General features: G+C 47.7%; 1 protein-coding gene across 3 annotated transcripts; it reads right to left on the bottom strand.

Moving 5' to 3' along the window:
• Window positions 1-802: 802 nt before the first annotated feature.
• Window positions 803-99,406, bottom strand: Arntl (aryl hydrocarbon receptor nuclear translocator like). 3 transcript variants are annotated; one of them, XM_041666298.1, is made up of 20 exons: window positions 99,266-99,406; window positions 74,504-74,576; window positions 37,936-38,063; window positions 34,122-34,247; window positions 32,778-32,930; window positions 30,663-30,701; window positions 30,392-30,433; window positions 28,916-29,073; window positions 27,607-27,686; window positions 23,022-23,114; window positions 21,271-21,388; window positions 18,673-18,822; window positions 14,948-15,191; window positions 13,146-13,252; window positions 11,379-11,529; window positions 10,371-10,459; window positions 8,719-8,827; window positions 6,130-6,223; window positions 2,048-2,150; window positions 803-1,471 (listed from the first exon to the last, which is right to left on the bottom strand). In XM_041666298.1, exons 5-20 carry the CDS (start codon window positions 32,915-32,917, stop codon window positions 1,311-1,313), a joined length of 1,878 nt encoding a protein of 625 aa, XP_041522232.1. In that variant the 5' UTR covers window positions 32,918-32,930; window positions 34,122-34,247; window positions 37,936-38,063; window positions 74,504-74,576; window positions 99,266-99,406; the 3' UTR covers window positions 803-1,310. The 3 variants fall into 3 exon arrangements, with proteins under 3 accessions (XP_041522232.1, XP_041522230.1, XP_041522231.1); XM_041666296.1 differs by having other exon boundaries at window positions 14,948-15,194; XM_041666297.1 differs by lacking the exon at window positions 37,936-38,063 and having other exon boundaries at window positions 14,948-15,194.
• Between the last annotated feature and the right edge of the window lie 44,773 nt (window positions 99,407-144,179).

Raw genomic sequence — 144,179 nt, forward strand, 5'->3', positions numbered from 1 at the left:
CTCTGTTCAGCAAATTGTTTAAATAGTTGATGGTCTACAACAAAGAAAGTGTTTTTAGTGCTTTAGGTCTTGAGGTCACTTAACTATTAATAGTCATGTGTTGTACAGAACTGTCCTCTAAGCCACGTAACTGCCATCTTGAAGTATTCAGCTGTACCTGCTTGCCAGGTGAGTTGTCTGTTTGCATCCCCCGCCCCCAGGGAGGTATGGAGAGAATCACGAGACCCTCACCTGGGTAGCCAGCTCTTCTACCCCCTGTTCTTTAACTGCAGGTGGCCTCAGGGAGGGACTAAGAGTATATATGGGTAAAGGCTTTCTCAAGTGGCTTTTGGGGACAGGAGCATCCCTCTAGGGAACCCCTCACTTATGCTCTGTAAGGAAGCCCATTAAACCATTGGTTCCCAGAGTGAACTTTGGATTGGTGGCATCATGCCTCGGCCTGTCAATGGGACACAGAAGGGAGGGTTGGTGTTGCTTATGTCTCTACGTGGGAATGAGTTCTAGCAGCACCATAAAACCACAGGTCTTAGAGAAGCCAGTTTATGATCTTGAACTTGAATTCAAAGGATTTAAAATTAGAAATAACATCTCTGTTTTCATATAAATTGAGATGGCTACATTTGGGATTGAACTATTTTTGTAATATGTCTGAGCTAGTAGCCCAGGAGAAATTATTAGTATGAGATCAAAAAGGCACTGCAAACGTAACAGCAGGCATATGTTTAAACCACTGTTGAAATGAATAAATCAGCCCTGCAGATGTGAAGATTCTCTTCCTAATTATTCAAAATGGGAATAGTACTTATAGAACAAGGGAAACATTTATTAAAAATATTTAACTGTCTAATACATTATACTTTAACCGATATTTATAGTAAAGGATTCTTACAAGGAAGAATAAACAGCTTTATGATACAATTAGTATAAGAAATATCCACATGGGGGTCTTCTTTGTAGTGTAAAAACACCATACATCTGAAATGACCATTTTGCATATAAAAGCTACCAATGATGCTTCTGTGCACAATGATTAAAAAATTCAACACAAACAAAATTCAAAATATACAATTAATGCAAGCTATCCACAGCTAGCCCAAACTCAATGATGAGAAAACACTGGAGCAGGCTTAGTTCCACTTTGTCTGAAGTTACACACGGTAGATTGACTTGTCTCAATGGCTCTGAGATGGCTTTTATGGAGTCAGTACATAAAAGCTGTTCTCTCCCTATCCAGTAAGCTTCACAGACTGTAAAACTTCACCAGTAATGCACTTTGATACTGTAGCTGTTGCCAGAGCAGAATGTAGTGTCTACAGTGGCCATGGCAAGTCGCTAAAGTCAACGGGACCACCCAGGCCTGCATCTGCTTCCAAGAGGCTCATGATGACAGCCATTGCTGCCTCGTCGTTACTGGGACTACTTGATCCTTGGTCGTTGTCTATCATATCGATGCCTATGTGGGGGTTCTCACCTGTGGAAGGAAGAAAGGCTGGTCAGTAAAAAGTACCAAAACCACACTTATATTTGGAAAGCAACTTCTCAACACACTAATAGAATTATTTAATAAGAGTGAGGGGTTATATGGGGACTCTATTGCCATAACTTAATGCTTTTCAAAAAGAACACCTAAAAATTAGGGGGAAATCCTTTAAATTCAATAAGTGTTAAAAATATTGAGTCAAGCCCATTTTAGTATTTTGATAACCATTAGTCAGTGATTGGTTGTAAAAATAACTATGAAAGAAGAAAGAAAACAGAATGAGAAAAAGCTGGATAGACTGAGAGAAACTGTCATCATCCAATGACTTAATACCCTCTGAAGCTACACAGGCTCTCCCTCTGAAAATTCTGTGGGAGAAAACCCGTGTCTGGGTTGCTGTAGAGGCACTTAGATCACTGAAGTAGTTAAACATTTCAGACATCCACGCTGTTCTAATTATCAACTGTTTTCAGAACTAGCTTGTTTTATGTAATTGGTTCTTAAAACTATCTTTGTGTTAGGTGTTTTGCAATCTCACTATCACTCATGGATAATAATACCACTTACCAAGAATGGAAGAACTATCAGAATATGGATAACCTGGGGTCTCCTGAGCCTGCCCTGGAAGTAGCCCAGTGGAAGGAATGTCTGGAGTCCCTCCATTTAGAATCTGCAAATAAAAAGGGGAAATGTAAAGTTTCTCATCAAATAGAAATTTCAATTTCTACCTTATGCAGTGCTACCAAGAAAATGAAGGATGTTGGCGGGGGGGGGGTGCTTAAAATGGATTCAATTTCCCAGCTGTTTTCCCTTATCAAACAATGACCTGTTAGAAAAAGTCATGATAACAGGGAACATTTTCTCTACATAGGATTCAGTACATACAGGTAACAAAAGCTGGGTGAATCAACTTTCTAGGATCAAGCTGCCTTTGTATTTACTTAAAGCAAAAACTTAGGCTTCAGTAAGCTGGGGTTGCCCTCTAAGGAGTGAGTGGCACATGGCAACAAATATTGCTAAAGACATAATTGAGGCCAGCAACAGTTTGTAAAGAGAAACAACTTCAGAGTCATGTATGAACATCTTTGATCATCAGGTATGCCACAGACACTAAGTAACCTCTGGTTTTGTTTTTAAGATTCGATAATAACTGCTATCACACCTCCATAATAGTAGTCTACTGTCTTAAAGTCTCTCTACCCTCCAAGCTCCCTGCCCTTGGCGAAGCCTCAGAAACACCCCTGAAGAGTGAATCAGAAAGCTGTGGCCACTGGGTTTCAGAAACGGATTCCAGATCTTGTCCAGCAGATGGCACTGCAACATGTTTCTCCCCAGTTGAGCTTTGCAGTATGGGATCCCTGCACATTCTTAAAAGTGACTGGTGTCCCCAAAAACTGTTTTAGGTAGGCTATATTTATATAAAATGAATTTTGAAATATAAACCCTTTATAAATGTGTTAACATGAATAAAAACATTTTGATGAAAAATTACAAGTTATCAAACATTTTAATGAAAAACCCCACATATTACAAAAATAATTTTTTAGTGTCTTATTGTTTTATATCTTTTTGATAAGAGAGTTCAGCTAGATTCTCATACCTGCTCCATTTAGCCTGTTTCATCAAATGTTTTGATATATACGAAGAAAATTTGAACCTCAAACAGATGAGTAGTTGTATGAGGGCAAAATAGTCTTTTCAGTAAATTGGGTATTCTTTGATGCCTTAGCACTTAAGTAGATGTCTCTTAAATGTTCATTACAGTGTGGAACCAACTGAGCTGTGTGCCCTGTTATGCTGAAAAATCCATGGCTATATCTTGGCACTCAGAAAGGATAGCCCTTAGATGACAGCCTGCACTGATCACTTAGAGAGTATTAGTTCACTTAGAATGGATTAGTCTTGGGTGATTTTGAAATACCCTGCATTGATCACTTTGAGCAGTGGTTATCAACCTGTGGGTCATGACCCCTTGGGGTTGAACAACCCTTTCACAAAGGTCACCTAAGACCATTGGAAAACAAAGATATTTACATTATGACTCATAACAGTAAAATTACAGCTATGAAGAAGCAACAAAAATAAGTTTATAGTTGGGGATTACCACAATATGAGGAACTATTAAAGGGGTACAGCATTAGGAAGGTTGAAAGCTACAGAGTTAGAGGGTAGGATACTGGTTTAGTGTGTTAGCAGATCTTTTAAATTAACATGAAGATAATCGCCATTTTGCCATCGTGTAAGTTTGAGGAAGCTATTGAGCTCAAAGCAGCAGGCAGGTCCAAGCTCTCTAAACATCCCAGTCTTGACTGAAAGCCCAGATTTTATCACTGCCATTTGTTTTTCTTAAGTGACAAATGTATGGGAGGGAGCAATAGTTTAGCCTGTGATGGAATCACAGATGCTTCTTAAGGCAGGGAGGTATGCAGTAGGGTGCCAGTAAGTTTTTTCATTTTAATATTTTTAAATTTTTATGAGTGTTTTTGCTTGCATACAAATATGGTAAGTGCATCACATGTGTGCAGGGTCCTTCAAGGCCAGAGAGGGTGTCAGAGCCTTGACAGGAGTCACAGGCTGCTGTGGCTGCCATGTGGGTGCTGGAAATCAAACCTAGGTCCTCTGTAAGAACAGTCAGTGCTCCTAACAGCTGAGCCATTTCTCCAGCCCATTTCTGATGCTTCCTTCGGGACAGTGTTAAATTGGTTAACGTTTTATATTGTGTGTAGTAGGGAAGAATACAATGACTTCGAACACTTTGGTGACGTGGTTTTTATGCGCATCAGTGCATACAGATACACAATGAAAATAAAGGGTCGCTTTTTAAATTGCTAAGAAAATAGCTTTGACCTGGTAAACCCTAAAAAGGATCTTGAGAGTCTCCCAAAAGGTGTCGCCTGTGGACTTCTGCTTAACTTGATTTAAAGCCTCTGTATGTCCTTACTCGCCCAGGATCTATCAGGCTTATCCAATTTCCCCCTTTCAGCTTGATCTGAATGAAACAACTTTGGGCTCAATGACAAAACTGAAATTGACTGAAGGGTCATCTTTGCTCTAACTTGCTGAGCCCTTTAATCCTGCGATTATTTTTAACTCAATCATGCTTTTCTCATGAGTCCTGTTGTCAAGGACAGGCAAAAAGACTCAATTTTTGTTCTAGACCCATTTTTAAAAGCCATTGAAAGAGGAATTTTTTTTCATAAACACCCCCAGAATTTCAGGCTTTATGATGTGGGCTTAGCTTTAGATTACTGGTGCTGTTCACCAGGAAGCCTGGATTGTTAATTTTGGAGATCTTGGATTTTTCTGTGTGTGAAGTTGGGAGGTGGAGATACAGGATAGATAGATAGACAGACAGACAGACAGACAGAGAATAGATAAATAGACAGACAGACAGACAGATGATATAGATAATCAATAGATGAAAGTTGTCCAGTGATAAGCATATAACGGAATAAAAACCTCTGAAGTACCAAGAAGCCGACTGCCTGAAGGATGAATTAAGTCGGGTACCCTAGAGAGATAGGGAATAGAGCTGAGAGCACAGCCGGCGAGCAGTAGGTTTGCACGCCACATTAATCTACGGATGGGTTCCTAGACGTTCCCAAGGTCCAGGCACTTGCACATTCATTGTCATGCGTACTCCAGGGACAGAGACCACTACTATCCTACCAGTCTCGGCACCATTAGAAGGGAAACATGAGCTTGGAAGGTACAGCCACTGCACGACTCGCACCCACGGGCAAAGGCAGGCTTCAAACTCGGGCCCACCTTGCTGTGGGCTGTGCTCTTACCCACAGTGGGCTGGCTTTTCAGTTTCCTGGAGGAATCAAAGCCCCTTTTCAAGTGTAAACTTGACGAAGGCTCACATCAAGTAGAATAAAGTTGCTCTTCTCTCACCATCAGCCCCCACACTCACCCATGCTGGCAGCACCAGATTTGGGCATCCTGAGCCTGTAATGAGCCCAGTTTCATAAAGCCCCGCTTTGCTTTTGGGATTTGTCCCTTGGGAACCATACCTCAGTCTTTCCTGGAGTCTCTGCGTATGTCTAGGGTTATGGGAAGGAAAATTTCATGTACTGAGTCCCTTGTGTTCTAATCTCAGGGGTTATTAATGGACTCTTAACCTACAATCAGTATAATTTACATAGGTTTGCAAATTGTCTAGTAATGATGAAAATGGGTGTTTATAGTGCCATCTTCTAGACAGCTCTTCATGAAGTACTTGTGGCCGGTGCTATCCTATCAGGGACACATTTTGGTGACAGATCCCCACGTGTTCAGCTATAAAGCCTAGCTTGACTTCAAGTATGGCTCATACTGTTGCTTTTACTAATGGTTTCTGTTCACTTGAAATTCCTGGCAGTAAGGTTCTATGCAGTTCGTCCTCATCTCTCCCTCATGGGAATTCTTGAATTGTGCCCTCAAAGGGATTGACAGTTCCCCTTTCCTCACAATGTTGTTCTTGCATTCGCATGGAGTGCATCCTCTTGAGCAAGCCAGGAAGCCTCCCTACGTGCCAGTGTGCTTTGAAGTCAGCCTCACACAGTTGAGTATATTCCAAGGAGGAAAGAACGTCTCAACTTATCCCAGAAATCGCTGTGTCTCAGAGCTTCGGCAGAGGCTCTCTTAGTCTAGGCCTTCATGCTTACCTTCTTGCCTCCTGGAGAGGAGGCATCAGGGGGAGGCGTACTTGTGATGTTCAGTGGGCTGGAGCCACAGCTGGAAGGCGATGACCCTCTTATCCTGTTAGAGAAGAGCTGATTACAATGCCTTTCAGGGCAGCAGGTTTGTGGAGATGCTAAGGGGGATAAGGCGCTAGGCTAGGGACTGGCACATGTTCTACAATGACCAGACAACTCTTGGTTCTGTAGGCTATTTGGTCTGTCACAGCAGTCCACATGCAATGCATGAGTATAGCTGTGCTCCAATAAAGCCTTATTTCCAGAGCCCCGTGGTCAGCTGGATTGCTCTGCACTCCTCTGATCTAGAATGCAAATGCAAAAGCAATAACTGTCTAAGCCTCTGGGTTAGGGTTTGGATTCAGGTTGGTGAATTTTAAGTAAATGGCCAGCTTTAGTTCTTCATAGAACACGGGTGAGTTGGAGATCTCAGGAGTTTAGCCTCCATCTTTGCTACCACGAGTTGGATGTAGAGCAAGAGGTAGATTGTCTTGCCCACAAACCTTTACTGATGAGTGAGTGCCCCTAGGAAATGAAGGTAGCAGTGCAGCTCAGCCACACCTAAAAAGGGAACTGGTGGGTAAACAGGAGCAGCCTTCTTGGGAAGTGAGAGATGAAAGACAGATCTGTGACTTCTCTGGACTGCCCCACGAGGGTGGGCTTGTTAGGAGTCTCCTAACTGTGTAAGTGTGCACACCTGTGAGGCTGTTAACCCCAGGAAGGGAGGCTGTGGCTTGCACAGAGGCTCGTGTGCTAGTGTGCCCACGTGAGTTCTCGCTTCCACCCCAGTCGTGTGTGCTGGGACCAGAGTCTGGGGCGTATGGAGGCTGCTGTGTTACCACCAGACTTTCGGTTCCTCCATGATGAGCACAGCCTATTAGAGCCGCATGGGGACCAGTTTCTATGCCTAAAAAAAATGGCTCTTGGCCAGCACTGACTACTTGTCTATATTTGTGAGAAAACAAGTATTCTGTCTCCTCAAACTCAAGCTACAAGCCTTTAACGTCCAACATCGGAACAGAGTACCAGAAACGGCTGTTTCTCCCAACATTGTCTGATGTAGGCCTGTGAAGCCACTCTCTCCCCAGGCTCCTGTCCATTCTCCACTGGCCTTCTCACCATTCCTTATTTTACCTTCAGCACCTGGCCCTGGACTGTTGATTTCTCTACATGACAGGCCTCATTCTTGGGTTATCAATCATGCCCACCTTCGTCTCTCCCAATTCTAGTGAGTTTCCACAATGTATATACAACAACATTTTGGATATCTGTTCAGCATCCTACAACGAATGGCATCTTGAAACTCCGGATTATGCACTAAGAGTCTTTAACCCTCTCCCTTTATAGCTCCATGCTCCTTTCTCCACAAAGTGGCCAGTTAGATAGTTCTGAGCACCACTCCCACGCTCACGCTAGATCAGTCCTTATTTTCTAGCGGGAGCACCTACCTTTATTGTAAGCCTAGGCTGAAACCAAGTTTAAACGCTCAATCCATAAATTCCCCACTTGTCCTATTATTATAAAGAAAGTTGACCTCTCAAGGATTTCAGGATTGTTCTGGTGAAGGGTTCTGATACCATCTTCTGCTGGTCTTACATAGAGCCAGGGTATTTAATAGCTGGTCTGAACTCATCATATCATGTCCTTTCTCCTCATTTCTCTCCAGAGGTGGAGGCAAGCAGCTGAACCCACCACTCTCACGTGGGGACAAGAGCCCCTCTGGCTGGCCAGAGATCAGACTAGATCAGTAGCTGCAGGGAACACTGATCTTTCTGGTCCCCATCTCTTTTCGTACATGCTATTATGTTTCTATCTTTTAAGTATCTGGTTACCTCCTTGGTTCTCCAAACTCAGGCAGATTTATAATAACCGTTTCCCTCTCAGGGGCTATGTTTAAAGATGGACTGAGCTCACAGTTTCTGAGTGTCTATTGTGTATCAGGCTGTTTATCCCTTCACAATCCTAACCCAGTCCCCTTGGTGGCTTAAGTTAGCATGCCAAAGATTAGATGGCTCTCCTAAACAGAGGCAGGTGGATGCAGGACCAGGCCTGAGCCCCAGGCAGGTGCTGCCAACCTCTGCTTGTACATGGAAAGGATGCCCCCACACCCTAGAAAACTGCCTCTGTTGACAGCTGATCAGCTTGGCCTCTATTAGTCCAGGGAGCTTGAAGAAGCACTTTGGCTAAGACCCAAATTGCAGGCTGCTCACAGCTTACTCCAGACCTGGATGTTCTGGGGCTTCATCCTCACTAGAAAGCTGCCTGGGATACATTCAAAGTGTTGGGAACTGGGCTTCCCCAAGAGTGTCTTCTGCTCTGGCCTGTTTGGTCTAGCTTCTTTATTTAAGACACAGGTTCCATTTTGAATTGGGCCAGAGGAACAGAACAGTCCCATGTGGGTATAAGCAGCATCCCTGGTCTTTGTTGCCTGGGTGATCAGCAGCAACCTTCTACCAACTGTGGTGACCCAGACTGTCTCCACACACTGTGAAGCACCTGGGACGGGGAGTGTGGAGCTGAGCACCACTGGCTGGAGAGGCAGCCAAAGAGATTACTTGCCTGTGGATTTCCATGATTTCTTCTGCAATCATTCGACCTATTTTCCCTGCCCCAGCTCTGGTTCCCCCTGGAATGCCTGGAACAGTGGGATGAGTCCTTTTGGGGCCACCTACAACAAAGGAATCTCACAGTAGGAGAGAGGAAACCCGAGCAAGAAATGCTATCATGTATTAAACGAAACCTCCCAATTCACTTGAAGTAGAACGTCAAGGTTCTCCCTTGTCAGGAAAAATAGTTCTAGCAGGGGCAGGCTCAAGATTCTATGCAACATCACAGGCCAAAGCTTTGACATGAGCTAACTAATTTTCTTCATGTGTCAGAGACGAGACAGCAAAGTCTGATGAATTTGACAGGGAGTCAGGGAACAAGGAGGTATGGCTTCTTGGAGGAAGGTCACTGAGCAGAATCCTCTTGGAAGCAGAATATATATTAGCCTGGTAGGTGGTACTGAGAGGAAAGCACCCCAGGTGTAGACACTGTATAAGAGCACTGCGCAGGACAGAGTTACGAAGTATTGCACAAGCACGGTGTGCTCGTCATGGAGGAGCATTGCCTGCTCTACCAAAGGTCCTAAGTTCAATTCCCAGAAACCACATGGTGGCTCAAAACCATCCGTAATGAGATCTGGAGCCCTCTTCTGGCATGCAGGCATACACACAGGCAGAACACTGTATACATAATAATCAAATCTTAAAAAACAAAAAAAAAGACCTGTTCAAACCTAATCAGAATAGTCAAGAGAACTATTCTGTAACTACAGGTTATAGGGTGTGGTCTGTTGCTCCTAGGCTACCAACCTGTGTTACTGTGCCATAGGAGACCACAGAGATGACCTTTGTGGCTCTACGTATGTTTGAGGGTAATGTGTTGCTCTAGAAATCACAATGATTATGACATCAGTAGGTAAAATGACATTTGTCACTTATGGTCTGATGCTAACTGGAATGTTCCTATGCTATGCTCTATGTAGAATAGAGTATGGAATTGACAGAGGGAAACTGAAGTTAGGAAACGGTGCAGAGGCATGGGTGAGCTGACGAGACGAAAGGGACACAATCGTGCATTTGGACTGCAAGAGGAATGAGAGGAACCAGTAATTCTGGAGTGCAGAAGATGAGCTTGGGATATTTTTAATTTCAGTGCCTCTGTTGTTCTGTCTGAGAAAGCAAGGAGTGGGCATGGGAGTCATGAGTGGAGAAGCAGGCTGAAGGAAAGCAAGGAGTGGGCATGGGAGTCATGAGTGGAGAAGCAGGCTGAAGCCATCCAAGCAGCAGTGGTTCAGGACAAGCAGAACCAATGCCGAGCCACAAGGAAAGAGCCCACTGGATATGGCAGGTTCTCAGGGCTAACGGATACCTTTCTCTCAAACACAGGAGCCCGTGAGTCACCAAAGAGCAAATCATAGCTCCCAGGCAACAGGGAAGAGGAGAGCACAGAGAAACAAGGGGTCTAGGTGGTTGCAGAAAAAGCCACACACATTCACAACATCCCCAGTAGGAGGGCAGTGGCCCCTCTTCCCACTGGGACTCAGCGTGTCAAAGTCTGTGCCACAGAACGCGACAACAGGATACCCTGAACCCTTGACAGGAAGACACCAGGTTATAAGCAGCTTCTCGCAAGCAAGCCCCGATACCCAAGTGAGACATAATTACCTTCTCCAGAGGGCAGCATGCTGTCCATGCTGTGGGGGGACGCGGTAAGCTGCGGGAAGGTTGGGTCCCCGCCTTCCAAGACATTGGCTCTGTGAACATCCCGGCAATAAGGAAACATGAGTCAGGCTTGCTCAGAACCATGCACCCTTCACCTTGGCCAAGGAGTCCGGTGTCCACATGGGACTTGGACAGGCCAGAAAATGAAGTGTCTGTCTGAGAGGCTGAACAGGTATACTCACCACTAACACAACTGACAGCATCCCGGCCTTTGGCCTCACTGTCCACCAGGGCCTCCCTAATTTCTTCCTTTTTTTTGAGACAAGGTTTCTCTGTGTAACAGCCCTAGCTGTCCTGGAACTAGCTCTGTAGACCAGGCTGACCTTGAACTCACAGAGATTCACCTGTCACCGCGCGCAGCTGCTTCCCTGATTTCTGTTTAGTAGAAGTGGCTGCAGTAGCCCCCTCCTACTGTTACAACACTTTCTCCTTCTCACTGGCAGCACACCCAGCTCCAGGCCCCCGCATACCTCTAACCACACAGGGGTGAAGGAGGTACGGAGAAGAGCCTTGTGAGAGCAGGCTCTTCCCTCTCCGGACTTCCTTAGCAGGCAGCAGAAGCCTCAGAGTGAGTATCCATCTGCCAAGGCTTGGGCCTCTAACCTGCTAGCCATGGAGACCACCCATCCTCACTGGAAGCCAGAAAGATCTAGAACATCTGTAAGCCTTTCCCTCCTCAGCCAGCGTGAGTGGAAACCCGTGTGTGGGGTTAGGGTTAGGGCTTCAAGGGTTGACTGTTTCCTGGAGCAAATCTCACCGCCAGGGCTCACACGGGAGGAGGACTAGTGCCTGTTCTTGGTTCACAATCCTTCCTGACTTCCTCCTATCATGAGACACCACATAGGGGCCATTAAAATGTGGATGCTGGCTACTGCCTGTACCCTTTGTCCCAGGTCAGGATCCAAGGCATCTCCCTTTGAAGCAAGGGTGTATCTCACAGGAGATACTCACAGAACAACTGTGTTGGTTGAGACAATGTATTCTACTTCCTTGGTCCACGGGTTCATGAAACTGAACCATCGACTTCGTAGTGTGATAAAGGAACCGTCTTTGATCTTGAACTTATAGCAATTAGTTGTGATTTTTTCTCTTGTCTGTAAAACTGAAAATGCAGAGAAGCCATGATTATTGTCATTTCCTCAAACCAGTGAGCACATTAAACAGGTCACCTGAGCCCAGATCCCAAAGCTGCTCAGCCCACATGCCATCACCCATTAGAAAGCCAAGCACACACATGGCCAGCGCTCAGACAGGCAGCGTCCAAGGGTCTAACTCATAGCCTTCCAGGGTATTTCTCAACCTGTCACTCCTTTCGAGGGTCTAGGAAAATGAAGGCTTTCGGCGATGCTGGCGGCAGGTCTGCGTGAACTCCAGCCATGCGCCTTCCCTGTCATACAGCAGAAGGGCAGCTGTCCCTGGCCAGCTTAGGGAATCTGAGTCAACAGAGGCCACTGGCCTGCTCGGATCTCAGCCTCTGAGAGACATCAAGAGCACCTTTCGTGCCCCAAGCGTTAGAGACAACAGAGGTGGAATACGACCCCATGCCCTCTGGAGAGGAATGACCAAGGCTGCTTGAACACTCCAGCCAAGAGCAGGAGAGAGCCACACAAAGGCCAGGGGTGACAAGGCCAGCCCAGCAGGCAGGAGCAGGTGACAGAGCCACAAACGGAACAAATCTGGGAACTGGGTCAGGGCCAGGAGATGGACGGTGGCAAGTTTTGGATCTTGTGCCTGTTGAAAGAGGTTGTGTTCGAGTCTGAATACTGGAACATTAAACAGGGACGTGCTATTATCAGGCTCGATCTATTTGACAATCAACGAGAGAACTACAGGCGATGGTCCCAGGGTGAGAGGAAGCAGGAGACCCAAAAGCACAAATGCTCAAACCAGAGTCTGGGCGATGGGGGTGGTGACAATAGAGACACTTCATATGAGTGTCTGAGGCCACTGAACGGGTTCGGGTAGAAACAGTGAAAGGAGGGACTGCATATGTGGCCATACCACCTTTGATGGTCAGCTTTGTCACCTCGACACAGCCTAGACTCACTGGTAAGAGAGTTTCAATGAGAGGTACATTGAGCTAGCCTGTGGGCACATTTGTAAGGGAGTGTGTTAATACATTTCACTTACATTGAAGACACAGCCCACTATGGGCAGCACCATCCCCTAGGTGGGGCCCTGAGCACAGCAAGCAAGCAAGCAAGCAAGCGTGAACATGTTCACTTTCTCTCTGCTCTAGACTATGGGTGTCATGTGACCAGCTGTCCTAAGTTCCTGCCACTGTGACTTCCCCATAGTAATGGACCATGACCTGAACTGTGAGCTGAAATAAGCTTTCTCTCCCCGCCAAGCTGCTTTTTATCAGGACATTTTGTCACTTGACAGCACAGGTGAAGGACAATGCAGGATGGAAAGAAAATTAGATCAGTACAGGATATATGAGATCTGTACAGGCTTGGAGTGAACCCTAACCAAGAGATGTTTCCACACATAGTCATGGCCTCTGTAGAGAAAACTGCCATGCACTGGGTAGAGGCTGAGCATCTGTAGGGGACGAAGGGTTCCTGGAGCCAACAGTCTTTTCTCCTCTCCAGTGGTTTGGCCTGAAGAGTCTTGGGCTGGCTGACTCCCACACAGTAAGGGCAATCTTCTCTGGAATGGCAATTGGAGTGTAGAAGCAGGACATACTTAGGACATCAGACTCCTCCAACAGCTTACCTTGCCTGTGACATTCTGCAAGATGTCCTATGTCATCTTGATGAAAATATTCATAACATGATGTGCCTAGAAGTTCTTGTGGTAGATATGCCAAAATAGCCGTTGCCCTAAGAGAGAACAGGAGCTTTTTAAATAAGAAAAGCCCATTCCGAAGATGAACAATGACTTACGGATGAGCAGCAAATTTCTCCCCGTCACAGCCTCCAGGAGAGCAAGGTCTAAGCTGGAGGCAAAAAAGCTAGGTCCTTCCCAGTGGACCAACTATGTGGGTGTCCACCTCACCCAGCCTTCCGAAAACAGAGCAAAACAAAGCAAAAATGACGTAAGGGGCTTTTTTTTTTTCAGAAATAAAATTTCAAGTGGTCTTTAAATGACAAGATTACCATATTAATAATGGAAAAATAAGAGAGAAATCTAAATTCCAGGTCAGGGATGCTCCTTTTTCACTGCTTACTTGTACCAGGGCAGCTAAAACCCAGAGGCTCTTGCGGCTGGGACCACGAAAGCCTTAAAAAGTGGATGCCTACTTTTCTGGCATCTAGTGGCTGTCTCTAGTAGCGACTTATTAGCCTGGGACTGTTCCCAAGGGAGGCAGCAGCAAATCTGGGACATCTGGTTCATGGGCTAGATCTAGCACCAATTAGCTGTGAGTCCAGGAGGAGCTGATCCACCCGCTAGACCTCAAGCCCTCATCCGTAAGAGGAAGAGGCTGGACAAGAACGATGCTGTCCGACAGATTTCTGCAGCCGTGCAGCAATCTATGTGCTGCTAACCACACAGGGTGACTCGTGTGTGGGTAGGGCCCTGAGAAACAAAAATTTTGATTTCAACTAATTACATTCAAATTTAAATCCACAGACAAGTCCACCATGGCCAACGCTACTGGAAGGCTCAGGTCTAAATAACTCTATGTCTTTTTTTTAATTGATTGACTTTATGTCTTATATTCCATTCAACGTCATGACCCTGGAACATTCCATAACTGTAGGTTGTATTTCTGTTTCCTTTCAGAACTAGATTTCAAACCACTCACTTAACTGTCACTGCTATGCTATGCATCAGAGACTACTGAGAAAAAGCTGTGCATCTCCTGTGATGCCCTAATGAGCCTGGGTTCTGGGTTTTAGCAGAGACTGCTCTCACTTCCCTCACTCTGCACAGCAATGTGCAGTCAGAGATGGGTGTTCGTTAGAGGGCAGGAGGGGCCTAGAGTTATTCGTTTCAACTTTTAGAAAAGATTATTACTATTTAAAACAAGGTCTTACGTACGCCAAGGTTGCCCTAAACACTATATAGATGAGAAAGATCCAAAACTTCTCACCCTTCTGCTCCTACCACCCAAGTGCTGGGATTCAAGGCATGAACTGTACCAGCTGCACGTGGTGCTGGGAACTGAAGCCAAGGCTTCATGTGTGCTAGGCAGACCCTCTTCCGAATGAGCTATGCCCAGCAACAGTAATATTCTTTACTCTTAGAAAAGGCAGCTGATGACCCAATCTTTTCACCTTCTCAGCTTAGGGCTGAAATTCTCTACTGCAGGGGTTCTCGGCCTTCCTCACGCTGTGACCCTCCAACACACTTCCTCAGGTTGCAGTGACCCCCAACCAGAAAAGTAATTTTGTTGCTACTTCATATCTGTAATTTTGCTACTGTCGTGAATCTCAATGTAAATATCTGATATGCAAGCTATCTGATAGGCAACCCCTGTGGAAGAATTAATTATTCAACCTCCAGGGTCCCAGCCCACCAGGTCAGAACCACCACTCTACGGCATTGCTGCAGGGGGAGTTGTAGGCTCTTACCTCTGGTCTACAAAAACAAATTTCCCATCTATGGCGTGCCGAGAAACGTATTCCATGGACTTGACCCTTATTTCTCCGTTCACCGGCTGCGGAACCACGTGTGAATGCAATCGCCCGATGGCAACGAGACAGCTGAGGTTACAGCCCTCGTTGTCTGGCTCATTGTCTTCATCCAGCCCCATCTTTGTGGGTGGCCAGCTCTTCAGATAGCCTGTGCTGTGGATGGTGCAGAAGCTTTTTCGATCTGCTGGAAAGCAAAAGCCCGTGGTGAGTGTCAGTGCTGGGCTGGCAGTAGGGCGCAGCCTCAAAAGACAGACAAGAGAAAAGGCCTCACTCTCCAGAGGAGTCACCTGGTGGGTGGAGCAGACAGAAGTGGCCCAGCGTCGCTTGTGCTGAGCAGAGTCCATGTACCAAAGGCGTCACAAAAAGCCCAGCGAGGAGGAATAGACCACCCCAGGGAGAAGACTCCCCAAAACCAATGCTGGAGGTCAGGCGAGAGATGAGCACTGCTCAGGGCACCAAGTGTCTTTACGTGTTATGGTGAACAAAGGCTCAGATGCAGACTGCAGATTGCGTAGACGGTTCACTGGGTAAGAACACTCGCCTGGTGGGGTATCCTTACCCTAGCGTTCCTACATCAAGATGAGAGGTAGAGCCAGAAGCTCACAGGCCAGTGTGCAGTGCTGTGGCCAGAAACAAAAGAGGCCCCGCCTTCAAATAAGGCGGAAAGAGAGAACCAACTCTTGAAAACTGTCCTCTGACCCCACCCACCCCCAAAAACACACCATGGAATTCTCTCTCTCTCTCTCTCTCCCCCCCCCCCCCCTCTCTCTCTCTCTCACACACACACACACACACACACACACAAAAAATAAAAAAGTAAAAAGAGAAAGAAGTGGGGAAAGCAGGGTGGAGCCTTTGAGGCCTACAAGGACCCAAGGCCTGAGGTATTTGTTAACAGATGTGTTTAGCAGATAGGAAATGGAAGGTCTCCAGGAGGATTTAAATGCAGAAGCAGAAAAACCAAGGGCTTTTGATAGGCTAGCAAGAGTTTTGAGGATGAAAGAGAGCAGAAACTGAAGTAGGAGGACTCAGAGGTGCATCGGCCAGACTCTAAAGATGGCAAGAGACGCTGAGAACCACACATGAACAGGGTAGGTAACAGGCAATACCTCTGAGAATGGTTGGGATTTGCATGGATGTCAGACAAGAAGAAGATAGGATAAACAACTAGAAGATAAGGATGGACAACTAGAAGATATGGATGGATAACAAGAAGATACAGATGGACAACTAGAAGACACAAATGGCTCCCTTATCTCAGGGTTGGGTGGCTACTGCTGCCTTTCACCAGCTTGGGGAAGAGAACACAGATCAGACAGAAAAGAAAGAGACGTTTTTAACTGAGACACACTTACACCTACGGACTTCAAGACCGAACAGCCCGTCAGGCAGCAGAAAAATATCAGAGCTGCCTGGTAGCCAAGGAGGCCAACTTCATACAAGCATGAAAAAAACTATGAGAAAGCACCAGAAAGGAAGACTGTGGGGTACTGGAAGAAGACACAGACAGTCTGTGCCTTCGGGGAGAAGGTGAAGAAACTGGAAAGAAATTCCAATCAGAGGGAGAGAGGAGTGTACACATTGGACCTTGAAGAATGCTGGCAGGGTCCTGGGAAAGTCAGCGTGGCTCAGATGTACTGAGGAGTGGCAGGGACTTCATCTGCATCATATGTTAACTGCCAAGTTTCTTCAAGAGTAGCAGGAAGCGATGAAGGGTTTTAAATGGGGGTAGGGGATAAGATGACTCACTGCTAAAGGGCCACCCCACAGCTGTGTGTGGTGGAGTAAAAGTCACTGGTGTCTACACCAGACCTGAGAGAGTTGAGGGGAGCTGGCTGCAAGAGGTGAAACGGGCTCTTAGAAGCTGCTTTGGCTGAAAAACATGGGCCCCTCACAGTAGTAACAAGGCAGGATGATGGCCTGGCTTCTCCGCCTTCATTTTGTATTGCCTCCTTTACTTTGGCTGAAGGCACAAAGATAAACCATTGTCTCAAACCTGCCATCACCCTGAACTTTTTTTTCCGAACAAACCCAGGAGGAACAGTCCACTCCAAATGAGGGTGGTTACCCGTGAGGGCAAGACTGCACCTGGAACAGAGGCAATGGTCTCCCAAGCCTGCCTTGTCTCTTCACATCATCGTCAGGAGAGATGTTTGGGAGCCGAGCTGAGACAGTGTTTAGAGAGACCATGCCCAGACCACAGCTGGAACTAGGCTTGCCCCTTGCTCCAATTCTTTCTCTATTTAACCCTAAAGCACACATCAGTTCCCCAGCAGACAGACTGGACCCCTTCTCCTCAGTATGGCCACACTACAGACATGGCTTGTCTCTACTGGGGACAGTAGCCTGGCCTAGCTTGTTATGGCTGCAGGAGCCTAGGCGTGTTTCTAAAATCTCTGGTTCCACAACTTGAGGAACAACTTCTGCTCTTTCAGAAGAGCAGGGCTTGGTTGTTAGCAACCACATCTGTAATTTCAGTTCTAGGGGATCCAATGCCTTTTCCTGGCCTCTGTGGGTACTAGGCAGCATGTGGTACACTGATATTACATACAAATAAACACTCCTATACATAAAATGAAAATAAATAAAATGTTTTTTTTAAAAAAATCTCTGTTAGCCAGGTGGTAGTGGCGCACACATTTAATCCCAGAACTCAGGAGGCAGAGGCAGAAGGATTTCTGTGAGTTCAAGGCCAACCTAGTCTACAAAAGCTAGTTCCAGGACAGGCTCCAAAGTTACAGAGAAATCCTGTCTTGAAAAACCAAAAAAATGGGGCTGGAGAGATGGCTCAGAGGTTAAGAGCAATGACTGCTCTTCCAGAGGTCCTGAGTTCAAGTCCCAGCAACCACATGGTGGCTCACAGCCATCTATGAGATCTGGTGCCCTCTTCTGGCCTGCAGGTGTACATGCAGACAAAACACTGTATACATAATAAATAAAATCTTTAAAAAAGAAAAACCAAAAAAATAAATAAAAAATCCTCTGGTTATACCTGGGCATAACTAAATACCATAAGTAAAAGCAGTAGTATTAGCAGACAGAGCAGGATGGGCCCCAGTGGTTACTCTGCAAATGTCCTTGAGGCTTCCTAGGAAGTTAGATTTAACCTACGCACACGGAGTTCAAAAGAGAAAGGAATGTCACCTGTGGGTGACATCACACACACACACACACACACACACACACACACACACACACACACTCACACACACACACACGTCAGTGTGGACAGAGGAAAGCAGTCCCAGGACAGAGAGGAGGGGCAGCTAAAGGGAGCAGGGAGAGAACTCTGCAAGAAGCCAGAGCTATGAATAACATCCCATGCATGTAACGCATGATGTCACTGGGGAAATTGGCCAGGAGGAGTCTAGAGTCTAGAAGGGTGGGTACTCAAGAGACAGATCTGTGGCTGAATATGTTTTTTCCAGGCCACAACAGGGTTAGACAGAAATTAAACACAGAAAGCCTATTCACAAATCAGTGCCCATGGCAACACATCAGGGCTTCATGTCCCCCCATTTCTATTCCAGCTGCCCAAGGCTCTCAGATGAGAGCAGGCCCTGGCTTCAGGCTTAGGAGCTGCTGCTCTGGCCATCCTAAAAGCCCCGAGCCCAGGCACGCCCTCCGCAAGGCCCAGGATGGGAAAGGGCTGCTAGCTGTACCTTTCTTCTTTGAGCAGGTGGATGCGAAGTCCTTATCTTCCAGCTTTACTGAAGGCCTGTTACACTTCATCCTACAGAAGAAAGAGCGGCGAGCTCCAGAGCACAATCGGGATGGCCCGGGGGTTATATCTGTCTTAACCGGAAGTCCAGCTGCAAACCAACACAAAGCGCGGTGAAATGAGAGCCAGGTTGCCTGTTAGGAGGGGCAACGTGACCTCAAACACAGCCTTTACTGCCGCACTGGTCACAAACATGATATGCCATAGGTAACATTTCTTTCGGGCTTAGAGGTCAAAGGGTTCATGAAGGGGTCCCATGTAAACGTAGGGATGTTTGCAGATGGGCAGGAAGTGCAGTAGACAGGTGGTGGGCCTGGTTTCAGGGTAAAAAGAAACACAGCAAAGTATTCCTGCCCAACAGGACCCGAGGATGAGAGGGAAATGGAGGTACACTAGGGACTGGTATCAGGGAACCTCAATAATCAGTGCCAAGTAAGTGGCAGACACCTGGTCCCCGGCCGAAGTGGGGGGGTGGTCCTACTCAACAGATGCACAGGAATGGGATACTGGAATGGGGGGCGGGGGCACAGGACTGCCTTTAAATCTCAGCTTGACAGGTCAGACTCCTTTGGGGGCCCAATTCACGGCCCCCATTCTAGATGTGTGCTCTGAGTCAGAGCTGCTAGTGTCACACGGCTACCGTGAGTGAAGAGCACGCAGGATTCAGAGACAGCACCGAACAATGCTAACGAATTTAAACCGTTTGTAATAACTACATCAAGATAAGATTGTAGGTTCATTATGTGAGGCAAAATGTCATAGTTAGCTTTGCATTTATTCTTACTTTTGACTCACGTGGCTACCCCACACCCAAAACCAGACTTGTGGTTTTAACCACGACACTGGGGACAGACTCCTGGGCCTTATGCACATGAGGTAAGCCTTCTACTGAGCTTTTGCTGTATGGGGTTGGGCTGTGAATTTACTCTCTGCAGGTGGAGCAAGGCCTTAAAGATCGGGTGACTTTTACACACGTACGTCCTTACACTACTTAGCATTGTGGAAGCTGGGACTACAGACACCACAGGGCGGGTGGGCTCCACAGCCACGCCAAGCAGTGGCCGCTGCCCAGGGCTCCTCTCCACATTGCCCTCCACAACACTGACTCTGTCAGCTTCTCCAGAATGCCAACCCAAGCCTGCCCACTGGTCAGCTCTCCCTCCTTGTACGTTTTGCTGTACAGGCAACAAACCGACCATGAGACTCCACCCTGGTACCTGTCCACAGACCACTTCCTCTGCCCATCTCCCTTCTCCTCCTGGCACACATTAATCCATCTTTTCAAACCAACCTTAGCTGTCACAGACCCAGTGGTATCTGCCCTCATACCCCACGAGATTTACCCACCCCATGCTCCATGCCTGGCATTATTGCTGTGCAGGGTGCTGCCTGTGTCCCTGTCTCCTGACCATATGGGAAGAGCCTCAAGGACAAAATGTCATTCATCTTTTTCTCCTTAGGTCAGAGATAGGTGCCAAGGCCAGGCTACAGAGGGCAACAGGTCCCAGGGCCAATGTTTGTTTTTTATAAAGAAACGCAACTTCCTGGAAGGGCGCTTTGAGGGGAGTTCTCTGCCACAGTCTCCATCAGCCATCAACATGGAGAGCTGAGAAACAAGAAAGCCATTAGGCAAGACTGCCCTGTGCCCTGACAGATCCAACACCAGTGCCACACTTGCCACGTGCCGGGAACCATCTACATTCTTGGTGTAGCAAGTCAGTATCGTTAATCTTTCCAACACCCCAAAGAACTCGGTCTGTTCTGCAGGTAAGGAAACAGGCACAGAGAGGGGAATAACATCCTCATGGCCATACAGCTTGTGACTGGGGGAGGCAGGATGTGTGTGTAGCCTCCAATGGGGCCACCTCCTGGGTCCTGACTTGAGAAGCAGAGAGCAGCTGTGGGGAAAAGGGGCTGGGGCCAGAGAGGTCAGAGAGGTGCCGATCCTAGGCTGCCGGAAGTGCGGAGACAAGAAACAGTGACCTTTTGTGTTTGTTTTTGGAGACAGGGTTTCTCTGTGTAGCAGCCTTGGCTGAAACATTGGCATTTAAAGTGTTCTTTCTTAGATTTATCTTCTGAGGCTGCATGAGCACAACTCAGATGAGAGAGAGAGACAGAGAGAGAGAGAGAGAGAGAGAGAGAGAGACAGACAGAGAGAGAGACAGAGAGACAGAGATTGATTTGTTCTGGGGGAACAAGACAGTGTGAGTCCTTTCACCTCAGGAGCACGCTACTAGGGAGTTCTAGTTTCTGAAAAGCAAGACCAGAATAAGACAGAATCAAGTCAAGTAGTTCCTCCTTCCACTAAGTCTGCACACTGAAGCTTCTCTGCTTTATAGACTACAATGTAAACAAATCGAAGTGACCATAAATAAGTCCAGTTAACTACAGCAAGCAGCTATCATGGATAAAAATGGCAGAGAGGTAAGACGGGAGAGGCTGGGGCCCAGGAACGACTCTCTGCGCCTGGGCATTGGTGCGGCAGCATGGGGGCAGCATGGGTAGTGATGAGGAAACACACAGTCTCCCTGGCACTCACTCTTTGCGTCAATGAGTCGCTCCCGGGGTGCGGTGTCTGAGGAAGACAGCTGCTCCTTGACTTTGGCAATATCTTTAGGATGCAGGTAGTCAAACAAACTCTGGCCAATAAGGTCATTCTGTGGGGATGAAATGGGAACGGACAGGTCAGCACCAGTGAGGTACGGAGGCCCAGCAGCACCGAGAGTCTGCACAGCCCCGGCCTCTACTCTGTGTCCTTAAGCCCAAACATCTCACACACTCATGTGACCCTGCACACACGTCCAGCCCTTTGCCTGGACAGACACCAGGAAGAGACACCTGTCCAACACTCTGCAGGAAAAAAACAGAGAGAGAGGGCTATCTCCAACTCTGACACTAAACCCCTTCATTCTTTTTTGACAGGGTATTGTTTGTTTTGACGTAGAATTTCCCTGTGTAGCCCACCTTGCCTGGGAATCTATGTAGCCCAGGCTGTCCTTAAGTTCAAGACCTTCCTATCTCAGCCACCTGAGTACTAGAGTAAGTGCCCAACCAGCCAAGGCCTAGCTTTGTGTGCCTTTGTCAACTGTATCCACTCACAGAGATGACAAGCCTCCCTTAACGAGTGCCAGGAGAAGAAAAATAAAACATCTTGGGGAAGCTAAATTTACATGAATTCTCATTTATAGACATGTCATTTTGATTAAAATCTTCTGCCTACCATGCTTCCGTGCAACTACCAAGATGTAAATGAGTAAATGAATTAACAAATATTCTGAGGATATAATAGGTAAAATTATTATTCTAGCTTTCATGTGCCCTTCTTATTAATAATCCTACAGGCAATCCCAAAACACAGTGTATTACAGTTAATGTTAACAGGACCTAGAAGACCCTGAGATACGGGCATCTGAGCATGCTTGCTGGGGTGATCTTGATTGTTAATTGATGTGGGACAACCCACCCACTTCTCCAGGCCCATTTCCTATCTGAGATTCTGGACTGCATACATGGAGAAAGGGAGGCGGGGCTTGCATGCATCCATTGCTTGCTGCTTCTTGACTGTGGAAGTGACGTGACCGGCTGCCTCAACCTCCTGACACTGACTTCCCTGGGGAAGGCTGTGACCTTGAACTATGATCTGGAACAAACCCTTTCTCCCAGTGTTGTCTTTTGTCACGCGCTGTGTTTATCACATTAACAAGACAAGAAACTAAGACCACCTGGGTCATTATTATTAACACGTGGAGGACTGCCAAGGCTCAACAAGAGCTTCCCAGCATTGTGGGGTAAGTTCCCAAGGTTCTTATTCTTGGGCATTGAGTTATTTGTCTGCCTTTCTCTCCCTTGTCTGACAGCTTCACTCTGCACTCCTAGCCCACAGATGTGGAATCTTCACTTTGTACCAATAAGAAAACTTAAGTTGTTGGCTGGGTTGGAGTCACATATTCCAGTTTGGGGAAATATAGGACCCGTTAAAATTCTTCCTAAGTGTAAATTCGCCTCTCCATTAAGAAGTTAAGATTTTCGGCTGGGCAGTGGTGGCGCGCGCCTTTAATCCCAGCACTCGGGAAGCAGAGGCAGATGGATCTCTGTGAGTTCAAGGCCAGACTGGTCTACAAGAGATAGATCCAGGACAGCCCCCCCACACACACACACAAAAAAGAAGAAGTAGTTAAGATTTTCGAAGAAGGGCATCACATGTGGCCCATGTACTTCGATTCTTCTGAAAAACTTGGGTGCTATCTCGACCATAAAGCTGGCAGCTGCTAGCAGGGGCTCAAACATTACCTGGCTATAATTGAGGATCTTGAAGACAGACTCGGAGACAAAAAGGATCTTCCCTCGGTCACATCCTACGACAAACAAAAATCCATCTGCTGCCTAATCAGGAGAAATGGATAATCAATTTATCACAGGTCAGGACACACGATCTGAAAGCAAATCAGGGATTCACACACACTGACAGCTTTGCTGACGTTAGAGGAAGAGGATGCTTACAGACAATACTGTGTGACTGCATTAAGACTCCCTCCAGGAGGCTATGTATTCCGTGTCATCTAACAATCAGAGGGAACAGGCCAATTAAAGAAAGTCCTGTTTCAGAACGAATTCAGCTTAAACTTAATCTTCTGGCTGTATGCAGGAGGGGAGAATTAGGCTTCACCGCTCTAATACAGTCCCTCTGCCCTGGCTAACTTCCGCTCTCAACGTGCCAGTCTGGAGCCACCCAGGAAGAAGAGTCTTAAGGAGGAATGATCTAGACCAGATGACCTGTGGGCATTTCTGTCCCTTGGAAGCAGCACCATTCCCTGGGTAGTTAGGGGGCCTCTACACTGAAAGAGAGGAGAGGATCTGAGCACAAGCAAGCAGGCCAGGGCTCACACATTTATTCTCTTTGTTTCTGACTACAGCTTGCAAGGATCCAAGTGGTACTCTCTCGCTGCTCTTGCCTGTGGGTGCGGTGTCTAAAGGGCCTGCCCTGATTTCCCTTTAATAAGGGATCAGGAGAATTGGAAGTATGAGCCAAACAAGCCCTTTCTTCCACACTTGCTTTGTGTCAGGATATTTTTATCGCAGAGGTGGAAACGAAACTGAACAACTGCCATGGAGAACGTAGACCCTGAGACTGCAAGGACCCTTTAAGATCAGAATTCCATCTTGAGGATCTCAGCTGCCATCTGATCTGAACTTGAACACCCTCCTTCACAGGGAGTGCTCTAGACCTTCAAACTTCACATCTACAGTGGGGTAATTGGGTTTTTGCTGATGGCCTGGCAGGAAGGTGGGTCACTTGTGTTCCTTCAGACACCTTCCCACTCCCTGCGTGTGCGCCCAACACACAGCGCAGTTCAAACGAACACAGGTTCAGGAACTACTGCCTTCAACCATTTACTTCTCCACCCAAGGCTGAGCGATCTGTGTTGTAAGAAAAAGCAGCAACGGTGATGAGATGCTTGCCTGGCAGCCATGAGGGCCCGGGTTCAAGCCCCACTTCTGCAAAAGCAGAACAAAATAAAACAAAACTTCCAGCATGAGATCCTTCCTCTCCTTCAGCTTAAGTACAGGTGGAATCTGGGGTGCCAACCAAGACCAGGATGGAAATGACATCCGGTGGGGAGACGGAAGCAGGCAGGGCCAGAGCAACAGCCAGGGGTCAGGTGGTGTTAGCTGCATGTGCCTGAGTCCTCCTGACAACCTTCCATGGATGACCACTCCGCTTGCTGGAGTCTTCTGGGCTCCCCTCACGCACTTGCTCTTGAGACTCTGCTGCCCTGCGTTCTGAGAGATCCTGAAAGCCAGGTGTGGTGGCTCAGGTCTGGAAGCCCAGGACCCAGGAGACTGAGGCAAGGGGACTGCAAGGATTTGAGGTCAGCCTGGGCTATACAGTGAGCTCCAGGCCAGCCTGGGCTAGAATAAAGTCTAGTAAAGGCGCATAGCAAAGATGGCTTGCACTGGTCACAAGGGGACTAAGGACCTGCTAATTGCCACCACATGAGTAAGCCATAAGTTTTTGACAAATTCTAAAAGAAGAGAAAAAAAGTCTGTTGTTCTCACAAAGAAGGGCTTTAGAATACAAAATATAGTTTAGTTCAAAGAACTAGGGCATGAATTCAAGTGTCAGAAAGTAAAAGGCCAGCACAGCCAACTGTCCTCGGCCGTAAAGGGCCAGCACAGGCACAGGCAACAGCAACTGTCCTTGGATGTAATAGCTAGAGCAGGTAGCTGCCTAGGGTGTAAAAGTAAGAACAAGGGGGCAGGGGGACAGGATCACTTAGTTTGAGACCCTGTCAAGCCACCAGCCATGGGGAGCTCAGGTCCCTAAGCTGGGCCAGGGTGTAGGATGACAATGAGAAGGAAGAAATTTTCCTGGCACCATCTGCTGGAAGCCTCATTATGTCAAAAAATTGGATATTAATAACTTCCTCATTTGCCTTACAGACAGTCATATCTCACAGGAGGAGTGTTCTCGGGGTTTTGCTGAGGTGGGGATGCTGGAAGGAAAGTGACTGACAACCTGGTGGGAACACTGGGCAAGCCCGAGACCTGAGCAATGGAGGGCAGGCAGAGGGCAGAATCAGCATAGATTCAGTCAGTACTGCAGGCTCCAAACGACACTGCGCTCTGTAAGTCAGACAGCCAAGCAAAGACGCTGGGCGTGGGGTCAGCTGAGAGCAGAGCTTTGGGGGTCAGTCAGTGCGAAGGGCCAGGAGGACAGCCAGGGCTGGTTCCTTCTCAGAAGGGACGGCTGCTCGTGAGCAAGTGACTGAGTAGTCCGTCTAGGTTCAAAACGCAGGGAAGCAGAGTATCTGGACGTTGTAAGCTGGTCAGACTGACTGACCCTCACTCTGTATTAGAGATTCTGAAAGCCAGGCTCAGGGCTGGAATCTCAGCACCCAAGTGACCGAGGTAAGGGGACTGCAAAATTTTGAGGTCAGCTTGGGCTGCGGAGTGAGTTTTAGGCCAACCTGGGCTAGAATAAGGTCCTTAGTAAAGCGCAGAGGAAAGATGGCTGGCACTGCACAAAAAAGGAATAAGGACTAGCTGCTAATTATGACACCGTTGTATAAATCAGTGCAGACAGCCATCAAAAAATGCATAGAATGGATAAAGGGGGGAAAGTGTGTGTGTGTGTGTGTGTGTGTGTGTGTGTGTGCGCGCACACGCGTGTGTAATGGAATCATTTATTCAGCTGCAGAGAAAAAAATATGACCACAGATGGGATTGGAGATCATGTTAAGCCAGACTCAGAAAGACAAATATCACATTTTCTCTCATACGTGGAATGTAGATTTAAAATGCACACTTATGTGTATGTGTATATATGCCATGAAAGTAAAATGAGAAAGGACCTAGTGAGAAACGGGGAATAAAGATCCTATTACCCTGCCCACTAAAAAATGACATAACTATGTGAGTGGAACCTGCCTTCTACTGATGCAAATTCTTAGCAAGTAGACCCCTGGAAATATTAAGGGACTGGACATCAGTTCACTGCCACCAACATGCCAGAGAAGCAGGGCAAGTTAACAGAGAAGACTACTGACTACTCAGATCTGGTGCAGCCCCTGCTGTATGGAGCAAATCAGCCAGTGTGTTCACTTAGCCAACTGTTTGAGCAGAGAGAGAGAGAGAGGCTCCTGCAAACCAACAGCTACGACGGCACCCGCACAGCCGCTCAGACCCAGTCACATGGGAAACAGAACCTATCTATGTCCATCAGGTCTGTTCACTACGGCTGAACCCTTCTGACTGCATGTAGCTCATTCTGAGCCGACAGGCCAGCACAACCTTCTGACTGCATGCAGCTCATCCTGAGCCGACAAGCCAGCACAACGCGCCTGAGACCAAGCTGAGCAGAAACGAGGTGGGAGCTATCCTGGGCTTTGCACGCTTCTGCTGAGAGACCTGGCCACAATACTGTGGGGGTGGCAGGCACGGTGAGCCCTCATGTGGGGGTACGGGTGGGTCCTCTACCTCTCGGTTGGTTACACTTTTCTGTTCTTTCTGTTTACACTGTGCCAAAGGGCATGCTGCTGACCGCAGGTTTGTCCCCTTTTGGTTTCTTAGTTCCTCTCCCTCTGCCCAGCAGCATGGCTGAAGCCTGGCACAGGCCTCCTTTCTGGAAGCCGTAAATTCCTAAAATGCCAGCTTGGCCATCCCTCTGCAGAGATATGCAAGACAAAGAGCGCGAAGGCCAAGCAGGTGAAAGCAAGCCCCCTTTCATGCCTCCTCTCTGGAGATTTCAATGTCTGGATGGGTTCAGGTGTACAGACAGATTCAGACTGAGCTTTTGAGTCAGTGGTTGGGTTAGAAGAGAAGGTCTCACCCATTGCCAGAATCAACCCTCTCTAAATGTGCATGAAGAAATCTGATTCTTAACTCACCCCTTCTTTCTCTGTATTTTTAGATTTATTTTATTTTATATGTATGAGTGTTTTGCCTGCATGTATATATGTGTACCACATAACATATATATGTGTTTCTGGGGCATTGGATCCCCTGGAGTTACAGATGGTTGGTTGTAAGCTACCATGTGGGGTGCTGGGAATCAAACCTGGGTCCTCTGTGAGAGCCACTAAGCCATTGATTTAGATCCTCACTCCCATTTTTAACAAAATCCTTCTCTGGCTTAAAAATCACACTACCGTAGACGCTCCCCTCTTTGCCTAAGTGATAGGAGAGGTAGGTGCAGAACTGGTTTCGTGGAAGGAATGCAAAATGTGTCCAGAAACAAAGATAAAGTGGGGAAGCAAGAGAGGAAGAGGGCCCAGGGAATTCTGTATGAAGATGTCAGTCTCCCGCGCGCTGGACTTACTCTGGAACTCATTAAGAAACCAATGCTGCGAAAGGGGTTCCCGCAACTGCCACATACCCTGAGAATTAGGTGTTTCAGTTCGTCATCGGATAGAAATGTTGGCTTGTAGTTTGCTTCTGTGTATGGGTTGGTGGCACCTTAGGGAGAAAAGGAAAGAGTGGGCAGACGTTTCTATTTAGATAGCATCACACTCCCCTGCCTGCAACCTGGGCTGAACCAACCCCTCGTTCTTTTGCCAAAACATGGTGGGTCCTGCTTGAGACAGAATCCTGTCATCCCAAGAAGAATCTCATTGAAAAGAGAACGCTGCTGCTCCCAGGGTATAAGTATACTTTCCTAATTAAGGGGGGGGGGGAGGTTGGCGGGGAGGAACCAGGCCCAGGCCCTGGGTCCACTTGGGCAAGTTAATAAGCTTGGCAGCTTGGGGAGCATGTTACTCTCATCCACACAGTTCAATCCCGGGACTGAGGGGACCAGACTTCTGCCTAAAAGGCTCTTGATCTGTTATTCTCGAGAGCAATAGCTTAGCAAGGCCACTAATGACTGGGGCGTGCAGAGTCCTAAAGCAAGAGGCCCAGTGAAGGGTGAGACTAAGTCGGTATTTTTTTAAAATAATGATCAAAAGTCGGAACAAGAGCAACTTCCTATTTCTGGTGGTCTTATACAGATAGAAAGGCATGCCTCTCTTACTAGGTAGGTCACATGGGGTCGAGCACCCTTTCCAAGTTTGTCCTGAAGCCCAGGGCTATCTGGAAAATTCCAGGAACAGCATTCACCAAAATGGGTGCTGTATTTCAGATTCCTCCCGCAGTTTTGGTGAAGTTGGTTCCACTTTCCTGCCTGTTTTCTCACCCTCCCCACACTCGGCAAAGAAGGGAAATACTGCCTCCCTCACAAAGAGTCAACCTAGTTCAGGAAAATTCCAAGAAGATAAAAGTATCGTCTATGTTCATTTCTGATAATAAGACTCTCTACCCGTGACTCACTCATCAGAGTCCTAGGCTCTTTCCTGCCTCCCTGTGTGCTCCTCGGTTTCTGATTTTGATCACTGTAAGGGATGCAGGCACAGGCAAAGGGGAACCCCAGAGGTGCCCGCTCTGGTAAGCAGGAAGCCGAGTACAGGTACAGAGGCATTTAAGCTCACAGGTTTATATGATCTGGGGAGATATGACTGCAAACTACCCCTCAGTACCCGCATCTGCTCGCTAACCACTTGACTTGGCCCCTGATCTGTGGCTGAGACACATAGGCACATCACTTAGGTACACACACAGAAAGAGATCGCCATTTGTGCCAGGGACAGTGCAGGCAATGGTGGTCACGTTTGCGGTCAAGGGCATAACGGTGATGAAGCCCGAGCTCTCACCTCTCAGTGTTTTCATGTGTTGAACAGCCATCCTTAGCACGGTGAGCTTATCTAGCTTCCTGGACATCGCATTGCATGTTGGTACCAAAGAAGCCAATTCGTCAATGAAACTGTTCATTTTGTCCCGACGCCTCTTTTCGATCTGACTGTGGGCCTCCCTGCACACGGAAGAAGAATGATTTCAGCTGAGATGTGCGCCAGCATTGAGGCAACACTGACCAAAATAAATGAGTTCTGACTGCTCCCAAGATTCTCTGACATGGGAAATTCAGACTGCAGAATGTTTCACATTAGACTTTTATACTGAAAATCGCCCCCAAACGTTCTCACTGACAACTCAGAATTAGAAAACTGATTTGTTTTTTCGTTTATTTGTTTTTGGTGTTTCCCCATCTTTTAAGAAAAAAAAAATTATGATAGTTGTGCATCCACAAGAAACTGAATTGTTAATTTTTTTTCTCAGTTATTCTTTTCTTCAGATTCTGTAAGACTAGATTGTTGGGATGGGGACAGGAGGAGGAAGAATGGAAGTAGAAGAAAGGAAGCCTCCAAAGCAGCCACGGAACACCCAAATCCCACAGCATACGCCTCTGCAGCCGTGAGCAGCCTACTGTGTGGCCTGCTGAGGCCGCCATGTCTGTCTGGTGGAGGTAAGCAGTACTAACACGTTCTTGGATCAACCAGGACCCACCTAGATATAACAGATTCTCGGCCTGTCCCCAGGCTTCCTTTGAGGGATGCCGCATCGTGCTCTACCCCTGAACTGGCTGCCTGTCTAGATAGGAGAACACTTCCCTACAAGATGTGACCTGCTGTTTTCTAACCATCCTCCCACAGGGGGGCATCACCAATAGAGAAGTAGATACTGAAACACAGAGCCACCTACATAGGCTGGTCTGCAACCAAGAAGCCAGAGTGTCAGGCTAGCCAGTCTGCAGCTTGCCATGACACAACTTTAACCATCCCTAGTTAGTGACGGCAGAGAGGCATGAAGACCCAACAGAAGGCCATCAGCAAGTGTAACTGAGACAAGAAGGACCAAGATCTCTGAGGAGCACGGGTGCCTAAGATTTGGCCTTCAGAGACTACTTGCAGCACAAGAAAGGTTTTTATCAGAGGTGAGACCCAGCCCAGGAATGGTATCTCAGCCACGTTTTCTGGAGGGCCAGTGAGTGAGGAAGAGCTCAGCTGTGAAGACAGGAGAGATCTTCAGCCTGGAATGATTTTCTGCTACCTCCAAAGTTTCCTCCGGCTTAAATGTGCATAGATAACAACGTGTGACGGCCAGCCCAATATAGGGGGAGCCAAGGGCAGAAGCTTAAACAAGCTAAAACACGCTGCCATCTCCTCATTTCCTGAGGTGACAGTGCCCGAGATGACTCTACCAAATGGAATAAATGCAGCGAGCCTCCTCAACTGCTCTCTAAGCACCTGAAAGTAGACTGTTTTGTAGAGAAAATCAGAGGTTGAACTTACCTTGCATTCTTGATCCTTCCTTGGTGTTCTGCATATTCTAACCTAGAGGGGAGGGCAGAAGATAAAATTTAGTCCCTGGGTATGAGTGGGAGAATTATACATCTCTGTTTTCTCCCTGCCAGACCCGACACCTCTCTACAGACGCACAGCGGTTCTCGGTGATTAGCATGCTAGAGACTGGGGATTGGGAGGCAGCCCTGAGCTCACATTCACTGTGCAAAGAGAATGAATAGCCACAAGACAACTGAAGTTCAAGTCTAGGTTATGGTACCTTCCATGAGGGTCATCTTTGTCTGTGTCCATACTTTCTCTGCAAAAACAAAAGTAGATAATCACATGTTAATACAGATGTAGAGGATAGTTTCTTATCATATAGAAGGCTCTCGTTTATTCAGAAAGCTCAAATAACCAAGGTATAGAAGTAGATGTATAATAATAACATGAAAAAACACAAGTGTACCTTATTATAAAGCCTAGACAGGCATTCCACATTACCAAACAAAAGTGTGCATATGGCCAATAAACTAGTTCATCATATGACTGTTTGAAAATTGGGAATCGACAGTGTTTATGGAGACTTTTAGTTAACCAGAGTGGCCAGACATCTGTGCCACCTCATTCTTTGGTTGTTCTGGATAGGTGATAAATAAAGTTTACTCTGTCTCAAAACATATCAAACCCCAAAGACACTAGTGCACGTATCTATTTGTTGGGTGGCGAATGAAGGGAGGAGGGGCTAATGAAAGCCCTGACCAACAGCGAAGGGAGAGCAGAGCCCCAGGCAACATCTCAAAAGCATTGTCACCACAGGTTGCTCCTAGGCCAAGAGGGCAGCCCCACACTCAAGAAATAGAGATGAAGAGGAGTATGGAGAGCCACAGAGGATCCTGGGGTCACAGTAGGGCCTGCCTCTCTTTCACAGACCCCAGAGATCCGTGTTTGGTGGCATTTAGCGGTTCAGTAAACAAAGACCAAAATCCCCAAAAGAAGAGCTCATCTCTTCTTAGGGGCAGCTCACTTCTCTGTCCAACTCAAACACTCATCAGGAAGGTACTAACTGCCTTCTCTCCTGTCTCCCATGTCTCCCAAGGGAAGGACTGTGGCCCTTCACACAATGCAAACTATTTTCTGGAATGATGGATCACATCAAGGGCATCCTAACACAGCGGCTCCCGATTAGGTGCCCTGGGTATTTCATAGGCAGCTTCTCCAGTTAGTCCTGGGGTTCAGAGGAAGCCATGCAGGTCACCAGGCAAAGGTGTCCCTTTGCACTGGAATTGTGTCTACCGCTGTGACCAAACTCACACCCAGGCAAGAGGAAGCCAATGGCCTTAACATAGGAAAACTACAGGGGGTAGAACATGAGTTCTAGAAGGTAATTTGCAAAAATTTGCAAACATGGGGTCCCACAGAGGAAGCTTGAAGGTTACTGGGTGAAGATGAGGCTGAAAATCACAGGTCCAACAGAAATCTTAGAACACATTAGTTGCTCCATTGGCATTTGCCCGAGACAAAGCTTCGCAGAAATGCCGTGGTCGGTGTTGGGGAGTGAGCACTATTGGCAGGAACCCTACAATCTTCACACCCACTTTCCCTTCCCTGGGCTGTGACTCTCAGTGGCCTGGGATGACTTACACATTAATCACAGCATCTCCTAGGGGCACCTGAGTTCCAGCTGCTGTGTTCCCTAAATCGGACCTGTGGACTTCTGCAGAAAGGACGTCTTCTGGGGGAGCTACCTCCTCAGAGATTCTTCACTCAATATAACAAAAGAAAATCCTTCAAGGGACTCCACATAGCTGCCTCAGTGACATGAAGCCTGCCTCTGACCGGTCTACCTTGCCTCCCTCCCTAGTGGGCTACAGAGGCAGGAGAGTGGGGGTGAGCAGGAAAATGTACTTTCTCAGAAGAAAAGTCAAGTCCACAGAGAACCAGAGCTACTACTGAACGCTGCAGGTGCGTGCTAACTGACACAGAGTCAGTCAGTACCCCGCGGCTGTCGACGCGCTGACTCCCACTCCTCCATGCCATACACACGAGTTAAGCAGTTGAAACTGTCTTCAAAGAGGCTGCATGGGCGCTCTCCCCAACATCGCTTCCCCAGATTGAGTTCTACTCAAAGGAGGGAGCAAAGGAAGGGGATAGGGGATGGGGGGTGGGGGGCAGGACTTGGCTTTAAGGCTGTTCTTTCCTCGGTGACATGAACACATCAGCAGTGCTGCTGGCCTTCTCTGCTTGACACTGAGGAACCAATGAAGCCCAAATCAGATGTGTAGCATTCGGAAGGGCCCTTAGCTTCCCACACCTTCCTCTGGGGACAACGGCAGCTGGGGCAGATGCTCTATGCCCAGGCCCTGACACGAGCTGACCGTCCCAAGGGCCTTACTGGTAGTCGGTGGAGCTGCCCTTCCTCTTGCGGTTGCAGTCCACGCCGCTGGTGCCCAGGGAAGCGGAGAGCAGGTCGGTGGGGCCTGGGGACATGAAGTCGCTGATTGTTGAAGAGATGTCCATTCTCTGGTCCGCCATTGGAAGGGAGGCACTGAAACGATCGCAGGAGAACACTTACTTCTCCGGGAACATCTCATGTTTAAAGATTTGTTTGATCTTTACTTCTGTGTATGCGTGTGGGTGTGTGGTACCTCTAGAAGCACGAGGCATCCAGTCCCCCAGAGCTGGAGTGATGAACAGTTGCGTGCTGCCCAACGAGGGTGCTGGGAACTGAACCTGGCCCTCTGGAAAGGCAGCATGAGTCACCACCAGCCCTGGGAGAGCTCTTTCAGTACGTTCTTCTGTGGGGTGCAGGGCCTGGACGGCACTGAGGACACAGGTCTGGCTTACTGCAATAGCAGCACTCACCCCACAGCCTGGGAGAGGCACACGGGGCGGTGTGGGGAAAGCCTCATGCTTATTTTGAGAGTTTTAATTTGTAATTTATGAAGACACGATGTCTTTGTAAAAGTGTCTGTGTACCCAGAGAGGTTTAGTGGCTTCTTCTAGGACCTACACTGGGGGAAGGAGGATCCAGACTGAGACGGGGGAGGTGACCCGATAGCCCACATATACTCAGACGTAGGCAGTTTAATTTACTCTGAATTAATAAACAGATTAATCAGTGAAATAAACATGAAACACAAGTTGGTTTTTGTGCTTGTTCTAGTTTTTTGTAAAAAAACAAAATGTGGAAAAGCATTAACTATAAGAGGCACACACATTGCTCTTGGAAGGTAAAACTGGAAGAGCCATGAGTTCAAGACTAGCCTGAGCAGCATTAGTGGGGCCCAGTCTTTTTTTTTTAATATTTATTTATTTATTTAGTATGCAATATTCTGTCTGTGTGCATGTCTGCAGGCCAGAAGAGGGCACCAGACCTCGTTACAGATGGTTGTGAGCCACCATGTGGTTGCCGGGAATTGAACTCAGGACCTTTGGAAGAGCAGGCAATGCTCTTAACCACTGAGCCATCTCTCCAGCCCCAGTGGGGCCCAGTCTTAACCACAATTCTTCTCCAAAAGAAAGCCTAAGTCCTACTGCAGAGTTAAGAAAATATGATCCCCCTTCTCTCTATCCCCACCCTGCCCCTCCCCCTTCCACCCTGCCCCTCCCTCCCCGTTCCCAGCACCCGCTTAAATAATCAAACACAGACACTGAAAATGACCGACAGTACAAGCCATTTTCCAAGTTCATATCTTACAAGCACAGAGTACACTGGCTCAGAAAAAGTCTTAAGTACCTGGTAAGGGTCTCTAACTCCAAACCCTGGTGAAGGGGGGTCGCCCAGAGGGCCGCCAAGAGCTCCAAGCTCCACAGGATTTGACTGGGGCGGTCACTCCCACCCTCTGGGCCCAAGTTCCCACATCTGTAAAACAAGAGGGCAAGGGTGAGCCCCGCTCCCCCAAATCACTAGTATGCCCTGAGGCTAGGGCCCAGCCCTACTGGTCAGGCCAGTGCCAACTCCCGCACACACTTCTGGAACCGACATCTTTATGCATGGGTCTCCATTTGTCACCTCAGGCAGCTAGTGGGCAGCTCTTGTGATCTCTAGTCCCCAAAGCTGCCTGGCCAGTCTCCGGAATTTTACTTATCACTGATGTTGCTTCTCCTTTCACAGGCCTTTGTCTCCCCTGGTGTATATACTCAGTCCCCGTTTCTCTACCACATGCCTTCTGCCCAGTCTTCACCTGCGTGCTGCAGAAGACGTACACTTCGGAGGCCCACAGGGCTGCCAGCCTCCCCTCACACCCTGGCCACTGGTCTCCCTTCTGCTCTCAGGGACTTCCTGTTGGCTCTCCTGTGCAACTTCCAACGTCCCCCTCATTCTCACTTTAGATGATAATAATTCTCCTTTTTTTCTCTCTCTCTTTCCCCCACCGCCCCCACCCCGGCACTGGAATCTGATGCCAAGGCCTCGTGCCTGCTGCCAATGCTCCACCACTGAGCCACACCCCAGCCCTGCCTGCTGGCTGTAAGTCAAATGGTGGCCAGCAAACACATCTAGCAGCCCCAACGGGTGCTGCTGCTGAGGCTCCGCCTTCCCTAAGGCCTGTCTGAATCCAGCCACTCGGTGCTCAAGCCCATCATTCCAGGGCCCCTACCCCTGCCAATCCTGCACCGCCCATGCTCCCCACACGACTGGATCGTTCTCATCTGGGTGAGCAGCTGTCACATAACTGCATCTTGGAGGGAAAAAAGTCAACACATTATTTGTCCCTATTGCTCAGGATGTTGAACCCAGGGCCATTTGCTGGGCAGATGCTCTACTTTAGTTCTGTGCCATCCCCCACCCTAAATAAACTGTTTGGGACATTGTCTTCCTATTGTCCCATTTTCTATGTCTCCACCTTTTTCTTGTTTTTTTTTTTTTCCAAATAATCTAACTCAGGTCAGGATTTCTTTTAAAAATCTAATTTAATTTTACTTTATTTTATGTAGGTGGGTGTTTTACTTGCATGATGTCTATATACCCACTTGTGTGCCTAGCATCCATGAGTGTCAGAAAGGGGCACCCAGTTCTCTGGATCTGGAGTCACAGAGGGCTGTGAGCCACTGTGTGGGTGCTGGGAATGGAACTCTGGTCTTCTAGAAGAACAGCCAGCACTCTTAATTTCTAAGCCATCTCTCTCTGGTCCCCGGGTCAGGCTTTGTCCCTACACGATGTCTTTACAAGACTGGGCTGTCCATGATAGTTCGGCAAGGACCACGGTTTTCTAGACCAAACAGCCAGCTTGCACTCCCTACCCCAGTGACATCAGCAGAGCTGACCTCTCCATGGCTACTGTCTCTGCCCACGTTCAATCCATAGGAGTTCTAGCTGACTGTCCCAAAGGCCACCCATACTGTGACAACCCCAAGCATCTATCTCCAGCCTGGCTGTCCCCTGAACTCTAGACTTGTCCAACCACCCATGCCCCAAACATCTCCACCTAGGTATGTGACAGAGACCGTACTGACATGCTCATGCTCCCAAGCAAGCCTTTCAGGCCTCCTGAGTAGTCAAGTGGCCTCCACCCTTCTAGGCTCCAAGTCAAGAAGCCACCTGACCCTGCCATTTGTCTTCTTATTGGCATGGAATTAAAAATACAGAACAGGACACTGCTAATTGTCACCTCCGCAGTGACACTTCTTTGAAGGGCCATACAGCATGAATCCTGCCAACCCTCCTTTTCAATACCTCGATTTAAATTGTTCAAATCCACATTTCCTCTATAACAACCTCCTTCCCGCCCTCCCCACAAGGCGGTCAGCTCTGGAGAGCAGGGGCTCCGCTCTAATGACTGCCCCCAGCATGCGGAACTCTTCCTGGCACACAGCAGTATTCCACCAGATCAGAGATGAATCAAATTATCTGCATACGACAAAGAGGAGCTCTGCGCTCATCACAGATGCTGTAAATGCTTTTTGCTTTCATTTCCTTTTGACTTTTTGAATTTCCTATGTAGTCTTAAAACATTACAAAAATCATTTTCAAAATAAAAGAACACAAATATCCTTATGTCAATATTTTGTAACTTTTAATTTATTTCATTTACCTTTTTTTTTCCCAGACAGGATCTTGCTGTGTAGCCTGGAACTCATTATGTAGCCCAGGCTGGCCCAAACCAGTGATCTACCTACTTCAACCTCCCAGTGGTAGGATTACAAGCATAAGCCACCATGCAGGCTTATATTTAATTTTAGTCTTGTGTACGTATGTGTACATGTTCATGTGTGCACCTGTGTAAAGATATGTATGCACACGCATGTACATGTGTAGAGGCTGAAGTTGACTTCGGGTGCCTTCTCCAATCATGTGCCTCATTCCTTGCGACAGGGTCTCTTACTGAACTCGAACTCACAGACTGGAATAGACTGGTTGCAGCAAGCCCCGGGATCTACCTGTGCCCACCTTTCCAGCACTGGATCGCAAGGGCATGCCTTTATACTCGGCTTTAAATTTTGTATTTTTTTAAAGATGTATTTATTTTTATACATATGAACGTCTTTGCCTGTATGTATGTACATGCACTATGTGTGCCTGGCACTCTGGGAGGTCAGAAGAGGGCACCAGACCCCCTGGAACTGTAGTTACAGAATACTGTGAACTGTCATGTGGGTGGTGGGAACTGGACCCAGGTCCTCTAGAAAAGCGGCCAGTGTTCTTAACCACTGAGTCATCTCTCTCCCCCTTTTAACAGTTTTAATTATAAGCATGTGCATGTCCGCGTACACGAGTGCAGGTGCCCACAGAGGCCAGGTGCTCTGAACCCCTCAAAACTAGAGTTAGAGGCTGTTGTGAGCCACCCAATGTGGGTTCTGGGAATCAAGCTCAGGTCTCATATAAGAGTACTAATGTGTTCTCAAGTGCGGAGCCATCCCTCCAGCTTCTATGCCCAGTTTTCCACGTGGGTCCTGGGATTTAACTCAGGTCCTTAGGCTTGCTCGACAAGGGCTTTACCAGCGGAGCCTTTTCTCTAGCCCCTAATTCTCCTTTTCTACTTACAGATTCAATCCTGCAACTGTTCGGATATGCCATTTACGGTAAGACATTTCTCTCCTCTCTAGAGTGGATGCACCATTGTCCAAGACCTACTTCTTAGACCACACTTCATGTTACCAAACACCTAATGTGGTTCCTCTGCTGAAGAGCTGGGTTCACTCTTACTACTCTGTTACCCTAATCTAGTTCTTTTAATTCTACTATCATACTATTTGTACAAGTGTGGCTTCCAAGCACATCTTAATTTACTAATAAAGGGAAAACAACCTCCAAATTATTTTTTCTCTATTAGTCTTAGATTTCAGAACCATCTTGTCTATTCTGGCTTGTCCTTTGGGGAGCATCTTATAAAATTCACGGTGTGTGACCACCATAACTGCTGTCGTTCACACCGACCTTCAGGAAAGCAGGAGAGGGGCTGAATATATAATCTCCCTCCAGGTCTTTGTGGTTTACAGACCCTTTCCCCTTGCACATGTCAGACCTGAGGTACCACCAGGATCTGACTCACTTTTTTAACAGCCTAACAGCTGAAGGCCACCAATGACCATCAGCTGCCAGGGGTTATTACCTGAAGTTACACTTCTCAAGCTTCGATCCAGCGTGGGAGGTACAAGGGACCGCTGTACTTGCTGGTCACCTCAAAGTAACTTTCATGTTTTGTAGCTTCCTTCCAGGCAATCAACTTCTTCCAAAACCCTACAGTAGAAAACCCAAACAGGTCATACGGGGATAAACAAACCTGGAAGTCTCTCGTGAGCTAAGGGGGATGGGAGGGCTAGCTCCTGACCCACATAGAGCAGGCTCCCAGTCCGTCCATCACCACATCCTGGCCACACTCGTTGGCCCAGCACTGCCCGTTTTTTTATATCCCTGTGATGCCTGAGTTGTAAATGCATGAATCCGACAGACGCTTCCTGTGAAAACCATGCCTTCTAAGTATGGATTCCCGGACACGTTCTTAGGAAAGCTAGGCATGTTTTATTACTTCTTTTACTGGGTTACACAGTAACTGTGAAAGTCCGGGTGTTACTTTACATCAGACACTGATCCACTTACGTGGGTTAACTGATTTAGACTTGAACATCACTCACGGAGGCAGGTTGTTTTTTCTTTTTTTTCTTTCTTTTTTTTGAATTTTCGAGACAGGGTTTCTCCGTAGCTTTTGGTTCCTGTCCCGGAACTAGCTCTTGTAGACCAGGCTGGCCTCGAACTCACAGAGATCCGCTTGCCTCTACCTCACGAGCGCTGGGATTAAAGGCGTGCGCCACCACCGCCTGGCACAGAGGCAGGTTTTTACAAAGGGAAAATCCTTCAAGAGGTCAACAGACTAGTCAGCATCACACTGAGAGTGGCGGGCCACCACAAGCAACTGACAATATCGTTCAGTTCAAGCTGGGAGTGGTGGCAGGGCTGGAATCTCAGCACTTAGGAGGTAGAGTCAGGAGGGTCGAAAGCTCAAGGTCATCCTCAGCTACACAGGAAATTCAAAGTCAAAATGGGACACAGTGAGACCTTGGCCCAAAACAACAGTGCTGGGCATATAGCCCAGCAGTTGAGAGAGCTTGTTACTCTTCCAGAGGACCTGAGCTCAGTTCTTAGCACTCACATCGGGTCGCTCACAACCACCTGTAACTTCAGTTCCAAGGGATCTTCTGGCTTTTATGGCCATTGCTATCATGAGCATATACCTACATGCAGGCATACACATACACACAATATTTTTTTTTTTTTTTTTAGTTTTTCGAGACAGGGTTTCTCTGTGGTTTTGGAGCCTGTCCTGGAACTAGCTCTTGTAGACCAGGCTGGTCTCGAACTCACAGAGATCCGCCTGCCTCTGCCTCCCGAGTGCTGGGATTAAAGGCGTGCGCCACCACCGCCCGGCCACAATATTTTTTTTTTGTAAAAACAGCTCTCTGTGCAAATGAAAGCAGTCACCTTTACCCAGAGGACAGAAAAGGACAGAGGTCTTTTGGCCCAAACAAATGCCAGCAGCTCAGGTGTTTAAAGAAAATCCCTGTGAACACCAAGATGTCTAATGCTAAAATGGGCATAACATCTGCAAGGGATCATGTCAGCCAATTGAAAATAATGCCACCTCCTTCCAGCACCCAGGCCCCACACTCTGCCCTTCAGATCTCTATGGTAGTTTCCTGTGTGTCGGGAAGGTTGATGTAGAAGGAACACAGGGGCCTTCCACATGCTCCTCATGCATGTTGTTCTGCCTGCAGCAAGCAACCTGCAGCTGAGAACACTCTCCTGACCTCCTGAAGCAAAAGCCCTGGCACTGTACTGGCTGACTCTGGCAGTCTTTGCAAAATGCTATCTGCCTCGAGGATCCTAAGACCTCTAGATGACTATCCAGGTCCATGACTCCTCCATGCAGCCAGCCTCAGAATCCTTCATGGTCCAACACTGTCAACTCCAGTCCAGGCACGTGCAAACATTAGATCTGGGGACAGAGCTAACAGTGACAGTCTCCAGGCTTCCCATATGCAACTCCAGCTCCACCCGAGTCCCTGTCCAGATGGAACATGGTTTCTCAACTCCCAAGTCAGCAAGGTCTAAGTTATACAGGGCCTGTCTATACATACTTGCACGCATGTGCATATGTGTGTGCACGCACACACAGTCCTCCCCAAAGCTCCTCTAAAGGATGGATCTAGCTATTTCTCTGTATCCCCTGCCAATGTTCTGTCAGACATCATTCTCTCCAGATTCAGCCCCTCCCTCTACAGCCAGTGAGAGTAAGCCCTCACCCTCCTCCTGTAGGGCACTCTAAGCCTCATTTTTCCTTAAGCCAGAAAAATCCCAAACTCCCTAGCAGGACACTCAGTGCTCAGGCCAAGAGGAAGCACCAAGGTACCCAGGGACTAGGTGGCAAGGGGACTCTCTTACCTGTTCCTTGGTAAGGCCTCCATGCTATTGCAGCTCCCCCCACCCCCATCCACTCAACTAGAACCCTGCAGCCCACATGCTTCATTCATGAGCAGACAATCCGGGTCCTTTCTCCCTTCTGTGCTTGATCAAGGTTTCACTAGACTTACAGTTCCTCACTCCACATGAAATACCTACCTCACCATGATTGATTTTTCTAATATTAAATTTTACTGTATAGAATTTATACCCGTTAACTTAGACGCTACGATTATCCACATAAAACATAACCGAGAATGCATCCCTAACACGTCAGACAGGCGAGGAAGCTGAGCAAGAGAGGACACTTGACACTATTTCTGAAAACTTTCTCTTTCCATGAAGGCATTCTTAGACAGAAGAACAGAAATAGAGAGGGGACCAAGAACAAACAAACAACAAAAACAAAACAAACAAAACACAAAAGTCTCAGTTTTCTGTGCTATTTGTTTCTGAAAGGGGCTTGAGGCGAGGCGGGGAGGGAGCTCCTGGAGGCCTTGAGTACCTATGAAAGGGACCCTGGGGGGCAGAGGGCTCCAAGGGCCTGCCCCTCCCTGGTACAAGCATATAAATGTCACAGAGGCCACTCCTGGAGCCTGACCGGTGCCCTGCAGTCCAGGGCCACACGGATGCCCACTCCTGGAGCCTGACCTGTGACTCGGATGCCCACTTCTGAGCTAGAGTCCTAGAGGTAGAAAGAGGGGCTCACTGGAGAGCCAGGGAAGCAGTTATGGGGGAACTCCTGAAATGTATCTGGAAAGAGCACGAGGCACTGCCCCGCCCACTCCTGCCCCTCAGAGGACAGGGACCCGAGTGCCATCCAGAGAAGCAGGAGGCAGAAGGAATCGTCACAGCCCAGGCTGCCCTTGCAGAGTAGCTGCACAGCTGAGAAGGCGAGGTGGGAGTGTTAACTACCAGTGGGCACCAAAGGAGACAGTGTTCCTCTGCACAGCAAGACAATGCTAAACTCCAAGCCTTAAGAAGCCCATCCTAGCATCTGCAGGAAAGACAGCCACACTGAAGCCCTCCATCAAGACCTTTTGTCCTTGTCCCTTTTCTCTCATCCTTGCCCCAATACCCCAGAAGGCTACCTGTAGATTCCATGTATGTTCCATCTGTTAGAGACAGGTGAAGACATCGCATTTCTCTCTGGGATCAAATCACCTTTAAAATCTATTAGTACTATTAGTGGGGACAGACAGACAGTTCAGTAGTAGAGCACTAACCCAGCATGCATGGGGCCCCAGCACTGCGGGGGGAGGGGCGTAAGTTCTTACAGTCAACACTCTTGGGGCTCATTTTCCCGTAAATAGGCAAAGGATTTGGAGTATGGGGCCAAGCTACCTACTGACACCTTGTAGATGTTCCCACGTTGCCCTGGCTACCTTTTTTTTTTTTTGGATTTTTCAAGACAGGGTTTCTCCGTAGCTTTTGGTTCCTGTCCCGGAACTAGCTCTTGTAGACCAGGCTGGCCTCGAACTCACAGAGATCCGCCTGCCTCTGCCTTCCGAGTGCTGGGATTAAAGGCGTGCGCCACCACTGCCCGGCTGCCCTGGCTACCTTGAGCAAATGGACTGTCAGTCAAACTGCAAGCGGAACGGCTATACCTGCACTGGCAAACCAGACACTCCCCAGATGCCTTGGGGAAACTGTACGGTGGTCTCAGTTAATTGCCCTGGATTCTGAAGGCACAGCCCCAGCTAGGACAGTTTCCAACAGTTTGTGACAGGCATTTCACTGCTACAGACCTCCGTGAGCTCTACGTGAACCTACAAGCATTCCCGACTAAGCTGGGGAAGGAGTACTTCCCGAGGGGCCCGAGCAGAGAGGCTGGTACTGTGACTGATGCAAACACGAACTTTAGCTTGAATGTGGTTTGTACAAACACCCTTCTCCAGCCACTTAAGTGTGACTTGCCAGTGGACTAGCTGGGACACACCCCCACCCCACCCCACCCCACCCCACCTCCTCTACTGTCTCACCTGGTGTTCCAATTTTAAACTTAATACGAAGTGTCTCTTCAATGGTCTTCTCCTGCCTACATTTAGTAGAGCAACTGAGCTGGTACCATGCACGGCAGCCAGGATACTGGCAAGGAAGCAACGGCAAAGGCCGCAGGATGGAAGTGATATCTGAGTAGCTGGCACCCCAAAGAGCAGTGGAGTGGCCACCTATCTGACGGCTGAGTAAGAGTCATACAGCTCTGCAGTCAGCAGGTCAAACTGCAAAAGCAGCAACGCAGCTGCAAACAAGCCAGGGCCTCAAACTCGGCAGTCAACAGCAGCAGAAGCAGCAGCACCAGCAAGGGTGGCCAAAGCAGCTGCCCACCAGGACAGCTGCCATAGCAACAGAGGCAGCAGGGGACAGGAGGGACAGAATAAGGGGAGAAGGCGGAGAACTAAGCCTGAAGAAAGACAGAAATCAGCATAGTGCTGGAGAAGTTGCTGGAATACCAGAGCTGTCAAGTCTTTGGGTCCAAGGGTCTCAGACACATGGGGCCCAGGAGCAGCAATCCTGGCCAGCGCTGAGGGCTGAGGAATGCTACTGAAGCCTGCCTGGAAGCTGTGACTCTAGTCACTACCGAGGGAAACCCTGACTTCCTAGGGATGCAGAGCTATAACGCATGTGCAGCCTAGGCCTGCAGGAGCCCCCCTACTGCTGTACCTGCCTGCCGCCACAACTGCTTACTCCTGTCAACTGCCTATACACAGTATCTACCCAGGCAGAACAAAAGGACCCCAGCCGGCTGATGCTTAACACTAGGAAGAGGCTACACTGTGCTCTAGTGTCAGGCCTAAGTATGGACTTTCCTGCCTGACCCCCAGAATACGTGAGTAAAGGCGACAGCTAGAACCTTTAGCACAGTGGGTATGCCTGGCAGAAGGTCCTCCTTGTAGCCAAGGTGCTGGGTGGACAGCACTGTAAGGGAAAAAGACCTTTGAGGCTGCCCATCATGAGGGTGAGGCCTCACCACACGCCACCGCTGTGACAGACGACTTCCCAGCCTCCAGAGCTCCACTCTAAATGCCCCAGCCTGTGCTTCTGTTATAGCATCACGGATGGACAGAATGGCCAACTCACCCGTTCGTCTGCTTCCATCAGTCCTGAAACCTCTGCATCCCAGAGGACCCTGAGAGCTGGTTCTGTTGTCACTGCTGCTGCATGTCTTACAGTAAGGCACAAGCTGACAGAAGGACATAGCTACTGGGGTGTTAGAGCCACGGGGCAGCCAGGCTGGCAAGACTGCCCATGGCAACAATCGACTCACTCACTGTGGTCATGACCCAGCTCTCTAAGGAAAGAATAAAGAACTGTGGTCATGACCCAGCTCTCTAAGGAAGGAGTAAAGAACTGATAAGCAGGGTTACTTTGATCAGAAGCATAGCCACAAAGTGGGGACTGGCAGCCAGGTAGGTATCTGGCTTTACTGCTGATCCTTCTGCTAAAATCCACCCCCCAGAAAATGTGAAGGAAGAAGCACACCCTGACAAGCACTCCTTGTGCTTACACTAGAGGAAGAGAACTTACACTAGAGCACACCCTGGTCCAGAAAAGCTACAGGAACAGAGCAAACACATTGTTTCTGAGCTTGCTGACAGCCAGAGCAAAGAGAGAAACAGACTTCAGTGGATAACACCAGGAAGTCTATGAGCCAGCTCATGGCAACAGGCCCAAGCATGGAAGGGTATCTTCTGAGACCAGGCTGGAACGAGGTAGCAGACTCAGTGGTTCTGGGGAAACAGGCTTTGTAAAAGACGCATCCCTATCTTTAAAGCAAGGCCAGGGAAAGGACAGCTTCCTCTTTTCCCTCAGTGTCATCCCCCGAGTGACCACTAGAAGGCGCTCTCCCTAGAGACACGTGAAGCTACTCAGCAACCTTCGATGGTGCAGGAAAATATGGGAGCCAGTGTGCAGCTGGGACAACCCTGTCTAGTGGCTGGATGCCTACTAATCTCCTCCACAAACCTAGGGAGCCTTAGCAGGGCCCTGCCTTGTCATTCTTACCTGCCTACAACCACAAGGAGCTGACAATGTTCCTGAGGGTGGCCTTCCCAGCCCAGCTGGAGAGCCAGAAGGTGACCCCAGCCTGTTTGCCTTGGTACTTGCTCCGTTTTTCTGATGTTTGAAGGACGGTGGCTTTGAGCAGAGGCCAGTCCCCCCGGCCTCTGATACTCTGGCAGCCTCCGAAGAATTCGACAACTTTACTTGACAACGCCTAAGTTCAGAGACCATTCACCAAGTGAAGCCAGCACCCTGAACCTAAGGTAACAGACATTTCTACCAAGGTTATTCAACAAGCCATGGCAGAAGCCAGGGCAATGCAGATACAATAGAAACCCAAAGCCATTACATTCAAGGCTCTTTCAGCACAGTTGGAAAGATACGATGTTTAAATAAATGCATGACAGCATAGCCAATGCAACCGGTGGCAATGCCCAGCAGCACAACCCAACTCCTGGAGGGGCTGGTGCACTTAGGTGCCATTACAACAAAGTTCCAGCAGATGGCAGTCCATCGCTTTGATTCCTCATGCACAGAATGGAGAAAATCAGCTTATTGGGGTGTGTGTGTGTGTGTGTGTCCCTGTGCGTGTGTGTGGGGTGTCAGGTCACTGAAGGTGAAGGGGCGGTGCCTAGGACTGGGTGTTACAGGTGCTTACTGGTGTGTGGGGAGGAGCACAGGGTACTTCACCCTGAAAAACACTGGTTGTGCAGGTCCTGGGGACAGACTGTAGCACTTGTATGCCCAGTCCCATTAGAAACACAAAGTGCTCAGGAACCCTGAAGTTAAACATAATGAGATCACACTTGGAGCTGTGGGGCGGCTGGACTGTGAAAGCAGGGCTCTGTGTGAATAAAGACAAAGTCTTCCTTTGTCCAAAAGCCTTGAATGCAGTGGAAGGAGGAAAATTGACAGAATTCCACCCTTGGATGGTGCCCCAAGGGCTAGCCTAGAATGACAGGCTCTGAGAAGAAGCCACAGGAGAGGCTGGCCTCATAATGTCCTGTAAAGCACGATCCCAGCCCAGCATAGACATAGTCATGCCATGTGATAAGCAGATGCTCCTCTAGCTTTTGCTTCGTTTCTCCCTGAGGAGTAAACTAAGAGTAAGCAAGCTATGATCCCTTCGGGCATTCAGGAAAGACTCCTGGTCTCGGCTCTGGGCGCACAGCCTTCCAGTGGCATGGCTGTGGGGAGCAGCCTGAACATAACAGACATCTGAACAGCTGCCCAACTCAGGTGGCCCGGGATGAAGCAGAGCAGACAGAACGTCACAATGAAGTAACTGGGTGGACAAGCAGCCACAGACCATTATTTCCTCAGCGTGAGAAAAGGGACTGCAGAGAGACTTGGATTCTTAGGGACACCAGCTCTGCTTTAAGTATCCATGAACTATATAAGAGGGGCACTGTGCCTGTTGGGGTTCTATAAAAGAAAGGAGTACAGGACCTTCTCAGAGAGGAGATGCTCATCAGGTTTCAAACCCCAATCTCACCAGGCATTTGAGCCATGGGTCCAACACACAACACTGGACACAGGGCCTCGCCTTTATGTGCCATGGCCTTCTGACTGGCATGGCAAGGACGCCAGCAGCACCTGTCTCTTCAGTGAGCTGCATAAATCACTCAGCATGCCACCTGCCATGTAACCAGCTCTGTGTGCGCTATTGTTTCCTCATGGGCCATCACGGAGGCCAGTGGCCCATCTCCCACGTCACAGAGGAAACTGAGGGAGTAACTTGACCAAGGCTGAGGTTTAACGAGACAGGAGGAAACTCAGGTCAGTCCTGTCTGGTGTGGAAAAAAAGGAAATGGGTACAGAACAAGAAAACCCATGTGGGGTGCAGAGATGGCACAGCCAATCAAGTGCACACTGCATAAGCGTGAGGGCCTGAGTCTGGATCCTCAGCACCCACTTAAGCGGTCACATGCTAGCTGGGGGAGATGGGAAGGAGAGGGTGAGGATGTGCACACAGATCCTGGGAGCTTGCTGACCAGTCTAGCCACCAGTGAGCCTGCCTCAAAAATTACGGTGAAAAACAATCAAGGAAGACACTGATACCAACCTTTGACCTACACAAACACACACACACACACACACACATATACGCACGCACGCACACTCACATACCTACCAATAGGTACAAAAGAGTACACAAGGCCTCAAAACTTCTCCAAAGTAGCTCTGCTGTGGGCTCTGTTACCGAGAGCTCGTGGGGCTTTGATAGAGGGTGCTGAGTTAAACAGGCCAACTCCAGTTCTGCTGGGATTCTTGGACATTTAAGGTAGCCCACTCCAGAGGGTGGAGACCCAGGGACAGTAGAATCTCTACTTCTCCAGATGTACGTACCCACAAATCATGTTTTATCTAACAGTTGCAGGTTTAACAGTACACACTGAAGGAAATGCCGCTCTCTCTATAAAGTCACTTGGATTCTGAGTCCCCTCCCCTGGGACTTTGCCTCCTCCCACTACTGATTCCCCTCCCAGGAAGTATTTATGGCTTTATCAGCCTTGTGGCTACTCTGTCATAGCCTAGGCTCTGAGGTTCTGGTCCCACGCTTTCACTAGAAAGGACTCTCTCTGGCTTCCCATTCCGAACGGCACTATCCCTTGCTTCTGGGAATTCATCCACTCAGCCTATTCCCTGAGCATCTGGAACCAGGACGGTGACCCAAAGTCTTTCTTGCCAGCCTGGGCCCCATAGTTGGTTTGTGTTCCCTGGAGAATAACAATGTCACGAAGCTAAAAAATGAGTTCCTTGCCTTGTTCTCCACAACCCCGCCACTGCCTCTCTGGGAAGAAGCTAAGCCAGCCCCAGCCTCACCATGTCTCTGTGCTCAGAAGAGACACAGGGAAGGAGCCCCAAGGTACCATGGAGGATAGAGGAGCCATGCTCGAGGCCTACTGACTGAAGGCCTGTCTGTCACCTGGTCCCTTCTTTCTTTCTAGTGATTACTGTCTGTTGGTTTGTGTGTTTAAGCACTGCTGAATGAGGGAAAAGAGCCTGGCTCTAAAGACTCTTCACCGAAGAAACTTACTGCCTGAGGTTGAAGAAAATTCTGGAAAACATCTGCATCTTGTTCTAAGGAAACAAAAGAATGCACTGCTGTTATTCGGTGGCAAAGGAGGGATGCTTGCAGGAGGGAGAGCAGGTGGAACAGCCTGAGATCTCCTGCGTGTCTGGCTGGGTGCTGCTGACAGGCAGGGAGACAAGGATGGGCCTAGCAAGGGTGAGACTCAGACAAGAGAAGGCCCCTGCCTTCTGTGAGGACCACACGGGAGGGAGACCCCGCAGAACGGTCTCTGCAGGCAGCCTCCTCCTTTCCACCACACACAACGTGTGTACCGGTGTTCTGGGGGCAGTCCCAGAGGGGATTTACGGAGGGCTGCAGAGTAGAAGGTCTCCTGGGACAGCGGGACACAGCATGGCTCCAGGCTGCCCATTAGTGAGTGGCCTTTCTAACTCCCCAGCAAGTAGAGAGGAAGAAGCCGTGGATCCCTTCTGAACCCGGCCGCTGGAAGAAGGGACGGGCACAGAGTCAGAAGATGCTGAGTGAGGGAGGATGGTGGGCAGTGTGGGGCCTCCTATGTCAAATCTCACCTCTGTCACTTGAGGGCTGAGTGTCCTGGGCAAGGTAGGTAGTTGCTAGGGGTGTGGCTTCCTCCTCTGTGGGGACTCCCCCTCTGTGGCTGGCTGGACTTAACCTAAGAAGAACACTGGGCCATCCAGTCACCTACTTAAGCAGAAGAGCTGGGGCTGAGTAAACAGGACCACAGAGAAGGGGGCACTTGCCAGAGACGCAGACCCACGCAGGAGGCTTTAGGAAGAGGCTCAGAGTCTGTGAGGATAGAAGACAAGGGGACCTGGGGCTCTTAAAGCAGACAAGAGCAGGGACAGTGACGTCCAGAAACCAGGTAGGAGTGGGTGAGGACAAGTGAGGGAAGGCTGGAGAGAGACCTGGACCCGAGCGCCAGCTCTTCGCAGAGGTACTCCAAACACGGGGTGCTCCTAGAAATACAAGCAGATTCTCCAAACTCCAGTCCCTGACTTTGCCTGAAACACTGACAGGAGCCCCTGAAGGCAGGCTGGTACCAGGAAGTACAAGGTACCTCATGTCCCATCAGCACCCCCAAACCTTCCAGCAACCCACTCTGTATACTGCTGAGCACCCGCGGGAACCAGGTGATGTCTGCTATGACAGGTCTGTTAGAGAAAGCACATTTCCCCATACATACTGCATGTGGCCACCACACTTCACTTGGGGGTGACTCTGTGAGCATTCTGGAGAAACCATGAATATTATTTCCTGACTGCCTAGACACGGGATGGGGCGACACCCAGTCTTCAACCTATGCAGAGGCCTCCAGCCATGGGGGATCCTGGGGACAAAATCCACCCTAAACTCCACTTGCCAGGTACACACCTCTAAGGAGACTGGAGGAAGAGATAACTTTTGTCCTCCACAGGGCAGGATTGGAACCGCTGGGTGTCTGAGCTGTCCCCACAGGGCTGTGTGGGGGTGAAACAAGCAAGACACCTGCCTCCCCGCCGCTCTTCCGAACAGTCATCACCTCCCATCAGAAACACCAAGCGGGGACCTAGGGCATGGCTGGCCGATATCTCATTCTGTCCTTAGATTACTGGGGGAGGTACTGTTCATCAACATCATAAAAGATGGCACTGAGTCAGGGAGGTGAAGCAACCTTCACAAGGTAAGGTAGCTGGGAAGTGAGGGACCCACCGGGAGCAGGAGCCCAGACATGCCCAACAACACAGCCAGGACCACACAGGCTTGGCTGCCTCAGTGACTCAGCAGATATGAGCTGAGTGCAGGCTCTCTCCCAAGTGGTAGAAGTGGGTAGAACAAGCTCACCCCCATCCCTGCCCACACTGCCAGGATGCCAAAGCCAGGAATTACCTAGGACACTGGGGAAGAAGCAGTCCAAGGGAGAGGTTAACAAAAGGTTAACCAGATTACCTTCCCACCTCCACACGTGGAACTTTCCAGCATGCCCTTGGCCTCCTGCCCTGAGGACACAGTGTGAGTGTGACCACTTAATCTAATCGAGACTCTTGTGGTCTCCTGGGCCCCAGAGCCAACAGGTAGGCCTGATTGGATCCTGACCCTACAAGTTCCTCTCAATTGAAACAGAATCCGCTTGCTTTCCTCCACTTGTTTCTTCCCTTTGAAATGGGGTGGGGGTGGGGGGCCCTTGCAGTTTCAATTTCATTTTTCTGGGTGCTGGTTACAACAGGAGACTATTCTGGGTCTAAGGCTGTGCCTGGGCTGTAGCTCAAGAGTAGTTTCTGAGAAACTGCTGGGTGCAGGATCACAAAGCTGAACCAGACTTCATCTCGCCCGTTAGAGACCAAACTTCATCTCGCCCTTCAGAGCACACTACCTGCCAGCAACCTCTCTCCTCAGCAGGGGGCAGCCAGGACTGAAATCCAGGCCTGACAGACCCCTGAGAAGTCTGGCTATAGAATATGACAGGAAAACAGACCCTGAAGTCTCCCACAAATCTACAAAACGCAAAAACTCTGATGGGAAAATAAGCAAAGGTCAGGAACAGGAAATTACAGAGGCCAAAATGCAAAGACCAATAAGACAGGAAAACACCTCCAACCTCTTCAGGCCGAAGGAGTGAGAAGTTGCTTTCTCTGCTTTTATTAGTGAAGGCTTCCTCTTAAAGACAAAACTGGTATCAGTGAAGATAGTATCCAAAAACAGGCCAAGGGCTGGAGAGATGGCTCAATAACGGCATTGGCTGCTTCTGCAGTGGACCTGGGTTCCATTCCCACACAGCAACTGTCTCTAACTCCGATTCCAGGATATCCAAAACCCTCTTCACCCCTCCACGGGCAGGCACTACATGTGCACAGTACACGTAAAATAAAAATACACGTTTTTCAAAAAGCAAGTTACTCCACCGTAAGTCAGAAGTAAACTGGTGTGGACTTTTCGGAAGAAATTTGGCACTATGTGTCCGTCTAAGCTTTTAAAAAGGGTTATCTCGAGCTAGTTTTGGTGGCACATGCTTTTAATTCCAGTACTAAAGAGGCAAGCAGATCTCTGTGAGTTCGAGGCCAGCCTGGTTTACATCGTGAGTTCTTGGACAGCCAGGGCTGCATAGAGGACTCTTGTCTCAGAAACAACCACGATGGGGTTAAGGGGCTTAAAGAGGTGCCATCTGTGTGCCCAAGTAACTTCTTTTCAGACAAGAGCTCACTATGTAGCTCTGGCTTTCTTGGTACCGGGTGGGCCTCAAACTCACAGGCATCAGGCTGCCTCTGCTTCCCAAGTGCCAGGATTGAAGGCGTGTTTACCTACCCAGCCTAAGCAATTTCTTTTGCAATGAGCTATTCCATCTAAAGTTATCACACAGCCCATAGTATTTGTAGTGATATTTCATTTAGCCCCAGCTGGGATTAAAAGTGTGTGTTGCCACTGCCTGGTCTGTAAGGCTGACCAGTGGGGCTGTTTTACTCTCTGATTTTCAGGCAAGTTTTACTTATTAAAATACAAATGAAATATCACTACAAGTATTAAATAGTAGATAAACATCCATGGATGTACAGGGATTTTCTTATAGCCTTATAATAAATAATCAACAACATCTAAATAGCCACCGAGACAGGTTAGTTAAACTTTGGGGTTAGATGGCTCAGCAGTTAGAACTGCTTGCTATTCATCCAGAGGTCCTGCGTTTGGTTCCCAACATTAATGTCAGGCAGCTTACAACTCTGATGCCCTCTTCTGGCCTCTGTGGGTACAAAACACACATATACATAATTTTTTAAAGAAATTATGGATATGTAAGATGAGATATTATAACAACTACTCAAATCATTCTTAAGACTATAACAACTTGGGAAATACTCCTGTAAATGTTAAGTTTTAAAAGGACTCAGAATTATACATATAATATTCCTAACTCATTCCACAGCGACATAAAAAAGATGAGAAGACGGTTCCCAGAATACTAATCCAACGGTATGAGTCAATCGTTTTTATTATGAAGACCTGATTTTCCATCTTTTCATGTGTGTGTTGAACATGAATTATTTATATAGGAACATTTAATAAAATGTTACAAGAAGTTGTCTTTGGGGCTGAGATAATGAGTATTGATTTCATCTTTTGATTTGAACCTTTCTCTAATAAGCAAATGTTACCTCTAGACTAAGCAGAACAATGAGCCTTCTCAGCATGTCCTGGGTTTAGCTGTAACCCCACTGCTATGGGGCCCGTATAAAGGACTTGAAAGATAGAACAGGGAAAGAGAATCCTCAAGACAGATAGAAACCTTGTGGAAAGCTCAACATACGAGGTGCTGGGACCCCCAGGCTTCCTGACAACACACATTGTGTGGGGAGGGTTGTCCTCTTCACAGAGACTGCGGGACTGCGAGCACAAGGGTCAACTGGCCATGGTGCCGGGTTAGGCCTCAGGAACCCACTTCCCCATGTTCAGGCCTACACATGGCTTTGAGTCTCTGCCTGAATGCAGGCAGAAAGAGGGTAAAACAGCCCAAACAAGCTAAGAAAGAGAAGAGCAGAACCCTCCATGCAGATGTCAGAACATGCACGTGAAAGCAGTCATGGCAGAGACGATAAGAGATGGGGGGGGGGGGGGGCTGTTTCAGGATCAGACTGTACAGTTGTAAAGGACCATATAATGTCAAAGGACATCAGAATATATTCTCTGGCGAACAATGGACAAAGCCAGATGTTCTGAATTCTGCATATCGTTAGTAAAAGGACAAAAATAAAATTATGTTTTTCAAATTTCAAGGCTAACCTATTACGACCTCCTCAGCTAACTCATAAACTATGGCTACATACACATATGCTAATGCCTTTCCTACTTTCAAAGAAGCAATACAAAATTTGGGTGTGTGTGTGTGTGTGTGTGTGGTTGTTGTTTGTTTGCAGGGTCTCACTGTGCAGCCCAGGCTGACCTTGAACTTGTCACTGCCCGCCTCAGCCTTTCAAGTGCTGGGATTAACCACACCCAACACTTGTGCAAATGTTTTCCACATCTTTCACTCTCAGAACAAAATATGTCAGTAATATAACCTGGAGAAACTTACTTATAGTCAACTCTATGCCCTGTCTGTAATACAAGGGAAAAATGAATTACAGTTGGTTAACATTATAAGCTAATATATAAATACATCAACACATAAGGCATTATTAATGTAGAACATTAATGAGATGCTAGAACTTTTCATAAAACACGGCTACTCATATACTTGGCAGTGGTGGTCTTAGAAAACTCAGTATAAACTTTAAAATGTGCAAAAATGATTCCCTTCTGTGTAGCATGAAGTCTGGTTCCAGGTTCAGTCCATCACAGCCAGGAATGCCCAGCGCACATTCGGCAACTGTGTGGATGGACAATCCCACTTTCTGGAAGGATTACCCTTCCCATAAAGCACTGTCTGCTCATAGCACCTAACCAAACCACCCACACATTTCCGAGATGCCCTACTCATGCCCGACTCAGAACTTCATGCTCCATCCCATTAACCAAGCCAAACAGAAAAGTCAATAGTTGACAGGATTAGAGGAGGAAGAGGAAGAGCTGGTGGAGGAAGAAGGAAGTCGCCAAGCTAATATTTACACTCATAACCACCAGGCATTGTGTTGTTCCCAGTCATTTTCCATCGTCCCCGGTTAACTTTCTGCTGCAAGGTAGCACCCTTTCCATGCCATCATTTCAGGTAAAGGCTCAGCATTTCAGGGAAGTCATGGCCCTGCTCTGAGACCCACTGCAGGACAGCAAGGCAGACCTTACCCAACCTTTCAGTACTGCTTTCCCCTCCAGGTCTCCAGCTGATGTCTCTATAAATCTGACTGGAACGCATAGAAAGCAGCCCACTAAGAGAAAGGTGACCTGATTCCAGCCTCTCAGCCTCTGATCCTGAGCACAGGGAACACAGCTCCCAGTGAAGTTACAGATCACCTTTATCTACATTCCGGCAGAGACTGGAGTGAGCGGAAAAGCTACTGCTGAAACGCACAGTTAGCACCTGCACCCCAAGTTACAGAATGCCCAAGGTTGGTGGCCAGCAAATCCCTCTGCCTGGACATAGTTGGGTTGCACCTGCATCCCAAGTTACTGAATGCCCAGGGTTAGTGGTCAGCAAATCCTGCTGCCTGGACACGGTCGGGCTGCTCCATAAAACAGAACATTGCGATGGTTTGCAGACAGCTCTCTCTGCTCTCATCAGACACTAAAGCTATGAGTAGGCGCTTTAAAACAAGAGGCCCGCTGTACGTCCGACACAGCTCGCATCTGCCACCTTGATCTAATGCCATTGCTTCCGGAGTCCTGACTGAGCCAGGATGACTGCATTTGGTGCTGACAGAGCAGAGGCCTCTGCCCTTGTGGTCAGTCCATTCTGTCAAAACAAACTCTGAAGGGGTTTCATGGAAAAGGGTTCAACTCGGACTCCTGTCAAACGACTTCTTGCAAAATAAGTGAAAGCAAGGCCAGCGCAAGCCTAATCGGGGACTTATTTTTAGTACTATAAACAGAAGGTTGTGGGTTACTGGAGCACCGGCACTCAGGTCACGGGCTCCGGAGAGACTGCCTGGGCCCAGCTCCACTCTGCCACTGACTTAGATGGCTGGGGACAAGCTCCGATCATGTGCATCTTTGGTTCCTCACTGGTAAACTGAGGCTCATGACAGTGTGTACTGAGAATCTGAGAAAGATGTTGAGAACATCGCCCACAAAACAAGCAGACACTCAGTTACCGCCCCCTTAGTATTATTGACTTCAAATTACCTAAGGAATGGGTAGGGGCCTGCACCCATACCCAGGCATATACATATACACAGATTAAAAATAAAATAGATCTTTATTTCCAAAGAGATCAGAAAAATGGCTCAGCAGCTAAAAGTGCATACTACGGCTTACGTTTGGGTCCCAGCACCCACAGAGTGACTCAGTCACCCATGCCTGAGGCTCCTGAGGCTCCAGTGCCCTCCTCTGTCCTCTGCTAGCACCCACACTCACACGCACATACCCGCAGAGATGCACATATGTGCATGTAACTTAAAGTAAATCTTAAAAGAACGGAAAGAGCATGGGTCCAGGAGCCATGTTTCCTACTTCTGAAGGAGAGCTCTGCCATGCCTACAGATCTTTGGCCACAGCGAACAAAAGTAGGTCACTGAGGAACCGCTGGCAAGAAAGATTGGAGGTCAGAAGAAGGAAGGAACTTGTGCAGCTAGAGGTGTCCAGAAGAGGGAGCAGGATGTCTGGTGGTTACGCGCCTGAGGCCAGGAGGTGGCTCACTGTGCCACATAGGCAGGCGGGCCTGTAGTCCTGGGCCAGAGAAAGTGACCTGGGGCGGTCCTTCCACTGAAGCGCCCATTGCTCTGATAAACTGCAAAAGTCCGGAAGACAGCCAAGGGTGCGGCTTAAGGAGACAAGGGTGGACTTCGGACTGGTGTGGCTCACACAGCCCTCAGGGCTTTTACTTTCTGCTGTCAGCCGTTGGTACTGGAGGTGGCACCAGTGAGCAGCCATGATTTAAAGAACCAAACACATGTTTAAATACCCACTGGGGTGCTGGGGCAGCAATCAGGCTGGTGACTGGGCTAGGATCATTCTGCCCATGTCTTCCTACTCTGAAGGGTTTAAAGTCGGCATCAGTTACCACTGCCAGGCTGATAGTGGAGGAGGCTCAAGGACAGGACAGTGGGCCAACCCACCTTATGTGCTACAAAGGCCCAGGAAGTCGGGGCTGTCTCTGCCAAGGATCGCTTAAGGATCCTTCGTTTCTTGTTTGTCACCACCTGACCTGGATCTTGCAGTTGGGACCTTCTGGGCCCACAAGCACAGCGCAAAGGTCACTGAGACAGCGAGAAAACCAACAGCAAGTGTGGGGAGGGCGGAGGTGGCATGAGAAGAGAGTCTTACTACAACACAGGGCACCAGGGAGCATTACCGTCTTGATCAACTACGAAACTAAAAGTAAACTTAGAAGGAACGATTTGCCAACAACTGCTACTTGTATTGAAGCAGTACAATTCAAGAAAAAATATCTTCCTTGAACAACAGCTCACGGGGTATTTTCCAAGCATTTCTTTCGTTCTTGTTTCTGGTCATTCACAAAGTCTCAACTCTAAGAACCTGAGGGTGGCTGGGAGTGTCAGGTGAAGAGGAGGAGGAGGCACAGAGATGGCGGTGAGAACACCTGGGTACTCTGTCTGTCATCTGGCAACACCTGGGGGCAGAAGGGGAACCTCTGGCTGGGCTGGCAACAATCCCACTGAGTGATCCAAAGCTAGGTAGGCTGGGGATCTGCCCACAGCCGCCCTCCGAAGCCCTGGCAGGGGCAGTTTGAGCCCCAGCAGGTTTCTGTTCTTTACTCTGTTTGACTATAACCAAACCCCACAGTTTTGGTTACAAGCCCCCACATACACCAAGAGCCCCTCCTCCCTTCACTGGTTCTTTCTCCCTGCCGACTGCTGTGGGCTTAATTCAGGCCCCTACCTCCTCCTGTGTGGCCTGCTCACCTCCTCTAAGCCACTGGCCTCCAGCATTGTCCACTGAGGACTCCAGCAGTCACCTTTCACGGAAAGGTTTCCCGAGATCCTCTGCCACTTTCAGCTTCAGGGCCCACTCTGGCCCAGGGCAAGAAAGGGACACGGGTTTCACTTCGCTCAAGGGCCTAGTCCACTGGGACTGGTGACCTAGACCACTTATCTATCCTTCTGCCTGGGGTGGGGTGGCAGCACTGGGACATAGCCCTCATGCTACCCATAAGTGCCTGCCCCCGGCCTGTGCCATAGCCCTTTGTTCTTGTCCACATCCCTATGGACCTCCTCAGCAGCCCCTCAGGCACATCTAAAATCTTGGCCTCCATCTCCATTGTGCCCCCACTTGCTGCACCAAGCTCGTCTCCTCCCAATGCTCAGCAAACACGTAGCGCCTGTTCCCATGAGAAAACATCAGAGTCCCACAAGAGTCTCTAGCGGAGGGAGTGTCAAGGAACAACTGAATTCCCCTTTGCCAGAATTCCCACTCTCGTCCTCCCTGTCACATGACTCACCTCTGTACAACTGTAACTGGCTCCACATAGCTCATTGAGACTATGCAACTTAGTGTCTGTATCTTCTGAGACGGTGGCCCCAGGAAGTGCAAGACTCAAATTGGTTCACTCACCGTCCTGAGTGTCACATAGCAGGGCACTGTTGAGATCTTAGAAGGCTAGGAGCCCCCCATGTGCCCCTGCTGCCGAATCTTACTCTAGGCTCTGGGCAGCATCGCGGCTGGACCTCAGCATGCGCTGACAGTACGGTACGGCTGCACCTGGGGGTCCCTCAGATCCTTCCAGCGCTAACACACCACAAGAACACAGACAAAAAAAGCACAGGCTTCCCGGTTCCCTGAGACTGTGGGGTAGCATTCATCCAGGCTGGGCTCAGAAGACCACAACACGAGTGGCTCCTCGGAGTGGCACAGATCCGCTACTGCAGCGAGCCAAATTCCTGAAATGGGTAGTTAGAACGTCGGGAGATGTGTGTACGCAGCTAAGTATAACGGACAATGAAGATGATTTTATCTCCCTCTGAGGATGGAGAAGCACACTACTCTCTATTTATGCCTTCTATCTCCTAATTTAGACCAGAACTTTTCTCTGATCAGCCCTCACTTGCCAATACTTCCCGCTCTAGGTCTAAATGAAGAGCCGGAGTCATGTAAGTTCACAGACTGAATGGACGGCTGGCATACAGAGCCCTCCGAGTGTGGCTGCAGGCCGGCGCTGGCAACCCCATAATTAGATTCAGTGTGCTTCGCAGGGATGTATTTTTTTTTTACTGTTTTTTTTTTTAATAACTCAGTCTTCCTTCTGGGATGAAGGGAAAGATGGAATTTGTTAAAAATAAACCGAGATTTAGTGCCTTTTCAGCCTTCTGCTGCTTGTTGCTTTAAATATTCTATAAATAAGAGAAGGCCTGCCCTATAGTGCACTGTAAACACCCACAGACACTCAAAGCCAAATTCTTCCAATTATGACCCTGTGCCTGTTGCCAGGCTACTGCAAGGACCTACTTGAAAGGCGGCCATCTAGGCCATTTCCTGATTAAGCTGCCCTGTAGCGAGGAATCCGGGCCTGCTGCTCTGGCCTCACAGCCAGGCCCAAATAACTGTTCGGTATTCCTGAATCAAGCCTTTTCCTTGCGATAGAATTATAATTCAAAGGTTACTGCAAAACTCACTATGCACCCAACCATCCTTCGGCCTGGACTGGAGGGCTGTCACACCGAGACTTTTAAATTCAGGCAGCTGAGGCACAGCCCCAGCGCGTTTCTAACTGCGCTCAACAAATCAAGGTCAAACAAAAGTAGGTCAGCTGTCAACAGACAGGTGAGTCAAATACCGCGGGCCCTGCTGCACAGCTGCTTCCTGAACAGCAGAGGGCACCACTGCCCAGGGCAGAGGCTTAAATGGTCCTTCAACAAGTCCTAGCCATATCCCAAGACGGGCAGCAAGGGTGGCGTGGGGCACCAGGCTTGCTGATCTGCAGTTGGAACAGCAACGCTTCCTGGCATTCAGGTCTGCACAGCCCTTGAGGGACCGCACTTTGAGATGCAGTCTGCCGACTGCCATGTGTCACTGTGACTACTTCCAGCTCCTTAGAAACGAGGATGCTCCAAGCAGTGTAAAGCAGAATGAGCTCAGGCTGGAATAGAAGCAATCTGCCTCCCAACGCGAGGCTCTCCACTCCGTGTACCCACCTGGACATGGACACAAAGGGCATCGCCTGAGGCCAATGCAAAGCCCTGGGACCCAGTTCCTATGCCAGAAGCATCCACTCTGAATAGCAGCCCCTTAGTGAGCTGGCATCTCCCAAAGGAGAACAGAGGTGTGCATATGGACAAGCTCCCAAACTCAGGGTTGGGACCTATACAGCCAGAAGGATGGGGTTTTAAAAGAAGCCATCCAGGAATGCTGGGAAGCAGGGATCACAAAAGCAGAGAGGACAGGTCTGAAACAGGAGCGCCCACACGGCAATGCTAGGATACATCAGGGCCTTCTCTACAGTTGGGTAAAGCAAGGTTCAGGGAGGGTGCCCGGCGGCTCAGGGGTGCATATGTAGTAAGTGATGAGGCTGGATTTCAAAACCAAGCGTGCAATATCCCAAGCCTGGTTTTGCAGTGAGCACCCATTGCTTTTAGAATGTAGAAAGGGTGAAGAGTAAAAACTTCTGAGGGGTAAGGCACTCATCAGAAAGAACTTCCCACCAAGCCCCTAATTAATATACAGCAGGCACAGCCCCAACATTCAAGTCCCATTCCCACCTTCATAGAGCACTGACAACCACAGCCAGAGCAGCATGGAGAATTCTGGGGTCTTCTCTCAGTGGCAGTGACAGTCATCATAGCCGTCGCTGTTAGCAACAGCAGGCTATTCCACGGTTCTCTGGAAAAGTTCCAAGAAGAGGCCTGCAAGCGAGTCTGTGCCTGGCAGTGGTAAGGACCTTGCAATTTGCCTGCTCCAAAACCAAGAACCAAAAACTTGAATAATAAGAGGGAGGCGGGCGAGCATAGTTTTTAAAGTTGAAATCTCCCAAGTCTTTAAGTTGACAAGTGCAGACTTGTATCAACATGAATTGAGAACATTAATCTCTGTGGAAGCTAAGTTTATCCCCATTATAATCTATACGCCACAACAACATTCCAATCCATCTGATATTTTGGGCCGAGCACCCCCACGCACGCACCAGTCTGTCTGCTAGCTGCAGGCTCTGGCTTGAATTCATGTGCAAATCAGCAGGTGCATCTCATCCAAAGGGCCAGGCTAGCTCTGGTGTGTGAATCCACTTCCCAATTATGAGAAAGAAATGCAAGTGGCAAATGTCACCAGACAGGTATTTCCAAATGCTACCAGGATGTCCTGCGGCCCTTAGACACAAGCATCCTTCAGAAGCGCTAAGCCCTCCACAGTTGCCAAGGAGAAAAGGGATCAAGACAGATGAGTGCGCAGCCTGACCCTGAGCATGGGGTGCAGCTGGAACTGGCAGACTCGAGGACAGGGGCTCATGAAAGAGCCAGGCTTGTGGGTATTTTTCTCATTTTTTTTTCTTCTGGGACTTGGGTATATAAACACTATCAGATTAACAAAATAATCCTGCGCGCACGCACGCACTCACACACGCAAACGCACACCCTAACGATAAGGAGCTTCTATTTGTGCTGTGGCTTCTATTTTACTTTCTCCACTAACATAACCGACCACACAGGAAAAGCCCTGCTTCCCACAGCACACGGGTTGACAATGACCGCCCCGGGAAACTGTGTAAGACTCTGCAAGGACACGCCAACCTCGGAGGATTGTGCAATCCGTGGCTGCAAAGAAGCTGTTGGCTACACAGAATGGAGATGCTACCCAGGCTTAGCCTGAGCCCAGCACTGCGATGGGGACAAACGGCACACCCAGAAAAGAACAGAAATACCAACGCGGGGACCAGAAGGTCTCAGACAAGGTGAACTTGGGAGCAGCTGTGTGGGACAGGGAAAAAAGAAGGCATTCCAGCTGTGTGACCCAGGATACTGACAGTGATAACATACGGTAACCATATCTGCAATGTGACTGACAGCACAGTATTTATTCATTTTTTATCTTTTTTGTTATTTTATTTCATTTAAAACAATCTTTTTTTAATGTTACATACCAATCCCCTCCTCCCTCTTCCCCCTTCTTCTTCCCCCACCCAATTCTCTATCCATTCCTCAGAGAGGACAGGGCTTCCCATGGGAAGTCAACAGAGTCTGTCACATGACTTGAGGTAGGACCAAGGCCCTTCTATCTAGGCTGAGCAAGATATCCCTCCATAGGGAATGGGCTCCAAAAAGCCAATTAACGTGCTACGGATAAATACTGGCTCCATGGCCAGTGGCTCCACAAACTGCTCAAGCCACACAACTGTCACCCACATTCAGAGGACCTAGTTCAGTTCTGTGCAGGTCCCCCAGCTGTCAGTCCAGAGTCAGTGAGCTCCCACTAGCTCAAGTCAGTTGTCTCTGTGGGTTTTCCCATCACGGTCTTCACCCCTTTGCTCATAATATCGCTCCTCCCTCTGTAAGACTGGACCCCAGGAGCTCAGCCCAGTGCTTAGCTGAGGATCTCTGCATCTGCTCCCATCAGTTAGCGGATGAAGGTCCTATGATGACAATTAAGGTAGTCATCAATCTGACTACAGGGGAAGGCCAGGTCAGGCACCTTCTCCACTATGACAGCCCTGTATTTAACTCATGGGAAGCACCAAGTATATGTTCTTTATTTCTGTTTTGTTTTTGGTGGAGGAAGTGAGGCAGTACCATGCATACCATGTGTAGCCTAGGCTGGCCTCAAACCCACTGTACAGGCAAGGATGACCCTTGGCTCCTGATCTTCCTGCCTCCACCTGCCAACACTGGGACTGGAGGCATGCAACCACCACACCTGGGAACCCAGGATTTCCTTTCATTTCACCAAAACTCTGTGGACCTCTGTATTATGTCCACTTTGCAGACTTAGGAAAGAAAGATCAAGAGGTTGGTGCAGCATTGCCAAGGGCCACAATGAGTTGGGGTCACTCTGAACCTGTCCAGCTCTGAGTCTACACTCTCGGGGATGGTAAAGGCAAGCAAAACACACAGGGTCTATTTCACACCATGCTTCGCACCCAGGAAGCACTCAGATGTAGCTGCTCACGTTGTCTCAATGCCATGGGAACCCATAGCAGAGATGGCAGAGGTAAGAGGTGGCCTATCTAGTGGCATTTCACTTCATGGGGCTCAGCATCACAAACGGATACTGTGGAAAAAGGCCTAAGAAACTGGGATGCAGCCAGGCTTAGAGGTGCAGGCCTGTCTCTGCAGCTACTCAAGAGGCTCAGGGAAGAGTGGTCTGAGTTTAAGACCTGCCCAGGTTAGTGAAGGAGTTAAGGTCAGCCTGTCGCACAGCTGAGCTGGAGTGTGTGTGGTTCAGTAGTGGAGTGCTGGCCTAGCATGTGGGAAGCTCTAAATTCCATCCCCAGCAGAGAGAGAGAGAGAGAGAGAGAGAGAGAGAGAGAGAGAGAAAATGGTGACAGTAGTTGGGGACCCAGGGACACCTCGGCAGATGGGTAAGAATGTGCTTACTCAGAGATAGGATTTTCACCAGAACTAGAAAGGACTAGGTTCTCAGAAGAAAAAATAGTTCAAGTCTGTAGAGGTTTTCCCAGAGGGCCCCTCGGGGTGCTCTGCACAGTGCTCCTCAGAGTGGTGCTCCGAGAGCCAATAGCCTTACATAACTAGGGAGAGTTATTGCCCGCCTCTCTCCACTGCTCATCCCCCAGTGCCACACAATCCCGATACAATCACAAGTCCTCACAGGGTCTCTGTGTCCCGCCATCTGCACCTCAGCATAGGCACAGCATCCATTTCCTGGCCCATTCTAACAGCCTCTGAAAACTTTCCGTCCCCTCCCTCCCACAGCCCGGCCCCCACACTGCCACCAGCTGGCTTTCTAAAATAAAAGTGTTGACCAACATCACCTACCTCCTGAAAGATGTTAGTCGGACAGAACAGACACCACGTCTGAGAACACATGCAGGCATACTCTAATTCAGCCACAAGTTCATCACAGCTTATCTTTAAGGCCCCAGGGGGGTGAGAACGATAAAAAAAAAAAAAAGACCCTCCTTGTGGATCTCTATTCTGGAGAAATACCACACACAGTATACAAGAAGCCAGCATAGTGATGACTGCTAACAGAAACAGCACAAAGCAGACTGACGGAAGAATGTTTTTATATATAGGGGAGAAACTACTTGAATGGAACCGATAATGGAGAAGGCCCAGTGTTGTGTTGCAGTTTCCTCTGAGATTGAAACACCCTTTCGAGCAGGGAAACTCCTTCAGCAGGAAGGTAAACAACTCAAAATAGCTTCAGGAAGTTCCTGAAACTGACCAGATTCACTAGGCTAGAATAAACAATAAAAGTTCAGAGTCTCTTTCAGATGATGCAAAGCCAAGCTGCAAAGAAACTCTTAGACAAGCAAAGCTGCAAAGAGACCAGATCAGCTGCATGGAAGAATCACAAACCAGCCAACCTGCTTGAAGAGGTTTAGACTGAGCTATAGAAAGGGCATTCTTTCTCCAACCTGTTGAGCTGCATGCAGGCGGTGCAGTGAGTCCCAGGCTCCCAGCTTTGAGAGTTGTCACCTGTGCTGGGGTGGACTTTGGTGATGCAGCTGTCTTTGAGTCATTTCTGCTCCTGTAAGTAACCCCAATAAAACTCACAGGTTCACCAGGTTGGACTTTGACGGTATCCGTACTTTGGTCTGTCATGGGTTCCCTATCTGGGGTGAAGAGACGTGTGTTTGAAGAGTTTAAGTCACACAATACTGAGCCAGGCACCAATGTGGGAGAACAGCAAGCTAGAGGGTGATTTGAGTGCAAAGGCCTGGGGCAAGAAAGAGGACCAGAGGACGATGCAGAGTCTGGCGGAAGGTCGGCTAAGCACAGTGCTGAAGGGTGAGACACAGGGGTGGCAGGCAAAATGAGACATTGGGGTTCTGTTCTAAGCATGCCCAAAAGCCACTGAAGAGTCTGGAACAGGAAGAGACGCGATGGCCTTGCTTGCCCTTGCCTGACTGAAGTACCCTGACAGGTAGCACCAGTGTGCCAGAGGTGACCACAAAGGCAGAGAAGGGCTGGTTGAGGGCGGAAAAGGCTGGCACCATTCAGATGGACTCTGAAGGAAAAGCTCTCAAGAATCGCTGTCGGATAACATGAGGAAGGAGAAAAGAAACAGAATCAGTGGCAGCACCTACATGTGGGGCTTGGATGGCTTCAGAGAAGATGGGGAGGACTGACGAACAGCAAGGCTTTAAAGAACCCATGGGGGCTTCTGCTTAGCTCTACGGGTCTGGGATGGCCAGGGCATTGTGTAACATGGCTTGGTGTAGGTGTGCGAGATGAGGCCCCAGGAGCAAGGTCCAGGCTGGCATGGGGACTCAAGGGTGAGGTGTGTCTACATGTGGACTGTGTTTACCATGACACAGCAACTTGGATGGCTCACTACTGACCCCTGTGTGTCCCCTTTGGACAGGTTCCCATCTCTGCTCTGAGACCCTTCTGCTTGGGATGTAGCTGGCATTCATATTTTTAGACTTGCTCTGAAGTCACCCGCAAGGCCCTGACTATGTATCACCCTCTGTCTGTCCTCAGGCCCTTGCGGGACTGTGATGGTAAGCCTCTGACTCGGGGTCCCACCACCTAAGCCAAACCCTGAGCACAGAGGAAACGTAGATGAGGGGTCCTCGTTGCAGGGAGGCGTAGAAGAAACCCCGAGCAGCTGTGACTGGAAGCCCAGCTGCTCTCTGCACCAGGGAAGGCTGCAAAGCAAGGCCCTGGGGCTGAAGCGCTAATAATGCTCCATGAGGTGGAATGCTTTCTTCCCTTGAGAACTTTCTAGCAACAAGGAGCTTCAAGAAATCTCAATGCTGAGCATCTGGGGGGGAGGGGGATGAAGTGTAATGAACATGGTGCTTGGCAAAGGTGGGTAGGTTCCTGCTGCAGAAATCCAGTGTGCTGGCTAGTTTTAGTAACTCGACACAAGCTAGAGTCATCAGAGAGGAGGGAACCCCCATAAGGTCAGGCTATAAGCAAGCCTGTAGGGCATTTTCTTAATTAGGATTGACTGGGAAGGCCCAGCCCAGTGTTAATTACCCCGCGCTGGCAGTCCTGGGTATTATAAGAAAGCAGGCTGAGCAAGCTAAGAGGTGCAAGCCAGTAAGCAGCACTCCTCCACGGCCTCTGCATCAGCTCCTGCCTCCAGGGTCCTGCCGTGTTTGAGTTCTGGTCCTGACTTCCTTCAATGAGGAGTAATGATGTGGCAGTGTAAGCCAAATAAACCCTTTCTCCCCAAGTTGCTTTCGGCCATGGTGTTTCATCGCAGCAATGATAACCCTAATTGGGATACCCAGTGAGTCCAAAAACCAGTGTACCAAGAGTCCAGGTGTTCAGACCATTTAATTCTGGGAGCGATGCTGAGAAGCAGGCCTGGGACCTTCTTCACATGTGGGGTGGGAGAAGCCTGACTGGCTGGGAAGTACAGGATTCACGACCATGGAGTGGGCTATCAATATACCTTCCACCGTCCACCAGGGCCTCATCTATGGCCCAGGGCCCTGCAGCAGGCAGGGTTTAGAAGCTAAAGCCAGCTGTGGGCCTAAGAAGGGTGGTGATTGCTCAGGGTTCCTGAGCAGCTCCCAGCAGGAGGGAAGTGGAACTAAACCTCCACATCTAGCCTGGGCCCCTGCATTCTCTCCGATACTTGCCTGAGGCCACAAGTGTCCATAGTATACACTCCTTGCCTGCAGCTACCTTAGAAAACTGAGTAGGAAGGAAAGGTGTGTAGTCACGTGTGACTGTGAACTAGATGACTCTGGGCCCGTGAAAGGAAAGAAGGCAGCAAAGCAGCAGCCTGCACCAAGGCTGAAGAGCCACAGCCCAAATGCAACCCAGTGCATGCATGCTGTGGTATAAGGGGATGGGAGGGTAGGCCCTGGAGCAGAGAACCCTGGGTCTAGACTGCAGTTACTGTGCATGGCCCACTACATAAACCTTTCCAAACCTCAGTTTCCTTATCCACAGGGAGCAATGCACCATCTGTTTCCCATAGCTGCCTGGTGTTCTGCAGGCAGAGGGGTAGGCGCATGGGGGGGGGGGGGGGGCCTTGCAGTTTCTTCATTGCTTAGCAAGCAAAGGCACAGTAAGCATAGAAAAGGGGGTGGAGAGAGAGCTACGGGAAAGTACAGGTGAACCCGCTGGATAACTAGGACCTTTGAGGGCAACCACAGCATAAAGAAACTACTCTGGGGAACTGGGGCTCAAGGCTAAGCCTGGCAGCTCCACGGCAAGTCTGAGACTAGCTACATGACATGAGACCTTGTTAAAAATGGGGGCGTGGGCACAGTGGGAAGAGAGAGAAGAAAAAGGAAATTCTTTTAAGAAATTCTGTCTCGGTTTTATGTGTTTGGTTTTCAGGATGCAATGGAAGAAGGGGAAATCATAGAGGAAACGGGAAGAGACCAGAGATAGATACACTAACTCTGCTAGTCAGCATACTGACAGAAACCAAAGGAAGTTAATATGTACATAAAGAAGAATTTTAATTGACAGCATTGCCTATTATTCATGGCTTTAGCTTCTGTTCAACTCCTATTCAATCTTCAATACCCTACTTGCTGGATAACCTTTCCCAGTACACCCCAACCTTCACCTGAGAGTCATCTTCTTCTACTGTTGTTTCTAGACAAGGCATAGGTAGACCTGACTGGCCTGGAACACGCCACATAGACCAGGCTGACTTCAACCTTGTAGAGATTCTCTTCCCGAGTGCTTGGTTTAGAGGCCTAGACCACCATACCTGACTGGAGAGGGATTTTTCCTAACCTGAGAAGGTAATAGGAGCCATCTATATCAGATTTGAAAACTATGGACGGTTATTTACTAACTAGACACAAACCTAGGGTTTTTTTTTTAACCATTCCTAGTACCTTTTTTTTTATTATTTTGGCCTCAAAACTGAAGCCAACACGTTGGTCTAGCAGCAGGTGAAAGTCTGGATGAAGGCACAGCCCGAGAACAGCGCTTCTCAGACTCACCTCACACATTGCCACTGCTCACCGTCAGGGACCCAGAAGAACTCCCTGTTGGGTATTCAAGGTTTATCATAAAAAATAGCTCAATAACAGTCATGGACATGCTTCTCTATGCCAGGTGCTGTCCAGGCACTTGGCACCCAGGCTGGCCAATGTGGGTCACACAGCCATTGGGCACAAGGCCAGCAAAGGCATTTCTAACAAACCTGCCTCAGACAGAAAAATGAAGACCAAGTCAATATCGTACGACAAGGCTCAGTCGTTATGACAAAGCCAAAGCAACAACATACGCTTGCGCTGACAATGGCACCGCGGTGTGGCCAGCGACTCGGAGTGTCGCCTCATGCCACGCTACTGACCAGCACGGCCTTGGCTGCACTCTGAGGCTTTACATCGTCACTGGTCTTCCCACGCTACTGTTAACAAGGATACTTCTAGAAACGATGCTTGTGACAGCAGATACTAGACAGTTGGTGTTTGCTACATGTGAGAATCACACACAGGGCATGTCTCTTGTCACAATTCCACCTACAGAACAGGAACAGCCAGAGGGTTTGTCTCAGGTCAGGGCACGGACACCCAAAGCAGACCCATCCCCATACGGCGAGGGTGCCGCATGTTCTTTGAGGGAGGTGTGTTGGAGGTTATCTGCAAAGGTGCCCAGATCCTGGCTGTCAGCCCCCTCCCTACCCCACTGTTCCCTTTCCCCACCTGGTCAGAAGCCATGCTGTTTTGTTTTTCTCACTAAATAACAGTGTGAGTCATTTGGACTTAAGCCAGGCTGGCCTTAGAAGGCCCTAACAGCCTGGTAATGTGCCCTGGGGAACCCGGCTTCCTTTGCAGCCCAACCCTAAAAGCCGCTTGGAGTCTATGTCAAGTTTTCTTATCACTGGGTCCTGGGAAGAGGGTCCCGATGGTCACATGAGCCAGTGGTCACTGAGTCGCCAAAGCGGGGAAGAGGGTGCCTTCAGGATGGGCCAGGAAGAAAGATTTATTTAGCTGAGAGCTATGATATATCTGTTATTTAAAGTGGCACATGAGTCCCAAGAGGAGTGGGTACAGCCGAGTGCTAAATTATGCGAGGAAAACACACAGCAGCCGCCGCAGTGTGCACATCTGCATCTCCAGCACAAGCCTGCACCGTGAAGCCACTTCCTTAAGAGCCCCTTGTGTAGAATCCCGAGACCACAGACACTAAAGCCAGGGCTGCTCCGGGTCATTTGGGATTCAGAAGGACAAGGATGGCAGGCACACAGGTCGTGATGACCCTCATGGTCAGTCATCCTTGGGAGTGTGTGTGGGTCCACACGTGAGTCTCTGTCCTAGGAGGCCCAGGGACCCCTTTCATTATAGAAAAAAAAAAAGGTAAGAGGATCCAGGGTAGACAAAGGACAACAGGAGGGGATAGAAGAGACAGACTCCACCAAGCCTGGATACTTCCTGAGCAGATGGCTCTAATGCAGATCCCAGGAAGTAAGGCTTAGGGCTAATTCCATGAGACAGCACATGAAACAGGAAGTTTCACAGAGTGGAGGATCTGCCAGGCTGTTTCAGAGTCAGCACCCAGACCTGGGGAAGGGAGATGCCACAGATGAGTGATTTGTCCCTTAGGCTGTCAGTCAACCTGGGGCACCTACTTAAACGAGTTTTAGGCCAGGTGGTGGTGACAGTAATTCATGCCTTTAATTTCAGCACTCGTGAGGCAGAGGCAGGCAGAACTCTGGAGTTCGATGCTAGCCTGGTCTACAAAGTGAGTAGAACAGCCAGGACTACACAGAGAAACCCTGTCTTGAAAAACAAACAGAGTTTTAGGTACTGTTGCCATCACATGGGAACAGACAGCCACTAGTCCAATAACCACACAAATAAATGCATGACCTCTGTGATCAAGGAGGAAGAAGATGGGTTACTGGCACACAGGACACAGAAGAATGGGCACAAACAAGCACACATGAGCAGCCTGGACATGGGACTAGCCTCGCCTCTGCCAGGTTCAGTCCAGGCCTCAGTGTCCCACATGCTATCTTCTGGGTAGTCACAATGTACCTCAGTTGACACTGTCTTAGCCCCTGTGTGCAGGAGCTTTCCACCAAGCATCTTGGCAATGTTTGACACACACTGAGCTGTCAGCTGGGTGGGCAATGATAGGTAAAAAGCCATGGTTAGACCTACCTGGCCTTCTGAGCTGAAGAGGTGCTTCAGGGCTGGAGAGCTTGCCTAGTGTGTGAAGGCCTTAGGTTTAATCCCCAGACCCGGCTTCTTACCAAGGAAGCTTTCCACCATATCCACGGACATGCAGGGAGCACAGACGTGGGACAGGCAAAGCAGGGGAAATGCTTTCCATGCAGAGCGAGCCAGAGCGAGCAGCTGTGGAAAGTCCCTGCGCGGCAAGGCAAGGGACTCGGTAGACAGGAAAGCAACTGAGAGCCTGTTTGAGCACCCTGGTCAGCAAGACACCTCCGAATCTAGGGCAGCTCTCTTCTGGGAAGCCTTCCCAGCTTGCTTCGAGCTCACAGATAAGAGCTGCATTCTTGGCACACCCATCCCAGTTCTACACAGAAGAAGGAAGTGAAGGAGACAAGCATGGAGCTGAAGGCCCCCTACAAAAATATGTGCATTGATCCGCTACAAACTTGGTCACTGTGTTAGCTCCCGGAGGAATGCAGACGCCTGGACAGAGTCTGGACATGTTCACGTCCCTTCTCAGTACACAAACTGAGGACATCACAAGACTCCAGATGGAGTAAGGATGTCCTTAGCATCCACGCCCTCCAATCAGACAGTGGGAAAGACTACCAGACAGGAGCTGGCAAGAATCAATACTGAGCTAATTTAAGATACTTGAGATTCATCCAAGATCAAGCTGGGTCGACCTCAGTCCTGAGAATTTCTTGATGGATTATTTTTCATTTTGAATTGCAAGTATTATCCCATAAACAACAACAAAATGCAGTCGGAAGTCAGAAGCAAAGAACGTAGAGAATGAATGTTCCTGAGGTCCCCAGATGTCGTGAGACACAACAGGCGGCTACAAATTCCAGCCTGGAACAATCTGCCCAGCACTTGAAGCTAAGAAGGGGCTTGGCCCCAACAAATTCAACCACCAACGAACTTCCAATTCCAGGTACATCTGATCACATTACAAATCTGTTGTTTGGCTGTGCTAACAGACTCTGCGAGCCACACTCTTTCAATAAACACTTTCTGAGCCAGGTGCACTGTTCTGGCTAGGAAGGAAGGGTTCTCTCTCTCTCTCTCTCTCTCTCTCTCTCTCTCTCTGTGTGTGTGTGTGTGTGTGTGTGTGTGTGTGTGTGTTCTTCACTCTTAAGAAGCTCAGTTTACTGAACATAATAGGTAAGTAAGTCAACAGCTCTCCTCTAAGTACCTTATGTACCAGAGAGCCATGCAGTGTGTTCTGGAAGGCAGGAGGAAGGTCAGCTCCAGGTCTGGGGAGGAAATGAGGGGATGTCCAGTAGAACTGGGGAAACTGGAACTGAGTCCCTACTTGGGGAATAGTGGCCAGGTCATTCCAAGGAGAGAGCCCAGAGGTGGCAAAGGTGCTAGAAACAAAGGCCCACTCGTGGCTGTACTCAGGTCAGAACCGTGAGAATGCATGGCTTTTGCTCTAAAGCCACTGGGGATCCTGGGAGAGGTTTAAGTAGAACCCATATGAGACGTGTGAGTTAGAAACACGGTTTTGACAAGAGTGTGCACTGGAATGCAGGAAGAGAAAGATGGATGGGATAACCATGGAGGGGAGAGATAGTGATAGACAATGAGTCCTAAACAAACCCATGGGGGAAGAGAAGAAATAATATTGGCTCATCAGGTAAAGGTGACGATCACACAGACCTCCCATGGTGGGAGGAGAGAACAGATTCTTACAAGTTGCATGCATGCATTTTGCACAGAGAGGGAGAGAGAAAGACAGACAGACAGACAGACTAAATAAAATGAAGTCTTACAAATTGTAAGAACATGGAGGACATTGAATATGCCAGCTGAGAGGAAGGACAAGTCAAGGATGAGCCGGGCTGGGGCACTCAGGAGGGGACGACAGCTGTGGGAGAGGACAGAGACTGGCTGTGAGGTAGGTCACAGGTCTGTGGGACAAAGGAGCCCTTCCAGGAAAAGAGCAGCGAAATGAAGAAGGAGCCAAGCAGAACCTGACACTGAAGACAGGAAAGGGCAGAGGACAAGCAGGCTGAAGAGGGTGACAGAGTGCCCACGGAGAGCAGGCCAGTAGGGTGACCCAGGGCCAGAATGCTGGGCACAGCCAGAGAGACCTCGGGAGAGTGCCCTTGACTGAGGAAGCAAGGGCAGTGAAGTCCTGAGCGAAAGACCAAGAGGAAGCATGGCCGACAAATCCACACCCCTCCAAGAGCTTCGTGGTTCCCCACAGCTCCCACTTCGCTTTTAGGAGACGCTGTTCCCGAACCCCCTACCTGACCAATCAGTCCTTCTCCCTCACCATGAGCATCTCTGGTGTTCTGGACTTGCTGTTGCCTGCCTTGTGAGGACAGCAACCCTGTACCCTGTCACCCCTTGCCACCTATGGCAGGCAGGAGGAGAGCTGCTCTTGTCCCTCACCGGCTGCAGCACACGGGAGGGCAGGCCCTGCACCTAGCCTGGGGAGCACACTAGAGCTGACCATGTTGGTGGGGACACAGGTCAGCCAGTCCCGTGTACATGAGAGTGGGAGAGAGGCACCTCTGCCCTCTCCCTCGTATGCCATGTGGTGGCATGGGTAGGGGAAACGTACCCCACACCCCTGATCCCTTGTCAACTTCAGCAGGTGGGAGAGCCAGCCTTGGGGGCATGAGGACCGAAGAGCTGGCCCCGTCCCTCACCAACTGCAGCAACTGGGAAAGTGGGCTTTACACCTTGCCTGGGCACAGCAGCAGAGCTGGCCCTGGTGGTTATGAGCATGGGGGAGATGGCCCTGAGGGTCCGAGAGCAGAAGAACTGGTCCTTCTCCGTGCTGCCTGCCGCACTGGGTGAACTAACTGGGGAGGTGTGGAGAGCTTGCCCTGGTAGACAATGAGGGAAAGCTGGGGGCTGACCAACCCAGCTACCACCCAGGCCCAGAACCAGGGCTATCAGCTGGCCCAGCCCAACATCCACTCACTCTATGAACACCTGCATCTGAACAGGGGCCAGATTTACAGATCCAAAGATTTACATCTCCATGACACGGGACAACAGGGTATCCAGGAGGAGTCCCAGTGAGAACCCATCCATAGTGTAGCAGAAGCCAGGCCTTGAGCCAGACCAACGACCCATGGCAGAGAACACTTACAAGTAAACATGTTTGTGAGACTCACTGGGCCCCACCACAGCTTCATATATTTGAACATTCGGATCCCAGTTGGTGGAAGTGTCTGGGAAAGATGAGGATGTGTGGCCTAGCTGGAGGAGGTGTGCCACTCAGGGCAGGCTTGACGGTTTCAAGAGCCTATGCCCTTCTCCGTTAGCTCTCTTGGCCTGGTGGCTGTATCTCAAGATATAAATTCTCGGCTCCTGCTCCAGTGCTAGCATGTCCCCTGCCGTGATGGTTATGGACTCTGACCCTCTGAAATCCTAAGCCCCAAATTAAACCCTTTCTTTTATAAGTTGCTTGGTCATAGTGTTTTATCACAGCAATAGAAAGGTAATGAAGTCAGTATCTAATGCCACCTGGCCCAATGGAAACAACAAATTATTAGTGAGCACATGACACACACACCCGAAGTCTGACTGTGCAAGATGCTGGGGACATGGTGAGAAACAAACAGGACCTGCCTCTGTAGCCTATGCCGGAGGTAAGCAGAGACCATCATCAAGCACTGGCAGAAAAACGGCAACATGGTCGCCACAGAGCCAGAACTGGAGTCCACTCTCGTGTCTTTAGTGGCAGCCCCTCTCCGAACCCCATGCTGCCACCTTCCCCAAATGAAGGACAATCTTTTTGGGCTGTTGTTATTAAGTGCTTGAGGTTTGACTGTCATCTCTTCCAAATTCTCAAACGTCTCTCATTCTTTTCTTTTCCTAGTTTTTCAAGACAGGGTTTCTCTGTGTAAGAGTCCTGGCTTTTCTGGAATTCACTCTGTAGTCCAGGCTGGCCTCAAACTCACAGAAATCTGCCTGCCTCTGCCTCCAGAGTGCTGGGATCAAAGGTGTGCGCCACCACACCAGGCTCATTTCTCACTCTTTAACAGGCTCCTAAAAGGTAGGAACACCTACCCTGTGCTCTCAATTGTTAATCTGACTCCACTATTTCTACATCAGTGGGAGAGGAAACCCAGACTTAGAAAAGAGGGAGCCACCAGCACATGCCAAGGGTCATGCAGAAGTGGGTTCCAATCCCTTGTTGCTTTGCATGGGCTATTCAACTTCTCAGTGACTGGATTTCCTTATTGCTGAAAGAGGAATACTAAGTCTCCCAGCAGAGGTCACGCAAAGTTGAAATGAAAAGATTCATGCGGAGGACTTGGCACCTCACCTGACACAGGGTGACGGTTCAGTCAATGGTGGCTCAGTGGGCACACCCACTTCTTCTGTTGTTGGACCTCTACCTGCTACCTTCATGCAAACCACGCCAAGAAGGGCTCAGAATTCCAACCACAGAGCAAATGTCAGGATGCACAGAACACAAACTGGTCAGGAATAACCTCAAATCCCACACACCTGTCCAGACTCCCAAAGTAATTCTGACTCCACATTTGGTCATTCTATTTTCTCCCCCGTTTTCTGCCAATACAACTATCTCCCCCGACAGATCACATCTCGTCTCACAGCCAGAGTCCAATCCCAGGCTGGATTCCGCAGTGCAAGTTGTGGCAGAGTTCGGAACACCACACCTCAAAGCTAGCCTAAGAACACAATCAGAAGCCCAATGTACACACAAGCGCCAACACACTCAGCTCCAGGAAAGGCAGGGAGGACTGGTCATGACATGCTGGGCCTGCCTCAAAGCTTCAGGATGGGCTCTTCTGGCATACAAGTACCCTTTTCCTTGGCCTCTGGGTTCCTCTCACCTTCTTCCTGCCATCCCAAGTTAGGCATGTTTACCAAAGCTCAGCCCTCCACTTCTTCAAAACTACCATATGCGGTTCCGGAGATGGCTCAGCTGTTAATGGTTAAGGCTCACAACCCAAACTGTGAAGTCCACTCTGCATCTCCAGACATAACCGTCTCCATCTAGGCTTCGGTTCTGAATCGCTAACTGTAAACTGGACAATTCCTACGGATGAACCAAGACTTGTCTAACACGCAGGAAGGCCTCGGTTCATTCCTCGGCATGGCAATCAATCAATGCCAACATCAACTCTCTCTTTCAGCCCCAACGCCCACACTTCTATTGATGATACTGTTATGAAACACCAAATTTCAACTTTGAGCTTCTTTGACTCCTGTCTTTAGAGTCTAATGAGACTGGAAATCAGATAGGCTCTTCCCTTGCTATCGTCCATTGTCTGTGCATCTGCTGCTGGCCACGTGGCAGCCGGTGTGTGTGACTGCTACAACCCTTGTCACTTCTGTCCCTCCACTCAGTGCAACTTAAACAGACTTCCATTGTCTTGGAAATAAAGTCCAAGTTCCTTAGCTGGAACCTGGGGCCTAGAGAAGGAGTTGACAAACAACAGACCAGAGGTCAAATCCTGCCTACCCCATTTCTGTAAATAAGGTTTAACTAGAGCAAGCCACACCCCCTCATTTACATAGCATCCTGGCTGCCTTCAGGCTATGAAGCAATTCTGAGTAGCTCTGACAGAGGCCATCGGGTCCTTCACTGAACAAGCATGCTGACCTGGGCTGTCATTGTCAGATGGCAATAGATCCACCAAAGATCTAGTCCAGGCTGTTCAAAGCTTCTGTTCCTGCTAGTCTGTGGATGGGCCCACGTTCTTCACGCCCTAAATATCCATGTTCTACTGTACAGAAAACCTCATTTCATCCTTGGGTTGTTTCCCATCTACCTTTTCTTCTTAGATAATGCCAAAATACCACTTGTCTGTGAGGTCAGCTGCATCTATCCCCAAGCCTGTGGGTTCTCCTCCTCTGACCTCTGTCTACACCAGTGGCCTCAACCTTCCTAAGACTGTGTGAACCTTTAATACAGTTCCTCCCGGCCTTAAAAATATTTTCATTGCTACATCATGTCTGTCATTTTGCTACTGTTATGAATTGCAATATAAATATCTGATATTCAGGATACATGATAAATGATCCCTGTGAAAGGGTCATTCGACTTCCCAGAGGGGTCATGACTCCACAGATTGAGGACCACTGGTCTACACCAATCACAAAACCTAGGGTAAGATTTCAGTATCCTTTTTTCCCCCCTAGACAGGGTTTCTCTGTAGCTTTGGAGCCTGTCCTGGAACTAGCTCTTGTAGACCAGGCTGGCCTTGAACTCACAGAAATCCGGATTTCACTACCCTTTATGCCTATGACACAGATTTCTCTGGGGCTCAGGCTTCCTAACCTCCACTGGGCATCTACAACAACAAGCTTGCCCTTCATCCCAAACACAAACTCAACTGCATCATTTGGTAAAAAGGCATCAAACAAACTTACCAATGAAGGCCTAGGGTTCCACATTTGAAACCTTAAATTTGGTTCCAAAAGCGTGCACTGTAGCCAACACCACCTGAAAGCAAGAAAACAAAGGTTTAGCTCTAAAAGAGAATGTTACATGTCCTTTTCCAACCAGTACTCTCCTAGGAAGCCAGCTCTGCTTCTATCTAGAAAATCCCAGCTTACCCTGCAAACTCACTGGCCGAAAGGCCTCCCTGGCGTCCCAGGTAACCCCCCTCCAGCTTCCATGGAACACTGGTGACATGTTTGTGGTAACACACGGTACACTATATATGGCAGGATTTCTCATTTGGGAGTGGGAGGGTTCTGGACTACTGATTTTTATGTGAGAGTTGTAGAATTTACCCTACTTCTTGAATCTGCTGTCTAGAACACTACAGGCATTTAGAGGCTCCTCAAAAAAAAAATGTGTAAAGTGGATGAGAAAACAACCCGTTCAGCTCCTTACCACACGCCTGGGTTCTAAACTTCTGCTACAACATGATTTTCACCAGAAGAATGCATGCCCAGTCCCATTGCTTTGAACAGGCAACAGTTTGCCAGAAGGATTAATGAGATTAATCTAAAGGCACACCTTGGCAATGACACGGCCCTGGGCAGAAACCTCTTCAGAGGCTCCCAGAATCAAAGCCAGGATATTAGGCCTGTACCAACTAGCCCAGTCTCACTTGGCGCTCTCAGCTCACCTGGATTCCCTAAATGGACCCTACTGTCCACAAAGACAAGACAGACAGTGAATCCTCAAACACAGAGGCCCCATCACCATCCACTCTAGTTCGGCATCTTTTTTCATTGGGCAATATACAGCTTGGCAGTAGTCAGTATGTTCATACTGTACGACCATTCATCCACCTACAGAATGCTCTTCATCTATAGAATGGGACTCTAGCTAAGCCCCTGGGACCAGAGAGTCCTGGGAAAGCAGCACGAATGAATGAACAAATGAGTGAATACACCGTGGGCCACTACAAGGGTACTCTCCTTACATCCTTTCCAGATTCATTTCGGCCCATCTTAAATCAATCCCCGTCCTCCCCCGCCACACACACACACTTCCCCTTGGGGCAGAAACTCAAACCTATCTGTAAGGTGAAACTTGAAGCTAAACACGTGACTGTGACCTGACCTTCAAGCCACTAGACCCATGGCCATGTCCTCCTCCCCCACTGCAGCTCTGGGCCCCATCTAATCACCGCTTTAGCACGACACTCTCCTGCCAAGACCCGCACACTTAGAAATGACTGACCCACTCACTTCACTAGCTCATTCTCTTGTTTCTTTCTCCTCACCTTTCCATTATTTTTCAGGCCTACTTTTCTCTCTCTGCTGTCACTTCCTGGTGGTCTATCTAGCCCGATTCAAATTTGACCTCCACACTCTATGCTTACCCGGATTTTTTCCCCCAGCTTGGGCCACTCCTTTGACCAACAGTCAATTGCTGTGGTCAAGTCAAAGGCCAAGGGCAGAGCTCTACATGGAGCACAGTGGGTGTCTCAGGCTCAGCACATCTAGCACAGACTCCAGCCCACCCAGACTAGCTCGTGACAGTCTGAACATCTCAGTACAAGGCAGCTTTCCCAGCTGCCACTCTCAGGATTCACCTTTTCCTCCTTATCCAATCCTCACCCAAGGTCATTCTCACCACCTCCTCTGCCCTCACCATTCTGGACTGTCACAACAGCTTCCTAATGGGGTCCTTACTTCTGCCCTCAGGGCCGTTCACACCTCGGACCGTGGCTGCTTCTCATTAGAGGAAGAAGTCTGTTACCACATGAGTCATAGCAGGTCACTTTGCTCAAGACTTCAAAGTCTTCCCTGCAAGGATGCCAGAGGGAAGAGGCATTTCTAAACCTCTAGACCCTGGGGCAGGTAACCAGGCAAGCAGGGTCTCCAGGCCAATGCACTCCCCAGCCCCCATATTATCATATTAATATGATATATAATATCATATTAACCCCCTTTTTTCCCTGGCAGTCCTGATGCTCTCATAGTCTCTGACTTCTTGAAGAAAGAAAACATTTGAAGGGACTGAGACAGGAAGCCAGTGTCCCCTTCCCATATGTCATCTCAAGCTTTCATGAGATATATGGGATGGATCTTCCACTACTTAACAACTTCCAACTCATGCTCTGGAGGGATCCAGAGCATGAATACTTAGCCCCCAAGGGGTGAAACCCTTTCTTAACCCTTTCTTCTTCCAGCCTCCAGCTGGAAGACTCACCAAGTCCTGTTCACCTTTCTGTCTCTACACCCTAACCACTCTTTTACCTACTGACACCCTAACTGGAAGTAAAATTCAAATGCAATCACTCAGGAGCCAGAGCTGGGGTCCCAGCAGCCCTCCTTGGGGCCTCCTAGCCCCTCCAGCCCTCTCTGTACACAGATTCCTAATCACTACTCCTTCCAGGATCTGGACCAGTTCTAATAAAATCTAAACAAAGAATTCATGCACTATTGTACCATACAATCTTCAAAACCTGTCTGAATAAGCCATGATATCCTCATTTCATCTGCCCTGGGTGCAGATCTCCTTCAACAGGCTTCTTGCCTGGACAAAGACAGGAACACTTCCCTCCCTGGCCCATCAGTGATTGGCCCCAAAGATAGGCACAAGCCAATCAGAGCTTTCTTCTAGAACTTATTGCCAGATGCAGAGAAAGGGTACACCCCCACCCACAAGTTGTAAATTGAGATTGCCAGTAGTGTGCCCTCAGCTTACCCAGAGGTGCCAAGATTGATGCCAACACAAGGACAGGGGATGGGAGCCAGATGGGTCATTGGCAACATCAACCCAACCCCCATTCCAGAGTTGAGCTTCCGGTTATAGACCCACTAAGTTCCCACTTACACCTCTCCTACAAGTGGGAATTTTATCCCGCTCATCTTTTCTTCCTTCGCTGTATCCTTATGTCAGAACAGTTCCCAGCATACTGTACTCAATCATTTATTAAGTAAATGAAGCAAACACATTGGCTGCAGGGTAGAAAGAATGGCGAAGTTCTACCATTTTCTAGCTATGTGGTCTGAAGTGTGTGCGTGTGGGTGTGTGTGCGTGTGTGCAAGTGTATGTGGAAACACATGTTTATGGAAGATGGAGCACCTTTGACGTTGTTCCTCTGGTTCTCGGGCACCTTGTGTTTTGAGACAGGGTCAACTTGCCAAGTACGCTAAGATGGCCAGAGGTCTGCAAGAAGCTGCCTGTTTCCAACTCCACAGCACCAAGACGTAACCACCATGACCCACCTTTCTACATGGGACCTGCACATCTAACTCGGCTCTTCAAGCACTTTACCTCCCGAGCCATCTCCCTCATCTTCTCTATCCTTTCATGACTCAGTTTCTCTGTAAAAAGAAGGGAAGCCAGGGTACCTACTCAGAGGGGTCACAGATGACTAAGATCATGAATGGAAAATCCCTTCCTCGGAAACAGCTCAGGCTCCCCAAATGCTAACTGCTCTTGTTATCAACTCCAGCCAGAGGCCCAGTCTAACCCTCCCTCATGGGTCATTAGGATGAAGACATAAAAAAGAAGGAAGAGTAAAAATAGATGGAGTCCAGTTAGCAACTGAGAGCATAGGGTAGGTGTTCTTACTTCATGGGAGCCTGCGGTGTGTGCCTTTAATGCCAGCACTCGGGAGGCAGAGGCAGGCAGACGTGTGTGAGTTAGAGGCAAGCCTGGTCTGCAGAGCGAGTTCCAAGATACCCAGGTTGTTACACTGAGAAACCCTGAAAACCGAAAAGAAAAATAAAGGATGGAAGGAAGAAAGGAAAGAAAGAAGAAAAGGAGGAAGGGAGAGAGGGAGGAAGGGAGAGAGAGAGGGAAGGAGGGAGGGAGGGAGGGAGGGAGGGAGAGAGAGAGAGAGAGAAAAGATAAAAAGAAAGGAAGGAGCTGATTGGCTATTTACAAGCACAAACTCTCCTGGGAGCAATCAGCCAACATTTAGTGAGATTCAAGATTTACCAGGAGTTCTCAGTAAATTACCAACGATCAGAGACCCAAGACAAGTGGTGGCAGAGAGGCGTGTGTGGCATGTGCGGGGAAAGTACTGCCACAGACAGCACCACCCAAGCAACGAGAGACACTCTGTGCCTTTTAAGAAGCAATTTTCACAGCAAAGCTTTAGAGGGCGAGAAGCCTCTTACATCGTGGGGACAAGGTAATAAGGCTATAAAAATGGAACCACACAGAACCCACATGGGCCCAATTTTCGAGGAAAAACAACGATTGCCACAGCGTTTGGAGTGGGGGAGGAGTCACACTTGGGTCTCAGCACGAAAACAGCTTTCAAAAGTAGTCAGGCTGCAGAAAAGCTCCTGGGTCTGCCCAGCGGGCAGGGCTGGCTCTCATCTGTCCCCTCTGTCCTGCTCCCTGCTTTCTACAGATTAAGGGTGGGACAGTGAAGTCCAGTGGCTATGCTCCAAGAACGCACAGCACCAGGCGGAACAGACCTTGCTGCCCCTCCCGGGGGCCTTTGGTCCCTTCTGTCCAGACTGCGGTTGAGCCCCCTGACCTCTGCAGCCCTGGTCCTTGCTGACAGCGTCTCTTCACCGCCTTCTACCCCTCTCTTGCATCCCTCAACCTCTAAGCACACAGCATTTGCCTCTTTCTAGCTCTCGTGCCCACTGTTTCCCGAATCAGAGCACCTGAGCAGAGCAGCTTCGTATTTAGCAACACAGAGCTTCAGAGTGTATGGGCGGGGTTACTAGCTGTATGATCCTGGGTATTAACTCATTGCTACAAGTCTTAGCTTACTCCTCTGTAAAATGGAGAGGCACACACGGCTCATGTGAGACCCTGTGTAGATTATATGATCCAGTTCACATAGGCTTTAGACTCATGCCCAGAACCAGCTGTACCCACAAAGGGTTACCCTAAAGTGCAAGTTGTGAACGCTGGGCCACATGCCCAATATTTTAACAGAACCTCAACCCAGCTCATGTTCTTAAACCGTGTTCTCTACCTGGGCCTTTTACATCTGCTGGAAATGCTTCCCTGCACTTCAGCCCAACATTTCAAGGTGCTGACAAAAAATCAGCCACCTCCACAAACCTTCCTGGACTCCCTGCTCAAGAGACAGAATCCCCACCCTTTCTTAAGAGGTGGGTGGGCTTGAATAAGCATCAGCTTTAGCCTGTTGCATGGATCCCACTCCCAGGCCACAAGTTTCTCAGGAACAAGGGATTCTGGGATCTTTTCCCCCAGTGTTTATTCCCTGCAACCTTATACGGTATGTACACTCAGTAAACATTTGCTGGCTTAAGATGAATCACAAGGCCTCGAGCCAGGGTCCACATAAACAGACACAGCAGAAAAAGGAGCAAGGCACTGTGGACGTAGCATATTCGAGGCCCTGGGTTCCAACCACAGTACTGAAAAAATAATAATAAAACCAGCACCCCAAATCCAGTGTTAACTTCAGGCTCTCCCCAGTACTAGGGACTAAGTCATGGTGTCTACTTGGTTTCACCATAGTCATTTCCTGATGGCCAACAGAAGCCACACATGCACAGTGCCCTCTACCACCTGTTCACTCAGGGGCCGTCTTCTCTTCCCTTCGAAAGGCTCTCTGAAGCCGGGCATGGTGGCGCACACCTCAATCCCAGCGCTAAGGATGCCAATGCAGGAGGATCACAAGGCCAACAAGACTTTGTCTCAAGAATTTTTTTTGCGATTGATTTCCTCGTCTTAGGGCATTTCTTAAAGCACCCTTAAGGGAATCCACGCTTCATTTCATGATTATTTTAATCAAAGCATCAGGTGTAGGGAGACAAACACCCTCAGTTTTCACAGGATGATTGCTTCTTAAGAGGATTTATTGATTCAACCTCCCTACATAGACAAATAAATTATGGCCACTTTTTGCTTATTCCTCCTTTCACATTAGTTACCCGGCTTCCTCACTCATAAAAAATACAACAAAGACCGTCTCCAGCATGAAGTGCAGTTTTCAAATACATTTTCGCAGCATTCTGTTTGAAAAAAGAAAACCCGACTCTTGTTGAATCTTGGGCCATTGCCATTAGCTAGATAAACGCCAACTTAATGAAAGGATTCTGTAATACACAAAGATGGCTTAATGCAGCATTAGCTGGAAGAACAACAATTAGAGGCGATCCAAAACCTGCTCCATTACAAGCTCCCAGCTCAGGGAAAACATCCTCTGGATAGGTAAAAGAGTATGCAGCCATCTTTAACAAGCCTAAGGCACAATGTTGAGAGCACAGGGACAGGACAGTGCCTGTCACCTGGGCTGCCCTAGCTGGAGCAGGACAAGTCCATATTTGGAGTCAAACTCTAGGAAAATGAAAGGAAAGGTCGGAGGGTCCTGGCGTGACAGTGGGAAAGACATAGATCACTGGCTGCTCTGGCTATTTGTCCCCTGGTCCTAGATGCCCACAAACACAAGCCTGTCCTTCCCCAGGGGCACAAGGCCCTGCCAAGCTCCTGTTTCAAGGACAGCGCTTCTCATCCCCCTAGAATGCTCTTCTATGTGATCTCCAATTCAATCAGCTCTGCCCTGCCTTGCCCAGTGGATTTGCGCAAGTAGCTGGACAGTTCCAGAGCTTCATTCTTTTGTCTGGGAACACTGGTGTTGCTTCCTAGGCCACAGTGCAGGCCCAAAGATAGCTCAACATGTAAGAGCAGTTACTGTTCTTCCAGAGGACCCAAGTTCAGCTCCTAACATCCATGTACGGCAGCTGGCAACTCTCTCTCACTTCAGGTCCAGGGATCTGACCCCAATTCTAGCCTCTACAGGAACCTGCAAGCATGCATGCACATCACACACTGACCCCATAAAGGGAGGTCTGAAAGTGCTCCTGTGCTGTAAAGAATGCAAACAGCCCATTCCAAATGGGAGCAATGATACCCAGAAGCTAAGCAACACCTGTATCCCCAAAACTCTTGGCAACATTCTCACAGTGACTAAGATGGGCCCCAAGACCCCAGAGCCCCAGGCAAAAGGCAAGAAGCAAATGGCTTCCTTGCCAAGTCTGCAAATTGAAGATACAGAGCCAATGCCCCCTTCCTGCTGAATACAGCTGAACCCCAAAATCATCCTGAGAACTAGAAGGAACTATGAAAGCAAAGCATGAAACAAAATCTAGCACATCTTGAGGAGAATCCATTTATCAATGGATTGATCCTCTCCTAGGTCTTCTGTGGGCATCTTTTTTATACACACAGTGAGTACAGATGTATTTTTACTGGAAGATAAGGATAACCAAATATGAATGGCAACAAGCTTCCTCCCCACCAAGAAAATCAGCTGTGAGCAGTAGCGGAGACTGCCAGCCCAGCAGGGGATCAAACCATCCTTGCATGAATGACTTCTAGTTAGCAGTTACAGCAGGTGGATGGAAGGGGGTGATAAAGCTTAGTTAGTTAACTGATTCCTCCAACTCTTTAAGAGAGTAAATAACTGGGCTGGAAAGGTGGCTCAGCGGTTAACAGCACTGGTTGCTCTTCTAGAGGATTGGGGATCAAGTGCCAGCACCCACATGGCAGCTCACATCTGTAACTCCAGTTCCAGGGCTTCGGACACCCTCTCACAGACACACACGCAGGCCAAAAACCAATGACCATAAATTTAAAAAAAAAAAAAATTTTTTTGTAGTTTCGAGACAGGGTTTCTCTGTAGCTTTGGAGCCTGTCCTGGAACTAGCTCTTGTAGACCAGACTGACCTCAAACTCACAGAGATCCACCTGCTTCTGCCTCCCAAGTGCTGGGATTAAAGGCACGCACCACCACCACCAGGCTAAAAATACATTTTTAAAGAGACAGAAAGAGAGATGAATAGCTTCAATTCTTCCTCACCACATCAAACAGGGATGAGATGATGAGATAAGCTTCAAACAAAGGCTTTTTACTCTTCAGTCAGCAAAGACCCATCACTGCGCCTATGGGAAGAAGACTGTTGTTTCTCCATAAAGCTACGGGTCCAAGAGCTTTCTAATGAAATCAAATCATCCAAAGAGTAGGACAAAGGGCCATGCCTCAAGATTTGACAGGAAGATCTAGAAGACTTCATGAGGATGTTCTAGGTAATCGCTGACCTTGGCCTGCCTTCAAGCTTTCCTGGGTACCTAAAGCTCTGTTCACAGTGATGTCCAAAGATCTCTGAGCACTAGTGGCCAGAATTTCAGAAACGACAATCAAGGTAATACTTTCTCAGTCTGTTTGAAGGCCTGAATCTGAGCTACCAAGAGAGGGATTGGGAATAAAGAGGAAGTTCAGAGGAGGAGTTCATTGAAAACAATGCCCTGAAGGCACCAGCTAATATACTATCTAAGCCCCCTTAGATGCTGAAAATAACGGAAGAGAAGATACAAGGCTGCCTCATACAAAGCCTCTGCATGCATTAATCTGGACTCTTACATCAAGACCGGCTTACTGCTCTTCAGAAAAGCTAGCGACTTACCCGAGGCAGCTCAGAGACAGTCACCTGGAATGGCCAAGCTAGCTTATGCCTTCAACTTGTGACTCTCCATCTGCAGGCCTGGCCTGGCTCAGGTTGCTGAAGCAACTTAGTCCTCCCGAGAGGTACCTTAGTCTCATTCCTCTACATCAGTGAGTCTCAATCTGTGGGTTGCAACCCTCTGGTGACTGCATATCAGATATTCTGCCGATCAGATATTTACATTACAATTCATAACAGCAGCAAAGGTAGAGTTATAAAGTAGCAACAAAATAATCTTATGGTTGGGTGATGATGTGGGATTTCCCTTTGTATGCTGTGAATACCATTGGTGAATAAAGAAACTGCCTTGGCCTGTTGATAAGGCAGAACTTAGGTAGGCGTGGGGAGGGGGCAGAATTAAACTGAATGCTGGGAAGAAGAAGGAGGAGTTAGAGAGAAGCCATGTAGCCCCGCCTCGTGGCCATACGCAGATTAATAGAGATGGGTTAGTTTAGGATATGACTTAGGCTATTGGCCAAACAGAGTTGCAAATAATATGGTTTCAGTGTGATTATTTCGGGGCTGAGCAGTTGCGAAACAAACAAGTGGCCTTATTGCAACAGTTGGGGGTCACCACAACATGAGGAAATGCATTAAAGAGTTGCAGCATTGGAAGATTGAGAAGCTCTGCTCTACACCAACAAGGGGAGTGGGGAGGAGCAAGGCCTTGGAATTAGAGTCCTGGGTTCCCATTCAAACTCTGGCCCTCCAGTGCCACTATTAACAGACACTTTTTTTTTTTTTTTTTTGGTTTTTCGAGACAGGGTTTCTCTGTGGTTTTGGAGCCTGTCCTGGAACTAGCTCTTGTAGACCAGGCTGGTCTCGAACTCACAGAGATCCGCCTGCCTCTGCCTCCCGAGTGCTGGGATTAAAGGCGTGCGCCACCACGGCCCGGCTAACAGACACTTTTTATCTCTCCTTTGGGGCCAGTCTCACAGCCTGTAATTATCTTCATTGTGCTCCTGCTTAGCTTCCTCTCTCCTAAAATCTTCTCTCAGCTAAGGCTAGGTCAGTGGCTCATCCTGCAGCCCAGCCACCACCTGGAGCAGAGACTGCCACACTACAGGATCTCAACAGATGAACGGCAGCCCGGAAACTGACTTCAGACACCGGTTGGACCGTTCCGAGAGCCACGGCTAAGCCTGCCATGCCACGTACAGGCCAAGTCCCAGAGGGATGCGCAGCAAGATGCCATCTTGAAGGTAAGGTCTGTGGCTGCCTCGGTGCCTCCAGTCAGTGCCTACAAGCGTCCTCTCTCCCGGTACAGCTCAGGCCACTCATCTAAGCAATGACAAAGCAGGAAGGGAAGCTGTAGGGAGGTGAGGACCACAATGAGTTCTCTTCAGAAGCCACTACCAGAAAATCAAAGCTGAGCATGAACGGAGAGATCAGGTATAGAAGGGATCTGGAAGAGCCAGGGGCAGCTGGTCCCCAGTGCAGGAGCCAGGGTGTTGTGATGCAGAAGAAAGAGTTGCACAACACAGTGAGACCCTGCCGAGAGAGAGAGAGAGAGAGAGAGAGAGAGAGAGAGAGACAGAGACAGAGAGAGAGATTGGTTTACCCAAGGAACAGGGCTGTGCAGAACTCCTTTCTTTAAGACAACTGCAGTCAGCGTGGCCAAATCACAGGCGAGTTGTTGGACATCCTTCCTAATGCATTAGAGGCCCCGATTCTGAGCTAACATGCAGGAGAGATATCTGACCCCACACATGTTCCCATTGTCTTAGTCAGGACGGAGTCTGGATCAGTCTGGGAGTACTTGAGAGTTCATAGCACAGGACAGGTGCAAAAACAAAAAAAAAAATTGTTTGGCTTGCAAATATGAACCTACTTATTATTTATAGGGCTAATTTCCCTTGCCTTTTATGATTATGAAAGTGATACATGCAGGGTTGAACCAAAAAAACCACACGGTAGGAATGGGCATAAAAGTCAGCTCTAATCCCACAAGGTGAGAAGCACTGTTAAGATTCTGGTGCCCTTTCCTCCTCTTATTAATGAAAACTTGAAAGAGATGGGAACGTTCTGTGACAAAGTTCAATAATGCATTTCCTTGCAGTGGAACCCACCACAATCACTGCACAGACTTCCCAGCAAGATGCTCACCCTTGGTGAACAAATAAATAATAAAACAAATAATAAAGTCAGGAAAAAAGCAACAAAATAAATTAACCTGATGGACCCCAATTTATTTACCAACAGAAAAAAAAATCTAATCACCACCACTCCTAGGATGGGCGTTCCCATCACATAAAAACACGAAGCTCATTTTTATGATTTCTTGTCTAGATTGTTTCTTCAAAGCAAAAGTTCTGAATAAACCACGTTTCAAATCAAAGGAATTTTATAAGTGCACCTGATTATTCTAAAGCAGGAAATCAAGTCTGGGTGGACTTAGGAAGGCCAGCAGCTCGGCCAGGTGATTTTAAAAGCTGGTTCCCATTTGTGGACTCTACCTTCAATTACATCATCTCCTGTCACCCACACAGTGGAACGGGCAGAGGAGTCTTGAGCCACCCAGTTGAGAGCTGCTCTAACGTTAGTTCTGATACTCAATAGCTACAGGGTTTTACACATGGGTTCACCTGCTTGGTCAGCAAAGAGTCTCGGGATCCTGCAGGAGGAGAGCTCCTTTGCACATGCCCTTTCCACCTCTTGCAATAGCCCTGCTCCATTCAGCAATGGGCCTGTGCCAAGCACTGGGTGGAGTATTGGGATACAGCACAGATGCTCCACCCGTTCCCATGGAGATGCAGGTGCAGAGTGGTCCCCATCCGTTAGACTCACACTACTCCATCACAGTCCTCTTCTGGATGATAAAACATTCACTGGAATGTTCTACTCAGGTCATAGGTGGAAGACCCATCTCAAACACAGGTCTCTGACTCCTTGGCAAGGGACCTTTCTACCAAGTCAGTTGCATTGGTAAACTTACTTCCTCTTGCTGACAACTTTAGTCTTTTTGGATTATTAAGAGCCCCTTCTGATGCCTGGGTACAAACTGGCTGCTGAGTTTGTGAGCAGTGAACTACCCTGACCTCTAGATGGCTTCCTAGGTTCTGGTCCCTGATCCTGGCACCATTCCCGCTTTCTTCCACATCAGACTCTACCAACCAGCCTATATTACCACCGCAATGGCTGGCTACCATCTTCCCTAATGTTCCAGCTCCTCTCCACCGTTAGGACCTCTCCCACCTTGGTTCTTTCCACGGGAGAAGGTAAGATGATGATTTTAACTTCAGCCACCAAGACACCAGGCCTCAACAAACACCCTTCACTCTGAACTGGCACGTAAGAAGTTGCCCTCCACCTGGGCTAAGCTATTGTGGACTGTGGGGTCTGTGGGTCTCCTTAACAGAGGAACAAGCCCAAGTAGCTTGAATGACACCAGTTCTACACACCCCCAGTAATGCCCCTTGATAGCCATTAAATACTTCAAAGGGTGTCCAAACCTGTGTATGAAAGTGTTCATTCTGTGTTATCTCATGGAAATCTTTTGAATAAAGGATCACCAGGACCTCAAAGGCGAGTTCTGCCCCGATCAGAGGAAAACTGGGAGAACACGAAAAAGGAAATCAGTTTTTCCATTTCCAGCAAAGGCACTGCAAGCTGAACTGAGGGCCAAGGCGAACGTCTCCATGGAAACTTACCATAGGAGCTTGTGTTCCTGACCAAGAACTCCATGGTCAATTTCTTTTAAAAAATTATATAAACTTCATGTTCTGTCATGGGGAATCTTTTTTTTTTTTTTGTCAAAGCCTTGGGATCTTGTTTTAAGATAGGAGGCTTCTGGCCCAGGAATCTACCGCAAAGGACGTGTGCATACTGTGTGTCACCTTGGGGAGGTATGCATCGCATTGGCTGAACCCCAGACAAGAGGCAGTCAGGTGATCTTTTATTTACTGATTCTGCAACAGTATAGCACACAGCACATCAAGTCAATCCTTCTTGCAGGTCCTGTAGGCTTCTAAATACAGTATACAGAACATTTAAGGACAGCTTTAACAAACAAGGGGAAGGGGAAACTTGGGTAAGCTTGGGTAGAATGGAAGCTAGTCAGAAATGCAACTTGGAAGCCTAGGTCTGCCACTGCCCAGCTGTGGGGCCCCTGGACAGTGACTCACACCCTCCAGAATAACCCCCCAGTCTACAAATGCAGACTCCCTAACACCTGTCTCCCTCCCCGGGTCATCGCAGAGACCAAACGAGCCACTGTCTATAAAAACTCCTTAGCGAATCGGTCGGGAATGTTAGATAGCATTGTTGGAAAAGGCTTTTAAGAGCATCACCCAGAACCCCTAGTGGACTAGACGCTGCCCAGCCACTCTTAGAGACCTAGAGACATCTCTTGTCCAGTTGCTCCTTATGGACTAGCTGGCATAGCTGGCAAGAGTCAGTCTCTCTGCTGCGTTTCATCACTGGAATCCATTTGCTCACCAGCCACCGAGCAGCCAGCAGGACATCAGTGAAGAAAAGAGAGCCGCAGTGAGCTGGGGCCACCGCGTGGTGATACATCTATCAAGCAAAAAAGGGGGGGGGGGGTCCCGAGCCCCACTGTGGTGCGAGAAGCCCTCAGACTGAGAGGGGAAGCATTCTGCAGTTCAAGAAATAAAAAGATGGCAGTTGTTTAAAAAAAAAAAAAAGAAGGCTCTCAAGTAAGACTGGGGTTTAAACTCCAGATTTTCCATACAGCACACATTATCGGAAGTACCCCCTTGAGATTCAGACTCCCTAGCAAGAGGAGAACTATGCCACCCACCCCACAGGACTGTCATGAAGAGTGAGGTGAACATCCTAGTCAGCACTCAGCGTGATGCTTGGCATATGTCAACAGCCAAGGGCTAGGTACCACTATTAATACATATGAATGCATAAATTATGCTGATGAAGCTAAGAGTTGGCAGGTCGCCAAGAAAGGCTTTGCTACACCGTGGCAGCTACAGGCTTTACAACTGGCTATTACCTGGACAGTGTGCTGGCTCATTTATTAATCCTAGGCTAATGGAGGTTCTTCTGGAGCTCTGCCTAATGCCCGAGGACAGAAAAACCATCCAAGAATGCCTGGACAGTCAGCTGTTTTTCTGGTTTGGAGCTGTCCATCACTATGCTGAGAGACGGTCCCAGAGAAGAAAATATTCAAGTGACTATCTATATCTAAGTGTTTCATCCCTGTCTGGGTGAACGGCTCTCCATCTCTGGGTACAAAAGAGTAACTCTCTTTAAAGCATGGCCCCAGAACTGGAGATACAGGTCATCTGGCAGAATGCTTGCTCAGCATGCACAAAAATCCTTGGTTCAACCCTTCGCACCGCACAGAGGGCGGTGGCCCGCGCCTGCAATCTCAGCATTTGGGAGCTGGAATCAGGAAAATCAGGAGTTCAAGGTCATCCTCAGGTAGACAGAAAATTCAAAGCCATCCAGGGCACACAAGACCCTGTTCTCAAACAAAATCAAAAATGTTCCTAGTCAACAAAGCAGCCTGAGTCAGCACCCACATAGTGGACAGCGCCACCTCTTCCCGCCCTGGAGGGGGCTCAGCTTTGCTCCAACACCTGTAAAGGCTAGCACACTCTTGCTGGTTAGGACTTCAAAGCCTTCATTCTTCCATTATCTCTCTCAAGCATCAGACCCACCCACGCTGTGAAGCACTGGATAAGAATTATTTTACCAGCTCAACAGACGATCAGGCTCAGTCTGAGACATCAGTGATCTGCTTAAGGGATGGTGGCTAAGAGTGGAAGCAGCCTAGAATGCAGGCTATTCCAATCCTACTCCAGGGCTCCCTACAGACAAAACGTATTTGTTTTTAAACATTTGCCTTCCAACATGATGCTTTGCCTCTGAAGGACTCATGACTGAGGTATCTGGTCGCAGTGCAGTGTAGATCACACACTTAAAAGCCACGTATGCTGGCAGATGCTGGCATGCTGCAGACCTCTAAAGATGAACCGATAACAGTCATGCCAACTACCATAACTGTCAATTAACTTGGGCTTCAATTCCCTCCAATCAGACCTCAGCTGCATGTAGCCCTCTATGCTCCAATGTAACTGCAACATTCACACAAGGCTCATGCGTGAGTAATTAAGGAGTATTAGCATGTCATAACACAATAATTTCATGGGTTTTTCACTGCCTGCCAGTCTCAACTACTCTGATAGGTGTCTCTTTACTTTTCCTGTTGCTGTGCTAAAATAAAATAATAAACAAATAGTAAAAACTCACAAGGGGCCAGTGAGAAGGCTCCATGGGAAAAAAAATCACCTGCTATCTAATGACAAAAACCTAATAGCCTGAGTTCAAGTGGGACGCAGGGAGATGTGACTCCACAACATTGTCCCTTCCACATGCATGCTCACGGATGTGCATCCAAACACATATGCAGTAATGATAATAATGGTGATGAACACTTGATTTTTTAAATATATACCAACAAAAGCAACTTAAAGGAGAAAGAGGTTATTTTGGCTCATAATTCCATCATGACAGGGAGCTTGAGAGGCAGCTGGTTCCATGGCATCCACACTTAGGAGCAGAGGGAGATGAATAGAATACTTACGCTCAAGTTCCCTTTCTCCTTCTCATTCGGTCTGGAACTCCAGCCCACAGAATGGTACCACGCTCTGTGAGTGGGCCTCCCTTAACTAAACTAGTCAACATAAACAGAGGCCAACCTAGATAACCCTCACCAGTGTGCTTGTTCCTAGGACATCCTAGATATCCCCCCCCCCAACCCCAGATAGAAGTCAATATTAACCATCACAGCTGGTGTTCTGGTTTCATTCTGATGTTGTGGTAAACCCCTATGGCCAAAAGCAACTCAGGAAGGAGAGGTTTTATTTCCTCTTACACTTCCAGTTCATGATCTATCATTGAAAGAAGTCAAGGCAGGAGCCTGCGGGCAGAAACCATGGCGGAACGCGCTTGCTTGCCAGATCACTCTTGAGCTTCCTCCCGCCTAGGGACGGTGCCTGAAATCAGTCATCAAAACAGGCAATCCCTCATAGACACAGCCTTAGCCATGTGATCTGGGCAATCCATCAACAGGAACTCTCCTTTCAAATGACGCTAGGCATGGAGTTGACAGCTGGGTCTAAATGGTCACTAGGCAAACCTTGACTTGCCACTGACTTCCCTTTTTCCCTGTCATATAAGTGGGTTAAACACAGGCAGGCCTCGACGAATCTTCCAAAGTTCAATTCCCACTTTAGAACCCTCCCTCTAGGTTAGCTCACCTCTGCATGCCCTCTCATCCTTCCCACCTCTGTCTCTTGAATTATCTGTACACATTCACAGCCACCTCGGAAGGACAAGCCCTACCCTCGTTGGTGTGCTGGCTGAACTCAGGTCCTCACAGGTGCTCATCCTGTATTTTACAAATGATCCATCTCCCCAGTCCGCGGGATGTTCTTTCAGGAAATAAAACTGCAGGCTCCTGGGTCACAAAACAAGTCAGATCTGCCCCTGTGTCTAGTCTGGTGCTTGGCATATAGCCCTTCGGACATCCACTGACTAAATAATGACATGTTGTTATACCCGAATAAATGTACAGCAAGTGTTGTTTCCATTGAGGAGGCTCAGCCACTGCTAAGCTATGCTCTGGAGTCAAGGAAAGACATCACAAGATGAATGTCAGGTGAACAGTTAACTCCTTCATCAGAAAAAGGTACTCATCTCCAGCCAACATGGAGAATACAAAAAACACAGATGCCCAAAGGAATGGCTACCTAGACTTCGTCTAAGTACATGCAAGAGCAAACAAACCCTTGCATATGTCCTGTAACAAGGCAGGGGCATCTGGGGTTTTCACAAAGCTCAATCCACCTGTTGAATAAATAAATAAATAGGTATTTATTGAGCAACTGATCTGTACAGACACCAGCTCAGCGGCTGGTCGTGGGACATGGCGGGGTGTAAGCAGGTGACATTCCTGCTCACATTCTGGCACCCAAGGAAGAAGGTGAGGCTCCATGCAACCCGCAGCTCCACAGTGAAGATCCCAGCACGGTGTCTCCTTGCACAGATTCCTTCTGTGCCTTCAGTGAGGGGGTGACAATGACCACGCGGCTCACAGCTGACCAGACCTGGGCAGCACTGAAAGTGCCCTGTCACTCCAGTGCGGCAATCCTTCGCTCAGAACGCACTGAGGACAGACGGTACAGCTCGCTCACCTCAGTCACTTTTCAACACTGCCAGCTGAGCTCAGCCACGAACGTCACTTAAATATCAAATGTCTCAAATGGCAGAGTGACCCAGGATGCCAAAAGCAGGACTCAGGAGTGGGAAGGGAGGGGCAGCGTGTGGTGAAAGGATGGTTTTTTCCCCCATGGTAAAACCCTTTCCTCCTTTGAAGCAGAAGTTGCTTCCATCATCCCCAGCCTTGGGCTCCTTCCCTCCAGCAGGATACTGAAAATAGATTTGCATTTAACATTTAAAACTGTTTTGGATCCCACACTCTTTTAGCTCTGTTCTCGGCTGCAAGCTCATCCCCGGCCCTGAGCGTTCTCACAAGTGTGTTTCACAAGCAAACAAACCAGTCACCGTGTTTATACCTAAGAGTCCAAAGAAAAGGTGATTTACATAATGATATGGGAGATTAGATGACCAAGAACACACAATTCCTATCTGGACCAAAAGTTCTAGGAAAAAAATCCTTTCAACTCATTTAGAAAGACAGATAGGGCGGGGGGGGGGGTGGAAGCAAAACTGCTGAACACCAGCCAAGGGAGCTTCTAAGCTCCCCTTGTCCCCTGCCAGGTACTTCTAGAAGAATTTGAAGGGGGCCATTTCAAAGTAGGCTTACACGATGAAGGTCATGTTTTGTTTTCCTATTACTCTTCAAATACCCAGGATTCTGTAACTGAGAAGACCCCGTTCTCAGTTACAGAATCCTGGAACTTTTTGGAAGTTCCAAAAAGAATATTCCTCCTGAAGGGTCTTAGCACGTCACCACATTGACTCGCAACACCCTCCACTCTGAGTTCTGTTGTCTCCTCTATAAAACAACAGACCAACTCTCGAGGGCAGAGAGGTTAGGGAAAAAATTCCTTTCTAAAGCCTTCTGACAGGCTGGAAACCAGCAGAGGTTACTAAAATAAACAGCTAGAGCCAGCAGTAAATAACGGTAACGCACGACAGACGACGGCCTCGCAAGCTACACTTAATTAACACTAACATGCTTTAGAACGAAGCCATACGGGTTTGGCTACAGCTGTCCCTAAGTGGCTTTCCTGAGCTTGACAGGGAACCAAACCATTATTTAGCTTGGTTGCCTTTTTTTTTAAATATAGACAAACTTATACTAAGCTTCCATCAACTGCATTACAAATAAACTTTTAAAACATTGAAGATGAGCATGCATACCAAACAATATACAGAAGTCCGCATTAAATATAATAAAAACAGTAAGGGGCAACGGCACCTGTCAGCAGTACATCTATGAGGGAACCCTTCAAACCCTTAACTTGTTTGCATGCGACACGGCATATAAACAATGCCTTGCCTTTCACAAAGAGCCTTCTAAGCAGGGAACAGCGAACCACTAGCTATGTGATTAGGAGCAAATGCTTTAATGCCTATGCCCAGGCCTTTGACTCTGGGCTCAAGGCTCCTGAAAAGAGAAAGGAAAGAGAAAGCATTTGGCCACAGAAACTCAGACCCTTACAGCAGCTCTTACTTCCCTGGGCAATCAAGCTGCCTCCAACAGCAGGACCTTGGTACCTGCCAGACCCTCCTCCATGGAAAATGTTCCTGTATCTTTCGGAAGCTCAGCTCAACTCATCTTCTCAGTGAGGTCTTCCCTGAGGACCCTGCTAAATCATGTTCCCTGACAGTGTGCATGTTCCTTAGTGTTTCAGTCCCTTTGGTTCCTCTGCATGTCTCTTCCACACAAAGCAGAAGCCTGTTTGGGTCACTTCTGTGCTCAAAACAGCTACTCACCTGGAAGCCTCCAGGAAACCCCACTGAAAGAGTGGAGGAGTGGAGAGAGAGCAGGAAGTGAGGGGGAAGTGAGAGGGAGACAGTTCAGCATCAAACTATTGAAAAGGGAAGGAACTGACCACTCTGATTAGGCTGGAGATGGCTGCTGCCAATTGTGAAACAGCATTGCTTTGGAATAAATGACTGACCAGCAAAAGGAGAGAGCTGGGGTGAGCGATTCAAGGCAGGCAGAGGAAGGGAGGGCGAGAGGAAGGCCTCTCTGCTCAAGAGATCATGAGCTAGGACATTCAACAGGAGAGACCAGGACACGGCGTGACAAGCAGCAGGGAAGCTCAGGCACTGGGCTAATAATGGAGGTTGGAGACGGAGCAGGGATGGCCTGGAGGCGCAGAGGCAGCCTTGAGAGGCCCAGAAGACTGGACACAGGGCATCTGTTCCTAGAAGGCCCTGCCTGGTCCTACAGAATAGAGAAAAGGCGAAGGAGTAGAGAGCAGAGCCAAAAAGCAAAAACAGGTGGTATTGGTCTAAGTGAGGAGTAAGCAGCTTGGCACAAGGGAGACAGAAGTCACCAGGATGTCACAGCATCTCCTCTCGTAAAAGGCAACTTCCAGCCCCTCTCACAGCAGCACCCAGGCCAGGGCCAGGGCCATTCCCACCCAACCTGCTCCAGATCCCCAGCCAGGAGAGCACTCGGGGCAGGGCATCCCTTTCCACACTTGTCAATCAGAGGCTGAGCTGCTCCAGAGTCAGTGATTACTACCTTTGGGGGTATACAGCTGAACATTATATAACCCATTTTTTATGTAACAGGTTCTTCACATAAAACATTGTTCCCTTCGCTATCTAAATGTATTCAGAGGAAACAACCGGCATTAAAAACATATATATCTCCACCACGGCTGGGTTACAGCAGTGGCTTGCGGGGCGTGTCTTTGGGATAAGGAGGACAAAGCTGAGAGACTTTTGAAGTCTCCTCCTTGGAGAGAGCTCCTAGATGTCTCTGACAGGACCAGTGTCAGGGAATCCCTTCAGGAAGCTCATGTCAAACAGGGATCCCGGAGAGGAAGAGGCTGAGCGGCAGGGGCTTGCATGAGAGCCTCGGAAAGGCAGGAGAAAGCAAGCGATAACAAACTGACATCGCAGGTGTAGGAGGATGCTCACAAGCCCTTGTAACTGCTACTGAGATAATATCCAAACATACGGCCCTCTTGTGCCAAGACAAGGATGCCAGCACTGCTGGAAGGACAGGACACGCCATGCTGTCAACAGCTGGGACTGCTTCCCAATCTCTGCAAGGCTAGAGGGCTCCTAGCTTGATGTCTGGGACGTGGGATCTAACACCCTGTCCCTCCCAGCAGGCTCTGGAGTCTACCAGACAGACAAATCCTGGCCCATCCTTAGCCATTTGGTAACCCTGAGCAGTTTACAGAGCCGCAAATAAGGACAGCAGTGTGACCTCACGAGAGAAGACCATGTGAAATCAATAAGCCTGAAGTAAGCAACACATTTACGGGCACATGGAAAATGCCCAATTAATGTTAGCTACTACTGCCATAATTATTTATTCCTCTTTCTCAGCTGAAGCAAATCGGACTCAAAGAAGCTCACTAATTTGTCCAGGTCCCACAACTGAAACAGTGGTGAAAGGGATAAATACATACAAATGTTTACTCAGTGTATGACCAAAACAATATTAACCGGAATATTAAGTCAGACAGAACCTTCTTTACCCAGGCAGAACAAACAGGAGTTTACAGAATTTTAAAAGAACAGCATGCACTCAGGTAAAAATCATTTGCCGTTATCATCCCGCACCGGGCATTCCCCCATTCCGGCGCTCAGCAGTCCCCCGAAAGCCATCCCCCTATTAAGACTCAAACACTCCTTCCCAGGACCTCTCTGCAGTGTCCATCCCTTCTCCCCCAGTCTCCAACTGGGATGGACACCAGACAAATACATCCTGGAAGCCTCTTGTGTCTATTATTTGGAAAGAACCAAATGAACTCTCCTCAAAGAGCTCAGTCTGGGCAAATAGGCCAGAGTCCCAGGGACAGTCCAACATGATACAGAACACAGTAGAACCTATCATCCTAGAAAAGGGTCAAGGGCTAGGGACACCGCTGCCAAGTGTGGGGAAAGTCAAGACAAAGACAGCTCCTAAAGGTCCAAGTACCCGAGCTGGAACAGAAGAGAGTGGCTATGAAGACTGGGAGGCTGGGAGGACCAGGCCTAGGGCTGGTGCTTGGGATGGACCACCCCGTAGCTTGGCTGGACAGTCCTGTGTGCACGAGTATGGACCAGCATGTGGGCTGGATGTGGAGAGTTCCCCATGAGAGAGTGAGGAACCTGGCAGAGCAAGGGGGAGTAACACCACTGAGCCACTTCAAACTGTGGTGACCTTGACACACATGTCCCATATCTTAGCTCATCCAGTCCGCACTGCAACTCTGGGAACTGGGGTAGGTCCTATAGGGAAGATGTCGGGATACAGAGAAAAAGCCAGTTGGCCATCAGGTATGAAGGTTGAAAGCAGAAGCTGAGATAGGAAACAGTTGGGACTCTTACCCACCTAACAAAACTGCCTGGTCGAACATCTGGGGGAGAAGGGTATGAGGGTCCTAGGCTCCTAGGTGGTATGCTGATGCAGGGGAGTGATGCTAGGCTTGAAGACACTTTGCAAGCCTGTAACCCCCACAGCCCCTACAGGGAGGGGCCACTAGAGCTAGCTACAGGACCCGCCATAGCAAAACCGGGAGGAAGCAGGATATGACTAGAGATGGGACTCCAGGTGAGGCGGGGGCAATGTGAGCAACAGAAGATAGATGCTGACCTTCAGCAGAAGCGGAAAGAGGATCAAGAAAGCAATGTCATCTAAAGGTAGAAGGAGGGGGTGACTTCCAGAGAAGAAAGACACGTGAGATCAAGCTGCGAGGGGACCAAAGCGACCTGGAGGTCAATTAAAGGTTTAGAAATGACACCGAGTATGAGGAAGAAAGTCGGGAGAAACACCAGAGAGGAGAACGTTCAGCTCTAGGGGAGTCTGGCACCCAGCAAGGGGACATCCAGACTCAGGGACGCCTGATATGGACACGTGGAAACTGCCTAGGGTCCAAGAGGCTCCCAATAGGTCTGTTTCTTCCTATCCCTGAATCAAGACCAAGGTTCTTCTGACACTGGTGAGGAGCCCAAAGGCAAACAGTACAGAGGACATTCTGGTGACAGGAGCCTGGCGGAGGTGGGAGGGAGTGGCAGTTGGCACTGAGGAAAGGCTTCCTGTGTGCTAGGCATTTGACCCGCATCAGGTCCTGCCATCCTCTCACAGACTCCAAGAGGAGGGCATCGTCACTATGCCAGCCAGACAGCACCGAGGTCAGAGAAGTCAAACACTTGTCCAAAGTCACACAATCTCCCTCTGACACCAGAACCCAGGGGCTCCTGCGCAAGAGAGCTTCAGTAGGAAGAGGAATGTTTTCTACCCACTGAGAAGCAGCGGGGAGGGGACAGGAGGAGAGCAGACAGGTGTTCTGAAAAGGAAAACCTAGCTGAGGCGCTTAAGTCAGAGCAGGTGGATGGAAGGGAAGAGAGACGGTCATTTAAAAGGCTATTTAGAGTCAGTCTGCGCCTTATGACGATGGGCAAGACCAGCAGAGGAGGGCAAGCTTGTATCCCTGAGCTCTTCATTCAGCCTCAAAGTCTAGAAAAGGTTTTCTCTTCTCTAATCTCCCCTGCAAACACCTACTTCAGATAGCATAACACTGCAGTCACTGTCTGAAAGCTGCAGGGCTGTGTGTGGTGAGGGCTCTTTAATCTTCACATCCCCTACCACAGTGGTGATGGCAGAGTCACAGAAAGATAAACGCTCATGGATAGAAGACAGGCTGCCCACCAAAGACAGATAAAACCTTTTTTTTTTCATACTTATATGCAGCACTGTTAAATGCGGCCATGTCTCTCCATTTTCGGGTATATGAATCCCAGCGAGGCTGGTGATGGGAAGGGATAAATCTGAAAACACGGCCACTTCCTTTTCCTGCCCCATGGCACATAAACCTCTTCTGCAAACTGCAGAGATACGGGTGATCCGTCATCAATTATAATTCACTTGAAATGGATCCTTCTAAACACCATCTGTTGATCAGCTTAACTTTTCCAGGAAGACAGGACTTTCGCTCAAAGGTTCTGACAGCTCCAGGAGGTAAATACCTACCCTAATTCAAATCTATTAAATATTTAGTGGCATGTAGAACCTAAGAGTGGTAGAAACCTTTGACATCCTTTAGTTCAACTGTCTGAGACTTTCTATCTGAGGCAAACAGAATCCAGGAAGGCTCCAAAAGGCAGAGCCTGGGCTACAGTCTAGCTGCCTTCTAACCCAGGTTTCTGCTCTTCCACGCCTTATCGGAGCCTCTCCCATTTTAAACAGCAGAGATTGGAACAAAGTACAAATTTAACTGCTGTTTTAACATTATCATTATTCACCAGCGACGTCTAAGATAGAATCAAAATGCCACTACAGATCCAGCTTCCGCTGATACACTCAACTTCAAATCTGCCTAGGAAATTTCGAACCCTTCTAAATATGTCCAACAAACCATTTTAAAGATTTGGCAATAAAGTGAACCCAGGAACAAAGCAGAATCCGAAAGATTACATTTTGTATTTTGAAATATATATATATATATATATATATTTGGAACTTCTCTGGTATGGAAATCAAATTTAACAGCAGTGATTTTCCCCCTTTCATGCAAGCACAGGGAGTCTGAGATTATTCAAAACTGCTCAAGAGCAGCAACGATTATTTTAAGCTCATGATTCAACTGGTACATTAATTAGAAAATCCACCAACCCAAATTGACAGATCCTGGTATCAATGGGAACTTAAGAATAAAAATAATAGTTGCTAAGTAAAAATAGACTGAAAGGGGGCACGGCAGCAAATGACAGAAGGACAAATGATAAGCAAAAAAAGAAAAAGTTGTGCAAAAAAAGGCATTTAATGATCTGTTTTCCTGGACAACAGCCCCCCCCCCCAAAAGACACACAAAAAAAACAAAACACGAAGATCTTGGCAGCACCGGTACTGTCAAAAAATAGTTGCTCGTGAATACAGAATCTGATTTTTGGAAGCTGGATGAGAAAACGTAACTAATATTTTCTTGCTGAAATGTGTAACAAGACAGGAGAGGAGCCATGACTGAAAGGGCCAAAGGGCCAAAACTAAGCTAGGTGAGAGCGAAAGGACTGGAGAGCTTAAGATGCTCAGGGAACAGGTGTGGGGTGATTATGTCAGTTCGGTCAGAACAAACCTGACAACAGACACCCGTGTCCAACGCAGCCCTTCCTTACCACGCCCGGATCGCGACCCGCTCCGCGACCCCCCGCGGTTAGCTGCCCTGTGGCCCCAAGTCTCGTAAAATTCACTTTCTACTTCTCCCAGCAAATCCGATCTCCCCAAACTGTCAACGCCGGGGCAATCTCCAGTAGAAACCTTCCTCTTTCCCGATTATCTATCAAACCCGCATTTGAGGGCAGCCTCGCTAGGTCCTCCGCGGGTTTCCTGGACGCCCATTCGGGCGCAGGACACTGTCCCACGCCATCGGGCACCTGTTCGCAGACTCAATGACCCATCCATCCTCCACAGCCGCCCGGATACCGGACGGTGCAGGACCGACGGCCATCCGCACACTGGAGTGGGCCTGGTCCGTGCCCGCCAGGGAATTATCGGGGTCCGCGCTAGCCCCATGACCGGCAGAAGGGACGGGCAGGCACGAACGCCCAGACTCGACGGAGACGCCCTCCCTGCCCCCACCCGGCTCCGGAGAGGGAAATGCCAAGGGGTTGATCGGGAAAGCGCTGCAAAGCATCGTTCTGCCCGCGTCCTAGCCATCCCTTTAGGGACCTAGAAGCTCCCGGGGATGCATCCCGGAGCTCGTTGCGGGCTCGGGTCATCGCCACCGCCGGGCATTGCTGTCTCTTTAAGAGGCTGCGGGCCGCCCCCTCCCAGGCCAGGTGGAGACGTCCGCACGGGGAAGGTGGGCGCGCCCACCGACCGCGTTCCCGAAGCCCCCCCTAGCCCTCCCTCGCCCGCCGCGCAGCCCAGGCAGGGAAGATGGGGGTGCGCGGGCGCGGCGCCTTTAAGGGGCGCAGCCTCCCGCGGCCGGGTGGGGGCTGGGTGTCGCACGGGCCCTTTAAGGCCGGCAGCGGGCACGTCGGGCAGGGATCCAGGCGGCCGGGCTGCGCCGCGGGCGGGGACGGGGGCGGGCGCGCCGGCCCGGGAGCTCGCGACCCCCGACGGGACGCCCCGGGACGGCCGCTGCCCGCAGCTGTGCCGACACTCACCGTGGCTCGCCGCGAGCGCCCGCGCCCGCACCCGCACTCGGATCCCGCGGTGGCGGCGGCGGCAAGTCCGGCGCGGGTAAACAGGCACCTCCGTCCCTGACCTACTTTCTGCCTTCCCTAAATGTCGCACCACTAACCTACTTTCCGACCAATCCGCTCCCCGCCGGCCCAGGCCCGGCCCCCCGCCCACCAATCGCTGTGCCCAACCCCCCTTCCCCGCCCACCAATGGAGGAGCCGCGGAGCCCGGATACCTGCCTCTTCCCGCCAGCCAATCGGAGCGCTCGAGCCGAGCGGTCTTGGCGGACAATCCAGACCAATCTGCGTTTGGCTCCGCGTCGCGCTAGCCAATAGCTTGACCGATAGAGAAGCTACTGACCAATGGCAAGACGGCAGGGCTGGTTTACCTGCTACTTTCTCTTTACCAATCATTTGGCGTACAGGAGCACACGCCCCGAGTAGAGGCCCTATCGGTGCGCTCTCTGGGTTTCTTGCCCCAGCCCTCGGTTTTTCCCCTCAGGTCTTCGGCTCTCTACGGCCGCTGCGTCTCGGACTTCCAGCGCTCGCTGTGGTCCCCCTGTCCCTTGTTGGCGTTCCGGGCTAGAATAAGCCTTTCAGCTCTCCTCCTCCTCTGTCCCTTTCCTTGTTCGGAGAACGCTGAGTAAACGCATCATCTCCTCGCCCACCGCGCTACAGCTCCATCTAGGAAACCACATTTTAGGAACACAGCGCCACAACCTTCCTGAAACCCCTGGCTTGCCCAAGTCGGAACCAGGGCACTAATACCCAGCGTTTCTAAAAGTCTTTTCCGTAGGACGACTGCACGGGGTCTCGCGTTCTTTTTATTTGTCTTGACCTCCAAGCGTCCGGTGGAGCTGTCATTCTCGTTCGAAAGAGAAGTCTCCTGGGGGTGGTGGCGCACATCTGTAATCTCAGCCCTCGGAAAGCCGAGGCAGGGGCATGGCCTCGAGTTCTAAGCGAGCCTGGGCCATAGGGTGAAACCTGAGCGAGATTCTGTCACTTGTTACAGACAGGGTCCCAGCAGCCAAGGCTTCTGCTTTGCAAAAGCATCAAAGGAGCAGGACAGAAAGTTGCAGAGATTTTTTTTTTTTTTTTTTTTTTTTTTTTTTTTTTTTTTTTTTGGTTTTTCGAGACAGGGTTTCTCTGTGGTTTTGGAGCCTGTCCTGGAACTAGCTATTGTAGACCAGGCTGGTCTCGAACTCACAGAGATCCGCCTGCCTCTGCCTCCCGAGTGCTGGGATTAAAGGCGTGCGCCACAACCGCCCGGCTAGTTGCAGAGATTTTTAAGAAGAAAAAAATGACAAAACATAACGTGCGACTCTAACGATCCAAGTATGGAGAAGTTGTCTTATTTTTACCTCCAAAGCGCTTTCTAAGGAGACCCAGACAAACAACTGATGGACCTTCTAAACGTTGAACTCCCTGATAACAAAGTCACTGTTTACTTTTTGGCACATGCCTGCTCCCCTTTAGCAACTGCTGGAGGGGGCTAGGTGGAGTGGTAGGGAAGGGATGGGGCTGACACCCAGAAAATGCTCTGCCAATAGGGGCTGGATCCACAAACAAGTGACATTAAATCAATCGACTCAATTATGTGCAGTGGACCAGCCCCTGGGACTATAGAATAAATTCTAGCCAGGCAAGTTCCTGGAACTCAAGACAACATCTCAATGCCTGTAAAGCCCTGGGACCTATCTCCAGCTCTTTGCAAGGCATACAGCCTTTTTCCAAGTTAGGTTCAAGACTAAACAACTTCATGAGTAACTTCCACCTTCCCAGAGTTCCAAAGCAGATCTACTTTGTCTCTGCCCCGTTTTGTAAGGGGACCACTCTGTATAAATAGAACTTTAACACAGCATTAGAAAAGATTTTACATACAAGATGGACGTGGGCTGGACGCTGACCTAGTTAACTGAACTCACAACTAGGTGAGTGTCAGTAACCTGAGCATCTGCATCCCACAGCATCCCTCTACTGTGTTGTTGCCAGGCTCTGTGATAAAAGCTTTCCCTTCTTTTTTCTCTCTGCATCCTCACAGCCCTTTATGAAGAGAGCAATTTTTTTTTTTAGTTTTAAGACTCGTGTTTCTATTATCCTTTTCCTATGCAATTAAATTGTTCTTTTTTGGTTTTTTTGTTTGTTTGTTTGTTTGTTTTGTTTTGTTTTTCAAGACAGGGTTTCTCTGTGGCTATGGAGCCTGTCCTGGAACTATCTCTTGTAGACCAGGCTGGCCTCGAACTCACAGAGATCCGCCTGCCTCTGCCTCCTGAGTGCTGGGATTAAAGGCATGCGCCACCACCACCGAGCTAAATTGTTTTTATTGAGCTATATATTTTTCTTCGCTCCCCTCCCTTCCTCTCCTCTCTCCCCTTCTACCCTGTCCCATGGTCCCTATGCTCCTAATCTACTCAGGAGATCTTGCCTTTTTCTGCTTCCCATTAGACTAGATCCGTGTATGTCTCTCTTAGGGTCCTCGTTGTCTAGGTGAAGAGAGCAATTCTTACCCCACTCTACAGATTGGTTGAACTGGCTGACTCAGGTTCACATGGAAAAGTGTCAGTCATATTTTAAATGTGTTTTGTTTGGTTTGCATTCTAAAGGCTCCATATCAGGCCAGTTACCAAATGATGCAAGGCTCCCAACAAGGCCCAGACTTGGGATTTGTACCCATGTCCTGAAAGAAAAAAACCTCAGAGGTTTGCATCTGTTTTCCAGGTGATGCAAAGCCAAAAGAGGAAGAAACACTACCTAATATCAGTCAAGTTTGGTAGGGAAGAATAATGGTCTCCATAATGGGAGCAAGTGTGGGGTCCCATTTTGGGAAGCCGGCTGTTCTCAGAGAGGGTGGAGCAGAGGGACCCTAAGTTACAATTCAGTCTGAGTCCACAGAGAGTTGTGGCTGCCCATAGAAAGAATGCTGCCTCCGAATGCATCCCTCAAAGTCTGATAGAAAGCAAGATGGGAGTTGCTGGCCTGGCGGTCTTGGTCACTATGCACTATTTGCGGTTAAGGCTTGGCAAACAAAAATTACCGCTGTGCACAAGGAGAGAGACCAGGATGTGATGTGACTAGAAACTATGTCACATAAGGAGAGATGAAAGGAAACTGAAGGTTTTGCCCCAGGGAGTGCAAGGTAACTTTCTTCACATATTTGAAGAGATGTCAAATAGAAGAGAAATTCGACTTTCTTTGGGGCCCGGAAGGGATAGAAGGAAAGTCACATGGGTGGAAGCTCACTGGAATCAACCAGGAGAATTTTATAGTAACTGTGGCTGCACCTTGATACATTGTCTTATTACAGAAATGATCCACATAAGAAAAGCAGGCCAAATGGGGCCAAGAGGGCCTATGTTAAGATCCTGGCCTGCCATGTACCTTGCCTGTTCTTTTAAGAGTTATTAACTTGCTTTTCCCTACCCTTAGCAGACAAGAGATGTCTCTTCTTCTGCAGGCCTCTTCTTTCATGTTCAATTATATTTTCCTTAGAGTTTCTCTCTGCTCGAAACATTATCTTCTATTGGTACTTATTTTGCCCTTTATTTTCTCCCTTCTAAAACATGGAACTTGTCGGTTTTTTCAGTACAGCTAAAGCTAGTCTAAATTTCCTGAGCATGAGTAAAATCACATGGATATAAAGAAAGGAAAAGGGATTGTTGAAAAGAACCTGTGTGTGCCAAGTTCTTTTAATATGTTTAACATAATCCTCATCTCAATCCCAAAAGTTCACATACCTATTATGGTAGCTAATCTCAGTTGTCAATTTGATGAACTTGGGAAGGCATAGAGACCTTCATTTGAAAATTGCCTCTAAGGCCAGGCGATGGTGTCACACACCTTTAATCTCAGCACTCAGAGGCAGAGGCAGGCAGATCTCTATGAGTTTGAGGCCAGCCTGGTCTACAAAAGATAGTTCCAGGACAGGCTCCAAAGCTACAGAGAAACCTTGTCTCAAAACAAAACAAAAATTGCCTCTATTATATTGGCCTGTGACGTGTATTCTTGATTGGTAATTAATGAAGAAGGGCCACCCCACAGTGGGAGGCACTTTCCTTAGGCAGTTGGGCCTGGACTGTATGAAAGAGGTAGCCGAGAAAGCTTAGAGCAAGCCAGTAAGCAATGGTCCTCTGTGGCCTCTGCTTCCGTTCCTGCATTCAGGTTCCTGTCTTGAGCTGCCCTGGCTTCCCTGGGTGATAGATTTATAATGGGTAAGCCAATAAGCCCTTTCCAGCCATGGTGTTTATCATACCAACAGAAATGCTAACTAGAATACCTCCCCTCCAGACTTGCTGTCTGGACCCTGTAAATCAACCTGATTGATCTCTTTGTACTTGAGTTTCTTTCTAAGTGGAATGGGACTATTCTGTTATCTACTCTAGGGGCTGAAGAAGGTAAATGGGACAATGGTGGAAATCCCTAGCACAGTTCCTGGTGCGCAGAAAAGATCTGATTATAGTATGACTATTGACCCATGTAGCAGATACTGTTCCCGTTTTAATGGTGCAGTCAGTGACAATGAATAGTCTCGTTTGCGGCGCCCTCTAACGCCCAAAACCATTCAAATTGCCAGGGAGGGGGAGTTGTGAAAACACCGAATACTGAGGCTCAGCGGGACAGAATCTGAGTCAACATCTTTCGGATCTGAGATTAGGCTCTGAAGTCAAGCACTCAAAATCAAACTCCAGGTCTGCTGGGCTGACTGGAGAAGACGATGACAGGACCCTGAAGTCACAAGAATGAAATCTGGGCAGTCCTGAGAGCATGGTAAATTTGTTTGGAGGAAACGGAACAGGATTGGGCTGCATCAGTGGTTACCGAGGTTGAAGAATGAGTTGAGTGTTACTCTAGAAGCCTCTTATGTAGCACTGCCATCAAGTCTCACATCCCCCCTCCATCCCCCTCCCCTCACCATACACACCCAAGCAGGCATTTCTATTCCCATCATACAGGTGCAGACATGTCCTGAAATCCCAGGCTCCTTAGACAATGTGCCTCAAAGTTCGCGTTGTATTTTTCTAGATTGCGTTTTTGCAATTACTTTGGCAACAATCATTCAGAGTTAGAGCATATGGATCAGGGGGCCACCAACTTACAGGTGATGTCATGAGACAAAATCTCCAATCAACCCTGGAAGAGCAAAGGAGAACACCCAGGATGAGGCCTCAGGAGTGGGATGTCTTCTCACATAGGGGAGATATGCAGAGTGGGGGCTTCTGGAGAGAGGTGTGGTAGCTTGTGGAATCCTGCAGTGAGAGGCACAGAAGGTCCTGGTAGAGACCTGAGCTGCAGCTCTGCTCTTGGTGCCTCACCCTCCACCCCACTGAGCAGAGCCTTGGTGGATGTGCTCAACCAGAGCCAGAGACCAGGAGAGCCTGGGCAGTTCTCCAGCCCGAAGCCCAGGCTGAGCTGTGCTCTCCAAATGCCAAAGGAAGCCAAAGAAGAATCAGAACAGGAAGAAACGGTGAGGAGAGCGAGAAGAAACCAGAAAGCAAAGAGGCTGGGCGTAGAAAACTGCAGGAATATCTCAACAGACAGCAGTGAGGTGAAGAACACTCTCCTGGAGAAAGGGGATTTGGGTTGGATTAAAAAGGCACTCAGCATACCTCAGGAAATCCAATTTCACCTAAACTAGAGATGGGAGGGAGGAATGAGGAGAGACAGTACAGTGCCAGGGGCAGGCGGAAGCCATGGCTTAAAGACATTTATTATTTAAGGGGAAATTAGAAAAGGAATAGTTGCTTACCTCTTCTCTGCTGACCAGGTTGAAAGTGTGTGTGTGTGTGTGTGTGTGTGTGTGTGTGTGTGTGTGTGTGTGTTTCAGAGGCAGAGAAAGGGGGAATTACATTTTTAAGCCTAGGTTGACATCTGGATATACAAAAGAAGTAAGTTTGGGGTTTTATTTGTTTGTTTCGGTTTGTTTTTGGTTATGGTATAGATGCTTGTTTTGAGACAAGTCTCACAGGTAGTCCTGGCTGGTCTGGAATCACTGTGTGGATGAGACTAACCTTGAACTCACAGAAACCTGCCTCTGCCTCCCAAGTGCTTGGACTAAAGGTCTGTGCCACCATGACCAGTCTTAAAAATGAGTTTTAACCAGCAGGCATTCACAGGTTAGCAGGACGAGAGGCCTTCCCTGGCTTTTCTGAAATAAATGGCCCGGGGCTCAGAACTGGAAAGCAGCAATACCTCATTTGGAACGTGTCCTAGACCACGCAATGAGGCTGAAGATCAGCTCTTGCTTAAAGACCTGGCCAAGACACCGTGGCTCACAGTACCACAATGGGAAAGGGGCTTTGCCATGTGACTAAAGAAGCCCATGGTCCCTTAGCCACCCCACTTCTTTACAGACTCTCTACACAACAGTCTTCAGAACAAAAGCAAACTTTTGCCCTGTTTTGCTTAAACACACATCACTAAACTATTCTTTCTAGATCAGAAAAGGAAGGAAAAGTATCATTAGCACAGCAAAGTGTTTAGTCACATAAGGAATGGAGTAACTCAAAAACATTAAACTGTGTTTTTGAAAAAAAAAATAGGTTGGGGGTATTTGACCTGGAATATTCTCAAGGCAAAATACAAAGCAGTGGTAATTAGCCAAGTGTGTCTGACGTCATAGACCTGCAATCCACATTATTTAGGAGTCTGGTGCACACTTGTTGAAAGTTCTAGGCCAGGCTGGGCTACAGAGTGAGTTCGAGGCTAGGCTAGGCAATGTAGACCCTGTCTGAAAACAAAAGGTGAAAAGAGGGTTGGAGCTATAGCCCCATGGTGGACTGCTTAGTTAGCAGACAGGACGCCCTAGGGGCAACCCCTAGGACCACCAAATAATAGAATAAACATAAGTGATTAAAATAGTCTTATATTGGCCGGGCGATGGTGGCGCATGCCTTTAATCCCAGCACTCGGGAGGCAGAGGCAGGCGGATCTCTGTGAGTTCGAGACCAGCCTGGTCTACAGAGCGAGTTCCAGGACAGGCTCCAAAGCTACAGAGAAACCCTGTCTCGAAAAACCAAAAAAAAAAAAGTCTTATATTAGCATAAAATAGACCCAAAGTACATAAAATTGAATATATGATAATAAAGTTTAAATTATTTTTTAAAAAGAGATGGTTTAGCTGGGTGTTAGTGGTGCACGCCTTTAATCCCAGCATTCAGGAGGCAGAGGCAGGTGGATCTCTGAGTTCAAGGCCAGCCTGGTCTACAGAGTGAGTTTCAGGACAGCCAGGGCTACACAGAGAAAGCCTGTTTCAAAAGAAATAATAATAAATAAATAAAATGAGTTTTCAGTATATGCTATTGAAACAACTAGCTAGCCTTATGGAAACCCTCGAAACTTGTTCCTAATGCTATCTTTCTTCTAAAATGTGGCCCACAGGTCCTTATGATTTAATTTATAAGAATGGGAGACAGTGATATAGTTCAGCAGGTGAGGGCCCGTACTGCCAAGCCCAAGGATCTGAGTTCAATCCATGGAGCCTACATGGTAGGAAGAGAGAACTGACTCTTCCAAGTTGTCCTCTGATTCCGTGAACAGTTGAGTACACACACACCAAATAAACAAGTAGGCCTCTCACATACAAGCACCACAAACACACTACCTACTCAGAAAACATCATGCATATTTCAATAAAAAGACTAGCAGTTGGGGTGACAGCAAGGGCTGTCCTTGTACAGAAATTACGTCTTGGAAGGACTTACTCTATATAAAGATCTTTTGCTCCTTGGCCTTCTCTTTGTGTTAGTGTTTGTCTGTTTGTTTGTTTTTAAATAAAATCAACAGCAGGTGTGGTGGTACACTCAGCAGGAGGGCCAGAAGTTCAAGGCCATCCTCCTCTACTAACTGAATTAGAAGCCCCTTTGGGCTGTAAGAGAACCTCTCTCAAAACAAACAAGCAAACAAACAGGGCTGGAGAGATGACTTGGTCAGGTCTCAGTGTCCACATCAGGTGTCTCGAATCTCCTTATAACTGTGGCTCCGTGGGGTCTGATGTCTCTGGTCTCTGCAGGCACCTAATTCATGCACACATTCTACGACACACACGCACATAATTCAAGATAAAATAGGCACTAAGAAACATAGATAAAATGAAAGCAGGAGAGCCTGTTTGGAGCCTCTTCAGGGAGCTGGTTCCCTGCTTCACTCAGATAAAAAGGAAGCAGTTCAGAACCTTAGGACCTGGAGATGTAGCCTGGGCTGGACTTGCATAGCCTGCTTCACACCCTAAATCTGAACCTAAGTACCATAAAACCAAACCAAAGTTCCAGTTAACCCTTTCCTTTCTGTGTACAATCAAAACAAAAGAGGAATAGCTATCGCTTTTATCCACTCAATAATCAATGCACATCCGCAAAACAAAGTTTGGAGAACACAAACATGAAGAAGAAAATAACATATGATTTCATGAAATTGCTATTCATTGCCAAGTTTCTTTTATAATTATGTATTTTGAGCTAAGTTCATTACACTGACATTTTACTAGGTACCCTGGTCTTTACAAATTAATATATTCAGATGGGATCTTCCAGTGTAGCTGAGGCCGGCTTCAAACTTGTGGGGACCCTCCTGCTTCTTCTCCGGTGTGCTGGAATTACAGGCGTGGAGCATGAAACCAGGTTTTAAAAGCTGGTTTACTGTGAACATTCTCCAGACCGTAAGTCTCCTTCTGCAACCATGGTATCTGGTGTCTGCAGCCAACTTTGCTATACGGGGAAATTACACTCATGAAAATACTTAAATTATTTCCATTTCACCTTTATTATAAACCATTTATAAATCAGTGTGTGTGCACGTATGTATTTGGCACATGTGCCATGGCACACATGTGGAGGCCAGAGGAAAACTCTGTGCAGCTGGTTCTTCTCCTTCCACTATCCCGTGAGTTTGGGGATTGAACTCAGGTTGCCAGGCTTTTCTGGCAAGCACCTCTGCCCACTGAGCTACCTCATCAGCCCATACAAACAGTTGATTTTTAGTTGTGAATATGTGTGTGTCTTTGTGTGCCTGCAGAGGCCGGAGGGAGGCATAAGATCCCCTGGAGCTGGAGTAACAGACAGTTGTGAGCTGCCTGATGTGGGTGCTTGGAACTAAACTCAGGTCCTCTGGTGAGGGGTGTAGGGGGAAATGCTCTGAAGCTCTGAACCATCACTCCGGGCTCCACATAAACAGCTTCGAAAACAACCCTGGAATGTTTGCACCCCAGGGCTTGCTCTAATATGGAATAGGCTGCTGGAACTGGCCCCAGCTGTCCTGCCCCACATCCTTACCAGCTCTTGCCATAGAATCAGTTTGCATACACAGACAATGAAGTTTATGTATTTTTTCTTAAAAATTCTCTCTCTCTCTCTTTCTCTATCTCTCTCTCTGTCTTTCTTTTCCTCCTTCCTGTTGTTCCTCCCTTCTTCCCTGTCTTTCTCCCTCCCTCTTTCCTTGTTATATGTCATATTTTAGAAACAAAAATTTTGCATTTTCATTCAATATAAAACCAGAATTGACAAGTTTCGGGAAGTGTCCTCAGGGACTGCGACCCTGGGTTTGTGTATCAAAGAGTGCTTCTGGTAGCAGAAAGGCACACAGCAAAACTGAGCATGGACACAGATCTCCAGAGCCTGAGTGTCAGCAGAACCCTGTGGATGCGGTTCTATCACTACTCTTATTAACCCCTGGCTGCGCCTTTTCCTTTATTTGAATATTGCTGAGTCATGCATTTGTGCAACTGCCAGAGATGGAAAGAAATGTTCATCACTCTGGAAGACAGACTAGTTGGCAAAGTTTAAAGTTATCAGCAAAAGCCATGTTGCTTACTGATCCCCTTGGCCTGAAAACTCCCTACTGCCTTTGCGGGCTCACACCTGCTTTCATGCCGAAAGGCTGCTTGCTCAGTGAAGCCCTGACCTCCTCCCATAAAAATCCTCCCCTAAGCACCCTGCACTTCCTCTTTCCAAAGCCCGCCAGCTGCGTCCGTTGGCTCCTGCCCTCCGTACTCTGGGAGGTCAGCCTTGTGCACAAAGGACCGGGTCAGTCTGTACCTCCCATAGCAACCGAAATATAGCCTGTGCACAAAAGGCAATGGTTTGGAGTGCACAGATTAGGAAAATAGTGAAGCGATTTTGGAAGCAAGCTGCATCTCATTCTATGGATACAGGCACCTCCAGCAACCCCAGCCCAGCAGAGGCAACTTCTAAGGCTTCCCATTCTGAAATAGCTACCTTGTCATTTACCTTCCCCTGCTCTCCTCTCTGTCGTGAGAATCTAAATCTCTGTATCAACGGAATGAAACATTATACTGTCCTTTAAATTCTTAAATGTGGGATTGGAGAGATGGTCCAGGTTTAGTGGGTCTAACACCTCCCTCTGGCCTCAAGGCTTCTCACCTGCACATTTGCACACAAACACAGATACACAGAAGCCAAAGGAAAAATAATAAACTTTAAAAATTTTTAAAATACAGCCAGGAACAGTGGTGCATGCTTGTAATTAATCCCAGCACTTGGGAGGCAGAGGCAGGCTGATCTCTGTTGAGTCTGAGGCCAGCCTGGTCTACATAGTGAGTTCCAAGATGGTCAGGGCTACAGAGTAAGACCTTGTCTCATAAAAGTGAATAATAATAGTAATAGATATAAATGCATATAATATAATAATAAATGTTATGAGAAAGTAAGGCTCCCATCATAGACAGACTTACTACAACCTTGTATGGAAGATGTAGCCATAAGGAGAAATCCATAAGAATCTCCAAGGATATCTCAATAATGGCATTTTATGGGATAAGTTATGGGATAAACCCTCTGCACAGTTTTCTATAATAATAAAAATAATCGTAAGAGGAAGCAAAGAGAGCCGAATATCTCAGAACACCTCTTGTGTTTTCTGGCATCACTTCGTGTTATTCTGGTTTTTCTCTCTTTAAAGTCACCAGCGATCCGCCCTCCAGCTGGACGGCTCAGAGATGACTTGCCCTGGTGTGGCTCTGTTCCCTGGAAAATTCCAAGGAGAGCTGTTCTAAGCCTGGGAGTCCCTCTCACCTCAGTGGACGGCTGAGTGAGGAACACCGAGAGCTGGATGAGGAATTTCTAAGGCCAAGGCAAGTTCAAGGTGACCTAGAGTCTTTAGTGCTCGACACTGATGTCTTGTTCAGTGATTCCTTAGCCTGAAGACCCCGGCTGCCCAGGAGCATCCGGAGCTAAACACCCTCCACACTGGCATGCCACACTCCAGCCCCTCATTAGGGCCCCAGGAAGATGAGTACATTCTCCCTTGAAGCCAACATCTTGATGCCTTGATGCTTCTCAAAAACAGCAAGTTCTAGAAGAGGAGGGTAGGCTAGCCCTTCCCATGCAGTTCGCACCTTGCTCATGTGCTCTCAGGGAGCAGTTTCCCCTGAGAGCAGAGGATCGTGTTGCCATTTTGGAAGACTGGCCTTGTCTTCTGTTCAATGTAATATTTAAATATTAACTTTTCAAGTAACTAGATGAAACTTAAAAAATTGGCAAGTTCCGTATTAAAAGAAAATTTCTGGCCGGGCGGTGGTGGCGCACGCCTTTAATCCCAGCACTTGGGAGGCAGAGGCAGGCGGATCTCTGTGAGTTCGAGACCAGCCTGGTCTACAAGAGCTAGTTCCAGGACAGGCTCCAAAACCACAGAGAAACCCTGTCTCGAAAAACCAAAAAATAAATAAATAAAAATAGATAAAAGAAAATTTCTTTCCCCTACCCTGCTTCATCGCAGAAATAAAAACATAGTTGAAGGACGACAGTTTGATTGTACTGAGGGAAAGGATGCATTAAGATTCTGCTGTGTTGAAAACTTCCGATGGGGTTTTAAGCACCCAGCTGTCTTCATTTGCGAGGCATCGAATATTTTCCTGTTCCACAAATGGGGCTATTGAGCAATGACATGTAAGCAAAGGATAATGTGACTATTTTTAGCATAGTAATTGTAATTAAAAAGCAGTGGAAGACTAATCCTGCCCCAGCATGTCTGAGATCTCCCTTTCATTTCCTCAAAACAATGCTTTCTATGTCTGACTGCAGAGACTTGTAGCTTGTTTTCCTTTGGTGAAAAATAGGCAACACTTGACACTCTTCCTAAACCAAGAGAAGTGGGTGTGTGTGTGTGCATGTGTGTGTGAAGCTGTGGTTTGGGCTACACTGGACCCGCTCTTCCTTCTCTATGTTTTCATTTGCACAGTTGAAATCTCGCTTCCCTATCTAGGGTTAAGGGCCCACGGGCTGGATCAGTGCGTTAAGGGCATCAGGTCTAGCTCTCTGTCTAATATCTGCGCATGCACTTAGCTAGCTCAGTTTTAAATTGAAGATAATTGAGTACTGTCATTTAAGAAGAGCCACAGAGGGCTGGAGAGCTGGCTCAGCTGTGAAGAGCATTTGCTACTCTTGCAGAAGATGTGAGGTCAGTTCCCAGCCCATACACTAGGCGAGTGGCAACTGCTTGTAATCTCAGCCGCCTAGGATCTGCTGCCTTCTTCTGGCCTCTGATGGCACCTGCACACACATGCCTACAACCACACACATACATGTTAAAAACAAACAAACAAACAAAAAAACTTGTGGGTTTTTTTTTGTTTGTTTGGTTGGTTGGTTTGGTTTTTGGTTTTTCAAGACAAGGTTTCTCTGTGGCTTTGGAGCCTGTCCTGGAACTAGCTCTTATAGACCAGGCTGGCCTGGAACTCACAGAGATCCACCTGCCTCTGCCTCGCGAGTGCTGGGATTAAAGGCGTGTGCCACCACTGCCTGGCACCAAACTTGTGTTTTAAAGTGCTACTAATTCCTACTCATAAAAATATTTTTATCCTAACTAATTTATTCCTACCAATGCCTATTAATATTATTCCTACTTACTTTCTTCCTACATGAAGAAAAAGGCAACTTAAAAGAATGTTCTTTGATCCAGGCAGTGGTGGCGCACACCTTTAATTCCCAACACTCGGAAGGCAGAGACAGGTGGATCTCTGTGAGCTTGAGGCCAGCCTGATCTACAGAATGAGTTCCAGGACATGCTCCAAAATTACAGAGAAACCTTGTCTCGAAAAACTAAATAAAAATAAATAAATAAAAATAAAAAAGAAGAATGTTCTTTGATTGTTGGAATATGTTTTTAAGCTTCTAAAGTGTCACCTTACAAATGGCTGTTCAGAATGCTTTCATCTGGAAGTTATGGATAGTTGCAGGTCTACAAGAGCTAGTTCCAGGACAGGAACCAAAAAGCTACGGAGAAACCCTGTCTCAAAAAATCAAAAAAACAAACAAACAAACAAACTGTGCAGTGGTGGCGCATGCCTTTAATCCTAGCACTTGAGAAGCAGAGGCAGATGGATCTCTGTGAGTTTGAGGCCAGCCTAGGCTACGGTTCCAGGAAAGTCAGGGTTAGACACAGAAATCTTGTCTTGAACATCCCCCTCAGAGAGAGAGAAAGAGAGAGAGAGAGAGAGAGAGAGAGAGAGAGAGAAGAAAATAGGACTAAAGTTGGGCACGAGGAGGCAGGAGGATCATGTGTTTAAGACCAGCCTATGAGACACAGAAAGACCCTTCTTCAAAATTCAACAAAGAGACTGAGAGACAGATAGACAGAGATAGATAGATACTATAGTAGAAACAGGAGATCAGGAGTTCAAGGCTAGCCATATAGTAAGTTTGAGGCTAACCTGGAATATGTGAGAGAAAGAGAAGGGGAGGGGAAAAAAAGAAAAAGAGGGCCTGGGAAGATGGCTCAGTGGGGTAGGAGTGCTCGCTCTGCAAGAATAAGGACCTGAGTTCAAATCCCCAGTGCTCACAGAAAAGTGTGTTATGGTTCTTCCTGACTGTAAGCCAAGAATTGAAAGGCAGAACTAGGCAGATTTCCAGAGCTTGCTGTCCGACCAGCCTAGCCAAAATGGTAAGTTTCCAGTTCATTGAGGGACCTTGTGTTATGATGATAAGGCAGAGGGTATGGGAGGGGACACCCAGCATCCTGAGTCTGGCCTCTGCACTTGCAAACATAAATACATAGACCACACCACATACACCTACGCAGCACACACAGACACCAAAATAAAACAGAATAGGGGCTGGAGAAATGGCTCAGCTGTTAAGAGCATATATATTGCCTTTCCAGAGGACCCAAGTTCAATTCCCAGCACCCACCACAGGTGGCTCACTATCACCTGTAGCTCTGGTTCCAGGAGCTCGGCCACCTCTAGCCTCTATGGGCACTCACACTCATGGGCCCACACCTCCCTCCTCCCCACTCCCCACTTACGCAAATATACACAATCACAAATGTGATTAAACATGAATCTTTTAAAAAATAAAATAGAAAGTCGATTCTGGTGTTTGAAATTGAAGTTATGGTCTTTTAAAAATGTAGACAAACTTTGTTTCTTTTTGGAGGGTGTGTGTGTGGGTGGTTTCTAGACAGGGTTCCTCTGTGTAACAGTCCTGGCTGTCCTGGAACTCTGTAGACCAGGCTGGCCTCGAACTCACTGAGATCCGCCTGCCTCTGCCTCCCAAGTGCTGGGATTAAAGGCGTGCGCCACCACCGCCCGTTTCCTTTTTTATGATATGAGGAGGAAAGGGAGTTATTTCCTGAACTGGAAAAATGCATTTTTCCCTTAAAAAATAAATAAAACCAAAGGCAAACATAAATCACATAGTTCCCTTTCTTGCTTAGTTTCTAAGTGTGCTTCTAACAGCGATGGAGAAGTGTCTCCCCTCAGCTGAAGTGTCAGAGTGCAAACTCCCTTTTGCAGGCTGGTCCTGGGGGCAGGCTTGAGGGCACTGGGGGAGTCTGCGCAGGAGAGCTCAGCTGGAGAAAGGAATCTGAAGATTAAACCTCCTTACAAATCAAGCATCCCAGCCCATCACAGAAGGCCGTGGTATAGCACGTCTCTCACATTTTCTCTGCAGAGGACGGCCCAGAGAGTCCTTCTCTTCCTGTTGTTGTTGTTATTGTTTCTACTTGGGCACATTCGAAGCCAGAGTGTGATTTCCATGCTCAGCATTAAAGAGGACTTTGCTGTGCTTTGAGATTCGCTGTCATTCATTTCCTGTGTGTTCCTGTTTTTGAGACCAATTCAGCAACTACAAGTCACGCCTGCTCGGTCCTGCCCAGGTCATTAGAACTTGATTTATTAATAGTTCTTCCCCCTCACACAACAGTGTTTCCTGCTTTGAAATATCTGTCCTTTAAAACTGCTTCAATTTTAAAATAGAAACATTATGTGTGATCTCTGAAAGAAAACACTTGGGATTTTTAAAGGGAGAAAAAGGGGGGTGGCGGGCATTTAGGAACCCATCCCCTGTGGAACCACCCACAGAACACAGAGAAATTACAGCCCTCTCCTTAGGAACACCTGGCAGTACATTCCTGTAAAGTTAGCCCTTGAAAGGCAGAAGAGGGTTCAGCCAGCAAAGGCTGCATAGCTAGACCTTGTCTCAAACAAACAGTGCTGTTTTGGTGGCGGTGCACGCCTTTAATCTCCGCAGAGGAGGCAGAGGTAAGCAAATCTTCTTCGTGAGTTCAAGGTCAGTCTGGTCAACAAAGTGAGTTCCAAGACAGCCAGAGGCAACACAGATTTAAATCATTTTAAATCTGGTAAACATTGACAATGTAGATGGAAACATTTTAAAAATAGATAATATTCATTAGAGAAATTGATGTTGTCTTTCTTCCACCTCATTTTTCTGTCATATTTCTTTTAAAAATTGTGTCCACCATTGCAGTCTCATGAACTCTTAACATTACCCTTAGGACCCATTTTCCTGCAAGGAGTATTCTAAACGTCAGCAGAGACCTCAGATGACTCTTCTTGGTGCTCAGTCTCCCTGAGCACTCGAGAGCGGCACTGAGCTAATGTTGGTGACAGAACCATCAAAATTAACTTGATACTGATTAAGTGATCCGCAAATAAGATTTGTTGCTTGGTCATAGACCATAAATATTAAGCAAGCATTGTAAGTAGCTTTAATTGATGGTGTTTAATTTACACAGTCCAATCGATTTCCTTCTCCTGATTCTTTTTCCTTTATCTTAGCACATATATATTTTTATTTCATCTAACTTTTCCTAGTGTCAAGTATAAAATTTTAAATGTTTTGACCCGGATATCAATCTGCACATCTTCGAACACCTGATCTTTGATAAAGAAGCAAAAAATATCAAATGGAAAAAAGAAAGCATATTTAACAAGTGGTGCTGGCATAACTAGTTATCAACATGGAGAAAAATGAAAATAGACCCATATCTATCACCATGCACAAAACTCAAGTCCAAATGGATCAAAGACCTCAACATAAAGCCACACACTGAACCTGATAGAAGAGAAAGTGGGAAGTACGCTTGAAGGCATTGGCACAGGGAACCACTTCCTAAATATAACCCCAGCAGCACAGACACTGAGAGAAACAATTAATAAATGGGACCTCCTAAAACTGAAAAGCTTCTATAAAGCAAAGGACATGGTCAACAAGACAAAACGACAGCCTACAGAATGGGAAAGATCTTCACTAATCTTACATCAGACAGAGGTCTGATCTCTAAAATATACAAAGAAACTCAAGAAATTGGGTTCCAAAAGATCACATAATCCAATAAAAAAAATGGAGTACAGACCTAAACAGAGAACTCTCAACAGAGCAATCTAAAATGGCTGAAAGACACTTAAGGAAATGTTCAACATCCTTAGACATCAGAGAAATGCAAATCAGAACAACTCTGAGATTCCATCTTACACCTGTCAAAATGGCCAAGGTCAAAAACACTGATGACAACTTATGCTGGAGAGGTTGTGGGGAAAAGGGAACAACACTTCTGCATTACTGGTGGGAGTGCAAGCTTGTATATACCCTTTGGATATCAGTATGATAATATCTCAAAAAATTAGGAAACAACCTTCCTCAAGACCCAGTAATACCACTTTTGGGTAAATATACAAAGGATGCTCAATCGTGCCACAAGGACATGTGCTGAACTATGTTCATAGCAGTTTTGTTTGTCATAGCCAGAACCCGGAAACAATCTAAATGCCCCTGGACCTAAGAATGGATAAGGAAAATGTGGTACATTTACACAATGGAGTACACAGAAAGACAATTATCACATGTACTCATTCATAGGTGGTTTTTAAACATAAAGCAAAGAACGCTAACCTACAAAGCATCATCCCAGAGAACTTAGACAACAATGAGGACCCTAAGAGAGACTTACATAGATCTAATCTACATGGGAAGTAGAAAGTAGAAAAAGACAAGATCTCCTGAGTAAATTGGGAGCATGGGGACCTAAGGGAGGGGTTGAAGGGGGAGGGGAGAGGCAGGGAGGGGAGTAAAGAAAAATGTAGAGCTCAATAAATAAAAATTTTTAAAAAAGAAACGGTCTCAAAAGTTAAAAACTTTTTAAAAATGTTTTATACTTATAATTTCATTTAATCCTCATATATGTGCAAAAATTGATCTTGAACTAGAGGTTTAGCTCTTTAATAAGAGTGCTTGCCTAGCTGTATATGAGTTTGGTTCTCAACACTGAAAAAGAAAATCTATTGTCATATTTTATCTACGATGCTAGGGAAACTGATAGCTCCAACTCCAGGGATCCAATGCCCTCTTCTGGCCTCTGTCAGTACTGCATACACCTGTCAGCCATACATGCTTGCAGGCAAACACACATACACAGAAAGAAAAAAAACCTTTTAAAAGTCACATTGTATATCTGAGTATTTACTCCCCACAACGCAGAGGAATTATAGCAGTGGTTTATCTAAGATTCCATGGCTAATGTAGAGCAGAGAGACCTGGTTTATCTAAGATTCCATGGCTAATGTAGAGCAGAGAGACCAACTCTTTTTTGTTAGACAAGAAAGTGCTTGATTCCAGTTGTACACACAGCAGCAGTTTTAATAGTTCGTCCCTGTACCACATATTCTAATTTCACCAAGCACACTCACTTATCCAATCAGTTATTCTGGCAGTCAATAAATATTTAAGTCTTAAGTGAGATAAAGTACAGACCCACTGATGAAAGAATTCATGGTTCAGAGGGGAATACAGGTCAATACATGCATTAATAGTCCAGGGTGATATTAGTTATCATAATAAAGTGATGTATGATGCACTATGGGAGGAAGAATAGCTGCACTCTGTCTGGAGAGGGGCGGAAAGAATGGATTTGACGGGAACTGAGATTTGAAGGGAAGGAGAGAAGAGATAAATTGGAGTCCTGGGTCCCAGCCTGTGAGCTCTGATCTGGTCCCCCACAGGTCCATGTGTTGAAATACTTGGTATCAGCTGGTGACTTTGTTTGGGGAGGTTTTGGAACCTTTGGAAAGTGAGGTCTAGCTAGAGGAACTGGGCTGCTGGGCAACCTGCCTGGTGGTTTATAGTCCCACATCCATCTCCAGTCCCCTCTGCCTGATCGGCCAGTGCGCGAGCGAGCTCCTCATGCCAAGCTGTAAGCCTCTCCCACTGCGATGACTTCCTCATCATGATAAACTGTGTCTCACCAAACTATGAGCCAAAAACAAGCCCCTTCTCCTTTAATTTGCTTCCCTAGAAAGATAACTGGCACATTACTAAGCCTCCAGATCTCTCTACTGACATCTGGAATCCGTGAACTGCAATAGCCCCACCCCTCTCCCCAATCAAAGAAAGCCACACATCTTAGGGTGAAGAGGTGCAGTGTCTCTTCATGCAATGTTCTAATCATACTGTATCTTCAGCGGTGTGAGGGCTGCACACCTGTAACCCAAGCACTGGGGTCGTGGAGGCAGGAGGATCACCAGTTTTAGTCTAGCCTGAAGACAGTAGCACTGCCTTGATCTCTTTTATTGTTGCCATGGCAAAGCACTTGAGAAAAAAATGTGTAGGAGACAGGGCTGATTTTGGTTTCAGGTACAGTACACTGAGGTGGTAGAGTGGAGGGAGGCAGCAGGAGCGTGGAGCAGCGAGCTGGTCATGTCACATCCATGAACAGGACACCGACTGGGAGGAATGCTTGCTTGCTTGTGCTGGGCTCAATTTCTCCACTTTGTATGGTTTGGGATCTCCTGCCCCGGGAATGGTCCCACCCACAGGTAAGATGGGTCTTTCCATATCAACTAATGGAATCAAGATAATCCCTCAAAACATTCTCAGAGACTAATTTTAATCGAGATAATCCCTCCCAGGAGGTTCTGTATTCTATCAAGTTGACAACACCATCGCAGAGACCCTTTCTCAAAGACAAGCAAACAAAACCAAACAAGAGAGTGAACAAAAACAATCAAACTCTCTCCCACTTCTCTACTACTAAGTTCTACTGATCCTCCAAGTGTGAGCCTCGGACCACACAGCAGCCCCTCCTGGGAACCTGGAAATGGAAATTGCTAGATCCGGCCCCACTTTTACAGTCAGAAACTGAGAGTGTGCCCAAACTGCAGATTTCTAATGAGTGCTCTGAGGGGTTCTGATCCCACCAGAGTGCAGGAGCTCCTGCTGTGAGCTAGCCCCAGAAATAGCACGGAAGGGAGGCTCAGAAGCAGGACACATGCTCTGAGCACCCCGTGCTCCCCCATAGCTCTCCAAGAATCTACCCATAGTGAGTGTTGAACAAATGGCTGCAGAAGTACCCTATCCAATGGGCTCCCTGAGCTCGGATAGCTCAGCCTGCAGAAGAAAGGCTCCCCAGTACTGAGGGGCTAGAGGTCAAGGGTGTCCAGGCTTTTCTGGGCCAGTGCAGAGCCCAGGTGTCTACAGGCTCTCTCTAATTTGTAAATATGCCCAGCACTCAGACTGTTCCAAAATGGTGTTTTATATGAGCGAAATAATCTTTGTTTAACAGATTTTGTTTTTGAGACAGGGATTCACTATGTAGCCTTGGCTGGCCTAGAACTTACTGTGTAGTCCAGACTGGCCTAGAACTCACAGGGATCCTTCTGGATCTGTCTTCCTAAAGCTGGGTTTAAACCATATGCTACCAAGCCTTGCTCAACAAATCTTAAACCCATTTATTCATTTATATTCTCTCTGTGTGAATGCTTGTGTGCCTGTGTGTTTGTGTACGGTATGTGTGTGGTGCCTGCAGGGGTCAAGAAAGGGCATCAGATGTCCTGAAGTGGGGTTACAGATGGTCCGAGCTGCCATGTGGGTGCTGGAACTCAGACTCAGTTCTCTGCATGAGCCGCAGTCTCTTAGCCACCAAGCCATCTCTTCATCCAAACTAGACAGATTTTAATAGTTGAGATAATATATTTAAGGGAAATAGTGAAGGAATAAATTACAAATGGATTTCACAGGCATTTAGTAAGTTCTCTGCATCAGTGTCCTTAGAAGGCCAAATGTTTCTCCTCTGATTTCCAGTAAGAGTGGGAGGGAACAAGAGGGGGTGGCTGGGGGAGGGTAAGAACCAACACCCCTCAAAATACTGTATCTCAGAAGCCTCAGGGTGAACTGAGAGGCAATGTGGTCAGGCTAGGCTGAGAGAGGGACTAGTCCCAGAGTCACGTGGCAAGCAGGTAACTAGACCGCAGGGCCCTCTGGCTCCAGAACCTTTCCGGTTGGTTTTTCCTCTGCTCAGCGTCTCTCAGGAACACCAGCGGCAGCCAGGAAGGGGACGGCGAAAGCTGAAAACCCCGAAGGGGAGAAAAGCTCCATTAACTTCACAGTTTGCCTCCATCCTCACTGTCGCCTCCACACATTTCTTCATTAGTTTTAATTGGTGGGACACCGCACTAAGTGGCCTCTGTCACCCGCCAGCGGCGCTCAGGGGCACTGAAAGCCACTGCTCAGCCGCTTGCTAGGAGCCGGCTTGTTCTTTGCCTCTCTCGTGCTGCTGGGTCACCCAACCCCATCGTGCTGAATGTGCCTCTGATCCACGGATGCGTCCGCCCTTCCTGTGGTTCTGCTCTGCCTCTCCTCCTTCGTCCCCACCCCTCTTCCTTCTTGCCTGTCTTTTCCCACCCTCTTCCCACAGGGCAGCCTTGGCTACTTGCTGTGTGATGTTCTTGCCACGTACAGGTTCTTGCCTTCCTGGAAACCTCAGTTCAGTTGGGGAAATGGAGCGATGGAGCCAGGAGCAAACAGGTCCACTAGTTAGCACTTCTGTCTGATGCAGTGAAGTGGGAACAAATCCAGCTGTGCTATTTGTCTCCTGATGGGACCAAATACTTGAGAAAGTAGCTTACTGGGAGAAGGAATTTTTTGCCTCACAGTTTGAGAGAGAGTCCAGTGTGGAAAGGAAGGCATAGCAGGAGAGCTATAGGACATTCAGAGCCTGCTGCCGGGGCTCCTTGCCTCTTCACAACTCCGTGCAACATGGGGTAGGAATAGAGCGGAACTATAAATCTGAAGGACCTCCCAGCCCCATGGCCCACTTTCTCCAGCTAGGTCCCCACCTCCCAAAATGGTTCCATCAGCTGGGGACCAAAGGGTTCAAATGCATAATGTGTTAGAGCAGTGGTCCTCAACCTGTAGGTCGCACATCGGAGATCCCGCATATCAGATATTTACATTACGATTCATAACAGTTAGGAAGTAGCAATGAAACCATTTTATGATGGGGGGGGGTCACCACAACGTGAGGAACTGTATTAAAGGGTTGCAGCACTAGGGAGGATGAGAACCACTGCTTTAGGGGATATTTTATATCAAAACCAGACGGGGAATTGTAGAGAACATCAGAGGTGCTTCCGGGAAAGGCTTCTGTGAGGAGGCGACCTTAAGTAGAGACCTGTGATGATGGAATACAGCAGTGGAGGTGGGGGGGGGGGAGGAGGCACGCAAAGCCATGGTGGGGGTCAGGGCTTAAACATTGGGTGGCAAAGTGAAGGACCTGGGGAGAGCCAGGCAGGAACCCAGAGGGCATGGGAGGATCTGACTTTATCCAGAGAGTTCCCGAGGCCTTTGGAAAGATTCAGGGAGGTGCATGCATCTGTCCTGTTCTTAGAGAAAGGATGGAGAACCCAGAGATCTCAGAGCTTTCCAGACAGCAGATTGGCAAGACACACGAGAATCAAGTGAATTCTGCCGGTATCTTCCTGATGGAACGTCTTCCTTGTCGGGACCGACATGATTCCTTTTAGTCAAAAGAATGAAGGGTCTAGCCTAAACCACTCAGCAGCATATTTCCGAGGAGTCTCTGGCACTGGTGCTGGGCAGCGTCAGAGACTTCCTAAGGGCAGCTGGGAGCAAGGCCTGGAGCACTTCCGCGCATGCATTGCTCAACCACTCTGTGGTTAACTCTGTTTCACCGGCAGGGAAAGAGAAGTGAATGGGCTTGTCTACAGGCACCCAGCTGCTGGGAAACAATCAGTAAATAAAAGGAGTGCAAAGATTCCCGATAAACACAGTTGTGATGGTTTCTCCCCCTCCAACCACACTCACTGTGGAAAATGAAAACAGTGCAAAATTACATCAGAGATGAACATTCCCTATCCCTGGCCCTGAGAGTGGGGCTGGATGTTCACTGTAGCTTTTCACTGTAGTTGTTGGGTTTCTCGGTCCGTGGAGCGGCTAGTCTTCTCCGAGGTTTACTCAGAACCAGGGCAGACGGAGCCACTTTCTTTCCATCTCACTCCAGGAAGTCGATGCTGGCTACAAAGAGAGCCACACCCAGCGGGAACGGATGCATTAGTGAGCTCATCACTGCTCACTCAGTAAGAAGGGGGCGAAAACCCCACTTGTGCCAACAACAACAAACCCAGGAGGAGGAGGACCAGACCCACCAACAACTCAGCAAGAGCGGACAGAGCTGGTTGTTTTGCCCCTCGAGTGTCCTGGCTCACAAAGTGGCATCAGATGGCCTCAGAGGCACAGCCTACCCAGCAAAATGACATTCAGGTGTCCCTTTGTGATTCCGAATAGAAGCAGAGGAAACACTGACATTTCTGAAGTCTATAGCACAGAAGGTGGTTTTCCAGGCCAGCTAGGCCACCCTAACTGTCAAAACTCATTAGCCTCCTGGATGAACTAGTTTGTCTTTTTTTAGGACCGGAAATCAAATGGGAAGGCTTCCCTTCTGTTCCAGGCGTGCTGGAGGAATTACTCATGCTCCCTAACCTATGACTCATACAGGAGTCTAGGAGAGTGTTTCCAAAACAGGCCGACAATTAGATAAACAAAGCAACTGATATGTGACAGATAAACAAAGCCACTGATCTGTGACCCGGTCCCCCAGCTGGGTTGGTGGAGTAGGTCAGTAGACCTGGATGGCATGGGCTTCCCCAGAGCCACTGGGAAGCAGACAGTGGCCTGAGAATTTGGGACAGTTCCTGGAAGTAGATCTCCACGCATGGACTTGTTTTCCGTTGTGAGGGATTCGATTTCATTGACTTTGTGAGTGGATTTATGGCATCTCTCTCCCAAAACGCGAGAGACACGAGGGACTGGCCCGCCATCTCTCCCTGCTGTCCAGCTATTTGCAGGATCTGGTTGTCCCTGCGTTTTGACATCTCAAAACACAGGACATTAATCATTTGGGGACTCTGGGTCCGTTCCCAGGGTTCGTGTTAGCCACTGTTGATCTTCAGCTAGGAAAACAGCTCCTGGACGACAAAGCTTTCTCAACTTGAAATATTAACTCAGGGGGAACGCGCGGCTTAGGAAATAGTTTGGTAGGGAGTGGACAGTCTCCAGGGCAAGCGAGAGGTCAGCTTTTGTGTGGCTTCTCGGGGAAGGACTCTGAAGCCAGGTCTCAGCTCTGTCTTAGCTGAAGGCTTCTCCTTGACAGGGCTTGGGGGTATGCAGTGGTGGGGTGTGGTATCACCACCCAAACCCTCATCCCTGGAGAAATAGCAGGTAGAAATGAATGCAGGTCCACCATGCCCTGGAGGACGAGTGATGATCGATGGTGCTGTTGTCTCATTGTGTAAACTCCTTGATGTTAAACTCACTGATATAAGGAGCCAGGATTGTGGGGAGATCTGGATGGAGAGGGACCCAAACAAACATCCTGCCTCCCTTCTGCTGGATCACTGGCAGCAGAAGGATCTTCTAAGCCCAGATCTGCTCCCCTCTCTCCTCTCAGACTCCCTTGAGGGCACCCTCAGGGCAGAAACAGGGCTATAGAAATCCCAGTGTTATTTCCAGGCCAGCCTCTTTGACACTGTTGGACTCTCAGCCCCACCACCAGGCATGCCCTGGTCCTCTAGCCACGTGACCCGTGCTACCCAGCTCCGTGTCATTCCGTCACGCTGCCCCTTCAACCTGCAGTGCCATCCTATGGACCCAGATCTCAGCTCTCCTGCCCATGTCCCATCCATCACTAGGTTCGTGACTCCCTGGCTGAGCCCTGTCAGCCCTTCTGACAGCAGTCCTGTTACCTTGAGCAGGATCAGTCTGTACGATCAGACTTAGGGTGGGGAGGCTTGAATTCCCCCAGGAGGGAGCTGCGGTTACTCCATACTGGGCTTTGGAAAAGCTTACAGAGTTGAATGGGATGAAGAAGGGTTTCCACTTCAGCTTCTCACTCTATTTAGAGCCGATAAAAGTCTTAGGGAAGTTGTGACATGGTCAGTCGGGGTGCTATCCTCCCCTATATGTCTCAGTGTGGCTTTCAGTGATGTTCAGTGTGCATAGCAAGACATAATCAATTTTAATAGGGTGACATTCTCATGATATGTACATTTAGGCTCAGGATGGACATCAGCATTCTCATATTCTCTCTTTCTCTCTCTCTCTCTCTCTCCCTCTCTCTCCCTCTCTCCCTGCTTAGGGCAGTACTAGAGTGAGTGTGTTAATTCGGCAAGTTACCGTTAGTTAGCAGGTGTGTATAGGAGATAGCCCCAAGACCCCAAGAGCTAGGTGAACTCAAAAGAGCCCTGAAGGGCAACTTTGAGGGGCATTCTGGGAAACAACTACATTTTCCCCTCTTTTCAGGCCTGTAACATGCTCCTCTCTCTGCCCTGAAAGCCCCTGCCCTTAACTCCAGATCTTCATCAAGTCAGTGCGGGGTCGCCTTCCCAGCTGCAGTGTAGACACAACCACTCAGAGACGCCTGCCTGAACAAGCCTCCCGTAGTGCCCATCGCGGGCTGGCAGTGTGGTCTTCAACACCCTTGCCAACGCTTTAGTGTAAGTTACCACTTCTGCCTGCCTCCCCTTCACACTGGAAACAGTCTGAAAAGACCTGGGTTTTATTTTGCACCATGAAGTAGATACTCAATGAATACTTCCAAGTGAATACACATTCTTTAAAAGATGTTGGTTTTTTTTTTTTTTTTTTTTTTTTTTTGGATTTTTCGAGACAGGGTTTCTCCGTAGCTTTTGGTTCCTGTCCTGGAACTAGCTCTTGTAGACCAGGCTGGCCTCGAATTCACAGAGATCCGCCTGTCTCTGCCTCCTGAGTGCTGGGATTAAAGGCGTGCGCCACAACCGCCCTGCTTTTAAAAGATGTTTTAAGTTTAAATTGTACTTTTTAAAATGTGTGTGTGTGTGCTCACACGCACGCACACCTGGGGAGAGTGGAAGAGGGCACGGGATCCCTTAGAACTGGAGCTACCCGTGGTTGTAAGTCACCTGAACGAAACCTGGGTTCTCTGTAAGAGCAGTATGCGCCCTTAGCCACTGAGGCATCTTCTCAGTCCCTATAAAGACACAGAATCTTGCATGTATAAGAATGCACGTTCATGTGTGTAAGCGTGGGTGCGTGTGTATGCGTGTGGAGGCCACAGGACAACCTTGGGTGTTGGGGCTTACCTTCCATCTTGTTTGAGACAGGGTATTTCTTGTTTTTCACCTACACATATAGCAGACTGGCTGATTTACAATCTCTGGGTGATTTATCTATCTCCTTCTCCCATCTTACAATAGCAGTGCCAGGGTTACCCAGCATGCCACAGCATCCGGCACTGGAGCTCTGAGCTCGGGTCCTCATGCTTACTCAGCGGGTGTTCATCCACTAAGTCATCTTCCCAACCCATGAACGAACGTACCCCTTTAAACCAACATTCTTCATGGAAAATGGGGGAGTCGATTTTACCAGCTCAGCGACTTTTCCTGCCCCATTGGTGCCATGACCCTATTCTGCATTTTTATAGATGAAGAAAGGTCTTCTGAACTAGCTCCAAGCACCCACCGCCCTAGGCCAGGGGGTGCCACCCACTCTCATCCCCATTTAGCTAGCACCTTATGGTCCACCTTGCCACCCCTTTTTATACACACTGTCCCCTCCCCTTTTCTTTTCGGTTTTTCGAGACAGGGTTTCTCTGTAGCTTTTGAGCCTGTCCTGGCACTAGCTCTTGTAGACCAGGCTGGTCTCGAACTCAGAGAGATCTGCCTGCCTCTGCCTCCCAAGTGCTGAGATGAATGGCGTGTGCCACCACCGCTTGGCGCAACCCCTTTTTATACACACTTCTTCTCTGATCCTTTCCCCAGACTATTAACTTCAGAGCCCCCAAAGTACCTCAGTTTTCTTCCACATTCTCTAGGTTTGGTGTGTGTGCGTGCATGAGTGTGTGTGTGTCTTCCAAAGACTAGAAGTATCCTAGGAAGCCACAGCACATGCCCCAGAGGTACACAGGGAGGGGGACTCTCCCTTCTACCCTCGGGGTGTCACCAGGAGGTCTTCTCTACATTTTCAAACACACGCCAAACCTTTGTTTTAAATTAAAGAAGGAATCACATACTAGGGAAAGTGAAACAAAAACCAGCCCCATTTGGAGCGCACGCCAGGCTGCGGAGTGACTCATTTTCCAATTACCAGCTCTTGCTTTTCTCTTGAAACTTTGAACTCTGCTTGTTTGAATAATTTGGTAGCTTGCTGTTGTTGTCTTGAGACAGGGTCTCAGGATGTAGCTCTGGCTGTCCTGGAACACTCACTCTGTAGTCCAGGCTGACATCAAATTCACAGAGTCCACCTGCTTCGGCCTCCAGAGTGCTGGAATTAAACTTGCACCACCACACCCCATCTGATTGATTTTTGAAAACTATTTTAATACATTTATTTACTTATGTGTGTGTGCATGTGGAGATAGCTGTGGGTGTCAGTCCACCTTCCTCCGAAAAGGTCGTAGGAATGAAACGCAGGTTGTTAGGTTTGGTGGCCAATGTGTTTACACACTGAGCCACATCACTGGTCCTCTTTTCATTTTTGAGACACAGTCTCAGTCTATAGCCCAGGCTGGCCTAGAATTCTTATGTAGCCCAAGATGGCTTCCCACTTGCCATAACCTTCCTGCCTCGGCCTCTCAGTGCTGGGATTATAGGCCGAGCCAGTACGACCGGCTGCCACTTTGATTTTCCACTTGCCAGTTACTGATCTTCTATGTCTGTACCACCTTTTGAAAAATCCCTCTCTGGATGGATATTTGGGAGGCTTTTATTCTTTAGATCTCACCCAATCCTCTCAGACGCTTGGTGGCTAGTTCTCTGGAAGAGATTGCTAAAAGTGGAGTCCGTGGCTCAAATGGTTGCTGTCTGGTATTTTGATCACTCCAATCTAATTGTCTTCTAAAAAAGCAGGCTCATTTACACTCCCACCCACAGTGCTTAGGAGTGCCTAAAGTCATGACAGGGTGTTATCCCTGAATTTAATCTTTGTTATCTACTTGGTCAAAAGCTTTCCTGTCACTAGGCATGGTGACATATGCCTACGATTCCAGCACTCTGAAGGAGAGGAATGAAAATCCTGAACTTGGAGGTTCTTTGGGGTCCCATCTCTTCTTTCGTTTTCCCTTCCTTCATTTCCCTTCCCCTCTTCCCCCCTCCTTTCTCATCTCCTCCCCTCCCCCACCTCTTCCTCATACAGTTCAGCTGGCTCAAGAACTTGCTGTGTAGCTGAGAATGACTTTGAACTCTCGATCCTCCTGTTTGTGTGTGGATATCTAGTTCTTAGTTTGGCTGCTTTCCCTTTGATTTATAAAACTGTGAAGTCCTCCATTCTCAGAACCACTCAGAAAAGGGACTTTTGTTAACTTGCCAACATTCTCCTCTGTTGTTAATCTTCCTGCCAAGGCCTTGACAGCGTGATCCACACTGGGGGAAGCTGCTCCTCTCCTGTCCTCGCCCTTCTTTACCGTCGGCTTTCAGACCTCTCCTCCCTCTTTCATGACTCCATGGAAGTGAATTCCTGTTGTGTGACAAAGCTTTCCCTGGGGAGGTGCAACACAGATGTCCGCTACTCCAGATAGGGAACACACGACAGGCAAAAGTATGGAATCCATGGAAGAACAGTTTGGTGAACCACTGAAGTTTATTGGTAAGTAAGTTTTACCTATAGAAGCAGAAGTGACTCAAAGACGGATGCATCACCAAAGTCCCCGCCTGCTGTGGGAGCACATTCTGCTCCTTCAGCCAATAGCCTTTAAGATACCAGCCGGCTGCTAGGCTGCTAGACTCTGTTCTGTTCAAAGACTGTCATCTAGGACAGTGATCTGTAAGTTTTCTTCTTAAATAAATAACCCTTTGATTATCCATAATTCTGAACTGGTGTGGAATTGTTTTGTGACTTACGCCATCACACCCTAGTGTGGGTGACAGCTTACAAAAGCTGGGAGTCTAGAGCACACTGCCCAGCCTGCAGGCAGGTCAACAGACTGTAGACTGTCCTTTCCAAGAGACTCAGTTGATCTAAACTGTAGGGTAAAAGACCCAAACTCCATTCCCAGGCTTGAAATCCCACCAATCCCTGAGCTTCCTCCAACTTTAGGAATTGAAACCCCACCAATCCCAACCCTGGAAATCTTTACCCTAGAAACCCCCTCCCCTGCTGTTGGCACACACCTTTAATCCCAGCATGTGGGAGGCCTGTGAGTTCAAGACCAGCCTGGTCTACAAGAGCTAGTTCCAGGACAGGCTCCAAACTAACAGAGAAATTGTGTCTTAAAAAAAGAAAACTCTGCCCCTGAGAAACCCTATATAAGCCTGCCTCCTGCTTCTCTCCCTAGCAGAGGCAGCCTCCCCCCCACCCCCATATCTCCCCTAGTAATCTCAGTAATCTCTTGTGTGATGATTGGTGTGTGGTATGGTATTTCTTGGATCCTGGCTGCCAGGATACCTTTCCCCTCACAACTGTAACACATAAGCCCCTTCTAGGAAGCTCAGCTGTTTCTGTTTCTTCCAGGCAGCTAACTGGTCTGATCCCAAGTCTTCTTTGCATCTTAGCTTCCTTTAGTCTGAGGGAGACTCCCCGGCTTTTGTTCGTTTTCTTTACTCCGACAGGAAGGAGCTCAGTGGGTCTAGTTTGTTTCAGGAGCTTCCTGAAGCTATTTTGGATTGTTTACTTTCCCGCTTAAGGAGCGTCTCTGCAGGGTGAAATGTTTAAATCTTGGAAGAAAATCTTCACATAACAATCCCTAAGGCCACAGCCATATTGGCCCATAGATTCCATGATGTTACTGTGTCTATCGCCTGCCATACCTAGCTGTAAGACTGGATAGAAGCCAGCACTCTCCTGCTTAGGACGCCTGCCTTGCCTCTGAAACACTGTATGTGTTCTGTTCTCCTTTTGGGTATCTTGCTACCCACTCAGCTCATTCAATAAATGTTCACAGAGTATCTACTATGTATCAGGTGCTGACCATACTGCAGTGTCCAACACAGGCTCTGTCACCCACCTACTGGCGCCTTGAGTGGATGATTGGATAGGACAGATACCAAACAGCCGTAAGTATTCTATTAAGTTACTGGTTGTGTGTCTTTTCATGTTTATGGTTTTGCACAAACTGATAATGGAGAGGAAGATGGCGGGGAGAAGTCAAAACCAGGCAGGGCAATTTGAAGAAGTAAGATTTAAGCTGAGATCTGCAAGATCAAGTCACATTAGTTGGGTGAGAAGGGAGGAGAACTCTGAAATTCCTTGTAGCCAAGGAAATGAAAGTGGCCAGTAACACTGGAGAACTGGAGGCTGTGGTTGGGGGTGGGGCGAGGAGATCAGAGCCATGGCAAGGTCCTGTGGGGATTTAGAGGGCATTGGATTTACCTTTTCCTCCCTGCCTGTTCTCTTATTTCAGATATACTTAATGATGGGGTCTTAGGTTCTTCTGGCTACCCTGTGTCATGCCACGAGGAATCACCTGCTCGGCGGTGGCTTCCTAAATGCTAAAGACCTCTGAATTCTACACCTGTGACTACCTACTAGGCTCCTCCTGTGATAGGCTGGCATCTCATATGTAAATATGGGAAACTAACCTTATGATCTTTTGCAAAGTAGCTCTCTACAGCCAGGTATGATGGTACATGTCTGTAACCCCAGTATTCTGAACTCCACAACAGAACTGGAAGTTCAAGGCCAGCCTGGGCTACAAAGTGAGAGTGATGTCAACATCGGCTAAATAGCAAGAACCTGTTTCAAACGTTAAAAAAAAATAAATCTTTTTTTCCCCACTATGGTTCCTGGTGGCTCCACCTGCATCCTGTTTATCCAGGCTGAAATTCTGAGGTCCCCTTGATGTCCCCAACTAATTTAACTATTCATTAATAATTAAGGCACATGAAGGACCAAACCCTATGGGGCTTCCATCCTAGCAGAGGTGACCAAGAGTCGACACATCGATGTGTTATAAATGTCAGTTAGCAATCGATGAGTGCAATCAATGAAACGGAGCCCATGCAAGGTAACGTCAGAGAGGTCAAGGAAGGTCTCTCCGAGGAGTTCTGTGTGAATGCCAGAATGAAATGAAAGACACTGTATGTGAACATTTGGGGAGACGGGACACTGAGCAGAGGGAACAGCAATGCCAAGGTCCAGAGAGGCGGGAGGAGAGCTGAGCAGCTGGAGCGCACGGAGTGACAGGCTGGTGACGAAGAGATAAGACCAGACTACAGACTGGTGTGGGCAATGAAGAAGCAGCTTGGAATTGAGTTTTAAGTGTTTGTTGAAGCCATTGGAGGGGTTTCCTTTTAGTCCTTCCTTTCCCATGTTCTTCCTCCTCCTCTCTTCCTTTTGCTCCCGGTCTCATTCTCCTTCCGTTTTTTTTTTTTTTTTTTTTTTTTTTTTTTTTTTTTTTTTTACTGAGTCTTTAGTCCAGGCTAACCTCGAACTCTCTAAGTACCTGGAGATGACATTGGACTTCTGCTCTTCCTTCTCTACCTCTCATGTGCTGAGATTATTGGTGTGCACTGCTATACCCAGTTTATATGACCAGTCTAGGGTCTCGTGCTTGCTAGACACTCTACCAACTGGGCTGCCTCCTCAAGCAGCAGGAGAGTTTTGATGAGGGAAGTGATGTGATGGACAGCTCAGAGACCCCTGGTACACGTGAAGAATAGTCTTATCAGTGAAGGCCACACTAGCATCCATGCTTGCCCCGCATTCTCAGAGTGGTGGGCACCTCTATTTCCCTCTCCTATCCCCACAGCTGCAGTCCTAAGGCCAGCTCTCCTTCCCTCCCACACCCCGAATATTATTGGGATCTCACCAATGGTCTTCCTGCATCCTGCCGGATTGACCTTCTGGTTACACATATCTGAGCTCTCTTGAGCAGGGCAGATGTAGCTAAGCCCTCAGCTGTTCCCTACCTGCAGGAACTAAGAACATAGCTCCAGCCTTTCATCCAGGACCACTTCCATCCTTGTGTTCCACTCCCTCCCTGCACAAACCTCAAATTAAAGCCACATTGGACTCCCAAGTTTCTCAGAGAATCTTCTCATTTCCCTTGCCACAATTCATGCCCAAGTGACCAACATCTTGTAAAGGCGAAGCTTGCCGTCTCTCTCTCTATAAGGTCCAGACTTCCAACATCATGCTCACCCTGGGCAAAGGCGACTCTTCCAGCTTTTGGAATCTATGCCTTCCCACTGGCACTAACTGTCTCTGACTTAAGTTATAGCGCTTTATTGTACAGGTCCTATCTTCCTCACCACGAGGTAAATTCCACGAGGTCAGGGTCCAAGTTTTTGTGCCCTTCTGACCCTCAGTGCCTAGCCCAGGTTCACATCAATGACATGAAAAGTAAGTGTTAAGTCCCTTTCAAGTCCCAAGTAGCGTGAGTGAGCAACATCAGACAATATGCTCTGGAAAGCTATGTGGTGAGGCACACGGGAGAGGCACTGTAAGAACTCAGAAGGGAGATCACTGGCAAGCGGAGGGTCAGGCAGGGGCTACGGCAGTCGAGGCTTCTGAGACATTTTTCACACTTGGGCTCCAAGCATTTTACAGATATTGTATCATTCTTAGTGACCTTGTGCTATATGCACTATTATGAAACTCACTTACAGAAATGGAAACCGAGGTAGAAAGGAGAAGTGACTTTTTAGAACACAGTAAAACCTAGAGAAAAAGGCCTGGACCCTCGCCTGGCTGGTGGGTTGGTCTATACCAGTTTCTTCACTCTTATGTCTTTAGGAACAAAGAGAAGATGCTGCTATGGAAATAGCTTCCTGCCTTCCCAGATGGCTTTGAAACTGCCAACCATGATCTGGACTGTGCTTTTGATGCAAAAATTTGAAGGTGAGGTGAGCACCTCTGGGTTAGAGAATGGCTGTCTTTGGCAGACACCTAGAAAGCATTGTGAGTCGATCATGTAGATTTGGTTGGATGAGTAGAGATTGTATGGAAGGCATTGGATACCAAGAATAGTGGTGAGTAGATGCCCCTGGATGCTAGGGCACTGCAGGGTTTATAGGCAGAGGTGGTACCCAACTCTACTTTAAGAACCTTTGTTGGAGCTGGGCATCGTGGCACATGCCTTTCAAATGCCTTTTAAAAAAGCACTTGGGAGGCAGAGGCAGGCGGATCTCTGTGAGTTCAAGGTCATCCTGGTCTACAGATTGAGTTCCAGGACAGTCAGAGCTACACAGAGAAACCCTGTCTTGAAAAATCAAAACTAAAAACCAAAACTAAAATAAAAAACAAACACCTTTATTTGGAAAGACTTTCGACACCGTCAACAAGACAAAACAACAGCCTACAGAATGGAAAAAGATCTTCACTAACCCCACATCTCCAAATATACAAAGAACTCAAGAAATTGGACACCAAAAGATCACATAATCCAATAAAAAAGTGGAGTACAGACCTAAACAGAGAACTCTCAACAGAGCAATCTAAAATGGCTGAAAGACACTTAAGGAAATGTTCAACATCCTTAGTCATCAGAGAAATGCAAATCAGAACAACTCTGAGATTCCATCTTACACCTGTCAAAATGGCCGAAATCAAAAACACTGATGACAACTTATGCTGGAGAGGATGTGGGGTAGAGGGAACACTTCTGCACTGCTGGTGGGAATGCAAGCTGGTACAACCCCTTTGGATATCAGTATGGTGATTTCTCAGAAAATTAGGAAACAATCTTCCTCAAGACCCAGTAATACCACTTTTGGGTATATATCCAAAGGATGCTCAATAGTGCCACAAGGACATGTGCTCAACTATGTTCATAGCAGTTTTGTTTGTCATAGCCAGAACCTGGAAACAACCTAAATGCCCCTCGATCAATGAATGGATAAGAAAAATGTAGTACATTTACACAATGGAGTACTACACAGCTGAAAAAAAAATAATGACAGCTTGAATTTTGCAGGAAAATGGATGGAGCTAGAAAACATTATTTTGAGTGAGGTAACCCAGACACAGAAAGACAATTACCACATGTATTCACTCATAGGTGTTTTTTAAACATAAAGCAAAGAAAGCCAGCCTACAAAACACAACCCCGGAGAACTTAGACAACAATGTGGACACTAAGAGAGACTTGCGTAGATCTAATCTACATGGAAAGTAGAAAGTAGAAAAAGACAAAATCTCCTGAGTAACATGGGGATCTTGGGGGAGGGCTGAAGGGGAAGGGGGGAGGCAGGGAGGGGAGTAGAGAAAAATGTAGAGCTCAATAAATATCAATAAAAAATAATAAAAAAAATAAAAAAGGAAAGACTTTCACCAAGCACATGCGTGGATCTGATTCCCTGAACACACTCTTGCCCTCTAAGAACTAATGGTTTTTCAAGGAGAAAGCCTCTGATAGAATGAAAGGAAAGTGGAAATAAGAATTTTAATGAGCCGGGCGATGGTGGCGCACGCCTTTAATCCCAGCACTCGGGAGGCAGAGGTGGGCGGATCTCTGTGAGTTTGAGACCAGCCTGGTCTAGAGAGCTCGTTCCAGGACAGGCTCCAAAGCCACAGAGAAACCCTGTCTCGAAAAAAAAAACCAAAAAAAAAAAAAAAAAAGAATTTTAATGAATGTTCAATGAGGACTTCTTAAAGGTTGTGCTATTAGAACCAAGGCTTTTCAGGGTGCAGAATGAAGGAATAGGCACTCTCACTCCTGGTGATCCGAGTCTGTGGCAAGGCGGTGCTTAGAAAGGACTGCCCCAGAGGTCACACACTGTCTAGTTCCTGGGCAGTCTCTAGCCCACTGAGATTCTGGGAGATACATTCACTGACGCCCCAAACTCCTTCTGCGCTGGCAGCTGTCTGAGAAGAAAAGCAGAAGGTGGTGTGGTGGTGCACACCTGTGATTCCAGAGCTCAGGAGGCAGAGGCAGGAGGATCATAAGTTCAAGGTCATCCTTGACTGTACTCAGGTAGTCTGCGGGAGACTCAGTCTCAAAAACAAAACAAAAGAAAAACACCAAAACGATAGTCACCCTTGGCTATGCGGGCAGTTTGAGCTACATGAGACTATCAGACCCAGTCAAAACAAAAACCACCAAAAAGGTGAAAGGGGACTCTAGGATCAGTGGAGCTGTTTAAATGTCAAAGGAGCCAAAATCTTCCTCAGGTGTCTTAAAAGCCACCCAGTGTGGCGTGTACGTCTTGGAGACCGTGTCCCAAGAATTTGGTCAGTGGAAGGGACGTACTCCAGAATTGGTTGGACGTGTCACAACCTCTGGCCTAGGGGACACACCTTAGGAAGTAGAAAGTCAGGATTTAAACCTAAACCTGTCTGATGACAGAACTGGTTTCAGTCGGTTTTTTGTTTGTTTGTTAAATTTTAGGAGGGAGTGAAGCCAGGGCCTCACACACTAGGTAAGCATCCTGTCGCTGGGCAGAGGACACAGAAGGACATCAGTGTGTGGCTCTATCACTGTCTGCTTTATTCCTTTGTAACAGGGTCTCTCACTGAACCTGACGCTAGGCTGGCAACCAGCAAGCCCCAGATACCCTCGCATGTCTACCCAGCACAGCACCGGGGTTAGGAGCTTGTGAGGTTATGTCCAGCTTTTTTATGAATATTGAGATTCAAAATGAGGGCCTTTCTTACTCTTGGAGCCATCTCTCAGCCCTTTTTGTTTATTTGGGGTTTGTTGTTTTGTTTCGCAATCGAGTCTCACTCTCTAGCCCAGGTTGACTTGAAATTCACTCTGTTGCCCCGGCTGGCCTGAAACTTGCAATAATCCTCCTGCCTCAGCATCCTGAGCACTGTGATTACAAACGGAACCACCATGCCTGGCTGAGAATCACGTTTTAACCATAAATCTATTACATTCACAAGTTCCTAGTGAGGGAAACATGATGATGCATATAAAATGACCTGGGATAATCCGGGATATGACAAGCAGTTAACTAAAACTGGACTCATAATCATAACAATTATCTTGATGTCCAGCTCAGTCATGGGTGCAGAGAATAACGCTATCTTCTGGACAAAAGAGCAAGATCAACAGAGGACAAATGGTGCACCCACTCCTATGTGGAATGGGTGCATCAGGACCCTGCCCTCTCCCCAGCTGTTCCCTTGCCCAGAGCCACCATCTCCCCAGGAAAAGTGTGATCACTTTTCCCTGTCTTGTCCTGCTGCCTGCACAGCCTGCTATTCATAGAAGGGGGAGTAGGAGGAGCAGGGACAGTGTGAGGCTCTTTAATGTCAAGGTTCCACAGCCCATGCAGTGCGTAGCTCCTACTTAGTCATAGGTGGAAGACGAATGTCGTTGCCTTCTGCTAAGCCAGAAAAGGCCCTACATTCTCAAAGATTGCTCTGTGCAGAGACTCCGAGCTTACCTGATGGTGGATCCCGCCCAGGAAGGATGCCATCTTTAAACAATTGCCTGATTTCATCTCAGGGAACACTGTGTGCCTTCACAGAGAGGGGGTGGCTCTGCCTAGCAATGATAACGAGGTACGGTGGCAAACAGGATGTGCCTGTCATGGGTTATTTTTTAATTAAATTTAATTTTTAAAATATGTGTGTATGCATGCCTGTGTGTGCCTCTGTGTGTGTGCCTGTGTGTGTGTCTGTGTTTATATGCTCCATGACTCTGTAGGTAACCTTGGAGATCAGAGGTCACCAGATGCCATCAAACTGGAGTAGAGGAAGTTATGAGGGCCTGGTGTAGGTGCTGAGAATTGAACCTAGGTCCTGTATAGGAGCAGTACATGCTCTTAACCTCTGAGATATCTTTTTAGTCCCTACAATATTTTGTTGTTGCTATTGGTTTGTTTTGGTTTTGGTTTTGGTTTTAGTTTTGGTTTTTCAAGACAGGGTTTTTCGGTAGCTTTGAAGCCTATTCTGAATCTCACTCTGTAGACCAGTCTGGCCTCTAACTCACAGAGATCCACCTGTCTCTGCCTCCTAAGTGCTGGGATTAAAGGTGTGCACCATCACCGCCCCGGCTACAGTGGATTCTTCAGCGTGGAGCTGACAGTGTCCGAGACCTAGGGTGATGCTGTTCCTTTCCCTGGACAGTGATTGGAAAGATTTAGGTAGGGAAGGATGTCTGAGCTGGATCCTGAAGTATAAACTGAAATTTGGCCAGCAGAGAAAGGGGGAAGGTGTGTGAATGAGAGGAAAGAATGGTCCTGAGCATTTCCAAGACTTGGGACAACATAATGCTCCTGACATGCTGGCAGTTGTTTCTGGCAGGAGTCCTAGGAGACCAGGCTGCAGGCTTGGGCAGGGGCTCTAGTTCTAGGAGGCTCTGAACAGCAGGGGTGTGCTGGAGGGGGCGGGGAATCTCAGGCAGGCAAGCCACAGTAAGAAGATAAACAAGCCTGCTTTTGGATCTGAATTCCAGCGTTAGTTGCTTTTCTCACTCTTGTAAAAGGCCTGGCAAGGGCCTGGGAGATGGCTCAGCAAGAAGGTGTGAGAGCCAGCGGAGGAGTCCCAGAACCTATGTAAACAGCTGGACATGGCAATGCCCTCTTGGAAGCCCAGTACTGAGAAAGTGGGAACAGGTGGGTCCCTGGGGCTTGCTGACTAGCCCTACTACTCCCCCTTCTATGAATAGCAGGCCACATATGTGCACACGCACACACACACACACACACACACACTACTTGACAGAATAACATATATTTTGCTAGTGGTTTTGGTTCATCATTACAGGGAGGGCACAGTGGATTGGAGCTACTAATATCATTATTGACAGAAAGGGGGAAGGAAGGAAGGGATGGAGAGAAAGAAAGGGGAGAGAGAGAGAGAGAGAGAGAGAGAGAGAGAGAGAGAGAGAGACTATGCTAGCTTCAGGGTAGGATTTTTTTCTCAGTTAATCCACTCTGGGAATGTCCCCACAGACACACCCGAAGGAGCACAGCACCAATCTCCTAGGTGACTCTAAACCCAGTCAGTGGGGGCGGGAGAGTCACCACGAGGTCCTGTTGCTCTTCAATGATGCATGACTGCACCTCCGTGGGTCTCAGTGTCCATGACTACAAGATAGCACAGTGCCCTCCATATAAAGTCAATCAGTGTTAGACCAAAGATCAAATAACAAACCCAATGCAGTCTCCGCACATGGTAGCTCTCAGAGAACGTGAAGGCTCCTTTCCCTGGCTGAGGGGAGCAGAGGGTGTTTCCGTCTCGGCAGAGATGCTGTGGAGAAAAAAACCAGAGTAAAAAGTTCAAATGCTGGTTCCCTTGACTTGATATTGTATTTCTGCTGAACGGTCACTGTGACCCATAAACACATACAGTGGCAGTCAATTCAAGTGTTTTATAAAGTAGATATTCACTTTGGGTCGATAGCTCCAGTGGATTGTCCTCAGAGTAAGACCAGCAGCAGTGTGAAGTCATACCTGGGGTGGGGTGGGGATGTCACTTTGTGGATCTCTATGTCCCTAGGAGGACATACCTGGGGTGGGGGGGGTGTCACTTTGTGGATCTCTATGTCCCTAGGAGGACATACCTGGGGTGGGGGGGTGTCACTTTGTGGATCTCTATGTCCCTAGGAGGACATACCTGGGGTGGGGGGGGTGTCACTTTGTGGATCTCCATGTCCCTAGGAGGACATACCTGGGGTGGGGTGGGGGTGTCACTTTGTGGATCTCTATGTCCCTAGGAGGACATACCTGGGGTGGGGGGGTGTCACTTTGTGGATCTCTATGTCCCTAGGAGGACATACCTGGGGTGGGGGGGTGTCACTTTGTGGATCTCTATGTCCCTAGGAGGACATACCTGGGGTGGGGGGGTGTCACTTTGTGGATCTCTATGTCCCTAGGAGGACATACCTGGGGTGGGGGTGTCACTTTGTGGATCTCTATGTCCCTAGGAGGACATACCTGGGGTGGGGTGGGGGTGTCACTTTGTGGATCTCTATGTCCCTAGGAGGACATACCTGGGGTGGGGGGGATGTCACTTTGTGGATCTCTATGTCCCTAGGAGGACATACCTGGGGTGGGGGGGGGGTGTCACTTTGTGGATCTCTATGTCCCTAGGAGGGTTGCACTCTCATTCCAGGGCAGGGTTCCCAGGCTAGAGCCTGGGTTTCCCATATCTGGATCTGGGTCCAAGAAGTCTAGACAAGCAGCTGACTTCACTGCCTCAGGTTTTCTGATGCAAGGAGACAAGCCTGGAGAACACTATAGTGGTATATTATTTGTGTTTTAATAAATAAAGTTTGCGCCGGGCGGTGGTGGCGCATGCCTTTAATCCCAGCACTCAGGAGGCAGAGGCAGGCGGATCTCTGTGAGTTCGAGGCCAGCCTAGTCTACAAGAGCTAGTTCCAGGACAGGAACCAAAAAGCTACAGAGAAACCCTGTCTCGAAAATCCAAAAAATAAATGAATAAATAAATAAACAAACAAACAAACAAACAAATAAATAAATAAAGCTTGCCTAAAGATCAGAGGGCAAAACAGTCATACTAGTCAGCCATACAGTCCAGAGAGTGGTGGTACACACCTTTATTCCCCGGACTCTGGAGACAGAAGCAGATGAATCTCTGTTAGTTCAAGGCTAGCCTGGGCTACACAAGATCTATCTAAAAGAGAAACAGAGCTCACACAAAGGTGATCCCAGCACTTGGGAGCGCATGCTTTTAATCCCAACACTAGGGAGATGGAGACAAGCGTGATATGGCTGGGCAGAGAGAGGAATATAAGAGGGAAGAGTCAAGAACTCAGTGGAGTGTGGCGTCTTCAGGATTCATGGAGACAGGATCTTGCCCATTTTCCATCTGAGGTAGAGGTAAGAGCCAGTGGCTGGCTGCTTTTGCTTTTCTGAACCCCAATATCTGTCTCTGAGTTTTCATTATTTGTGCTACAATTGGTGCCCAACATTTGGGGTACAACTTCATGAAAAAGCCGTTTGTCTGTGGCTTTACAGCCACCAGCATAGACCAGAGCTACACATACCTGGAGTTGTGAGGGCCAGCCATCATAAGCTAAGTATGGGCAGGTCACCCAAAGGAAGTTCTTTACTTCCAACCATTATCACCTGCCAGAGTAGAACTCAGCCATCGATAAATTTAATAAGAGGCCTGAGTCTCAGGAGTTTACCTTAATGCAGTGCCTGGTTGCAGGAAGAACCACAAGCTGAGATTACCTGACCTCTGCCCAACAACAGACCATTCAAAGGAAATGCCTAACATTCCAACCGCTGTAGATAGGATCACATGCCAGTGCACATTCACCAGGACACCCCTAGACAAATATCATCCAATCAGGGGTCCTGAACCTCAGAGACCCCCTCATCCCCACCTTTACTACTATAAAACCCTATTCTAACTGAGCTCGTGGCTCTCCAGTTATTCAAAAATGTTGGACATGCAGGGAGACCGAGTGTGCAAACTTGATTAAAATAAAGGCTCTTTGCTTTTACATACGGGACTCAGTCTCCTTGTTGGCTTTTGTGGGGACTTCGCGGATTTGGGCATAACAAAGCCATTGCCCTATGGATTAGGTTTTTCTTTTTTCCTCTCCTGGTGGGTTTCCCTGAACCCCCTTCTCAGGCTGCTGCCAAACTAGGTAGTTGCCTTGAAATCCAGTCAGGCTTTTACTGTTCTATGCAGCAGCAATAAATTTTACATCTTCCTCAACATCAGTGACAGATTTGGCAAGACAATTGAGAATTTGTAAAGGGAGGAATTAGTTAAAAGAGAGAGTTTTTTCCCCACATTCAAAAATGGGAAACACGATTACATTGGAGGGATTTGGGTCTCTGAATGGCAGTAGGCTGGACAGCTTGAAAAGGAAATGATTAAATAAAAGGGTAACTAATTTAGATGGGTTTATGTAATGTCAATTGTAAACATTATCGGCATTATGATTTTTGTTTTGTCATTAAAAATGTTGGTTTATTTGAATGCTAAGATACAGGCCTTAGGAAAAAAACTCATAAAACAGATTACAAAGATATTCAAATTCAGACAGATAAATTTAATGGAGAAACAATTTCAGCATTACATTGTAAGAATAGAGAGGAAAGTCTAAGGTTTTCAAACAACCAACCTTAATATATACAGTAACATTACTGGACTTGCCAAATGGCAGAGGCTCTGTTACAGCTAACTGGACTCCTGTGCCAATGTTAGATTTAAAGAGATTCAAGAAAGCAATAGTCTAATATGACATGTACTTACCTTTTGTGAAGCAAATGTTAACCTGTAGTGAGTTTGTAATAGAATTATCCCTAAAGGTTGGATAGAGTTGGTTAAAGGTGTTTTAGAGCCTGGTCCACAATTGCAATGTATCTGGTTCAGAGAAGAGGCTAAGACTGTTGAAAAACAGAGTAAAGCTAGAGGTATGGAAATCTCCTAAGATCAAATTCTTGGAGAAAAGGCCAGGCAGTGGTGGCACACGCCTTTAATCCCAGCACTTGGGAGGCAGAGGCAGGCGGATCTCTGTGAATTCGAGGCCAGCCTGGTCTACAAGAGCTAGTTCCAGGACAGGAACCGAAAAGGCTATGAAGAAACCCTGTCTCGAAAGTAAAAAAAAAAAAAAAAAATTCTTGGAGAAAGAAATTATGCTACTATAGAAAGGCAATCTGTACATGATGACCACACCCTGTATTTATGCTGTGTAGCTGATTTTAAGGTTTAGGACAGAATTGGAGAAATAGAAAAGAAAATTGAGTCATTTACTAGTTATAACAGGACCCAAAGGAAGCCTTTATGGATTTTTTACAAAGATTGACTTTGGCAGTAAATAGAATGATACCAAATTTAGAAACTAGACAAATAATAATTTAATCTCTGGCTTTTGAAAATGGTAATTCTCAATGCAAAAGGATAATTCACCCCTTAAAGGCAAGGTCAGCACCTTTGGAGGAATGGATCCATGTTACAATTAATGATGATACTTGGATAGGAAAGGTGATTTCCAGAAGTTTGAAGAAAAATCAGAATGTCAAGTGTTTTAGTTGTGGCAAACAAGGTCACCTTAAAAGGGATTGTGAACAAGGCATTCCTAGAAACAATGGCTTTTTCTAAACATAATCCATCCAGAATGCCCCTCCCCTCTGGATTATGCAGAAGATATGGCAAAGGCAGGCACTGGACTAGTGAATGTAGGTCAACAAGGGATATTTGTTGTCAGGAAACTCCATGAAGGACCTCTTGGAGGCCCCTATGGCAAATCCAGTTCAGATGTTTCCTGCCATCATAGAGGAAAGTCCTTCTCTGAGGAATTAAAGAACCTAATGCCTATTGTAAGAAACCATACTGCTTTGGATAATAGAACAGCTATAGAAGTGAAAACAAAAATTCAGGAGAAACCATAAAGTGAGTATCTCGGCAAACTTCTATAAATGAACAACGACCAAAATTAAAAATACAAATAAATGATGTTGTCATTGAAGGTCTGTTAGACACAGGTGTGGATGTAACAATAATTTCACTGGGATCTTGGCATCCAGATTGGCCTCTTCAGGATGTAAATGTCAGTTTTTAGGGATCTGAACTTTATCTCAGGTAAAGCAGAGCATGAGATGTATCAAATGAGAAGAACAAAGAGGAATATTCAAAACCATATGTAGCTAACATAGCAGTGAATCTGTGGAGAAATGATTTGTTACAGCAATGGAATACTCAGATTAACATTCCCCCAATCTTAGGAACAAACCATAAATTAACATATATTTCTGAGAAAAATAATACAATATATTATAAATAACAATCACCTACAATTCAAGTTGTACAAGAAAAGAGCACAACAGCTGCTGATCTTCCAAAAGTACCAACAGCTCAACCTTTACAATGGCTGACAGACAAAATTGTATGGGTTGTGCAATGGCCTTTAACAACAGAGAAACTGCAGGATTTAGCTGGTACAGGAGCAACTAAATGCTCAGCACATTGAGGAATCAAACAGTCCTTGGAATTCTCGTGTTTTTGTTAAAGGAAATCTGGGAAATGGAGAATGATAATAGGTCTAACAGCTGTTAATAAGGTGATTCAGCCAATGTGTTCTTTACAGTCTGGTATTCCTTTGCTTCTCTATTACCTAAAGGATAGTCTCTTATAGTTATTGATTTAAAAGATTGTTTTTTCACTATACCTTTAGACGAAAAAGATAAAGAAAATTTACCTTCACTGTGTCTATTTATAATAATTCTCAGCCTATTAAGAGACGTCAATGGGAGATTTTCCCACAAGGAATGTGAATAGCCCTCCCTACTCTGTACCAATATTTTGTAAGTCAGCCATTGGACATGATATGTAAACAATTTCTGGAATCTATAGTTTACCATTACATAGATGACATTTTATTATCGGATTCAAATACAGATACTTTAGAAAGAATGTTTGAAGAAGTAAAGAACGCTTTGCCTTGTTGGGGACTACAAATTGCTCCTAAAAAAAAATAAAAGAGGAGATTCTATTAGTTATTTAGGTTATAAAATAGGTTTACAAAAAAATTAGACCTCCAAAAGGTGCAAACTAGGAGAGATGGATGGCAGATTCTTAATGACTTCCAAAGATAATTGGAAGGTATTTCCCATATATGGTGCACTATTGGGATAAAACCTGATAAAATGATTAATATAAACAAAACCTTAGAAGGTGACAAGGACTTAAATAGTAATAGGGAATTATCAGCTGAAGCTGAGAGAGAATTGGCTTTGATCAAAGAGAAATTATAGAAGGCACATGTGGATTGTGTGAATCTGAATCTTAACTGTATTCTGCTCATATTACCCTCCAAATATTCCCCTACAGGAGTTTTAATGCAGAGGGAAGATATTATCTTAGAATGGATCTTTTTACCACATAAGGTGAGTAAAAAATTAAAAAACTTGTGTGGAAAAAAGTCTCTGAGTTAATTCTAAAAGGAAAATTGAGACTTTATCAATTGACAGGAATAAACCCAGTAGAAATTATAGTACCTTTCAATAATGATTAAATTGTCAAATTATGAGAAGAAAGTGAACCTTGGCAAAGAGCTCATAATGATTTTTTTGGAGAGATTAGCAACAACTATCCCAAAAGCAAGAGAATTTAATTTACAAAGAGAACTAACTGGATCCTTTTTTGCATTGTACATGACACACAAATAACTGGAGCCTCCTGCAGTCTATACTGCTACAAATAAATCAGGAGGAAAGGCAGGTTACAAATCAGAGAATTTAAGTAAAGTGGAACAAGACTCTTATGATTATATCCAGAATTTTATACTATTTTCATCATACTAAGAGATTTAAAGACCCTCTCTACATAGTTACCACTTTGCAATATGCGAAATAGCTGTTTTGCATATTCAAACCACTGATTTTATAGCAGATGATACAGAATTGACTTTTTTTCTTTTTTTTTTAAATTTATTATATATATATATATATATATATATATATATATATATATATATATATATATATATATTGTTCTGGGCACCAGATCTCATTATAGATGGTTGTGAGCTATCATGTGGTTGCTGGGAATTGAACTCAGGACCTCTGGAACAGCAGTCAGTTCTCTTAACCTCTGAGCCATCTCTCCAGCCCAGAATTGACTTTTTTTATTTATTCAATTACAAGATACAATCAGGAACAGGAATCATTACATATCCATAACACACATCTGATCCCATACAGGTCTTCCAAGTCCTCTAACAGAAGATAATGAAGAAATTGATTGGAGATGTGATGAAGGCATCAGAATTTCATAAAAAACATGTCAATAGCAAAAATTTAAAAAAAGACTTTTCCCTCGGGAGGCAGAGGCAGGCGGATCTCTGTGAGTTTGAGGCTAGCCTGGTCTAGAAGAGCTAGTTCCAGGACAGGAACCAAAAGCTATGAAAAAACCCTGTCAAGAAAATCAAAAAAAAAAAAAAGACTTTTCCATCATGTGGCAACAAGTCAAGGAAATTATGAGGAAATGTCCTACTTGTTCTTTATACAATCAAACACCACTACCTACAGGACGTAACCCAAAGAATATTCAAAGGAATGAAATCTTGCAGATGAAGGTATTCCATCTTGTAGAATTTGGAAAACTAAAATATGTATACCACCCCATTGATACTTATCCAGGTTTTCAATGGGCAACTGCCTTCATTACAGCTATGCCACACAATCCTAGTGGCCAGGCAGTTATAGAAAGATAAAATTGAACTGTAAAGGATAAACTAAATAAACAAAAAGGAAAAACAAAGGTTCCCAGATATAGATTATGTGATGCTTTATTAACTTTAAAGTTTCTAAATGGTAATAAGAAAGTAACAACAGCTGTGGAGAGACACTGGGTAGTAGAAAAAAACCCTACAGAATTAAATCAGTATATATACTTTAAAGATATACTGACCTCAGAATGAAAACCAGGAAATGTGTTATGTTGGGGAAGGGTTTCCACAGGAGAACAAAAGCTATGGATACCATCAAAATTGATAAAGATTCAATTTGAACAGGAGACA

The sequence above is a fragment of the Microtus oregoni genome, unplaced genomic scaffold (assembly GCF_018167655.1).
Source record: "Microtus oregoni isolate MIOR12 unplaced genomic scaffold, Mior012 000016F_ref0000370, whole genome shotgun sequence".
Lineage (NCBI taxonomy): Eukaryota > Metazoa > Chordata > Mammalia > Rodentia > Cricetidae > Microtus > Microtus oregoni.

Coding starts and splice junctions, on each gene's coding strand:
- Arntl (XM_041666297.1), bottom strand. CDS start 32,917: ATGGCGGACCAGAGAATGGACATCTCTTCAACAATCAGCGACTTCATG. Junction 27,687..28,915: donor ACACATGAAAACACTGAGAG/GTGAGAGCTCGG, acceptor TTTCTCCCTAAG/GTGCCACCAACCCATACACA. Junction 2,151..6,129: donor CCTCTCCAGGAGGCAAGAAG/GTAAGCATGAAG, acceptor TTTTATTTGCAG/ATTCTAAATGGAGGGACTCC.